This window comes from Peromyscus eremicus, chromosome 12 (assembly GCF_949786415.1).
Source record: "Peromyscus eremicus chromosome 12, PerEre_H2_v1, whole genome shotgun sequence".
Classification (NCBI taxonomy): Eukaryota; Metazoa; Chordata; class Mammalia; order Rodentia; family Cricetidae; genus Peromyscus; species Peromyscus eremicus.
Window position 1 is genome coordinate 30443108 of NC_081428.1, and position 144179 is coordinate 30587286.

The window sequence follows — 144179 nt, forward strand, 5'->3', positions numbered from 1 at the left end:
GAACTGAAAGTCTGTTCTTAGAGTACACACACATCTACACATGGGCTCAGCTTCACTCCTGCCTCACTATAAGTTCAGACAAAGCAGTTGACCTTTCTATTATTTGTTGGTTCATTTGTAGAGCCGTGATAATACCTGTTGTCTTCTTCCCAAGGATGCTGTGAAGATTAATGAGGTTATATTGATAAAGGACGCTGAACTCATGAGAAGAAAGAATCCTTTGAAAAGCCTGTAAAGAAACTTAAAACACTTCTGTAGGAGACAGATCATCTTGGCAAACACACTATATCTTCTGAACACGATTTGTGGTGAGCTAATGATAAGTACAAATCCATTTCTCTCAGACTACACAACTATATATTACAAGGTATTTATATAATATGTATTTTACTATTGGAGACACAAGAAGTACTTTGTTGTAAAGTTTGCTGCTTGTCATTTTGATTATATTTTTTCTTTGAAATGCACAAACTTATGGCAAAAATATTAAAATTAAAATATATAGTAAAATGTAAATTTTAACTGCATCTGATCATAAAATAATCAAATTAATACACTTTCATTATAAGTAAAACTTAAATTATTATAAACCATTTCTATAAAGTATCTTGTGTTTAAAATATTATGAACTGTGAGGTATCTGTGTTACTTTTCTGTGTAAATCAAGTTTTCAGTGGGAAAAGTATCTTAATAAATACTGAAAATGCTTTGGAATGGAAAGTAACATGTTACCTACAATCACTGTTAAGAAGTTAAAGTACAAATGACCTTGAACATTCTGCCTAACTCTTCTGGGCTACAATTCATTTATATAGTACACTAAGTGAGTTCCTTTTTGAAATTTTATGAATTAGGGAAAACACGTTTCAGTTAAAACACATTCTTTGCTCTCTCTTTTTTTTTTAAATCTGTCCTTGTGTTTTAGTTAAACAAACTAAAAGTAGGGCTCAAAAATAATGAGAAATAGAGAGTAATTTGCATTCAAAATCTTTAATCGCACTCTTTCTGTAGTTGCCTTTTGTGGTTGAATTATCTGTTATACAGCAAGTACAAAATCACAGTCTTAGAGGAAGCGTCTCGTTAATATCCACTTATTTCACAGAACTCATCAACAGCTGGCATAGTAAATTCTATGTGATTTGAAGTTAACTGTATAAACACAACAGCAGATTTTTTAATCCTATAAAACAATTGTATCAAAGCTCCACTCTTCCTACTAGGACCTGGATACAAACAGTACAAAACAAAACCATTCCCTGAGCTAGCTCATCAGCAGTTTACATAATCTTGCATTTTTGGAATTTCTGCCACTATTTACTTCACCACATTATTGCATATCTACTGAAATGCTGTTTTATGGTTATTTTTGTACTGACTTGCCTATTGACAATATTTATAAATATATTAAAAATAGTAATAACTTGAAATAAATCAATAGATACCTGTTGGAGAAAATGTTAATATATATATATATTTATATATATATATATAATAATATATATATATTAAAATGGCACTTATGTTTTTAATTTTTTAAAGTTTTTAAACAACTTCTTAGATTTATGGTATTTGTATAAGTGTTTGGCCTGCTTGAATATATGTGCACCATGTGCATGGCCTGTGCCCAAGGTGGTCAGAAGAGAACAACAGATTATTTGGAACTGGAATTGCAGATGATTGCGAGCTGTCATGTAGGTACTGGACACTAGACCCAGGTCCACCTCACCAGTAAGTGCTCTTAACTAACGAGCCATCGTTCCAGTCCCTCTTACTTCTATTTTGAAGTTACAACTTTAAGAAAAGTTAAAGTCAAATTGGAATTAACTTTCCCTGTTTTGTTTTGGTGTTTCCTTTACTTATTGTGCTCCCACAGCCTTGTGCAAATTAGGCTATATTAGTTTCCTCCTACTATACCTCAAGGTACAGTCTTTAGCTAAAAATGAGAAGTAGCTCATTCTTAAAAGTTTTAGAAATGAAATGGGAATCTTGAGAGTAAAAAAAAAAGTAAAGAAGGGAGGAATAGAAAGAGGAGGAGGCAGATGAGGAAGAGGAATAGGTGGCAATAATGGTCACATTTATTAATGAAGCAAGAGGAAATTGTTCTAGTTAAGGAAGAAGTTCCTCAGAGAAGTAAAACATTGAACAGGTTTTAAAAGTTCTCATTTGAACTTCTCACCAGATGATACCAATGCCTTTCCAAGAATATAGATCCCACTTTTGAGTGAGCTCTTAATTTCATAGTCCTGTACCCACATGAATTTAGATATTTACCCTGTGAAAAGCTTGGATACCTTACAACCAAAAATTTACCTGGGCATCCTTTGGCCTCCAAATAACAAGAAACAATGAACAAAATGTTTACAAATGAGAAACCAAAGTGGTTGCAGACTCAAGAGACAATGACTTTTGTTTCCCACTTCCTACAACTTGTAAATAGTTAGCTGACAGAATATTTTGTCGGTATGTGCTTTGTGTTTGTCTAATCTAAGTCACTCCCTTTCACTGATGTTTAGCAGTCTCCCTCCTCCTACATTGTCCTTCTGATGTTCCCTGGACCCTACCCTTGTCATTGGAGTGTACTGATTTCTCTGTCTGGCAACACAGCTTCCTTTACTGAGTTGTCCAGTTGAGGAGAAGCATAATTAAGATACATTTCTTGGAGTATGTAATAGTCAATATTTAACACTAGTCTTTGATTTTTTTTTGTTGTAAAACACTGTAGGAACTTATCAGGTGTGTTAGGTTGTTGAATATGTACATCTTTCTCAGGTGTAAGAACATAATATAAATCAGATTCTGATTCTGAATTGAAAAATTTAATAGAGGTATAAAAAAACACACTGAATGCATGACTGTTATAAAATTTGTGGTTGGTTAGACTATCCCTTACTGTTTCAGTGTGTCTAATCTATTAACTTGTTCCTACACTCATCACTTGCTTTCTTAACCTCTACACACTTTAGGTAAAGTGTATTGTTCCAATAGTAATGTGGTCTCTTAGCTTAAACAAAAAGGAAGCATAGAACTCCATCATTCCTTCAGCGGTTTCTTCTCTAAACAAAATTCAATACAAAGAAATTTTATAAAATTTTCACTAATATTTTAAAACAAAAGGACATGTGCATAAAGTTCCAAAGCATTTTATATGCCGAAGTTTTTTATATCAATAAAACCTGTAAAACACACATGCTAATAGTCCAGCATCTGAACAAAGTAAACCACTTGGTGGTCACAACCGTCTGTAATTCTAGGTTCAGGAGATCTGATGCCTTCTTCCCACCTTTGTAGGCACCAGACATGAGTGTGGTGCACAGACATACATACAGGCAAAACACCGACCCACAAAATAAAAAAGTTCTAAAATATACAATATATTATTACCAAAAGATGATTAAGATATATAAGCATATAGAGAAATAAAAGACGTAGCTATTTACTCCTAGAAGTTAAAATTGAGCAACAAGAATAGACTATTATAAAATCAGTTGTGCTTAGCTTAGATTAAAAAAAAAAAAAGTCTAGGGGCTAAAGAGATGGCTTAGTGGTTGGGAGCACTGACTTCTCTTCCAGAGGACCCAGTTTCAATCCCCAGCACTCACATGGCAGCTCACAACTGTCTGTAACTCCAGTTCCATGGAACCCTCACACAGACATATACACAGGCAAAACACCAATGCACATAAAATAAAAATAAAATAAAAAAAAAGTCTAGTGTAAATAAAAGCACAATAACATCCAGGCATAATGATCCATATCCATAGCACCATTCAGAAGACAGAAGCAGGAGCATTGTGGGTTAGATATATAGAGAGAGCCTTATGTGTGTGTGTGTGTGTGTGTGTGTGTGTGAGAGAGAGAGAGAGAGAGAGAGAGGGGGGTGGGTGGGGAGGGAGAGAGAGAGAGGAAGAAAAGAAGGATAAGATTCATTAGGGCTGAAAGGGAACACTGAGGGTACAGTGAGAGACAGCTCAGCACTAGACATCTTGGTTAGCATTTAGAAAGCTTTCTCCATCGTTATCATCATCATCATCATCTTCATCATCATCACCACCGTCCTCATTGTGTTCAAATATTAAAAGGAAACCTCAGCATGTGAAGGGACAAACAGCAAATCTTAGCTCGGTGATGGGAACGAGAGAAAGAACTGAATGCAACTTCAGAACTGTACAACGCAGTTCTTTGTTTAAGGAACAAAGGCTGAAAAGGAAATGTCAAAACGCGACATCACATTGGGATTTCTGGAGTGCATGGTGTCGCTGTGCCTCTATTTTATACTCTCTACTAAATGTTATCCAACTAAAACACACACAAACTCAAAACTTGGAAAAGCAAAACAAAACAGAAAGCATGGGCAGAGTCTCTGACTTGTGAGGAAGAAGCAACCGGTGCAACATATGAGTGACGGCAACACAGAATGAAAAGGAAGCCGTGCGCAGAAATATACTTGAAGAAACCAAGACAGTAATGTGTGAAATCTGATGATAACTTTAAAGCTCTGTGTACCTGACACTCAACAAAATTCCAACAAATAAGTAAGTTTATACTCATCCATAAGTAGAAAATGATTTTAGAGACTAATGAAATTGTTAACATTGTTTTAAAAACTGAAAAGCATTGAAGGTTTAAAATGGTTCAGGATATTCATTATTCACTACAACGCAAGAGAAACTGTTAGGAAAAAAATGCTACAAGTATTGAAAATTGGAGTATTTTGTTATTTTTGAAACATTGACCAAAGATGTTTTTAAAATAGTCATCCTCTCATCATGAAACTGTGACCTAGAACAAATGTCTTTCCGACACCTCCAAATTGTCATAATTCTATGTTTGCATTGTCTCTGAGTATTTTATATGGTAATGACCTGATAGTGTGAATTCTCTCTTAAGGTATGTTAATGTCACTGGCTCTTCTCAGACCTTTCTTCCTTTTTTTGAGAAAGTGAATCTAGCCACTTTCCACTATCAGTATCTTCTTTCCTAACTCCATTTATATTTTGGAGGTATTTTAATTTTTAATATTTTGATTAACTGATTCAGTATTTTGAGACAGAAATTGATAAGTAGCCCTGGTCTGGAATATACTCTGATGTCCCAGGTTAGTTTCAGACTTGTGAAGAATTCCCTGCCTCTCCCTCCTGAGTGCTGGCGTTAGGGGCATTGGCCACCATGCCTGTCTGGATTTCATTTGGAAAATTCACTTTCAACATAGTCACTTTTTTATTTTTTGGGTTTTTTTGTTGCACTTTCATCCTTGCTAATCAATGATCTCTATTGATATAGTATATATGTACACACATACACATGCATGTATGGTCTATTCTGTTTGGAGAATACTACTTTGTTCTATGACATAATATCTGTATGTAAATTGAATAATAGATATTCAAAGCTCAGGTATGAACAGGCTTTGGGAAAAGGATATGGTTAGTCACTGATCTTAACACATATTTTCACTTGGTAATTTGTGAACTGACTGGAGAAGCTTGTCTGTCATACAAATAATCATCCTAAATATACACTAGGACCTAAACTTTCAGCCATGTTGTTGGGGGTAACTGGTGACCCCAGGTATGTATTGTTTGAGCCTGACCCACATTAGCAACTGCAATACCATCAGCATTTCTACTTGCAACTATAGAAGCAGCCATCTCTTATTCTCAGAGGAACAGCATGATGGGTCACTAATGTGATAAATAGTTCTATTTCTTTTAGATAATGTGGTACATTTCGTCGTCGTGGTGGTGGTGGTGGTGGTTCACAACTTTAATCCCAGCACGCTGGCAGCAGAGGCAGGCAGATCTCTGAGTTCAAGACCAGCCTGGCCTACTAAACAAGTTCCAGGACAGCCAAAGCTACACAGAGAAACCCAGTTTCAATTTGTTTTACAACTGAATTTAATGCTGTGGGATAATGCTTTTGTACACTGGTTTAATAAAAACACTGATTGGCCAGTAACCAGGCAGTAAGTATAGGCAGGATAAGCAGACAAGCAGAAATCTGGGAAGAGGAAGGTTGAGTCAGGAGATGCCAGCCTGCTATCCAGGGAACAGTATGTAATGACACACAGGTAAAGCCACAGAACAAGTGGCAACATACAGATTAACAGAAATGGGCTGAGTTTAAGTATAATAGCTAGTCAGTGGAAGGCCTGAGCTAATGGCCAAACAGTTTTAATAAATATAAGCTTCTGTGTGTTTACTTGGGTCTGAGCAGCTGCAGACTGGGCAAGACACAAAAACTTTCAGCTACAATTTAACAACAATTTTTTTTATACAACTGAAAAGGAATGCAGAAGGCAGAATAATTTAATTTAGGGTAATATTCAGACTTAATCATATAACCATATGCATACATTTATATATGTGATTTCTGATGATCATAGTGACAAATAGTCACAGTAAAGTTGGTGGCACACGCCTTTAATCCCAGCACTCCGGAGGCAGAGCCAGGCGGATCTCTGTGAGTTCAAGGCCACCCTGGGCTACAGAGCGAGTTCCAGGAAAGGCACAAAGCTACACAAAGAAACCCTGTCTTGAAAAAACAAAACAAACAAAAAAAACCCAAATAAATATAAAGAGATCTTTTATTCTGAACTGTCGTTGACCTAAGTTTTAAAGCCTTATATTAACAGTACATATTACACAATTATGAGGCTACTGTTAACACTATTTGCTTGGTTGTTTTTCTATTACTGTGTTTAAGACCATGACCAAAAGCAACAAGTGGAGGAAAGAGTTTATTTTATATTATATATCTACACAGTGTCTACTGATCATAAAGGAAATCAGGGAAGGAACCCAAAAATCAGGAACTGATGCAGAAGCCATGAAGGAATTCTGCTTAGTGGATTGGTCCTTGTGGCTTGTTCAATTTGTTTTCTTATATAAGCCAGGAGCACCTGTCCAGGGAAGGCACCACCCACAGTGGACTAGGTTCTTCCACATAGATCATCAATCAAGAGAATGCCCACAGACTTGCCTGTATATCTGACGGGGTAATTTTTCTCAACTGAGGTTTCTTTTCCCAAATAACTCTAGCTCATATTAAGTTGACAAAAAAGAATAACAACAACAAAAACCAAACCCAATAAGGAAGGATACTGTTCTTCTCATCTGAATTGTTTTATTTGCAGCTGTAACACTGATGAAGCTGAAGTTTGCCTCAAGAAACAATGACATTTATTGCAAATATTAAAAAGAAATATCAAACGTAATTTTCATAGATCTATTTAAAGGCAAACAATTTGGGAAATTACTAAGGGATGCTTCAGGGAAGTGAAGTTTAGTACTCATTTATTCACGGCAAGAAGGCCATCACATGAATTGACAGAAAGTAGAGAAGAAAGTGATCTGAACAGTTGAGAAAGAACTAGTGTTTACAAGGGTCTTTCTATGTAAAGTCTACACTAAGGTGTGTTTTCCAGACAAAAGTTCCCACTCCATGCTAAAATCTATATGAACTCCAGAAAAAAAACTAAGGCTTTTCACTAAGTGTGTGGTCCTTGGTATCTCTTTCAGTTCTCCCACTCCCCCTTTCCATGCACACATATAGACAGACAGAAGCCTTCCAACTTTACAGCATCTTTTGAAGCAAGTATCACTATTCTACTATGAACTGAAAACAAATTCAATATATGACTTTCCTCTGCATACTCTGGCCACCCTGTAGACAATAAGGCCTCTCTGGAATTCTTTTTCAATTATGAAGTGATGCATTTGTATCTGTGATAATGGGTTATTGTATTATCTGAGGTTTCCTTCAAGATCAATATACCATTATGAACGCACAGTGTGGATTAAAGGAATGGAAGACTGTAGTAACTATACTGAATTTATACAATCAGTGCTGGAAATGTAACTTTTTAAAAACTTGAAGGTGGATCAAGTGGAGCCTTGTATCCACAGGGGCAAGAATGGAGGAAACAATATTTACATAAAGTCTTTTGCTTGAAATCATTACATGCTCATAAAAAGAAACAGGAAATAATGCATGTTGTTGCTCTGAGATGAATGAAACGAGTAATAGAATAGGATATATGAGGTAGTGCCACATATGACCTTAACCATCATCCTAATATGTACAATAAGAACTGATAACATCAATTCATGGAAAATGTGGGGCAGGGGAAGAAGAAGAACAATGCCTTTAAAATCATGCTTGTCTTTTAATAAAAGAACTCTTTATAGTTATTTGAACTTTACTGTGACTATTTGCCACTGTGATCATCAGAAATCACATATACAAATGTATGCCTGTGGATATATGATTAAGTCTGAATATTACCCCAAATGACATGATTCTGCTTTTCACATTTCTTTTCAGTTGTATAACAAATTATTGTAAGCAGGACTCTTGGTTGATTATTTGTGTTCTTCCAAAATGTATGTATTGAATTCTTGAAGAGAATCAATGTGATGGTATTAGGAGAAACGTTCCTTTGGAGGTTATTCGGTCATCAGGACCCAGGTGGATGGAGATAAGATACTAGAACATAAAACTCTCATCTTTTCTCCCACGGGAGCATGCACAAGAAAGGTGGCCATTTATAAGTAAGCAGGTCCTCAGCAGGCACTAAATGGACTGGGCCCTTGATCTTGTTCTTTCCTGAACCAGGTGTGAGAAACAAACATCTGTTTAACTCCCCGGCCCATGTTATTTTATTTAAGCAGCACAAATAGACAATTATTTCAGGACTCTGACAAACAACAGATTATCATATACTTTCTTGAGTCATGAGTCTGAAAACAGATTAGCTGCATTTTCTCTGAGATCTCAGTGGCTGAGATCAAAATGCTGGTCATGTTTCACTGACATCTAGACTTTGGGATTTTTTTGAAATCTTACAAGGTTGGAAAATTCTTAAAAGTTTGTATTTATCTAGCTGCTTTTCTTTTCTTTTCTTGTTTTATTTTTTACTTTTTCTTTCTTGTTTTATTATTAATATTAAGAGATTTTCTATTTATTTTACATACCAACCACATATTCCCCTGTCCTCCTTCCTCCTGCCCCCGCCCCAGTCTTCCCCCTCAACCCACCCCCCATTCCTACCTCCTCCAAGGCAAAGTCTCCTCCTATGGTGAGTCAGCAGAGCCTGGTACATTCAGTTGAGGCAGGTCCAAGTCCCTCCCCCTGCATCAAGGCTTCACAAAATGTCTCACCATGGGCACTAGGCTCCAAAAAGCTGGCTCATATACTAGGGACCGGTCCTGATCCCACTGCATGGGGTCCACCTAACCAGTTCAAGCTAAACGACTGTCTCACTTATCCAGAAGACCTAGTCCAGTACCATGGGGGCTCCTCAGCTGTTGGTCCTCAGTTCATACATTTCCACTAGTTTGGCTAGTTGTCTCTGTACTTTTTCCCATCATGGTCTCGATATCCTTTGCTCATAGAATTCCTCCACTCTCTCATCAATTGGAACTCCTGGAGCTCGGCTTGGCTCTCAGCCATGGATCTCTTTCCATGAGTCACAGGATGAGGGCTCTATGATGACAGTTAGTGTATTCAGTCATCTGATCACCAGAACAGGCCAGTTCAGGCATCCTCTCCACTGTTGCCATTAGTCTATGGTGGAGACTTCCTTGTGGATTCCTGGGGACCTCCCTAGTACTCTACTTCTCCCTATTCCCATGGTGTCTTCATTTATCATGGTATCTCTTTTCTTGGTCTAGCTGCTTTTTTATGAGAAGCCAACTCAGCTTCCAGGAGCTATGATCTCACATATTCATTCATATAGTGCTTTAGTTCTTCCAGAACAAGATATTGATACCAATTACATCAGACATCCTCAGGATCACCTTTCATTTTTGGAGTCACCTTAGAATTGTGAGTATCTGGCTGATGTATCTTAGGAAGAACAAACTGGTTCAAAATTAGTTACTGTACCTTTGAAAAGTATCACTTATTTCCATTGATCCTTTATGTTTACACAAATGTGAGGGAGATGCATCAATCCATGTGTGGCACAGTATGATTTTCTCCACAAAAGTAAAGAAATCAACAAAGTATCAATACATAATAATCAAGTAAATTATTGAAGAATTTCCTAAGTAGAAATGTATATTATAAATGTAACACTATATCATTTCTAATTTTCTTGACTTGATTTCACCTTATACGTTCTACTACATGTACATTCCATCCTGTACAACCCCTCTGTGTGTGTGTGTCTGTCTGTGTGTGTGTGTGTGTGTGTGTGTGTGTGTGTACCTGATTCTCTATAGAAAATTAAAACTAAAGACAGATATAGAAAGACAAGTTCTTCAAGATTTATGCCATTCTTGGAACTATTTGTTTTGAGGCTTGTATAATATAGCCACTGAATGTATTGACATCTATATTCTCAGTCAAATTCATCTTTGGGCTTCTTGAGCTATCATTCTAATTTTTAAATATGACTGCAGATATTTTATCTCCCTTAAGCATGCTGTAATATATATTAAACTATATCTTCCTATGGTTGACACAATTCCTTTATTTATCTCTGTATTTTTTACTACTTTTAACCTTTCTTACTTCTAGTCTCTGATGCAACAGAAAAGAAGAATTCAGTACATTTATATGTTGATGTTCCCAGTTATTGCACACATTTTTTTTAAGCAGGTCTTGTAGCAATACAGTTGGGAGAATACTACAGCACTACTGGGCTATTTTATGAGGCAATAATCCTATTGCTTATGAGCAAACTCGATTACAGTCTACAAAACTACAGTGTGAATGCAATTACCTTACAAACGTGGTTGTTCTGTCTTTCATTTGTTTTAAAATTATGTCCAGTAAAGATAGAGTTGGAAGTGAAGGTTCTTCAGGTGGCATCTAACTGAAAATCAAATTAACAAGTCACAAATGAAAATACCTGACGATCTCTGTGTCTTGAAAGGCCCCCAAATTACTGCTCTTGAACTTCTCTTTATTTGATTGACCTAAAATATATGAGTACGGCCTACCTCTTAAATAATGTTTTGTCAAAGCTCTGTGCTATGAAAAATAAGTTCAAAATATTACAGCATCAACAAATTATTCAGCTAATGGTGCTAAAGTTATAACCCTGATTTTCAAATAAGTTTTGTAAGTTAGGAATTTTTCTATACACTCCTAGCTCCTCGAATTCTAGGTTTATAAATCAGTGTCATTGGATCTTAAGTTTTCCCCCGTTGTCTTGACTTCCCCTTTGTCTTGGCTTAAATACAGAAACTATGAGTCAAAAAACATGCTCTAGGGCTATAGAAGGCTTAATTCTTTCCAGAAAGCACACACTACCACTGCACTGATTCAGAGGAACCAACTACAGTGTGCAGTCTTGTCAGAGGTTGCACACTGTGCAGGAGGAAAGCAGGCCACATCCTACTTCCTTTGTTTAATTTTGTTTTTGGAAACATCTTTTCCTACATGGTATTCACATCATTTTTCATATCAAAGATCTTATATATTAAATACTTCTATTTGTCATAGTATGCTTAAATTTTACCTTTTTTTCTAAATCAGAAAATTTAACATTTAAAGAAACAAGTTGAGATACTTCTGACACATTCTACTATCTCAATTCTGATGTATAAAAATGAGTTGTAATCCTTTAGTTATATTTTCTTCAAGTAATCTCCTTTACTGATATTCATTTTTATTATTTTTCTAAACATGTGCTATATAGAGATATTTTCCTACACATTCTTGTCCTCCTGCATCTCTCTGCCAGTGAAGGCATTCTCTGGCTGCAGGATTATTTTTAACTTAATGAATAAAATCAATAGTATAGAGCAAATGATAGTAAGCTGTGGGTGGGCTCTCAGGCTGACTCTGTTTACCATTTGTTTTTGTTAATACAGTATTGCTGGAACACAGCCATGACAGTGTTTTTAATGTGTTCACTTTAGCTGTTTTCATGTAGCAATAGCAGTCATGAAGCTATGAATGGATTCTATGACCTGAAAATTATAACATATTTACTATCTGCCTGATCACTATTATGAAGAAATTGCAACTAAATGGCAATTCTGAGTAAATACCCATTTCTTTGCAGCATGGAAGATATTTAAGGGTTCTAGATTTTCATAGGATTTTTTGGTAGTATTCAATACACACTATCCATGGTAACCCAGTCACACTTTTCAGTAGTTACTTTCCTTGTTGTTAGGGTGAAATATCTGACAAATCAACTTGAAGATGGAAGGGTTTACTTTGGTTCACAGTGTGTGTAGCAGAAGCATGGTGCATCTGGCCTCTTTATATGCGCAGTCAGAAATCAGAAAGAGATGAATGCTCATGTTCTCCTCCATCTCTCCTTTTTTCATCCCAGGATCCCAGCTCATGGAATGGTGCCCACTACAGGTTGGGTCCCTCTATCTATTATAACTACCCAAGTTTAGAAAGTCACTCAGAGACATTCCTAGAGGTTTGCATCCATAGTGATTCTAAAGCCTATCAAAATGATTGTCAGTTAACCATCACACACACACATTTGCTTGTACCTTCCTATCTACCTTATAAGAACCTGAAATTCGCATCAAGTTCCCTTAGACTATTTCTGAAGCAAGCTACTTACACCCAAACTGTGGCTTCAAAATTTGATTTAGGAGAAACCCAACCTTCTATACTTAGTATTCAGTATCATTTACTATCTTGCAATCTATTATTTAAATTAGCTTAGAGTGGGATAGGGAGATAGCACATGCGTCCATCAAGCATGAGGACAAAGTTCAAGTCCTTAGAATCCATACTGGATAGGCATGAGCTTTCATGTAGCAACAGCACACAGGTGGGAGAGACAGGAAATTCCAGAGGAAGCATTTAGGCTAGAGTAGCTAAAGTGCGGAAGTGGGGGTATTGGAGGATTTATTAAGGCAACTCCACATAGTTAAATGGGAGGTTTATTTTAGGGTAACTTACAACAAGTAAAGGGATAGGTTACAGGATCCGAGAAAGGTGAAGTGCAGTCCAGCAGTACATCCAGCATCCAGGATCACCAGGAACCAATAGAGCTGGCACATCCAGATCTCAGGTCTTAAGAGCTCCCATCTCGGGCCCCACCTCAGGGGCCAGTCATAGGTAGGAGTGACAGTTACTGGAAGCCTCACTGGTGGTAGTACTTTCAGGTCAAAGCTGGAACAGCTACCCACTACATGGCGGTAGGGCTCTGAGTTCAGGAAGAGACTCAGTCTCAATATATCAGGGAAGTATGATCAAAGAAGACACCTGGAACCAACCACAAATCACCACACACGTGAAAGCCTTCCTTATGAGTGCATGCATATAGACACGAACGCATACCATACACACATAAAAATGAGCTTGATCATTGTGTGGCAAGGTTTTCTTCAATATATATTTCCCTTAAAACAGTAGTCCATGCTATAAAATGTGATTAAATTTGCAAGATATCTGAGAAGCATACTTCTCACTCTTCCTACCATTTGGTACAAAAACTCAAAGTTAGTTTTGATTTCTGTTAGTATTCCATTGTATATTTTGTAAGAAAAAATATTCATCTGAAGAGAAACCAGAGCATATGCTGACTTCTCATGGGAGGCCTTACCTTTTCTGAGGAGGGAATGGGGTGGGTGTTGTGGGGGAAGGCTGGGGGAGGGTGGAAGGAGGGAAAAGAGGGGGATCTGTGGTTGGTATGTAAAATGAATATAAAATTTCTTAATAAAAAAGAAAAATTATTCATCTGTTGTCTTCTAGTCTTAAGGTAATTAGCAAGTCAGTGATAACCACTGATAATTAGCAAGTAGTGATAACCAACATAAATTACATCATAGGAAATGTAAAGAAAATTTAAATACTCTTACTACATAGGACAAAAGACTGACAACGTAGAAATGATGACTTTTTACTTTGTTTCAAATAATACATCAGCGTATGGAGATTTTGAATTAACTGTTGGGAAACTCCAAGTCACCAGAAACACCACCAGGGGAATAAATAGATCCCCTTCAGATACTAGGCATCCAGTTTAGCCAACTTGTGATTTACTGTGTTGCATAGCAACATTAAGGGCTGATGGGGGAGCTAGATTCTTGGCTGTAAAGTAAACATGTAGTGATAGAGTAATCTGGCCCACTAGTGTTTATGGAGAGGACTGGGCATCGGCAAACAAAAGATATTAAGAGACTAATCAAGATATCTGGAATATCAGCATTATAGGGCTCAAACTCACTGTATGTGTAAACACAGAGATGAAGAGCTAGAAGAAATAATTAGGTTGGAGCAGCATTTAAGGGCTGATGATATGAAGATAGTGTTCCAATTCATGAGAAAGCTAAGTGGAAGGAAAAAAAGAATGCTAATATAGAGGTCTTACCGATCAATGATAACTCAGATTCACAACGTACACACCATGTTTTTATTAATGATAGATGTAATATTATAAGGTTTCATCTTCTTTGTCAAGAGATACTTCTAAACAGTACTTTCCACTATGACTTTCCTCTGTGAGTGTCCTAGAACAGTTTACAGTCTGAGTTATTCAGGGAGTTTATATTATCTCTCCGAATGTTATCCCCAATGACTCAATTGTAGTTACTTCTTTGACCACAGTGAAATAGCTAAGAAATTTTGAAACAAATACAACAGGTCAAAAGATCTTGATGAGAATGGGAAGTTCCAAAGGCCAGTTTTATTGCTAAAATCAAGTTTGAAACTCATTTTAACCTTTATCCTTAGAGCACATTGACCTCCATTCTTTGTGACATATTGGTTGTTCCACAAATATAGTAATCCCTATCTTTTTTTTTTTTAAGATGGTACATTCTGTTTTGGAGATCCCATTAGGGATACACAATTTTTCACTCTGAAGGCTTTCAAATTTGGAACTGTATCAAAAAATTCCATCTCTGTCTTCCTGCCAAAATACCTTTCTACGTTCAAAATCACCTTCAATCTTTCACTTAAAAAGAGAAAGTCGAGATCATGTTGTGAAGTATGAGGACTTGTCAGCACTCCATTTCTGTTGATTCTGTCATTCTCTCCTTTGATAACTCCTGGCAGAAGTTTAATTTTGCTCTTAGCTCCTTGAAATTGTGTAGTTCATTTAAAGGTGTAGATTTCTTATCATTTCATCAGAAGATACGTCTTGAAAATAGTTATGCTTATCAAAGAGATCTATTTTATTGCTCTCCTCTTATGCTGTTTAATCCTCCCTACGCTAAATACCCCAGTAGTCCTCGGATTTGAACTATAAATTCTCTAATTCACCTCCTGAAAAGTAAAACTATTTTCCCCCTTGAAATCATTATTTTTCTCCCATTGATTTCTGAGTCATTTATTCACAAAACTACAAAACTTTATAATCTTCTTCACAAAGTTCTCTCTGAGAGCAATTAACAAATGCTTATTATGTTAAAGGATAAAAATTTGCATATTCATTCTCTCCTTGCACAAATACATTTGTTGATTGAGATTAAGAACTCTCCATAGATGTTGTACATGGTGTTTAAATATTAAATTTAAACCAGTCATCATTCTTACAGTCTGATGGCTTTCTATACATTTAACAATGTATAGTTAATTTGTAAGTTTGTTTAAATCTTGTTAGAAGTTATGTTGCTACATTTTACTTTATTTTCATTTCATCAATACCTCAGATAAATATATGAATAATAAAAAAACATCAGAGACTATACATAATGCGATTGCCTAGGAATTCACATGCACTCTAATTTTTGTCCACTTAGTTTATTAGCATAATTATTGACTTTTCTACAATCCAGTCATAAAAGTGTATGTTGGTATTTAAGCTTTTCTTCTATTTTTTATTGTCACGTAACTTAAATGTTTTCAGAACAAAACTTATCATTGGTGGTCCATCTTTGAATCAGCTTGATAATTGCTCCATATTGTAAACATCAAATATCACATTGTATTCCACATGATCATTTTGTGTCTATTAAAAATGAAATCTAATAATGAAAATTTCCAGGACTGTAGTTAAGGTAGTAGAAAACACAGCTGAAGACAAGCAGCTGTGTTTGTGTCTGAGGATGGGCTGTTAAACAGCTGTGCAGGGTATTCTCTTCCTGTCAGTGGAGTAGAGCACTTCAACTTGAGTCCTGGAACTTCTTTTTCCCCTCCCCCAAATACCAACCATATCACCCCATTGGAAACTATCATTTTTGTCTGACTGCTAATGACTCATCTGGAGTGAGTACCTAAACCAACTTAAACCAACACATCCTTTTCTAACATTTTTTTTCTCTTACTGAGTTAGTTCTTTGACAATTACACACGTTTTATAAAGTATTCTTTTTACTCTCACCCCTTCCCCCTCCCACCCCTTTGTACCCATAATCATCCCTTTGTATTCCTTTCCCAAATTTATGACCTTTGATTCATTGTGTGAGATGATTTATTTATTTTTCTTAATGGCAAAAATGAGGAGTATAATCTTTCTTTAGTAAAGGCCATTTGTAAACTCAGCAAATCTTGCTATTTATATTTTCTAACAAGTGGAGAGAAAAAAAAACTCAGTGAGAATAAATTTAATTTTTATGTATTCAAAACAGAAGTAACAGGTAGGGGTGTGGAGAGAGAGAGGGACAGGGAGGGAGGAAGAGATGGAGAGAGAGAGAGAGAGAGAGAGAGAGAGAGAGAGAGAGAGAGAGAGAGAGAGAGAGATTGTGGTCCCAATTTTGCAGGGTGCAACCTGCCTCGTGGCTGCTTGGTTTTCTTTCTGTAGATCACCGTTATCAAAAGACTAAGCCCTGCCCTCATCTGGCTCAGTGTGTTTCTCCAAAAACAGACCAGTTTCTAGGTAAAACTCTTTGCGCATCATTGAGAAGACTATGGCTCATGGTAAAAAAGAGTATCAAAGGTAAATATTGGAGGCAAAAAGCAAATTCACTTTCTTCACTCTGAAGAGCTACAGATATATCTCAAACCTAGGGTTCCCTTCCTGAGTAAATATTAAAAACACAGTACTGATTTCCACGGTCTATCTTTTCTTTGTGGTACGCTAAATATTATCTCTGATAAGTGTGAATCCTGCAAACCATATCCAATATTATTATCACAAGGACTGTGAAGGAAACAACCCCTAAAACAAGTTTGTGTTTCTTTCTTATTTTATTTTATTTTTGTAAACTTGGGTGGTCATTTCACTACATTTTGGACTTTTGCTGGTTTTTTAGTGGACATTTAGTATAATGATTTTCCACGTAACTGAGGAGGAGAGAAGTTTATTTAACTAACTATATAAAATCTACTAAAAATAAAGAGGCAGGAGGAAGGGGAATAAGAGAGAGAAAGTTCTGAGGAGGGAGGAAAAGTGGACGATGAGGAGGGGAGGGCAAGGATGATTCAGAAGAGGGGATGATGGCTGCCTTTGACATGTGACTGGATAATTCCAGAAGGAGCCACCATGTGTGGATAGGGCACTGTTTAAGCTCTAGTATTTTGACAGAGAGACATGAGCTCTGCATGCTTCTGTGCACTGACTAGGCCTTAAGGGGATACAGAACTATAAGTTCTACCCAGCTCACTTTTTGATGTGTTACCATTACAGTAAAACTGGTATAGTTATGTTCTTTGAGACGTAACATGGGTTTCATATGCAACAGTGATAAAAAACGGTATATATTCTCATTTAAAAAAATCAATGTATCGGCCACAGAGCAAATATTTTTAGAAGCACATATTGACTCTGGTAATGTAAGACAGAAATTGAGATGGAGTTAAAAACAGAATGAACAGGTATGCAACATTTTAAAAATTTTGATTCAGGTTTATTACTTATAATTTCACTCTTTATTCACATTTATAAAATAGGTTATGTGGTTCTCTTTAGCTCACATTGGCAAGATTCTGCTAAGTTATACTTCTTGGTCACTGATAACAGGGAGAGCTAGCTAGTCATTCATAAATGTAACTGAAAGCGGGAGTATTTATGCCATTCTTTGCCCACGGAAGGGTTTTTCTTTATACATCCTGTTAGGTTGAGAAGAACGCTGGTGTTATACTACTCTGAAAATTGAAAATTCCATATATGAGCCATTGTTTTATAGAAATTATCATCAGCAATTAAATATATGTTGAATCTACTTTAACATCTCATAATAGCCAGGCCGATTTATAAGATGACACCAATTCGACTAAAAGGATGTTTGAGAGAAACTTACCTAACAAGATGTAAACAATGTGCTTTTAAGGGCCTGGGGAGATGTCTCAGTTGCTGAAACATGAAGGCTTATGTTCTTTCTCCAGCATTCATGCTAGACAACAGCAGCAACAGCTACAGAAAATGACAAAGACAGAAACAGGGGGATCCCTGGACCTTGCTAGACATCCATGCTAGACAAATTAGTAAGCTCTAGGTTGCCTTGTCTTGTAAACTAAAGTTGAGAGTGATTGAAGAAGACATTAACATCAACTCTTGGCCTCATATGAGCACTTCCAAGCATCATACATACACTTGCGCACACACACACACACACACGAATACACAGTCCCCATGTTTCTTTCAACGCATTTAATGTTGAATTAGAAATTGTTTACATATTAAAATACTTTTTGACACTATTTTCCTTATAGAAACTCTGGACTAAATAGAATTTGATTTGATATTAATTATTAATGATAAATGTAAAAAAAACAAATTTGAATATAACAATTTCTTTAAACATTCCCTCTATCCTTGGAGCTAAAATTTCACCAACCTGTGTAGACTGTTACTGATAAGCATTCTTTTGTTCTCATTTGGACACTCTAACTGCCGTTTTTATGTGGGCATGGCCTTGGCCGATAGTGATTTGATTTCAGATGAAGTCCGACAAAAAGCAGTGTGGAGATGGTGAAATGTGGGAAGACTCGCAGTAACTTAGAGGCAGCACATTTCTTTATCTGTCAGCCTTGTAGTTGTGACCTGCTTGAAAAGTCAGAAAACTAAAGTGGAAGAAAGGTCTGCGAACGCGGAAGTCTCGGTGAGAAAATACCTCCGCTGAAAGATAAATGACCTTTACGGATTTGGCTCCTCGCGTTTCTGTGAACATTTTAGAAGCTAACTTTTTCCTTCTTTAAAGACTAGCAAGACTGTACTCATCTCCAGCTCTACAAAAAGGGTATTATTTCGTGTTAAATAACTTTAATGCTAAGGTTAATTAAAGACAACATGGATTCCTTTGTGCTATGAATATGGGCTGCTGTATAAAAATAAAACAAGACAGGACAAGTGCTTTATCCTGGTGTGTGTGTGTGTGTGTGTGTGTGTGTGTGTGTGTGTGTGTGTGTGTGTGTGTGTGTGTTGTTGCTGCTGCTGCTGTTTTTGTTGTTGTTGTTTGTTTTTTGTGCCCTTGTTGGTGGTTGTTGACCATAAAAACTTCTGTCTCTTACTGTGAAATTATCCTATTATATCTTGTTTGAAATTGTCTAGATCAATAGCAAATCTTGTTCTCTCAAGAGTCGCTTGGTGATAAGAAGTTGCACCTTTTGTCTGTTCCATCTCTTACATCTTGTGTCGTTTGATTGCTTTCCCCTTAATCTGGTAACTTCTTCAGATGGCATTCTATACATAAATATTAACATAGCTCCAGCTACTAGGTACTCAAGATGAAAAACCAAGATGAAACAAAAGCACAATTCCAGTAAAAATAAAATCGAAACCCAAACCGAAAACAAAAATAAATGATATTGAGATCTTCAGAAGAAAGCTACATTTTTAAAGTTCTTGTATCTTTCTTTGAAAACGCAAAGACACAAAGGAGAGAGAACATTCAGCATCTTTACTTCACCATAGTGCTGTCTAAATTCACAAAGGAAATGAAACTGTCTTACTCTTACATGATAATATGCACTTTTAAAATAAAACAAAACAATGATACTAAAAATTATTCCCCACAGGGGCAGCCAGATGGTTCAACCAAATTAAGACACTTGATACCAAACCAGAGTACCTGAGCTACATTCCCAGGACCTGAAGGATAGAAGAAAAGAAAGAGTTCCTAAAAGTAAGAGCAAGGGGTGGAGTTGGGGTCAGAATCATAATGGGGGAAAAAAAAAAAAAAAAAAACAAAGAAATAGCTGACTGAAGCTAATGGGAGCTCAAGGACTCTGACCTGACAGCTGGGGAGCCTGCATGGGACTGAACTAGGCCCTCTTAACACAGGTGAAAGTTGTGTGGCTCATTGTGTTTGTGGGTTCCCTCTGCAACGGCAACGGGACCAGGACTTATCCCAAGTACATGAACTGCCTTTTTAGATCCCATTCTGGTGCGATTCCTTATTCAGTCTTGATGCAGGGAGGAGGGATTAGGTCCATCCCCAACAGGATATGACAACCTGTGTTGACTACCCAAGGGAGACCTTATACTCTATGAGGAAGGGATGAGGGTGGGATGGGGGTAAGTGGGGAGGAGCAGGAGAAGAGGAGGGAGGGGGAATAGAGGTCAGTATGTAAAAGGAAAGAAAAATTTTTAGATTAAATAATTACATAAAAAATTAAAACCCAGTTTAAAAAAATGTCTGATGATCTTATGGGAGCCATGACAACAGTCCACCCCTCCAACACCCCCAAAATTAAACAAATGTCTTCTTAACTCATTCTTCCTTCCTAAGCCTAAGGTCAAGTTTTTGCTCTAGAGTGAACACGACTGAACTACTACATATACTATTCTATTTATTATTTCACTTTAATCGTTTCAAGTTTTGAGACTTTCTCTTCAGTGAAATTAACATTTAAGTCATTTTACATAAGAGGTAATTATAAGTTAAGAGGATTACCTAAAAGGTTTTGTGTAAGCTCTCAGGATATCTTTAATTTCACAGGTGACTATTATTTCCTTTTTTTTAAGGTATTTTTTTCTGATAGAAGATTAATTGCATTAGATTTTTATCTTGCCCAAAGTATGGATGCATTTAAAGTATTTAAAATGTCTGTTTTGCAATAAAAGTGAAGACTTTGAAAGCCTGGGTGTTTTAGAATACCATTTTAATTTAGGACTGAATTGCATACAATTGCCAACATTGATATCAACAACTACTTAGAATGAGGGAGAAGCATTCTGCTTTGATTGTCACATGGACTCCTTTACTCACACACCTTAATATCACCTATAGTTTGTGATTGGTTTTCTAGTTTTTCTGTGTTCTCTGTATGCTCTTTTCTTCTTTTATGGAGACTTCAGTGAATTAAGATCCCTTACTGAAGAGATTCGCTCCTTCCTATTCCAGCCAAATAAGCAGGTGGGTGGAGCTCATGGCTGCCTGGGGAAATGCCTCCACTACCTCCACAGTTGTGTCCATGGCAGATTTAACAGAGTTCCTTCACTACCTGAATTTGATTATTTGGCTACTAAATATTGAAAGTCTGTCCTCAGAAACCTACAAATGGCACATTGTCCCAATGGTGATAATATTGCATGTACAAACTGTTGACCGTGTCCATGATGCAGAAAACACAGCTCTTGCCTTGGAAGGAATAAGATATTTTTTTTTTTTATTTTAGAATCCAATGAGTAACCATAATCTAGGAACACAGATTTGGTTTACTTCAAATACCATGCTCCAACATAGCAATAATTCTATGAAGTTTTGGAATAACAAAAAAATCATAAATAAACACACTCTTCAGATATATTGTTGAAAATATTAGATAGGCAAAATACAAAAATGTTGGAAATCGTTACTATAGTCCTCAGGTGTCATTTGTGACACCCTTAGCTTTTGGTTGGTAGAAGACACAGGTTTGTTCATATAACGAAAAAGAACTTACCTAACAGTGACAAGAATTATGGCCACATACAGAAGTGAGCAATAAATGCATTTTTCAGAACCTAAGATAGTCAAGAGAATTTGATTCTTGTTGTGTAATATACCAATTATCTACAATCACTGAAGCTCAGATCAGTCAATCAACCATGTAGAATGCTTGTGTAATGTTCATCTTTCTACCCTGCCACCCTACTGGGAATTAACAGTTGTAATACTTCTATATTAAAGTGCTCGACAAAAGAAGAAGAATGAAATCCAGCGTATCTATTCTCAAGACATCTAGAATATTTAAATTTTTGTTTTCTGATAGAAAAGACTGTATTTTTTGTGAAGGAAATATTTGCTAAAAATCGATTCCTGTGTTAGCTAGAAAGCGAATTATATGAACAGTAAATAAAAATGGGTCATTTTCACTTTTGTGCTTTCCTGGCTCTGTGCAATTCTCAGGGAATTTTTCAATATCACACTACACATCTATTCTTTGTTGTTTTTTTCTTCATTTGATTCCATTCCATTTAGCTTTTCTGCAAAGGCCATCATGAATGTAGATCAAATGCCCATTGTGTTACAAAGAATTTTTGCTTTCAGAAAGACAATTCATTAATACAAGCCCAAATTAGTTAAAAGTGACCAGAAGAACATGCGTCTCTTTTGGAATGTGAGTGTTTATGGCACTTTTCTTTGATGTCTTTTCAGTGGGTCACAGCTAAGAGTGGGCTCTGAATCTCAGAAGAGATTTTGAACTTTGAACAGTATTTTTGTTTCAAGCAATGGTTACATTTGTAGTTTTTCTTTTTTTTTTTTGCCATTAAGCATTCTACTTTAATGTGTTGCCAGAATTTTGTTAGTCTGATGGATCTTAAGTAAAAAGTAGGGAGCGTTGGGATAAAGGACATAGATAGAGCAGTTATGGAGCACTCAGCTAAATAGGTTAAGCCCTAGAACCACAACTAAATTTGTGAGAGAGAGAAAGACAGAGAGAGAGAGAGAGACAGAGAGAGAGAGACAGAGACAGAGACAGAGAGACAGAGAGAGAGAGAGAATAGAATTAATAGTAAATAAATTTGGCAATTATATAATTGATATAATTTAACATTTATGCCTCACAGTCTTCATACTGACTCACCTATTATCCATCACCATCTTTGAGAATGATGATAATACAATAATTGAAAATGAATTTAATAGGTAAATAAGTGATGTTCCAAGCATTAGGGTGTGTTCCTTTTGAAAGCAACTATATATTTTAGGTAATGAGACAAGCTTTAACAGACTTGTGAGCCCTTGAAAATGGACTCTTTCCTCATAACCGGTTTTGAGCTCCAAATTTTGCTTTCCAAGTAACACTAGAAAGGCTATTTAAAACTTAAAATATAACACAAAAAGGTTTTGATGTCTGGACTTTGTGGGTTCTCATTACTCTGTTTTAAAAGATGCTAGCCAGTGTTCTCCCTTTGGCCCTGGATGGAAACATGCTGTCCAAAGCATTATATGATAGATACTGCCACCTCTCTGTAGTAGGACAGGGCCATAGTTTTGAGGAAATTGGCTCAAATCAGTTGCCAAGGCATGCACATAACATACTACCTATAAGCCATCCTAGAGTCTACCTGAGGGCCCAGCAACAGGCACTGTCAGAGTTCTGGATCACTGTCAGAGTTCCTGATCATGTCCAGCCAATGAAGGACGACCATGCTATGCCACCAGATTGAGACACAGCTTGGGTGCTGGGAGGAGGGTATATAATGCTCCCCATTATTGATAAAAGTCTGTTGTTTGCCTTCAACTGACTCCTGGTGTCTGTGCCATTAATGCCATGCCTTCTCTCAATGCCCACCCACCCCCACAAGGAGACATTAGGATCCAGGAACACCTCTCTAAGTGTTAACCCAAATGGGTTTATCAATCACCTGCAAGGAAACAAGCTCCAAGAAAAGCCTGTTCACCAGAAAACATGCTAAGAAGATGGGAGAAATAATTATACCCCCTGACAGTATCTTTATGCATCCCTGGATCACATCCTTCCACACAGTTGCTACAAGATATTTACTGTTAAGCCTTCCTGATATTTTGAGTTTTAAATCCAAAATTGTAAACTTTTCCTTTCTCATCTTTGTATCTTCTTTTTGGAAAGTAGACAAAATCATCAGTATGCTTCATCTTACACCTTGGGTTTTCTCACTGTTTCCAAGAAAACAACACTTTTCCCCCTGCTGCTGCCTGAGGACCTCCTTTGGTGATTCTAACTCAAAAGGCATGATTTCGTTCCTTCTCTTCATCTCTCTCCTCCTGGCAGATGCCAGAATTTACATTTTTTCCTACCCTGTTGCCTTATTCTCAAACTCCAATAGAATTAAACAGAACATGGATAGTGGAAAGCAAAATGAGAGAATTTTTTATGAAACAATATACTCCCGAGAGAGAGAGAGAGAGAGAGAGAGAGAGAGAGAGAGAGAGAGAGAGAGAGAGAGAGAGAGAGAGGGAGAAAGAGACAGAGAGAGAGACAGAGAGAGACAGAGAGAGAGACAGAAAGAGACAGAGAGACAGAAGAGGAAGAACATTTAAAAGTTCAACTCCAACACAAAGATGAGCCTCTCGGATCATAATTTGTGGGTAGGCATCTGGGGTTCTTTGCACAGCATAGACGTTGTCACCTGAATACTGTTACATGCATTTCTACTGCAACTTGGTGCATCTCCTGTCTCAGCACCTTCAATCTCTACCCTGAGGTGTATGCTTTAGAATTATGATCCTGGATAATCTGGAATGCTTATGTGCTTGCACCAATGGCTGCAGTCATTTCCAGTTAACCTTAGGGATGTGCGTGGGGTGTGAGCTGAAAGAGTGCCCAGTCTAGCCTTCCTCTGTGTCAGCAAGATTTTCTCATATGCTGTGCTGATGGCGATGATGACACCACAGTGTATCTTTGTGTATCATCTTTAGCACGTTATTCCCTGCCCTACTCTTTTGACTCCCTGTATACCACACTAATATACAGGACTCTCTAATCTATGTATTTTCTCAGAAACATAACAACACATATAACACAGGGACACCTAATACAATCCAGTTTTATTCCTCTTCCTGTTTGACCCAAGCAAATGGCATCAGTGACCATATGACTGTTCAGTACAAATATTGAGAACTCATTCTTAATCTATTTTTCTCATGGAACAGATCTTGTCTATTGTCATCTGTTGACAATACTCATAGTTCACATTTCAAGGTGTATTCTAATTTCTCTCATCTCTTCTTATATCCATACTTCTTTCCCAAGTCCAACACTTCAGACGTTTTCATTTGGATTAACACAATGTTGATCTCACAGTGTCTAAGGTGATTTGCTTCATTTGTACCTTCTGTTGTTGACTGTTGGGTGATATCCCTCTTCTAGTCAAAACAGAAAGTTTGACTTCTTTTTTAATTTATGGAATGCCATGTCTGTAATTAAAATGCAATATATTGTAATGCTTACCCCTCAAGGAATATTCCATTGTGATTTTAAGAAAGTAAGCAATAGTGTTGGGAAGAATTATATAGAAGTTCCTGTCAATGACTCTAGCCAACAGGCAGTATGAATTTGTAACAATCATTCCAAACAATATGAAGTAGAATATTGTCTAAAGTCATAAGAATTTAAAACCAGAACTTTTCCTAGTGGAAATTCATGCCAGATATAACCTGGGGCAAACATTTTATTGTAACCTTGAATGACCTTAACAAGGAAAACTGTCCATTCATCCCTAGGCCTTTTATTAACAGAAACTATGAGGTAAATAGTAGACGTTATTTTTATCTACTTAGTTGCTATGTTGTATATCATTGGACAATGAATAATTTGATATCTTTTCATGAACTCTTTCCCTTTCATAGTCAATTCTTCACAGAGCAGCAGGGTGAATTTTTATGACTACATTTGTTGCCAACTGATCTTAGCTGGTAATGTGTTAATTTGGTTTTTAGCTGAAAAAATGCTTCAATTCATTTTTGTATTAAAATGCACTCTCAAATTGAAGGCACAAGTCTGGGCACCTGTGTGCCTCAAAATTCTCCTCTATGTTTTTGCCTTTACTATCTACATCATTTTTAATGTAATAAATTTATTTTTCAATTGTGTCTTAAAATTGAAACTCCTAAAATCTGTAAGAAATGACCTTTTCGTTTATTGCCTTGTTCTTAATCTTTCCTCTTTGCCTTTTCCTCTAAACCATCCTCTTACTTGTTCTTAAGGTTATAATGATTTCCTGTCTATTTTTTCAGGGAGGGAGAGGCATTTCAAGTCAGAGTTTCTCTGTGTTACAGTCATGGCTATCCTAGAACTCACTCTGTACTGTAGACAAGGTTGGCTTAGATCTCACAGAGATCCACCTGCCTCTGCATCCAATTGCTAGGATTAATGGTGTGCACCACCACTGCCCAGCCTCCCTGTCTTTTCTTTAGATGCATTTCTTCCTTTGATCACTGAAATGTTCTGTCTTCTTTTTTCCTTTTAATTCATTAACTATTTTTGCTTTTCATTATGCAGCCTCTTTCTGTGTCTCACTCCTGTTTTATAGTCTGCATGAGTGAATTCATTGCTATTTGGTTGTTTAGGTAATAACTTACATGGCAGCTTAATTTGAGGACACCACATATTCTAGAAATTGTCTTCTGCCTTCTACCATAATTTTTTCCTTACTATAACCATATTTTTTCCATATCTTCTCCCACACAAACTACTTTCTTCTGTCTCTGTTTTAATTACTCCAGAGTGCTCCTTATTCTTTCTCCAGTTTTCAAAGTGGTCCAAACCAATTCGCCAGTAAAATCCTCAGCTCTTCTTGTCTATACTCTGTCCACTTCCTAGATGCTTTAGACTATCAGTTCCTTTAAGAAATATTATCTGGGGATTGCTTTTTTTTTTTCATCTTATTGTTGCTACTACAGGATGAGCTTTTAGCCTGAATTATATTAATAGGTTTTAATTTTTTTTCATTTTGCCTATATTCTCTCTCTCTCTCTCTCTCTCTCTCTCTCTCTCTCTCTCTCTCTCTCTCTCTCTCCCCCCCCTCTCTCCTTCTTTCTTTGTTTCTTACTTATTTTCTGAATAATTGTGAGATTAATCCTGCAAACCTGTTAACTGCTATCATGGTTTCTCAAATGTTACATTATGACAGTGTTCAGATGACTCAACAGCAGTATGGGATCACTTTTCAAGATCATCCCATTTGGCCTTTCCTTTTCCCATTATATGCACTTAGTAGCACACTGTATTGTTCTTCACCTCAGAGATTTGCATGTGCTTTTTCTTTTCCTGAGAACTGTATTGTTTTAAGTGACACTTCCTTCTATAGAGAAAATAGAATAGTTACCAATCTTCAGTGACTTTTTAGTTACTTTTTTCTGTCTGCGCCTTGTTTGTTGAGTTGGTTATCCCTGTTTTCAGCAGCTGTTGTTTTTATATTATATTTTTTTTGTTTGGTTGGTTGTTTTTGAGACATGGTCTCATCACATAGCCCTAGGTGGCCTGCAATCCCCTATGTAGACCAGGCTAACATTTAACTCACGGAGATCTGCCTGCCTTTGTCTCTGAAGCAGAGGGATTAAAATCATGTGCCACTATTCATAACTATTTGCCTATTTTTATAGCACTCATTATACATTATATGAAGTATTTGCTTTTTGTTGCTTTAAACTGAAATATATGAATGTAAGATAACATAGATATAAATACCTAAATTCTCTGTTAAAGTAGATCTGTGGTGACAAAATTTAAATTGAATTAAGTAAGAGCATATTCAGTTCCCTAAAAGCTATTAACAAGTTATCCCAAGCAATAATGTCCCTAACTTACCTATAAGGAATGAGAAGATATGAGATTTGAGGTAGAGTAGTTTGGATGAAAGAAAATGGATCTTGAAAGAGAAAGAGGAGAACGGAACTGGAGAAAATATAACACTGAAGGGTACTGGTATAATAGAGAGTTACAGGAGAGGATATAGAAGAAGAGGAAGGAATCACACAGAGAAGGTTGGAGTGGAGTTAATGACACACTCAGTGTGCCTTTTCTGCTTCACAATCTCTCATGCCCAACCGAGTGGCAGTCTTGACTAGAAGGATAAAAGTCACAGCCAGTGTCAGCGATTACTATTCACTGACTTTTCCAGTCCTTTCCCAACCACCAGGCTTCAACTTATCAAAAGTAAAATACAGATACAGGCAAGGACATCTTTTTAGAAATGACTTAGGAAAGGAAGGACCACTGATAGCCCTCTGGTTGTCATCCAGTCCTGAAGTTCCATATACCAAGGAGACAAGACAGACTGAAGCTGTCACCCACTCTTATCAGGTCAGAGCCAAGAACAAAGGTGTCGGGGCTGAGCAATTGCTGAAGTTCTGCACTGAACTGGTTTCCATTTGTGCCACGAGCAGCATGCCCCATTGATTAGGACAGTGCCCTTTTAAATATTTGTAACTCCTTCTCCCACATACCATAGGACGAGGGAATCAGAGACCTTGGGATTTTTATTCACAGAATTTTTAAAAGATAAATACACAAAGGGAAGCAAAGGTATTTTTTGCAAATATTATGTCAAATCCAACGAGTAAAGCACTTGGAGTTCCAGATTTGTTCTCTTAGTCCCTCACTGTCATGGTCTCCCCATTGTTTTCCTTCTCCCTTTTAAATAACACTGAAGCTTAGTTTTGTGTCTTGCTCACCGTAGGGTCATTAATTCCAAACTATTGAAACTATGTTCTGCTCCCTTGAGATTTTTTTGAAGCACTTCTGAAGACAGTACCTTTTGGTGATAAAAACGTAAATTTCTCATTTTGTAAATGTACCAGCATGCACCCTCTGAATTCCCAATCTGGCACTTTACAGAAGAAGATTTTAATTTAAATAATAAAGAAATATTCAAGCCTCAAAGCTACCTTAGAATAATACAGTTGTTTGCCTCATAGTCTAAAGAGATGTTGGTTACTGGCTGTACTGAGAAGCTGTCTCTCTTCCAGGAAATTTCTGTGCAATGCAAATATATGTACAATGGCCACTGATTCGATAGAAGAATAACACTTATCTAAGACTTAGAATTAATTTTGATTGTAAAGCTATTAATTAAAATATAAACAGGAAGATGCTGTAGATATCGCTCTGTATAAATAAAATGCTGATCGGCCAATAGCCAGGCAGGAAGTATAGGAGGGACAAGCAGAGAAGAGAATTCTGGGGACAGGAAGGCTGAGTCAGAAGATTCTGCCAGCCGCCGCCATGGGTACCAACATGTAAGATATTGGTAAGCCACAAGCCATGTGGCAAGGTATAGATTTATAGAAATGGGTTAATTTAAGATGTAAGAACTAGATAGCTAGAAGCCTGAGCCATTAGGCCAAACAGTTTAAATACTATAAGAGTCTATGTGTTTATTTTATAAGTGGGCTGCAGGAATGCCGGGGCTTGGCAGGAGCTGGAGAGAAACTCTCCAGCTACAGGAAGATGTGAGGAAGTGGTCCCCATGTAGGTGCTGTGGGAAAGGATGATTTTTTTTTATTTACAGAGAATAATCTGAATCATACATTTTAGCATGATATTGTATAACTGTTATGTTAAAGATTAATAAACAATATAACATGTAGTATATATATATATGTATTTGTATACTTTATACATACACTGGATACTAGATATGTGTGTTTGTGTGTGTGTGTGTGTATTTCTAATGCTTATATTGTCTTTTTAGGGCCGAAAAATGAGATAAATCTACACAAAATACCTTAAACAAAAAAGATAAAGGCATTATTCAGAGGTAGATCTTTAAAAAAATTGCTATAGTTGAACATGGTGCTGCTGTAATATGAGCAGTGAGGATGCTGAGGTGAGAATAATGTGAATTAAAATCTAATTTAGGTTATATGCAGAGATGCTGCCTCCAAAACACGTCAACGAGAACCAACAGTACAACAGATACAGGCAACAGGGACAAACGTCATCCGAGCATTAGATTAGCAGTGGAAATAAAAGTTAAACCTTGAAGTTGTCTGTCATATTTTGCTCCTCTTACATGCTTACCTCTTTTCATCCTGACACATTGGCTTACTCTGCCTATCTGACCTGCATAAAGAAAATAGAAAAGTCTGCCTCTTCCCCATTGCTTGCTTATTCTCTTTTTAATATTCCTCAAACTCCTTTCTTCAGAAAAAAAAATTCTGGCCATTTTAACTATAGTACAGTAAGCCATGGCCAGAGAGCTAAGGTCAAAGGGGTTTTGAGGATTTAAAGCCACAGCATATGCATTAGGGGACAGCAGGGTCTTTTGTACCCAGGCCTTGCTATTTACCAGAATATGTGTGCCCGTGTCCACCCCAGCCATTATGCTCCAAAGTAGGCAGAGAGTTGATATTTTGTAGGAAGAAATAGTTTCCAGATGATTAAGATAGGAAGTAGAGAACTCAAAAAAGCTTTAGGAACTCCCTGAAGCTGTTCTAATGTTTACTACTTCGTCAAGAACTTAAGAAGTCCCGCTCCCAGCTGTGGATCTCTTTGATCAGGCTTGTTATATATTCCTCTACTTGCTATCTCATTTTTGTTGTCTACCTTGACAAAACTGAGCATATGTTGCATGGGATGGAAATAGTCTTTCCGACTCCACGAGGCATTTCTTACCAGCAATCATGGATATTTGTCTTTCTCAGAAAGAGTCTAGTTCTATGGGACTGGAATGATGACTTGGAAATTAAGAGCACTGGACCTGAATTTGGTTTCCAGCACCCACAATGGATGACTCACCACTGCCTATACCTCTAGCCCCAGGGCATCCAATGCCCTCATCTGGCTTCTGGTGCCACTCCCACACGTGTAACATACATTAACTCAGAAACATAAACATGTGTATAGATACATAAATAAATAAGGCTTTTAAAAACAGAAATATTCTTCTTCATTTAAAATGTCATGAAATTTGATTACTGAACTTTCCGAGTAAATCAGGCAAACCAAGCACTTCCTGAGCCTCACCATTTTCGGTCAGACCTGTGTTCCTCCAAACAGGATGTTACCTGAATCAAATCAGAGCACTAACAAATACAGGAGTTGAACTGTCTCATTTTTCTCCTATTTGATTATGATGACATACTTTGTTTTACAAGTAGAAAAAAAAGACAATTAATTTTGTAAGAAATTTCATTTTCACATTGTGATTCCTAAAGGCTATTTAAAAGCTTTTTCATTTAACAAGCATATTTTAACAATTCTTAAACACCCCAAGAATAGACTTTGAAGTATAGAAAAGACATTAAAGTTTAAAGAGTTGTGTAGATCTATGCAAGGTCAAAGCTAATTTGTTCGGACCGGCAAACATTTAAAATCACTATACTTGAATATAAACCATATTTTTAAAATGTAAAATGCTGAATCAAAGGGCAAGAAAAGTTGTCTTTCAATCTATCCCAAAGCATTGGGATTTAAAGTTTCACTAAATTTTATGTGTGTAGATTTAGCATGATGTCCCGCCTATCATTATTTCTTTATTTGGATGGATTATTTGATTACGCCATTCCGCATTGATTAGAAAACATGGGCACATTAATTTATCTTAATTATTCAAAGTTGACCTTGATGCTTTCTGATGGCATCACACTATTAATATTTGTAAGAGTTCACGCTAATATTTATTTTAAAATGATGAATTAAAAACCAGGAAAGCAGTAAGGGAAAATCACTTCAGTTCCAATATTCTATTATCTTCTCTTTAAAACTGCATTTGAAGTAAAAATGATCGTTCTTACCAGTCATTAATGTCACCATAGTTTCGAGATGAACATAAATGTCCCCTAGCCTTCAGAGAGGTAGTGATGGGTGGTGAGGATACACACTAGGTGAGGAGGCAAGGACACATGCCTTGGCTCCTGTCAGAGGAATACAGAGGGCTGAAATGAATAGGCAGAAATATATTCCTTCAGGTGTTTCACTGTATGTTCTTGTTTTATAAGCCTGAAAGGTATCATAATTACCAAAATTCTCCCATCTTTATTCAATCCCGTGTTCATGAAATAAGAGGCCCTTTCAGGATTGGCATGTAAATCATCAAATGTGAGGCAGCAGAAGCAACTTCCAGTGCTTGACATGAAGATGAGATCAAGTTTTTACTTTCGTCTACATTAATTAACCACTAAAAAATTATATAACTTCTCTGAACATATTTCTGTAAGAAATTCATCAAATAATTTTATAGGAAAAAAAACTTTTGATGTTCTTTTTTAGAATTTAAATTACTTCCCTGATCAATAAATAATGAAATACACATTTAATTCTTACTACACTTCCTAGGTTTATATTTGTTTCTAAGGAATACTGAGTGAAAATGAGAGGGGTTACCATTTATGAAGGTCCCATTAAAAGCCAGGCCCAGACCTTATTAATCATTTATCCTTACAATATCCCTGTGAGCTAGGTATTATTAAGTTGGCTTACAGAAGAAAAACAGTTACATGGAGGATGATTTTTTTCTCTCAGATTTATTCAGGTAATAAGTGGCATATCTCTTGTGCAAATAAATGTCTGTCAGCTTCCAAAGTATTATTCTTCTTTCATAATCCAAGCCTCTCTCTAGTGGTAAAATACAAATAAAACCAAGAAATGAGTAATCAAAGACTTCTCTCACTATGTCATCAGTGGTCAATGGGGCACTACTCATCACACCTTGTGATAACATATGGGTTGAATACTTAGTATTGAGCGAAATTAAAAGATACCAATGAAAGTGCTATTTAGATTTCCTAAATGAAGTGAGCTCATTGCTAAAGGCAAAGTGTGTCCTGATGCAGACATTATAGCTAACAGCAAAGCTCAACTCTGTGCAATTCTTGAGTGATATCGATGATCATTCTTGCTGCAGCTAGAAGCTATGCAGTGTTCACTCTGTGCCACCAGCATGTCTGCTGCTTTACATAAATTATTTTGTTTAATCTTGAAGACAACCCTTCATGGTACACATTAGTATTAATCTCTGTAAGCTGAAATACAGAGGTCTCATAAACTATGTGAAACTATGAATCTATCAATAAGTATAGCAGGGCATCTTTTCAAAGTAGTCTAACTGAACTCCTCTACCTGAACAAAGATAATTCATATCCTTCCACTGTCAGGTGAATATGTATATGTGCGTATAGATGCAAACAGAAAGCCTACAAAAGAGAGAGATGTACACAAAGACACAGAGAGAGATATAAGCAAAAACAGCTATTCATGTTGTCGGTATTTCAAATCCTGTTAAAGGCTACTAGAAAGTATTACCATTTTCAGACTGACAAGCCTGATTTATAGAAGTTCAGTTTCAGTTTACCAGATAACTAAAGAACATATGCATATTTTGTAAAAATGATTTTAGATGTTTGCATGCTACTGGAAATCGCCAAGTTCTTAGGCTATGAATCCTAGAAAGCTGCTGTTGAATCAAGAAAAAGTCTTAATCTATATTCCAGGCTGGAAAGGAACTCATGGCCATTTCTCTTCTTCAACTTCCTGAGTGTGTAGATCCTCTGACTTCTTCTTGTCTCTTCTCTCTCGGTCTGTCCCTGACCCCCCTCTTTGACCCTGCCCCTCTCTCTCTTCTTCACACACTATAGTTGGAGTTTTCCTGTGTCCACATGGCTCCTGCAGCTATTCAGAACGAAGTAAACACACAGAGACTTATATTACTTATAAACTCTATGGCTGTGGCAGGCTTCTTGCTATCTAGTTCTTATTTCTTAAATTAACTCATTTCCATAAATCTATACTTTGCCACGTGGCTTGTGGCTTACTGGTATCTTTACATCTTATTTCTCATAGCAGCGGTGGCTGGCAGCATCTCCTGACTCAGCCTTCCTGTTCCCAGCATTCTCTTCTCTGCTTATCCTGCCTAGACTATACTTTCCTGCCTTACTACTGGCCAATCAGTGTTTTATTTATCAATCAATCAGAGAAACATATTCACAGAATACAGAAAGACATCCCCAGCAACACACAAATGCAGTCTTTTCTCCTGTTTTTCCTCTCCTCCTCTACTTTTTCATAGGTCCTATTTGGGTGGTAAATTTTGGAGAGTAAATGTATTGCAAAAAGATAAAGAGGTTATTCAAAGATTTGCGTTTATGAGCTATTTAAAGATTTATTGAAATTTCCTTCTGCAATAAAGTGAGAATTTAACTAAAATCAAATACTAGGAAGGGACTACAGCTTTATGAGTTTTGCATTGATATGTTAAAATGTTTAGGTCATTTTTATGACTATAATTAAAAATATATTAAAAAATTAAGAAGGTTCAACTGCAATTAACTGTGGCTCAGAGCATAAGGCAATGAAGGATTTCTTAGTTCTTCTTGTGTAAATGTTGAATAAATGTTTAATTCTCTGGAGAAATAACTTGAATATCCATTGATTTTACTGGTACAATAATTAAATGCATTCCCTCAGGAAATATGCTTCAGTGTGCTGGGAAGTTGCCTATTGTCTGGGTATCTTGGGCCAGGTAAACTGTTTCCTGTTTTTTAGCCCTGCAGTTTTTCATGCTGCATACAATTACTGTTTACAGATGAGAAAATGCATCTCATTTGGAAATTCACGTACATTTTCCATGCATATTTCTTATGTTACTTAAATATTTTATGATCTTTGAAAGAAATTAAGTGGAAACAATATAAATTTTATTTAGGGTTTGTATTGAGATTTAACAAAAAGAGCTTTTTCCTGATATCAGTGGTAATGATCATTAATATTATTTAAAAATCCCCACCTATTTATTAACATTGTAAAACAATAGCCTATGTCTGGATTAGCCTTTCAGTTCTTTCCTGTTATTTCTTATCACTAACACTTTCAGTTAGTGCATAATAAATGTTATTGAGAACCATGCTACTAAACTTTGCATGGAAACTCAGGATTGCATGTATGTGTATACACCACGTGTATGTTTGCTGCACAAGGTTGTCAAAGTGCATAATTGGATTCTCTGGAACTAAAGTTGCAGATGATTTTAAAGTATCATGTGGTTGTATGGAGTTGAAACAAGGACTTCTGCAAGAGCAAGAAGTGCTCTTAACACTTGAATCATCCCCCCAGAATGAAAAAAGTTTTTTTTTTTTTTTAGTTTTTGTTTTCGAGACAGGGTTTCTCTGTGTAGCTTTGTGCCTTTCCTGGAACTCACTTGGCAGGCCAGGCTGGCCTCGAACTCACAGAGATCCACCTGGCTCTGCCTCCCGAGCGCTGGGATTAAAGGCGTGCGCCACCACCGCCCGGCAATGAAAAAGTTTTTACAAACACATCATCCCAGCAGATGAAGAAAAATCCCTCAACAATATTCAAGGTCTTTCATGTTCAAAACCTAAAGAAGGCAGAGACATAAATAAAACTGACTATTTTTGCATACGATAAGACTATTTTTAGAAAAATCTCAAAATTTGCCAAAAATAAAGATAAAACTTACCTAGCATTTCCAACTAAATTTATAAAGGTAAATACAGAAAAATACATATGCATCTGCTACTAATTAAAAATTTGAATTCATACACCAAAGAGAGTATTAAGTCTAAAACTTGGTCATACATATGTAGGATCAATGTGACAAAACCATATAACTTGGTTGAACAAAATCAACAAATACATAAGTAAATGTGGAAATATATAATGTCTGTCTGTCCAAAAATTAAATACTTGAAAATGGAAATTTCTTCCCAATTTCTCTATATACAAAAACCAATCCCAACCAAAATTCCAACAGGCTATTTATAGGTATTAACTAGGTGCTCTAAAAATTTTCAGGAAGGCAACAAGAGGTAAAAAAGCTAATAGTGAGGGAAGAAATAGTTTTTGAGCATTCACACAGTTTTTTGCAGACATATGATAATCTGTGTTAATTTAGAAACATGGTATTAAAGAAAGGATAGAAATTTACAGAAAAAAAAAAAAACAGGAATATTCTCACACAAACAGAGTTTAACAAAGAATGAATAGCCTTTGTAAGAAGTGACAATGGTACTGAGGACGTAGATCAATTAGAATGAGAATGTGAGTTCAATCCCTGAGATCCATACGAAAATGCCTGCGTGGTACTGTGAACTTGTAATCCCAGTGGATATTTTTGACCTTTTTTTTTTTATCAGAAATCATGTGGCTGTAATTGGATGTAGTTATATCTAGGTTTTCTCTTCCATTGATGTAGGTGTCTGGTTTTGTGTCTGTACCATGCAGTTTTTCTTATGATGGCTCTGCAGTGTAACTTGAGACTGGGTACTGTCACGCCTAAAGGATTATTCATTTTACTCAAGATTACCTTGTCTATTCAGGAATTTTTGTACTTCCAAGTAAATATTAAGGTTTTTTTCCATGTCTTAAAAAAAGTCATGAGGATTTTAGATCTGATGGCATTGAGTATGTACTTTGCCCATACCATTCTGAATGTACCCAAACCCAATAGGTATACCTTTTAAATATAACAGAACAACAAAATAATAATAATAATGGATAAATCTTAGAATGTCTTTTTAAAGTGTTGATCAAAACCAAATGTTTACATATTGTAAACTAAGTCCACCAATATGCTTCTAGTGAAAAATAAAACCATAAGAATTAAGGAGCCAGCCTTTCTAAGATTTTAGACATGCAGAAATTGGCCATTTGTGAAACTGCTTTGACTCAAAATACTGTTGGCTGTTATGTAATATGTATTTGTCAAATTCAACAGGGTCAGCAGGTTGGTTCTTTGAGTATGAAATTTCATGTCTTGCTTGTTTAATAACCTGAGTGTGATTACTAATAACCAGGTAAAGGAAGACTGAGACAACTGACTCCAGAAAGCTGCACTCTCAGCTCCACACATACCAATTTAAAAAGTAAATTAATAAATCAACAAGCACAACACACAATACACTTTACTAGCTGTAAATAAAAATAAAATAACAAGTTGGGAATTTCAAATGAAATTCAGAATACAACAAATGTACCTATTACTATTGCCAAAGTACCAAGAACTACAAAACAAATACCTAAACTATATTTGGCAATGAATAATTTGTTATGATACCATAAAGACAAGAGAAGCATGCATAAATATTAACCTCTAGATAGTGAACAAAATAGAAATATTTAGTGTGGGTAATACTTTTCTATATAGTTATACTTTTTACTGAAAGTTCCTAATGTAGTGATGCTATCATAGCAATTAAATAAGACAAAATGGGTGAAGGAACTGAGTCTATGTCAGAGATAATACAAGATGAGCCTATAGTATTTTTTTTTCAGGAAGAAAATGAATAACAATAAATAGAAAAAACACAGAACCTGATCTTAAAGGGTCTACCTACAATGGTCAAAGTCTGATGATCACTCAACAAACACCATGTGACTATAACTGCACCAGTTTGGAGATGAGGACAAAAGGATACTGAGTTTGAGGAGAGTCTGAGTACACCGAAAGTTCGAAGCCAGATTGGGTGAATAGTGTCTTACATAAATGAGAGCATGCTCAAGACAGACTTTTCCCCAGGTCCTCAAGCCTTGAAACAAACCAACACCAAAGATACAACAGGACCACAAGTAAATTAAAATCTGTGAGTTTGTAATGATATTACAGTAGTTGTGCAAATGAAGGACAGATCTAACTTACCAAAAAGAAAATTGAAAAGATTAAAATAAATGGAAAATATGCATTAAAGTTAACATAATGGTTATTTTTCTTTTGTGAGGCCTTCTGCAAAATTCTAAGTTAAACTTAACCCACTAATTTTAGTATTTTGGGGAAGAGTTAAAGAGCACTGCCTTGAATCTCCTCTCTCTATGTATTATCAATGAGAAATAATAAATGTACAGTATATATTTCCCCAATCAAGAGGACATTGTTAATAATACCAATAATCACGTGGGTCAACCTCATGTACTCCCTCATTTAGTGCACTTGCAAGGATGCATTTACTTCTGTAATATTCCTGCCAAAATACATACACAAACTCATCTTTTCATGACGACACATAAGAAAAATTTAAATTGAAAGAAATTTCACAAAATATTTGAACAAAAATTATTCTCAAAATTTTTACCTGTTAAGGGATATGAACACAGTAAGACAATGTCCAACAGAAGTCATCAAAGAAATGTGATGGTGTGTTGTAGCAATCTGGATCTGACCATGGAAGAGAAAAACATGAAACCCAGGTTTCTTTATTTTTTTTTTTATTTTTCCAACGTGATATCACACTCTTAAGGAAAGTTCACTTTGAAATTTTATTGATTGAGGAGTCTTTTTAACAAGATATTAGAATCAGAAGAAAGAAGGGAGTTTGTATTATTCTTACAAAAGTGCAGTAAGTCTGTAATTATTTTTCAAAATTTAACTAAGAAAAATCCAACAGGCCTGAAAAATGCAATATACCTTAAATATTTGTTACGTGTGCATAGCTGTATATTGCAAATTATAAGCTAAAAAGTTAGGAAAGAGGATGATAAACAGAGATTAAATTATATAAAATACACTATACTTTCACAAGCAATGGATTATTCAGGAGTACTTGCCAATAATTGACCTGAAATCATGTATAGTTTGGGAAGCATACACTCACTGAAACTTAGGAAATAACTTGGAAAGAGTGAGGCATGGTGATACAAAACAAATTCAGAAAAGTATTTCTTTAGGATAAATAGAGCTATATTTTAAGTTTGGATAGGATGATATGGGGTTGAGAACAATTGTGAATGATTAGAAGAAAGTAAAATGTGGTAAAGAAGCTCCAGCACAAAACATTTCATAAAAGCAGAATGATCTTGATTTAGATGGAAAATGATGATTTTTATTATATTATTATATTTATTTGGTGTGTGTGTGTGTGTGTGTGTGTGTGTGTGTGTGTGTGTGTGTGTGTGCATATGACAGACACAGTAGGGCAGGTAGGTAGATATCAGAAGTCAACTGGCAATTGGTTCTCTCCTTCCTTCCTGTGGGTTACAGGGATTAAACGCAGGCCCTCAGGCTTGGCAGCAAGGGCTTTTAAACACTGAGCCATCCCATACCCACTGACCCAGTTAATATTTATTGACTACAATTTTGAGATATTAAGTGCTTCCTGATGTTTATCTGATAAAAACACAGTACCTGGGTTGGCACTATTAGAAGGTGGAATATAATACACATGCAAAACAGTGGGAGGGCTTTGGTTCTTCGATGGTTTTTTTGGAAGGGGGTACCAGGGCCACAGCTACTTCTATTTTTCATTTGAGAATCAAGAAATGTAGGCCGACGTTGTTCTTCTGTTATAACAACTCCATCATTATAGGACAAAACAACTGGCCAGTCAATTATTAACTGAGACTTCTGAAGTGTGAAGCAACACCCATTTTCTCTTTATAAGTTGATAATTTCATGTAGATTTTTTATATAATTATGAAACTAAACTAATACAATGACCAACTCTAAACATTGTTAAGGATTCTAACTCACATATTAACTTCCAATCTCAAGAAGAGGACCATGTTCTCTCTCTCCTTACGTTTTTCTTTTGTTGTTAAAATAGATTCTCTTCTCATACAATCTATCCCGATTACAGTTTCCCCTCCCTCTGCTTCTCCCCGTTCCTCCCCACTTCTCCATTCGGGATCCACTCCCTTTCTGTCTCTCATTAGAAAAGAACAGGCTTCTAAGAAACAACAGCCAAATATCACAAAGTGAAATACAATAAGATGAAGCAAAAAGCTATCATATTGAAGTTGGACACAGTAACCCAACAGGAGAAAGAGTCCCGAAAGCAAGTACAAGAGATTCACTTGCTCTCACACTCAGGAGTCCCATAAAAATACTAAGCTAATAGCCATAATATCTATGCAGAGGACTTGGTACAGACCTGTGTAGGCCCTGTGCTTGCTGCTTAAGCGTCATTTCTAAGTTAGCAACCTGAGGGATCAATAGGGTCATTGTGGATATTACACTGGGTAACATTTGTAAGAAGAAAACCAAAACTCTCCAGAAACATCAACATCTACTTTAGGACCTAAGTATTGGTCCTAAAGCTAAACTAATCCACAACTGTGTTTCTTCCACTATCTTCACCTTTTATTTCAGTAAATGTCTCTTCCCTGTCTATGTTTCCTAATTCTCATTTTCAAACCACAAGGGTGATCAGCATAATTACTGCCTCTGTGATTTAAGGATTAATACATGGCTTGGTGCAGTGTAACCCTGCAGGTCATTTATTGACATCAAAGTTGGTTTTTGTCACCAACATTTTTCTACTTTATTCTTCCTCCCTTTAGAATGAGTCAATAAATAGACTGAGTTTTCTATGCATATAACATAAATGTTTTCCTGGAGACATGCAAAAGGGATGCATTGGCATCCCAATATTCATTTGTTCTACATCAAGAATATTGTCAGCAATATCAGTATTATACATTGTGATTACTTTTCTAACAGGTTTAATTTTAACTAACATAAATAATAATACATATGTTAGCAAAAACTCAAGTAATACAGCAAGCAAAAAGTAAGTCTGGATACCTCACACAGCCTTGAGGCAAGGGGAGGGGCTTGGACCTGCCTCAACTGAATGTACCAGGCTCTGCTGACTCCCCATGGGAGGCCTTACCTTCTTGTAGGAGGGAGTGGGGGTTGGGTTGCAGTGGAAGACTGGAGGGGTGAAAGGGGGAAGAGGGGAATATGTGATTGGTATGTAAAATGAATAAAAATTTCTTAATAATACAAAGAGAAAAAATAAAATGGAGGGGCAGCTCAGAATAGCATTTCCTCCTAAGAGTGTTAAAAACAAACAAACAAACAAACAATAAATCTGTAAAAATCCAAAAGTATTTTTAAAAGTGATTGAAATGCAGAAAATATATGGTGCACTTACTATTTGTTCGTGAGAATCAAGTTATTGTCTTGTTAAAAATCTTCCCTATATGACATGAATATGACCTTCTGGGTCAACAAAAGTGCTATGGTTTGCATGTTGTATATAATTACTGATATGTTAAAGGCTTGTTCCCAGAGTAGCACATTGGCTCCCACTATGATGTGCTTGTATTTTCTATTCTCACCAGAGGTTAAATCAATGAGATCTTTGTCCAATTCTGGACTTCATACTTCCAAAACTATATGTAAACATTTTTGATTTATAACATAATTTTCCCAGGTACTTTATTGCAGTAATAAAATTTGACTTTTATAGTCATAGTAGTGAATACACTTTTGGAAATAATTATTACTTAAGATTTTTTTGTTTAATTTTTCATTGGAATAAGCCTGGATATACCAGAGTGTAAATATCTGAGAAACAGTTGAAAGGGCAATTCTAAAATACAGGATAGTTATTGGGTTCAGGAGTATTATTTAGAATAACTAATATATAGAATAAGGTCTACAGATAGTCTAAAATGGGAAGCAAATGGAACCTGATGCTGTTACATTGCAAATATATGTTCAGTTAACAGAGAGGTATGTCTATATTAGAGCCCTAAATGCATTGTAAATGAACACCAAAATGACAACTTATGAGAACACTATGGTATTAAGTTAGTATAGATTACCCTGATTTTTTTTTTTTTTTTTTTTTTTTTGAGACAGGGTTTCTCTATGTAGCTTTGCGCCTTTCCTGGAACTCACTTGGTAGCCCAGGCTGGCCTCGAACTCACAGAGATCCGCCTGGCTCTGCCTCCCGAGTGCTGGGATTAAAGGCGTGTGCCACCACCGCCCGGCTTACCCTGATTTTTACTAACTTTCATTTTTTTAGTAGATATCTGATAAGCAATAAAACATTAAGTGAATATAGTTAAAGTTGATGCCCCATGTCAATGGTACACTTTAACACTGGAAAGGTAACGAAGTTTATATGTTCATTAAATATTAATTTAAATTAATTTGCTCAAAATCAAGTCAGCCTAGAAAATATCTGCATTTTTCCAAATATAGATTATTATAGATTTTACTATAGTATCTTGTATTAGTGCTTATATCAGTATACTTTTTCATCTTCCATTAATTCCTAATAATATTTTGTATATACAACTGCATACATATGTGTTAAATATGCATATAAATTTAGTATATGTATATACAGACATACAGTACACTTATTGTAGTATTTCAGTACTAAAGCAAAAATAACTGAGGTAATAAATTGATAAGGAGGAAGGTTTTATTTCGGTTCAAGGTTTCAGAGATTTTACTTCAAAACTCCATTCTTTTGCCTTGTAGCAAGAGAGATATCCAGGCTGAATGCTGGGATAGAGCAAGGCTGCCCACCTCCTGGGATCTGGGAAGCAGAAGAAAAAGCAGGAACCAGATTCCTAGTATTCCCTTCAAAGTCATGGCCAAATGACTAATTTTCTACCCCTAAGCCCTACCTCAGAGAGAACTCAATTTCTAACAGCATCGTTATCTAATTTGCAGCCTTCACTACATGGCCTCTTTGGCATATGGAGGATTCATCAAATATGAAAGTAAATAAAGTTTGTGTTACCGCCCCTCTCCCCCCCCCCCCCAAAAAAAAAAAAAAACCCAAAATCTCTTTTTAGGGGATTTCTTGCAAGATTAATGTTTTTTTTTTCTTTTTCTTGTTTTGTCTTTTGGGGGGCTCACCACACAGCTCTCAAATAAATCACACATGGAGGCTTATTCTTAATTATGAATTCCCGGCCTTAGCTTGGCTCAGTTTCTAGCCAGCTTTACTTAACTTAAATTATCTCATCTGCCTTTTTTCTCTGGGCTTTTTCTTTTCTCTTCTGTTTATCTTACTCTTACTCTGTGGCTGGCCCCTGATGTCCTCCTCCTTCTCTGGCTATTAGTTCTCTCCTCTATACAGTCTCTCTGTCTGCCAGCCCTGCCTATCCTTTCTCCTGCCTTGCTATTGGCCAATTATTTATTAGACCATCAGGTGTTTTAGACAGGCAGGCACAGTATCACAGCTTCACAGAGTTGAACAAATGCAGCATAAACAAAAGTAACACACCTTAAAATATTTTACTACAATTAATTTCTTTGTTCTGCAATAAATTTTCACCTAATGAAGGCTCGGCTTCTTGGGAAGTCTGTGTTACCAGATTGTTGTGTTAGGATAATTGACAAGCCTTTCATTTTGTTTCTTGTTTGTCTCACTTCGTCTGATATCTCAGCATGATTGGGGCAGATATTGGACCAAAAGCCAAGGTAAAAACAAGAAGAAGATGAAACTTCACACTAGTAAGAAAAGGCTACATCAGCACAGGATTCTACAGCATTCCACACTTGGTAAGACAAGGTATCTGAGCTTCATTTACTGTCAGCATTCACAAAAGGGTTAAATAAGAACTTCTCCAGGGATAATAGAACTTTTTCTCTAATATAGTCTGAGATTTTTTTTCTTTTTTTTTCAAAGCTGAGGGAGAGAAAGTTCTGGAGAAGTACATAGCTTTTTCTGTCTAGTGTCTAAAAGCAATGGCATTTTCAGAATGCCCTGAAAACCTCACTATGTTGTGCTAATGTTACCAAGGTCATTCATGCCTGGAGTCTTTGAAGAAAATCATTTGAGAACATTGATGGAAATGAGGGTGAGATTCATTGCTTACTAATTTACAGCTCATGTCCTGAGCCAAAATTGCTTTCTGGTAATCTAGTCAAAGAATAGTTCCATGATCGGAGGAGTCAAATTTAATTATCCTACAAATTATCCCATCAATTTACTTTAGAAACTATAGTAACTATCCCCAATGATTTTATGGGGTGATATATGTCGCAGTGGGTTAGAACTTTTTGATATTCTTTATCTGCACCCTATATAAAAAGTGTCAGAATCAGAACTGTATCGGTAAATCTCTGCAGGCCCAGAGCAACCAGGGTTCAGGCAGCCTTGATGATATCACGTTTGCCAGCAGCAGAGGCTGCTGCAGATGCTGCTCTCAGATCTGAGCTCTGTACTGGTTTCACACTGATATTTCTGAAAGGCAAATGTGATCATATCTCTGCCTGTTTAAAATCTTGCAATTCTTTCTACAGCCTTCCAAATAAAGTCTAAACTCTTAACACCATCAGTCTACAAGCTATTTCACAACTTAGCTCCAGATCTCCCCTTCTCTCATGTTGTCTCTCCCTTAAATTCTATCCTACAGAAATGCTGAAACACCTGTAGGTTACAGAGCATACCATGTTATCCTCTTTTTCAAGTTTCGGTCTTTGCATTTGCTTTTTAGTCTGCCTGTGTTATTCCAGCTCTACTAACTGAGGGCTGTTCTATTTCAACATTTCTGTGTGTGTCACCTGATGTTAAAAGTGTCTGTTTACAAGTCAATGCCCTCTATCTCCGGAGGTACTGACAATATTCTTCAACACAATTTCACTCGCAGTGTGGCTAGCATAAGTTCCAAATATATAGAAAGTTCTTCGCAGACACTTGTTAGATTAGTGGACCTGTGTGAATGAATGAATTAATGAGTAAGTGAATAAATGAACTCCTCCACATAGAACTTCTCTGGCTTTCCAGAATGGCATTGGTTACATTATTATCTATCCAGCCCCATGCTGATTCTGCCTGCCTGTTAACTTATTATTACTGCAGAGCTAGGGTAACTCATCACAGTGGATCAAATCACATAGCAGAGGAGACTAAAAATCTTCCTCAAACTATTCCATCATTAGGAGACTTACACACACACACACACACACACACACACACACACACACACACACATGCTAGTATGCATGCACACACATAATAATAAAAGCACACAGATGATCAAGCAAACACATAACAAAAACAAAACTTGAAAGCTAATGTTGAGATCTGCTTCATTTTTGAGCTCTTACAGGTCTGACGTAATATTAACAGAACATCATTTGTTCTTTTGTGATCATTTAAGTTTCCTCTGATCTTAAGAGGAAGAGACAAATTAACAAACATATTGTTTTAGAGTGCTATTGTTTAAGAAGAGCCATCTGAAAAATGGACTCTCAAAAGGAGAGTTACATGCAGTAAGTTTTCTAGGGACTTTTCTAAACACTGGCTAGTGGAGGTTAAAAGAAACAGAACGGACAAGAACCTTAAATACAATGAAGTTTCAACAGACCTCCCAGATGACCATAATGATGGTAGTAACTTCAGGTAATGTTCCTGTTATGCACCTCTTCATTAACTAACCAAGCTAAGACTGTTTCCACTCCAGGTGTGGGGTAACTCTGCAGTGAACAGCACTCTTCTGCTAAGAGCAAGTTTAGCACTAAAAATTAATACTGAGTCACAGTCATCTATCACTCCCTGATATAACCATCCTAGAGATGGCTTTTGGAATAGCAAATAGATTACACTAGGCACATGTATCTGAGAGACACATGGCATGAAGTGTAGTGGATATAATGGAAGGTGCCAGTCTCTTTCCTTCTTAAAATTAAGGAATTTATTCCTTCAGTTATTGCAAGAACAGCAAATTTCTCAAGAACTTTTTATTGAGAGTGGTCCATGGTTTCATTGTAGTACTGTGTTAGCACCATCTCATGAGATCCTTGAGAGGATATTCAAGATCAGCTCATGAAGGAGAGCTAGTTGCATTATTTTTTAAATTATTACCAAGGAAAGATCTCACAACATCAGATGACTTAATGCAAAGTACTTTTCCTAAAAACTTGGAGGATAGACATGGCAAACAATTCTTACTGGGTTCAAATAGAACTTTCCTTCAGTTAGACTGAGTGACATCTGGAGACACCACATCAGTACTCACTTGTTTTTTACCAGCCTTTAGAAGCTGTCTAAGATCTTTGGCTTCTGAATTCTACTATTGTCTTGGAAGTGAGCAATGGCAGATTGGTTGTTTCTTAAGGCAACACTCTAACTCCACAGTTACACCTCCTTTGGCAAGCATACTCTTCCGTTATATTTTTACAGACCACTGTTAAACAATAAACACCTCTGGTGTTTCATTGTGGTAACCCAGGAAAGCCAAAGCAACTTCCATGCTGTTAAGGTTTACCATTAGATAACTTAATTCTACTTACAACACAAATTTTCATTTGTCAGTGAGAGACTATACAATGGTTAAATACATTAGGATGTTTATGTCTAGAAGAGTGGTTTCTAGGAGTGGACAGGACATTACCGTGCCTACCACAACCACTAAAGCATTCTTCCTAGAACAATAAAATGAAAACAAGTAAAAACTCCTCTTAATTTGCCACTCTTTAATCTAGACCCCTCAGGATCCATACATCCTCTTTAAACATCTACCAATAACTTCTATGTCTTGTGTTTGTTTTAAATATGTGTGCCTTATCCCTCCTTTATAAACCTTGTCTTCTGCCAGTGGGTTATGATTTGGCATGAGTTATTGCCATGATGATATAGATTGCAGATGAAAAGGGGATGAATCAAGAGTCTTTGCAATTTTTGCTGTGAGGACAACTCACTATTTTTGGAACAGTGCTTCACTGCCAAATGCCCACTGGGGAAGAAATGAACTAGTAAGTAAACATAGGTTATCAGTTATAAAAGAAAAAGCAAGAAGGAAATCAATGAGTGTAGTCATCTGCCTTCCAATAGCAAAGTGAATCCACAGTGCAGTTGTTATCTATCTGGACACAAGCAAACTGAACACTTAGAAATGTTGTAGATTAAACAACAAATGCACCTCAGAGTTAAAATTTTTGGTCTTAAATCATTACAACAATGTAATTATTTCAGATTGATTGTGATATATATTCACAACCTATTAGTTTTATTTGACAGATGTAAAGATATAAAGGTGGTTGTTTTATAGAGCTAGGTTTTATAGATTACAAAGTACATGATTATCTTTCCCAAAAGTGGAAAAAATTAGGAATGTCTTTAAAAACACATGCATTGAACCATCAGGAGCCTAAGGCTAAGGTGATTATTAAAGAATGCTAGCTGTTGTTCATGTATTGTCTATAAAGTTAGGTATACACATTCATAAATTCTTTTTCTCCGTATCCTAGAGTTGAGCATGCCATCAATGACTGATATACTAAAAAAAAAAAAAAACCCTCTATTAATTTTAGATGCCACAATGTTTGCATTTTTTAAAGATGTTATCAACTTTTGTTTTCTATTGCATAGTATCTGGGAAGTTAAATATTTACTCAGTAATTACCTGATGATAGAGTAATAACACAGGTGGTGAGATGGATTGGAAATGACATTTGTCTTAGTCTCTGAAGAAGACCATGTACTCTTTATTCTTTTGCCTCAGTGGAGATCATTTTTCTCATGGAAGGAGCATCAAACCATCAGTGTATGGGAAGGAATTTCTGCCTTTGAACTAGACAACGTTGATCCCAGTCTGAGGCTGTCTACTGCTACAAGTCCTGACAGTTTGGTCTCTAGTCTCTTATATCTAAAGTTGACATATTAATTGTAGCTTGCATAGGGCCACAATATGTTTTCATGTGTGGCTACTTGGATTGGCTTTGTGTGTCTCACATCTAGAAACTTTTATTCTGTGAGACACTGTTATAGATATTTTAGATCCCTCTTCCTTCTCTGCTTTTTATAAACTATAAAGTCCTTCCTTTATTATTATTATTCATTCAGAAATATGAAACAGCAGATTATGCAAGGCAGTTAATACAACATTCTTATACCTTTGTTTTTAGTACATTTCCTTCTTTTCACATTTGTTACTTAAGTTTCAAATATGTGTACTCTATTTACACTATTTCTCTCTATATCTTCTCCCCAAACTCTAACATTTACCCTGAACTCTCTCTCTCTCAAATCCATGACCTTTTTTCCTGTAATTATTGTTGTTATACATAGCCATATATGTTATATATATATATATATATATATATATATATATATATAAAGAAAAATATATAAATGCAACTAAGTTCATTTAGTGTTGCTTGTATGTAATCAGACTTTCTCTGTCCCACCAGTCAGCTCCCAAATAGCCACAAAGACTTATTATTAATTATGAAAGCTTTGCCAAAAGCTTAGGCTTGTTTTTAGCTAGGTTTTATAACTTAACTCATTTCTATTCATTTATGTGCTGCTCCGAGGCTCGTTTACCTCATGTACATACTGTCTACAGTGCTTTCCTGCTTCCTCTGCATCTGGTTGGTGACTCCACCTTCTTCTTCCTAGCATTCTCTCTGACCAGAAAACCCCGCCTAGGTATTGGCTGTTTAGCTTTTTATTAAACCAATCACAGTGACTTATATCTACACAGTGTAGAGGAATATGCACAACAATTGTATATGTATGTTCTTAGATCTGACCATTTTGTATTGATAGTCACTTAGGGAGCTCATTTCTGAGGAATGGTGATTTTCCCTCTCTTAGTAGTCTTTAATTGCCTGTAGCCCCTCCTTTGTTAGCATACTCATTTGATACACTGTTTTGTATGCTTACTTACTGGGGTTAAGGAGGTGCACTACGCAGAGGTCAGAGAACAACTTGGAGGACTTGGTTCTCTCTGACCACCATATGGATTCAGAGACATGAACACTGGTTTTCAAGATGGGAAGCAGGTACCTTGAGCTAGTGAGCCACTTTACTGGCCCACATTCATTTCTTAATGACAGTATTGCTAAATGTCTCAAAGTAATACTTTAAAAAAAATTTTTACTTAATATTCACCCATGCAAATTATGTGTTTTGATTAATTCCACCCACTATTCCCTACCCATAGATTCCTTTCCTTTCTACCATTTCTCCCTTCCCATTTTGTATTCTCTCTCCCTCTCTATCTCTCTAATTTTCTCTCTCTCTCTCTGAATAACAGCTGAGTCCATTTAATGCTGTCTGAATGTACATGGGCATGAGACAGTCTACAATAGCATTGGTAACCTCTTGGGTCCCTGTATTCCTGAAGAAAACTTACTCTTCTTCCTGGGCATCCATCAAATACCAATAGCTCCTCACATAGGAGTAGAATGTCATGAGCCCTCCCTCTGTGCGTTCTTAGATTTTGATTGACTTGGTCTTATGCAAGGATTATGAATCAGTCTCAGTCACTGTTCAAAGTGAAGCTCTTCACTATAGACCTAGGGAAATAATTTGAATATGGCTATGCTGTTCTGAATTTTGGAATCACACTAGGGGAACCTGTTCACTTTTTTTTTCTGGAACAGTATGCTTACATGGAAAATGAATCAAGAGGCCTCATTAGAAGCATGCTTCAAAAAGAAAATTGAAGATTTGGTTGGAAACGACTCCCCTTTTGTTTATGTGTCAACTACACAAGCTGAGCACAGAAAATGAATTATTCAGTCTAATGGGGAATATTTTTAAATATTGTATACAGGAAGAGAAGCTTGTGAAAGAAGAGTAATACTAGGGATTTAAAATTATTCAATAAAAAATTTTGCAATGTTTCCTGTATATTATTCAATGAGAATCCTTTCCCTTTGAATATAAAGTTGCCTCCCTTTAGAGAAGTTTTATTAGTGCATGCAGTAGGAATAAAAACTCAATATGTAAAATTTTAAATAATTATATTATATCATTTTCTCACAAACACGAGGTTCTTTACTCATTTGTTCAAATCCTATGTTCTTCATATGAAGCTGATCATATTGCCTGTCATCCCCATGGGTTGACAGGAGTCCATGTGTGTTCACCTGTGAAGAAAGAAAAACAAAAGGAGTTAGAGAAAGGAAGCGGATAAATGGAACACTCATTTCTCCCTCTTGCTATTTCTCTTCACCAGTGTTTTGTTTAAAACTTATGGGCTTGAACTGGGATATACCAGCCATTCCAGGTTACAGAGACGTGGGTGAAATAGACAAAAAAAAATTTGCATCTAAGTGCTTTGTTCTAAACTGATGTTGGAAATGATGGTAGAGGAATTGAGAAAATGGAAAAGAAAGAAGGAAGACAGCAAAAGAACTGAAAAGAAGAAAGTCTGTTTGGGCTCATCGTTTCCATGTTTCAGTCCACTTCTACCTGGTTCCTGTGCTGTTGAGGAAGAAAAACATGATGTCAGAGACTGCAGAAGATGGTATATAGAGCATGAGCTGAGGCCATGAAGGACAGAGGTGGTCCAAGAGCAAGATATACCCTTAAAGCCATATCTGAAGGGACCAATTTTTCCATCATGGCTCTGTCTCATAATTCCTTATGCCATAAATTCATCAATGGATTAATGAATGGATCAAATCTGTACCCTCATCATCCATCCAATCATCTCAATAACTACTAGGGAATTAATCTTCATCAAATGCACATTTTGGCTGGGGTGGGAGCAGATATCAGATCAAAACTATAGACATTAAGCAGTAAAGTGCCTGCCACACAAATATGAGGACCTCAATTTGGATCCCCACCACCTGTATAAAAACTAAACATAGTTGTGTGCATCTGTACCCTAGCACTGGGGAGCAGGAAAAGGCAGATCTATGAACTCCAACAATTCAATATAGCTAATTAGTGAGTGCTGGGATCAGTAAAAGACCTCTTTTCAAATAAAAAGGTGCAAGAGATAAACGAAGACTCTCAACTCTGACCTCTGAACTCCCAAATACACACACACACACACACACACACACACACACACTCACACTTTACCTAACAAAATACTAAAGTTAATGGAACATTTCTTCACTAGTGATTGATTGAGAACTGTAGCCAGGTGTCATTTGTGGGGAGCTGTTTGCTGCCCTACACGGTAGTAATTCATATACTCTCCGGGGCAGAATAAGGCTTACATCTCAGATAAGTATAGTGAGCAATCTGTATAGATAGTCTTGATTACCAAGAAAATTTGGTGTTTCCCTGTAATTCAAATGTTTTTCTCCAAACCTTAGGAAGAAAGTAGTGGAAGTGGTGCTGACCAGAGGATGATCAATTCAGCCACAAAATGAAAATGCTCTCCGTGAATTGAGGGTTCAGGGATTGAGCAATGAAGATTCTGAACCAGTCTCCAAAACGTACAGATGCTGATGAAGATGCCCTGCCACAGTGAATTTCCATATAGCCCAGCTACTTTGATTTGAAACATATTCAAGCTTTGTCTTCACATTAATACACAAATATTTCATTAGTTAAGACTATCATAAATATCTACATGTTTGAGCTTGTTTAGATACAATAATGATTTCTTGAGATGAAATGATTCACTGAATGACATTTCAAGAATTGTTGTAGCCCTATGGTTTTGTTCTTCTAATAGTAGTTATGATTTACCAAATGCACTTTGAAAGTTATATAAATATGCTATTCCGTTAGAGACAACAAGGAAATCCAGAAAGGTCTGCACTCTTGTTAGTTGTGAGCCTTGTTATTTTCACCAGTCTAGGAAAGTATCCCTTATGATGCCACTGGAAATGATTGGTATGCCAAACAGGTTTAGGGAAATTAACCTCTCTTAAATGTTTAAATAGAATCATGAAGGTTCATGTATTTTAACAGATAGTATTAAATTTGTCTTTCTCGGTGACACCAGCTGATTGAAATGGCAACATTTTTATGGAGTTCACACATAAATCTCCCTCAGTTACAACTTGGTGAGTTTACATTGTGTGCTATAAAACCTGCTTTGTATCTGTTTCATTGTGCTTCAGTATACTGAGTGAGTAAGGTAATAAATAAAAGCCTTGGATAAGTGATAAGAAGAAAACTACAGATTTTTTTCTTTCAAATTTCATATCACTAATGGAATATCAGATCAATTGAATTGGCTTATGGAACATAAGTTTTTAGAGAGATGAAGAACAAGTAGCCATTTATAAACATCTGACATTTTCACAAACAACTCAGGGCAAGGCCATCGTCTAACTCTATTTGAAATATATGCCTTTCAGCATTGAACAATGAGAATGTTCAATGACAAATCCAAGAATCTGAAGTTCTAAGAATTGGTGTGTCCATCTCTAGGGATTCTGCGTATTAAGTACTATGAAAGCAAAAACTCCACCAAAGGAACTAGACAGAGTGACTTCCCTCAAGGGTGTTTCAATAAAAGACAGGTCATAAAGGAGTCTGAGTTAGACCCCACTAAAACAAAGGCCTACAGAATGTATGTGATTCCAAGTGTGTGTAGCAAAGCTTTGAGGCTAGAAGTCATCTCTGCTTGGTAATCTGCCTTAGACAATGGGAGAGTGAACTTGTGAGCAGACGATATTTATGAAGACAATATTTATACTTACTTTATGTTTATATCTGTCGCCCTGACTTTCTCACAGCCTCAACATCTTCATTGTCTCATATATGGAAATTCATAACGATTTGTAAGCTAACAAGTAGGAACCTATTATCAGATAACTTCAAATGGTATGCTTTTTAACCACAAAATTTACACTAACATTGCACCATTTAGCTTTTTTGCATGTGCTCTACCCATAAGCTAATTTTGTTGTTCTGGTTGCAATGGAACATTCAAAATATGTTTATGTCCATCCTTTCTTCTGCAAAACAAATTTTAGTTCCTTTATCCTCTTAAAGACAGTTTAATATTTTAAGTTACCAATTTTATGTTTGTTTTAAAGAAAAGCATTTATCACCTTTTTTACTCTTCTGCCTGATTGGTTTGTCTGCCTTCTACATTTTTAATGATTAACAGAAAGACAATTCTATGGTAAGTTGCATAGAAACTGTCTGAAAGAATTAAAGGCTTTATCCTCAGTAGCTCTGTATCAATAGTTTAACTTCAAAGAGATGCTTTGCAAGATAGTTATTTTTAATTCTGTTATTCTATTTGTGAAAAAGTTGAATCTATATTTTACATAAATCCTAAAACACTTAACGGTATGTCAAGTATTTTTACATTTCATTATAATCACAATTTTTGTTTTCAAAAATGATTCTTTACTCAATGCTTAGGATTAATTTTTAACTCCATTTATATGTTACCACTAGTACAATGGTTAATGCTTTTGTTCTTCTTCTACTTCAAGCCTCTCTTTGTTTACCACCACCACCACCCCCGTGTGTGTGTGTGTGTGTGTGTGCACATATGCACACACAGGCATGTGTCTCTAGACAGGATTTCACTATGTATTACTGCCTGACCTGGAATTTACTACAGAGACCAGGCTGGTCTCAAACTCACAGAAATCCCGTTGCCTCTGCCTGCCTGTGCTGGGATTAGAGTCTTGCACCATCTCAAGGGAATCAGGCTGCTCTCTTAAGCACAATGAAAATTTAATTAGCATTAAATTATTTTATCAGAGGATCAACTACAATTTGAAACAATGGTACAAAACAAAGAAAAACTAAGCAATCACCAAGTATTTTTCTAAGTATGATTGATCTCTTAACAGAGGCATTAAATTGCATTAATAAAATAAACATGTTTAAAACATTTTCTTTACCCATACATCTATTATTGTACTTGTGTTAAAACTGTGGGAATCAGTAAGGCTAACATTTCAACAAATTCAAGTCCACTCTTTGGTTAAGAAAGGGCAGGGACTTTTAAATTTACTGTCTATGGAGATTCTTCACTTCAAAGAATAACACATCTTGGGGGTTGAGGAGAGGGCTTGCTTAGTGGTTAAGAACAGTTGCTAATCTTGCAGAGAACCTAGGTTTGGTTTTCAACCCTCACAGGGAAATTTATAATTATCCTTTACTCCATTTGCAGGGAATCAGGCAGCTTCTGTGAGCACCACATGAACATACAGTGCACACACATGCACTTAGGCAAAACATTTTTATGTATAAGATAAAAATCATAACTAAATCTTAAAATAATTATAAGACACTGAGAGCTGCAATGTTTATGGTGAACTAGCTTCTTGTAAATGAAAAATACTTCTGTTAGATATATTTTTCTCATGAAATGAAGACCATATTACCAAGTGTTTTGAATATATTCCTTATATGAACCTCATATGAAGAAGTTGAGAAGACAGAAAGGATTCACCCATTTTCATTGCAATAGCAAAAAAAATTAACTCAGTGGCTTCCAAATTTTATCTCTATCCCAGAATTGTATTTAACAATATACTTACTTTTTGTAAATACTAATACAGTCTTTCACCTGTACATACAGTATGCAGGATAACCAATCAAACTCATGGAAATTCAACTTACCAGGGATTGTTTTGTCCTATGCCTCATTTGTTCTTTACTCCACACTTCTCTAAACTTTGCTGTCTGTGGACTGATTTACTGTATCAATATGTTGTATTATGAAATAGACCTTGATACTTTACTCAAATGATAATATGTTTTATCAGTTACTAATTTCCCAGTATAATATAGGCTAGTATGTCTTTTAGAAAGTTTTGTCACAGGGAAAGGACCAGACAGCTATCACTGCAGCAAAACAACATGAAAAGATGGATTTCAAGATCGTCATGTGAGAAACAGATGTTGTGGATATTTATTGTAAGCAATGTTTCTAAGCGGTGGGCCTGGAAATAGCCTTCATGCCAGGAGTGGCCTTCCCTTGTTATTTCATATCAGATGAGTCCTACCATTCTCTTTCATTATATTTTTACTTGAGTTGCAAGATCGTTGATTCAGCCTGAGTTATTGCTGTCTCCTAGCATCACAAAGTGTTTTCCAAACAGAAAATTCAGTAGCCTAATTTACCTTTTCATCATTATGTTTCCACCAATGGTTGGGCCACTATGGAAATACATATAGAGGCTCCTCAAACAACTAAAATAAAACTGATATATTATCTTACTATACCGTTTCTAGATATATATCCCAAGGAATCAAAATCAGATTTCACTAGGGATACCTGCACACACATTTGCATCAGAACACTATTAACATTGCCAGGTAATGAACTCAGCCCAATATGTGTTTTAAGTCCCTCTGGATAGAAAAGATTGAGTAGTTTAATTGTCATTCTTGGCAATAATGGTTCTTATATAAATTCCTCAAAACATTTCTTCAAAAGAATTTGTAGAAATAAAGTTAGAAAAATGTGTGCATGGGTGTATACAAATGTGTGTATATATATGTGTGTGTATACACACACACACACACACACACACACACACACACGTATATGGGGGCAAAGGGAGAGAGAGAGAGGGAGGGAGAGAAATAAAGCAAATTATATCCTAATGTTTTGATCTTTTATCTAATTTGCTATAATTAAGTTTCATTTGGGTTGTTTTGGTTCATTAGCCTGCATTTAAAAGATTAGAGCAAAGGGTAAAGAGGTTAAAGAAAGTTGGTAAAGTTTCTGAATCTCTGTCATCTTCCCATTACTGGTCAGATTCCTCCAGAGGTTAAGACCTGTTAGCATATGCCCATTATTTTCACTTCCTGCATTCTGTAATATAAAGTATTAAGAATAAGCACATAGGTATATTGTAGCTAGAGTTTTCCTGCCTGGCCCACAATCAGGACAAATCTCTCTCACCCGCCAGTCCCACAGCTGCTCAGACCCGAACAAGTAAACACAGAGACTTATATTGGTTACAAACTGTATGGCCATGGCAGGCTTCTTGCTAACTGTTCTTACAGCTTAAATTAATCCATTTCTATAATCTATACCTTGCCACATGGCTCGTGGCTTACCGGCATCTTCACATGCTGTTTGTCATCGTGGCGGCTGGCAGTGTCTCTCTGACTCAGCCTTCCACTTCCCAGCTTTATTCTCCTCCTTGTCCTGCCTATACTTCCTACCTAGCCACTGACCAATCAGTGATTTATTTATTGACCAATCAGCAACACACTTGACATACAGACCATCCCACAGCAGTATATACATATATATAATATTACTTCACTAAGTATGTTCTCATCACTATTTTAATTAAGTAGATATCTGACAAAAAAATTAAACAACTTCATTCATTCCTGTCATTTTGTAAGCAAAAACAAAAGTCCAGGTAGATGTATGCTATGGACTATAATGCATGGCATATGTGGCAGACACAGAGATAAAAAATTTTTACAAGTCCAAGATGAGCTATTTAAACACCCTGGGGGCATATATGGGGCATTTTCAGAATCTAGTTCTCTGGACCACATTTTATATTGCCTTCCTGATTATTCATGCTTTCAAATTCTAAATTTTACTTCACAAAATGAAAAAACTTGCCTGAAAGATATTTTGCTTTCAAAACTGACAATGCGCAAATAAACATTATTCTTTATGATCTTACTTTGTGAAGTTTATATTAAAACCAAACACGGTTTTAAGTATTATTAAATATGAATTTCTATTTTATATGCTAATTTAAATTCTATGTACTCTTATTGATATTAAAATATTTCTGTGCATCATTATGGCAGCCTTAAAAACCTCTGCAATATACTGCAGTAGAGATTATTTAAAAACTTTTTTTAATACCAGGCTGATATTTGAAGTAGATGTAGCCAGTATTTTATTTCATAGTTTATGAAAAATAAAGCTAATGTTCTTGCATGCTAAATGATGAGAAGACTTCCTTATTTTGAGTAATCAGTGCCTTAGAGTGTTTGCATTTTATGTGGTCAACAAAGATTTTTGAAGGTGAGTCAGGACTTGTGCCTCAGGCAGAACTGATCTTGTTATAAGTGTGAGATTATCTTACTTTAAAACTCCAATCCTGCCATTAAATCACAGACAGGGCTTTCATTTCAAAGCTGGCCTTGAAATGCATAACACAACAGAGGGACAATTAAAGATAGTCATAGTCTATTATCACTGCCATTGGTTCTGTTAATGAGTTCTGTGACTTGTTTCAGAATCAAAACGCTACTCCTGAGAAAGCTTATCCACCTAAGTAAGTGAGTCTTTATCACTTTGCCCTTAAATAGCTAGTGTTCTGCGCCTTTGGGTTTGGGTAGCAGCACGGAAAGAAAGTCTTATAAGAGACTATTAGTCTTGTGCAGTCTAGGATTTGACAGCCTGGGAGGTGATACAGGCCATTACTTTACCAACATCATTTCAAATTCCTTAGGCATCTTCCTCAGTACCCCTGGAGAAAAATTTCAGTCTCTCTCTCTCTCTCTCTCTCTCTCTCTCTCTCTCTCTCTCTCTCTCTCTCTCTCTCTTCCTTCCTTCCTTCCTTTTCTTTTCTCTTCCCTTCTTTTGTTAATTATAGATTTATAAAAATGAAATTATGACAGTCATTTGGATTTTTCCTGCTACCTGCCTATTTTTATAGCTTAAATGATAATACTTTGTTTAAAATTAAGTTGAATATGTAGGCCACAATACAAAGAACAATAAAGGAAACTCATTTAAATGTTTTTACAAACCAATCAATAGAGTACATTTAATAAAGTGAGATCGAAGGTTTAGACTCTTCCATTAGAGCCAGTTATTATTTGTATTTGACAACATATGATAGCCCTTAAACTTCTAGAGAGGAAAGAACTAAACTTTTAAGAAAGAAGACTTTGAATGGTAGATATAGCTCAATGGTAGACGGACTGCTTTTCGTGAAGGTCTTGCTGCCTTTCTTATTCTCCCCTCAAAGGTCCTCAACTGACTTTTTTGTCTTAGGTTCTTATCTTATGGCTCAAAACTTAGCAATATTTTTGTCTCTAAACACTTTTGGTGATGATAGAACATACCTAAATTCTAAAATGAAAACCAAAAGAAAAAATATGTTAGGAAATCATTGAATATACAGAGCTCCAACATTACACACAAGTTTGAAAGTTATTTCTCTGTTGGGAAGTGAAGTCACCACCCCTAGATGAAGAACTATAGGCAGTTAATGATTGCTGAGAGGGGGAGGCTCAGTCTTCTTTATGGATAAGTCCCTTAAGTAGTTTTGAATTACAAGTAGTCAGACCTAAAAACATACACACATAATCAACACTAAATGGACTTAGCAGGGCAAATTTCTTTGTGTATGCATGCAAAATTAATAAAGAAAAAAGAAAAATACAGGTAAGATCTCCTTTTAATTGTTCCTACTGCACAAAAACAGAGAAGAGGTAACTGAGCATAAGAGATTTTTGGATTTCATGGACATATGTGTTTTCTTCATTGTGGTGATGCTACATTCAGCCCCATGTGCAACTTATAAATTATGTACATTATCTGTGTATTTTTAATACAAAAAGAAAATTAGAATGAAATGTTAATGTATGTATTATGATTTTCTGACTAACATTCATCATTTTATCATAAGTACAATCAGACCTTCCTCAAAAGAATGTCTTTCTTTTGTGAATTTACACATTAATGAAAATGCCTGATAGATGACCAAGAATGTACACTTTTGGGTCATCTTGAAACTCTGCCCTGGAAAGCATTCTTAATCATTCATAATGACTGAACTTTATTATTTCCTATTCATTTTTAGTCAAATATCTGAGGAGTAATTAGAAGGAGATTAAATCTGAGAATTTTAAATTTGGTACTTGTCTCATATTTCTGCCTTGAAAACCTTAACCCTGGCAATTCAGTTGAAACAATATGAGCCAGTGTGCACAAGTCATCCTGGCCATATGAAAGGGGGAGAATCACAAGTTCAAGAGAGTGTTTGAAAAAACAAACAAAGAAAACAACAGCAACAAAAAAACTACTTTCTCCTCTTATAGTCAAATGTCATTCACCAAACATGCTTTGTACCCTTGTGCAAATACTGCAATTTGATATAAACTCTTTTGAAAGGTGATTCAGAATGCTTCAAATTAAATTGACTCTGACTTTATATTGGTTACATCGACATGAAATGCATTGTTTTAGGAAAAACTTCAAGTTATCTATTTTATCATGGTTGAATATACTTAAAATCCTTCAAATTGTATGAGGCTTATTTTTAAATTAAACTAATACTCCTTATCACCTACATGGTCAATGCATTACTTTCTCCAGGTTGACTTTATTCTACATTTTATATTGGGACAATGACGTTACTGAGGAATAATGACACCCAACTGAACAGTATTTTCTCTGAGCTCCCTTCCAAAGATAACATGCCACGGTTCAACAAGCTCCTAAAATAATCTGAATTGTTTCTCACAGTAAGTTATGCTGTTCATATTTTGGAAGGTTTTACCATCATTTGAGAAAACATACAGTTTCCTTAAGTTTGAAAACAACTAAAAGAGCACTATCAAAATTTCTTTAGAAGGATCTAGAATTAGGGTGAACATGTTATCTGACAGACATATGCAAAATATTCAATTAAGTCTATATTACAATAATACATTCTTTAACTCATGATTCATGCTATTATATTACACTTTACTTTGATTTCAAAGGAGGAAAAAAATCTTTAACCTATCACTATGTTAAATCATTTTTAGACCTTATCTCCAAAAATCATAAATATTTTTTAAAACTGATGCCTAGCGACTGGTAACAGTATAATTTATAACACTAGTCTTCTTGTGAAATTCATTCCCAATTTGTTCGCTTCTAATGCCACTCTTCAGGCCTGTGCAATAAATTATCATTGATGTTCAGTACATCAATCAATTTGATGTTGTTACTGGAAAAATATAGTGAGAGAAAAATTGAGAAGATTCTCTAAGTTTTACTATGTTGATTGTGAAAGCAATTATTATCACAGATATTTTTGGGACATGTTTTGGGGGAACACAAGTACTTTTTTTCTTCATAAGCACAGTCAGGTTTATGGAAAAATGATAACCCATTTATTAAGCATAAAATTAGAAGTTGTATTTTAACACTATAATTAATATTGTATTGTTATATATTCTTACATTGGAAGAAAATATAAAAATATATTAAATATATTCTCTAAAATTTAATAGCATAATTTTCCAATTTTTTCAACCATGTTTTCCATGCCCACTATTTTCTTTTCAATATCCCTTTTCCATAGGCAGTGTGTGTGTGTTTACTGACTCTTATATTTCTCGCTATATATGACACTATAGGCGTGATATATTTGCAATACTCTGCATGCTTTAAGGTAGTGTGGCTATACAACTTGACAGATAACATGTAAGAATATACAGTGCATATTGCCTGCCAGTGCAAATTTTAAGACATATGGGATCACTGTGACACCTTTTCAATGACAGAGACCTAATTTAAAAAACAAACAAACAAAAAAAACCCACTTCTTCTTAAAGAAACCTCCAACCCTGAGTCTTTGATGAAAAAATTAAAAGCTTCTTGATAATCCAGTTTTAACAGTAGTATCGATGAACATTTAATGTGTGTTGAAATGTGAATACATGATTGAGTTTTCCTTGTTTTGAGGAGGTTATAATAAAGCCAATCCTGATTGTCTTAGTCACTGTTCTGCTGCTGTGAAGAGGCACTATGACCAAGGCAGCTCTTCTAAAAGAAAGTATTTAATTGGTGGCTTGTTTACACTTTCAGAGGCTTAGTCCATTATCATCATGTCAGGGAGGAAGGCTCTGGAGCAGTAGCTGAGAACTACATCCTGATCTGCAGGCAGAGAGAGAGAGAGAGAGAGAGAGAGAGAGAGAGAGAGAGAGAGAGAGAGAGAGAGAGAGAGAGACTGGTCCTGGCATGGGCATTTGAAACCTCAAAGTCCAACTCCAGTGGCACACTTCTTTGAACAAAGCCACACCTACTCAAACAGGCTGTATCTATATGAACATGTGGGGGCCATTCTTATTTAGACCACCACATTCCACACCCTCATATCTGTTGACTTGTAGTCGTACCATCATGCAAAAGTGCGTTCAGTCCAACTTCAAAAGTCCCTATTATCTATAACAGTCTCAACACTGTTTAAAAACCCAAAGTTCAAAGTTTCTTTTGTCACTTATGGCAATCCCTTGACTTCAATCTCCTATAAAATCAAAATTAAAAGGCAGATCACATACTTCCAACACACAATGATACAGAATATACATTATCATTCCACAAAGAGGAAAGGGAACATAATGAGGAAATATTTAACTAAAGCAAAAGTGAAAAACAGCAAAGAAAATTCAATTCTACATCCCCATGTCTAATGTCAAAGCACTCTGCAGATCTCCAATTCTTTCAGCTTTGTGGACTGCAGCATATTTCTCTCTCTCTTGAGCTGGTTCCTCACCTGGTCTGCAGTTTTGCTTGGCAAGTATCCCACAGCTCTGGCATCTCCAACATCTTGGCATCTCCAGGCCAATTCAGGCTTCCCCTTCCTAGCTTCAGGCAATGGCCTTTCTGGGTCTTCATGTAGGAACACTCCTGACAGACTCCTTGCCTCAGGAGTTTTCATTAGCCACAGTGAGAGATTCCACAACCTCTTGTATTCTCAATGCTAAAAAGCAGTGATTTGAAATCTCTGGGTCGATACCCCTTTGGGAGTCACATATCAGATAGTCTACATATCAGATGTTTATATTATGATTCATAACAGTAGCAAAACTACAGTTATGAAGTAGCAACAAAATAATTTTATGGTTGAGGGTTACCACAACGTGAGGATCTGTATTAAAGAGTAGCAACATTAGGGAGGCTGAGAACCTCTACATAAAGCTAGATCCATGTGACTAAAGCTGCCAAGTTTTGCTGTTTGATGGGGCTGGAACCTGGTCCCCTTGTTCAGTTATATTTGCATCAGCTTCCTGTTTTTGATGTTTTCCTTCAATGCTTAAGCTTTCTTTTAATTCCTTTTCTATAAATTGGAGGCTTAGCTGTGTAGGGCTTGCTCTGAGTTCAGCACTCCCTTTATTCCGTCTAGTATCAGGTTTCTGTTTAAACCTTTTATCTGGACTTAGTTCCATTACACTTCCTGGTGCTCCTTTTCCTCCTCAAACTGTACATTTTGCATTCTCTTTATCCAGCTCTATCCCTTTCATTATAAATGTGCATAAAATGATTACTAATTACCAAATGACAGTCAATACTAGCCTGTCTTAAATCTTCTCTGCCAATGCTATTAATCCGGGACTTTTCAATTTAGACTCTGGCCAATTTTTAGGACAAAGGCAAAGCAGCCATGTTCGTTGTTGAAATATTACAAGAATGGCCTGTGGGCCACTACTAATGTTCTTCCCCTCTGCAACCTCTTGATCTGAGCCACACCAGTCTAGTTTACCCTCAGCAGCACTTTCTTCCACGCTGTTCCTAGCCTGTTCTGTTGAGCTCCACTTGAAGTATTCAACTGCTTTCATAGTCCAAAGTCTCAAAGTCAATATTCCACCAACAAGCAACATGGTTAGGCCTGTCACAGCAATAACCCACTTCAGGTATCAACTTCTTTTTTAATCACTGTTCTATTGCTGTGAAGAGACACGACACCATAACCAAGGCAACTCTTTTAAAAGAACTATTTAATCGAGGGCTTGCTTACAGTTTCAGAGACTTAGTCCATTATCATCATGGCAGGAAACATGGCGCTGGATCAGTAGCTAAGAGATGCATCCTGGTCCTCATCCAGAGACTTTCAGAGACAGAGAGACAGGACTATACCTGGTATGGGCTTTTCAAACCTCAAAGCCTGACCTCTGTGACACTTCTTCTAACAAGACCACACCTTCTCCAACAATTCCTCACCTGTATGAGCCTATGGGGGCCATTATCATTCAAACCACATTGATTGAGAGATAAAATATTATCTTGTATTCCACTTCAGTATCAGAAACAATGCAGAAATTTAAATTTAAATTTAAATTTAAATCTGCTATTTAAATTCTTCACCAAATGAAAAATGTGTAGTAATGTGTAGTACATCTTAACAATAATTTATACTTAAAATTTGTGATGTTTTACTACTGTAGATCATCCCATGAGGCATTCTTGTGAAAAAGGGTACATATGAGATTTGGTTGTATTGGGTTGCAACTGTATGGTACAGTGTTTACCCAGCATATGAAGTGTCCTGCATTTGATTGCTAGTATTTCAAAAAAGAAAGGGTGTGTGTGTGTGTGTGTGTGTGTGTGTGTGTGTGTGTGTATTATTGGTGAACTGTTATGCTTTTCTATTTTCTGGTGTCCTATATTTGTGTCATTATTAACTCAAATACTATCTAATACACACCTCTAATTGGTTCCAAAAACAGTTTATTGATTTTAATTTACATCATATCCTACTTATCAACCTTTAGTGGTAAACTTTTGTGAATTTGTTTATAATTCGATAAACAAGAAATGCCAAGTTGCTTTAAAATTTAACATTTTAATTTGTATAATCTAATACAATTTTTAACAAAAATGTTATTTTTCAATGTCATTTATTTATTGAGTTTCAAGGTTTTTAAATATATGCTCCATAAAACAATTGTTTTTTAATATATATTCACTTCTTAGCTCAGAGTAAAGTGCATTTCAAGTCTATTTATGTATTAGAAGTAATGACTATAATATATCATTATAGAGAGAATTGAAACTCTATGAAGATCAAGCTTAAACTGTCTCTTTAAAGAAATTTTGATATGTGAAGAAAAATAATGTATTTAAGATAAAGTATATTTTAAATCTAAGGCAAAGCAAGCAATGCATTATTAAATACTCTGTGATTTCAATTGGTCTACTTTTTGTTATTCAGTTTTTGTTTTGTTTTGTGGGAAGGATTCATTTTGTAACTCAATTTGCCTTTGAATTTGCAGCTTTGCTTCATCTTCCAGAATTAGAGAATTTAGATGTGCATCTCCCCATGACCCTAATTGATTATATGCCATATACTACACTGAAGTATAAAATTTCATTATAAAAGTTGATGAATATACACAACATATATATGTTTGTGCATATGTGTGCATATGGATCAAAGCCAGGACATGGGCTGTTTGCATGCTTGATAAATGCTCTACTAGTGAACTACATGTCAAGCAATATTGACCTATACTATTTGAATTTTACAGGCATCAATAATTAATTAAATTCTTTATCATTGGAAGTTTTAGAATTGATGTGAAATAGCTCAAAGATATAATGGCTTTGATCAATTATTGAATATTACAACCTATAAACTAATAATTTACAATCATGGATAACAATGTGCTTAGTCACAGTAAAGCTGATTTCCTTATATATAAAGTGGAATTAATACCTATCCCCAAGAATAGCTAGTACAAACATACATACATACATAAATCCTCAGTAGGAGAAACAGATGAATAAGATCAAAATACATTGTATAAAATTTAAAAACTTATTAAAAATGAGAAAACAGAAAACAAAAATGCAACATACATTTTATTGGAACACAATTTCACATGCAAGTAGTTTGGACTATATGCAAATGACTAATTTTTTTCTCAGAAATAAATAAATTTGAAATGTACTTTATTCTGAGCTAAGAGGTGAACTTTGGAACTCAATAAATAAATGACAATGAAGAATATTTTTGCTATGAATGTTATTAGATAATATAAATACAAATGTAAAATTTTTACAAAGAAACTTAGCACTTCTTGTGCACCAGACTTCAAATTTGGAAAAGTTTACCACTAAAGGCTAATAAGTGGGGTATGATGTAAATTAAAATAATTAAGCTGTTTGGGGTACAAATTAGAGGTATGTATCATATAATACTTGATTCAATGATGACATAAATACACGACACCAGTAAAGAGAAAAGCATAATAGTTCACACATGCGCGCGCGCAGCGCGCGCGCGCGCACACACACACACACACACTCACGACTCACACACATGCCACACATGCATTCTCTCTCTCTCTCTCTCTCTCTCTCTCTCTCTCTCTCTCTCTCTCTCTCTCATTTTCTCTCTCTCTCTCTCTCATTTTCTCTCTCTCTCTCTCTCTCTCTCTCTCTCTCTCTCTCTCTCACACACACACACACACACACACACACAAACATAAACACTTTTTGTTAGTACCTATCCCGAGTACAGATTAAACTCCTACCATAATTTCTCAAGTAAATAAGAAGTTAAAGTCTTTTGACAAAATGTTATCTTTATTTTCATTGTTCAGTTTTAACTTCTCTCTATAGTGGAATATATTTTCTTCTTAACAATGTTGCATGGAAGTTACCCCAACATGCTTTAAAATTTTGTAATTATTTTCACTAACATTTCCACCTATGATTATCTGCAAAGTGAGTCACAATGAGTTCCCAAATGACAACCCTTTGACATTGCTTAACATTTAAATGCTAAATCTGAATTTATCTAGTGTTTTACTTTGCATAATAAGTGCATTTTCTAAACTGTGTTTCTTTTACTTCTTACACTTTTAGTAAGTGGTATAACATTAAGGAAAGTTTGCTTCCTGTGGTGGAGTATTTGATCATAGAAATGCTGATCTACCCAATGCCCCCTAAAACAGCTTGAGATTGTTTTAGTGTCCACCAGACTCAGATTACTACAGGAAAAAAATCAGTCATCTGGATATAGTCCAAACTGCTTGCATATGAAATTATGATCCAATAAAAGATATGTTGCATTTTTTCCTGTTTTGAATAGTTCTTTGAGAATTTTGTACAGTGTATTTTGATCTTACTCATCTGTTCCCCCACCAAGGATTTATGTCTGTGTGAATGTGTATGTTAGTATACACACTAAATAATACTAACACCCCCCTACACACTACTTCACAATCACAGTCATGAAAGGAAAAAACAGGACGTCACTGCACTTGCAACTGTTGAGAGGCACTCTAGAGGTGTATGCCAACTGTGTGAGTGAATGCAATACATTTCCAGGAAATCAATCAGTCTCGTAGACTGCATAGTGTCTAGGAAGTATAAGTATCCTTTTCCAGGAATAGAAATACTAAGGTATCACTTTGGACTTGTGAAGTAAGTTATATCGTAGGAAACGAGAAGTAAATCCATATAAAATGCTTAAAGAGAAAGAGTAGAATTCAGAGAATGAACTATTAAGATGTTAGATTTAAAATATTGTTCAAATGACAGCTGGTCGAGACAGGCTGGAGAGAAGGCTCAGTGGTTAAGAGTGCCTGTGCTCTTGAGGAGGGTGAGTTCAGCTGTCAGCCTCCAGGTTGGGCAGCTCAAAGAAGAGCCTTCTTCCGTTCTGTCTTCCATGGTGCTTTCACTCACATGCACACAACCCAGTCTCCTCCACAACACATACGTATGCTCAAAACCAAAACAATCTTTTAAAAAATGAACCGGTGGAGAGTATTTCTGCATTTCAGTCACATGGGAGCATAAAATTCTGCTTTTGAAACTGTCAGCTTACATAATGAAAACAAGTGTATTATGCCCAGCTAACTAGTAGTAACAAAATAGCACTTTGGATGTGAAGTTTTACACATAATTGTATGGTATTATTACTGATGGTACTAATGTAGACTTAGAACTGTGTTGAATTAAAAATATAGCCTTGCTAAAGATAACAACAGTAGGCATACCCAAGAAAACAGGGGAAAGACCACTAGGTTCCCACTCCACACAAAGAACTACAGACAACAAAGCAATACTCAGAGCAGGAGAAACAGTCTTCGCGAGAAGCACACCAATAGCTTAATCCAATATCAAAATTTCATCCCTGAAAGTTTATACACAAGCAAGAGCATGCACATTTAATTATATGAAGAAATCTGTATGTATATACATATACCTAAACAAATGTAACAACAATTATGAAAAACAAATTGGCCATGAATTTGAAAAAGAGCTGGGAGGGGTATAAAGAAGCATTTGGGAGGGAGGAAAAGGAAGGTGGAAATGAAATCATTACATTATAATATTAAAAATAAAAAGTAATCAGGAAAGGAAGTAGGACATGGAAATGCTATATGTGCATTAAAAACAAAGTTTTTTAGGCATTGATGATATAATACACTCTGAATTGACTTTGCAAAAATTATAATATAGCCAAACTGGCTGTACCTATTTGACTTCAGTTGAAAGTAAAAGTGCAAACGCCTGCATTTTTCTATAACTTTCTTTTTTTCTTCTCTGTGCAGCCTGATTCTTCAGTATTGATCTCATCTTCAGCAAACCTGTCCCATCATTATTTTAATATGGTTTTCTCAGCTTTTTCTATTGTATTTGTCTATATTCAAATAAATGAGAGAAGGTGAAAAAATCCAATGAGATCTTAGAGGAGATCTGATCCCGCTGGATGCAAATGCCAGCTGTCTTAGCTCTGGGCTGATTCAAGTTCTGAATTCAGCAATTAAAATGAACATGAAAGTGAGCAAAGGGTAAACTTATACTCTGTGTGTGGACCAGTTATAATAGAAGCAGAAAAAAATGATAGCAGGGTTATTTAGAACAGTATCTACTGGCAGGATCATCTCATGAAAACCCCATTTCTGAAGAGGAAATGAAAACTCTTGGATGGTAAAAGAAAATGCATCCTAATTCCCAGCTCAAGGAAATTGTCAAAGGAATAGCCTTTCACTCTGCAAGAAACTCATCCCTTTGAGAGTCACATATCAGGCACCGCCTTAAACATTTATACTAAATAGAGATATATGGCTTTCTATAATATTTTTTATTTTGACTGTCCTTAAAAATCTCATCTACTCAAACTCTTTTCTCAAGATGTTTATTTTAGAAAGTTGAAAACAATGCTGTAATTTGAAAGACTAGAAATATGATGACCTCATTGTTCTCTGAAGTGATAATAGCTACTTTTGAGGGTGACCTCTATTAATTTTTTATAAAACACCTACATAAATATCAATAGATATTAATCTATTTTTTTAAATAGATGACAATAGCAAGATGCCAAGCCCTCTATGGAACTGCTATCCTCCCCTTACTTTGTTCAACATTTTTTCAGTACCTCTCCTCATAACTGAAAAGGTCTCTAAAATGTCTCCCTTTTTAATGGCAGAATACCAATTTCACGCTAAATGCATGAGAGCCCTCATTCTGTAGGAGCACATATCTATTAATCTTTCTGGTTTTTTTTCTTCTCTTTTAAACAGTAGTTTCATTTCACTTTGGATTTTTCTTTAACAGCTTCACAATTTTATTTCATAATTATATGTGTTGATTGTATTCATAATTATACTTCATAGTGTATTTCTCTGCCTGGTGGGTGATACTGCTAACATAGCAACTTCTTAATCAAAGAAAGTACAAATGGAGAGAAAATTTGCCTTCTGAAACTATTTCTCTGATGATGGTGCTGAGATTGCATATTTCTGCATCTTGTTCTAGTGATTGTTCTTGTGGCCCTCAGTATCCATATATGTCCATTTCCATGACGGTAACCTAAGAAGGCTGGAAGACTCACATGTGAAAATAATGATCTCTCAGTTACCTGCCGAATTTCTCTTGCTTTAGCAGCATTTTCTAATTACGTTCTGCCCTGAACTCACTTTTGGAGTTAGTTAGAACAGACAGTTTTAGAGAGAGCCATAGTGCTTATTCAGTGAAGTGAGATGTAGCCTGTCTGTCATCCCTCCTTCCCTCCTCTACTTCCCCCAGTAACCCCTCTGCACTTCTTTCTTACTTCTTCCCAATTATTCATTCCTACAGGCATCCCCTTAGTTACCTCTTGACCTGGGAAGAGAAACCATGATGAAATTCAAAGAAACAAAAGGAGTTCGGCCGAGAAATACAGAACACATCTATCTTAATCTCTCTTCTTTACTTATGGTTCCTTATGTAGTTACATGGATTTGCTTTTTGAACCATCTCTGAGGTACTGAGACCTTGAGAAAGACTAAGATTGTAAAGAGAAAAATAAAACAAAATGACAACAACAATAACACTGTACTGTTGTCCATTTTTGTGAATAAAGTTGCATTGTGCTAGAACTCAAACCATTGGTGGGTGCTCTGCCAGTAACAGTTTGTAGACTACCTGAGTTGAGTATTTGTGTCAGGACTCATAAAACCACCCAAGCAAAATGTTTCCTATTTAGCTTTTACAGAAACACTTTTGTAACTCCTTTACATCATTTGTTAGCACACTGAGTACAACTCACATAATTTACTTTAGGTACTCAAAATTGATTATGAAAATTAGGATAAGGCATTAAAATTCTTTGAATTTTAAATGTAGATGACATAGGTAAGAATTTAATTTGTGGAATTAGTTGAATAAAAATATGAGTTTTCTATAACCTGTGAAATATAGGAAACACATTTATATTTTTATAAATAAAGTTATTTAGTAAATAGAAACTTTAAGGACATTTATCATTATTGTATTGTAGCATAGAATACACAAATATACATGGTACTAAAAGTAATTCAACAATAACATGAGTACAACAGGATGCTACAAATGTCAGTTTAGATTGAACTCAGTCAAGTTGAAGACTAGTTGACATTGTTTCTAAAAAGGAATAAATTATTGAAATCTACATAAAATCTGGAAAATAAACTATACTAATATTTTACCCAAACTAACTAAAATTAGAGATTTTCCATTTTTATGTGTGTTTTATTTTGTTTGGTTTGTTTTGAAACAGGATCCTTTCCATAATCCAGATTGACTAGAACTAATGAAAACCTTCCTGCCTAAGCCTTCTGAAAGTTGAGATTCTTGTAGTGAGCCACCACCCAGGCTCAAGAAACTTTTACAAAAATAAAATATTTCAATCTGATCTTACACCAGGAGAATACAAAAATAAAAAAAAAAATCAGGTAAATTTATAATGACAGTTCACCAAATATTTTCCGACTGGCCTTCCGGTCTTGTAAACTCCGGGATGCACCCAAGAGTGCCCTCCGGTATGGTTTTGCAACATAGAATTTGAACAGAAGGATCAGACCATAAGCTGAAGGGACTATGTTAACTTATTCTCAGAGACTACTCGAAAGAGACTAAGACGAGGAGATTTGCACACTTTCCTGGCTGTTCCATTTATGTCAACCACATGGCCTTGTGCTCACCCTGGTTTACCTTCTTCATCAATGAATTAGGAAAAAATACAGACTTAGCTCCAACATTGTAAGCATCAAGTGAAAAGAACTCACAACGTATTTATAAAGTCCACTTTCTTGATGTTGAATGAAGGTATTTTCAGTCATGATAAAATTAATTGTAATTAAATAGGAACATGCATATTTTCTGCTGTCTATCTAAATATTTAATATCTATGTTAGTTTCCTTTTTTCTTTCTTTCCCATTTATTAATAATAGATTATTTTCTCATGCAATATAGAGTGATTATAGTTTCCTCTCCTACTGCTCCCAGTTCCTCCCCACTTGAACGCCAATCTTGATGCACTCTCTGCCTTTCATTGGAAAAGAAAAGGCTTCTAAGAGACAACAACAAAACATGACTATATATTAAGATAAAACAAACACTAAGCAACAAATTAAAACAAAAAGTTACTAAAAGCAAAACACACTTACTATTCTACAGTGCTAAGATCAAGGTTTTGACAGTAATTGTTTGTCTACATCCTTCACAATTCTCTTTCAAAATCATTTATATGTATATGTATATGTATGTGGGGCATGGTGGGGGTGGGGACGCTCATGATCACACACTGGAGCTTATCCGTATGTGTACCACATGTGTGCAGTACTCAACGAGGTCAAAAGAGTCCATCAGATTCCAGGCACTGCAGTAGGGCCAATTATGGACCAGTTGAAGTAGGTACTGGGAACTGAAACTGGAGGTTTGTGTAAGAACAGCTGAGTGCTCTTAACTGCTAGCCATATCTCTAGCAGCTGGATTCACTCTGGGGAGAGAATTCCCTGGCCTTTTCCAGTTTCAATAACCTAGCTTCACTTTTTAACTCACAGCTTTCTCTACGTTCAAAGGACATCATTCCAAATGATGCTTCTGTTTTCACAACTCTTCTAACATTCTGAGAGCTGACATTCAACCACTTTCCTCCCTCTTAAAAGAAATCCAGACATTTCACTGAATTGATTCAGATAATGCCAATACCACAGATGACAGATTAATCACATCTGGAAACAGTTCTTTTCACATGAGTTAGTACTAATATGCCCTACATGATGTGGATGTCATTAAAGGAACTTAATTTTTTCTACTGGTGTGATCTTCAAGCTGTAGCAAAGAGAATGAACTTTTTTATCCAACAATTCCAGCCTCTTCTCTTGGTTAATTATGCCACACATGGCTATTTATGTTCACCCTGCCCTCAGTAGAGTGGCAGCTTAGCTCAGTACTATTACTTATATCTTCATTTTCTTGCAGGCCATAGAGGTTAAGACACATTTTTTGAAAAGAAATATTTTCTTATTTATTTATTTCTTAATTTCTTTCCTTTTATTGAAAATAGAATTTTTTTCTCACATAGTATATACTGATTACAGTTTTCTCTCCATCCAATCTTCCTGGTTCCTCCCCACTTCTCCTCTTCTCCAGCTCTACCCCCTTTCTATCTCTTATTAGAAAAAAAGTCTCCTAAGACATAAAAATAAAATGAAAAAAGATAAAATAAAATATAATATAGCAAGATAAAATAAAAACAACACATTGGAATAGGACGAAACAAACAGAAGGAAAAGAACCATGAAGAGGTACAAGAAACAGACACAGAATAGAGGAATCTCATAAACCTATTCTTCAAAGACCATAGCAATTAAGTGAGTCTTAATCGTAGTCTGTTATAATCATAGAACAGTGCCTTGCTCATCCATCATCAGAGAAGCTTTTTTGTTTGTTTGTTTGTTTGTTTGTTTGTTTTGTTTTTTTGCTTTTTTGTTTCTTCAGCAGATGGGAACAAATACAAAGATCCACAGCCAGACACTATAAAGAGAGTATGAGACCTTGCAACACTCAGCCCAAATGGGGTGGATGCCTCCATCAGATCCCTCCCTTCAGAACGAGGGAACATTTGGGAAGAGGAGGCAGAAAGAGGGTGAGAGCCAGAGGGGATGGAGGACAACAAGGACACACGGCCCTCTGAATACACCAGATCCACACACATGGGAAGTCACAGAGACCGAAGCATGCTGCACACATCTGCACCAAATGGGGTCCCAGAGCTGAAAGGAAAACAGGACACATGTCCATGCTTTCTTATATTGGCTTTACTCTCTAAACATCCAAGGAATTCAAGGTGACTGCAGCAATAATTAAAAGTAAAATATAAAATGCCCCTTCTACAACTCTAGGATGTTAAAACAAAAGCAGCTTTCCCCTGATTATTTCTTAGACCGATTGAACAAATGGCAACTGTCTTTAGAAAACTATAATTATACATCATAATGTGTAAATCAGGAGCTAGTAGAGTTATTAAAATAACATCAACTTAGGAAATATTCCTCACATAACACAATACTGCACTTTGGACCAGGTATTTCTTTTCTCTGTGCAGTAAGTAATTAGCATTAGACATCATCCCCCATGGTATGACACAATGCAATGACTCTAGACTTTGTTAAGTATCTCCTAGAGGTCAAAATCACCACTGGTGGAGTGCCTCATGAGGCTTTGTCCTCTTGAATAAGTTGTGTAATTGAAGACAATCTGGTTTTATTTAGAAAAGGAGGAAAGGGTTAATAATAATGATAAATAATCTATCCTATCTGTTAGCTGCATTATAAGATTTTAGTTGGATTTGTCCTCTGTTAGAAAGGACATTTCTAGAAGATGTGCTTTGTTTTTTTTTTTTTTTTTGCCTTTTCCTCCTACTAACTGGTATATATGGTGTACCTAATACATTTTTATTAAATTGACATATGAATTATGCATTGGGTAAGGGATTTTGTTAGTGCTTTTTCTCCTCTATGCAGCATGCATTACAACACTGATTCTCTGAGAATCCATGCTTTCTTTGGAGAAATGCTTTTAGGTTTATAACCAAAGATGTAGAAAACATATTTTCTAACTCTGGCGATGACGGTAGAGCAAGGAGATGGAAGTGAGGGGTGAAGGAGAGTGAAGTTACTATTTGTAAAGATGGAAAACTCGTCTAAGTGTAGAACCGAGTGGAACTACCAAGATGGATGCATGAATAATAGCAGGCACCGGTCCAGACCAGTAACTTGCTAGTTGCTCTTGACCAGGAAGCCAAAGTCAGTTTGGCTTTTGACTGAAAATCTTACTCACGATTTTGCATCTGAGCAAGCCATTCCTAAAACATATGTCCTAAAGGAAGCTTTGCATTTGAATATTTGCCTTACTATAGAGATAGCTGATACGCTGTCAGTCCACTTTGCTCTGGAGTTTCACGTGGACTATTTTGTTTGTTTTTTTCCTGCTTGGATACTCAGAAAAAAAAGGATAATTTGTTTCTAAATGTTCCAGTTGTTGAACTAAATTAAGAAGTTAGTTCCTAACAAAGCAATCTAGAATTTTTGGACGTCTGTGTCATGTGCTGTGTACCTGGTCATTTGTGTGCAGGTGCGTGTGCGTGGATGTGCAAGTAGAGGCCAGAGGCCCGTGTCAGGTGGTTTCCATAGCAAATCTTCAATTTATTTTCTGAGACAGAGTCTGTGGTTCCTGGGAGTCACCAATTCAGTAAGCCTCAGGAATCCTCCTGCATCCCCTCCCCAGTGTTCAAACAACAGGGACATGTTGCCGCTTTCGACTTTTAATGTGAGTGCTGAGGATCACAACATCGTTTTTGTGCTTGTGTGGCAAGTACTTTACCAACTGCGCCATATTTCTAAGGCCCAAGAAATCAGCATTTCACAAGTGTGTATGCTTATGCTATGCATGTTACCTTTTTGGAAATGTTGATGGGCCTGACTCATAGTAAAAATTGACAGAAGACCCGCAGATAAACTAATGAGATATTAATACTGTAAATTGTATTTGAATTTACTCTGCTTTTCTTAATTTCAAAAAGTAATATAATTTCATTATTTTTGTTCAACTTTCTCAACTGAAATGTGAACGGATATCAGGCTTCCTTCTAGGTGTCTCTTTGGATCATTACTTAGGTGCCGAGCAATTTGTCACAGCCTGGGTTTCTACTTTCATTTAATAAATAAAAACCTAAACGTTATGATCCAAAACCACTGGTCTGTTGCGCAGTGATCCATGGGAAAAGAGTGAACTTATGTCTCTGTAAATTTGTTAGTCATTGGTGAGGAGAAGCAATGTTGACCTGGAAATGTCAAATCCCATTTAGAACCGGTGAATACGTTGGAGGGGATACTTGATGTCTTTTGAGATGTATTAAGAAAACACACTTTGGTGTGGGAGGCTGGAAGCCCTGGTAAATTAATGTGGAGATTGCAGCCTATCCAAATAATTTATCTCTGAATCCTATCTTCCAGAAGAAAAGAGTAAGTTCGTAAAGGTTGCAGCTTGAGTAAACGGTTTCAGGCAACACATGCTTTTAAGTAAGGAGTTGAAGTACTAACTCTGACCTTTAACCTCAGTTTCCCACCTCTGTGTCTTTCCTAAAATCTTATTAGGAACTGCTTATGACTTTTGCTCTAAGCACATTGAAAGGGCAAACATCGGATCTGGAAATTATTTTGTAGACCTAGTTTGAAGAATTAGGTTACAGAGGCATTTCTAGCCACTTCTGGCTTATAATTTGTTGTTATTTAAGACTTTTTGTAAGTCAAAATTCAAAAAAATTTAAGAAAATAATTAGATTGTATACATAATAATGCTGTAGCAGGATAAAATAAAATGATTTACATTTCTTAACTAATTGCCATATATCCTCCTATAGTCCATGGACACAACCTTCATTAGCGCCAGAAGATGAAAATGACTCTTATCATTTCAGAGCATCATTTGGTGGTGACCACATTGTGTATATCTATTCATAAGCTAATCACCTGACTGAGTGTCTATACTGAAACCTCACTGAAGATGTCTGCTTCCATTGACTCAAGAATTCATACTTTCTTTCTGACATGTTTTCTATGATTCCTCCTCCCTTTTCTTTCTTTAATGCATCATTCAAGCTTTAGATTTTTCTCTTTCTGATGTGTAAGCTCCCAGTGAGTGATAATGGTAATGTCTATGTAGCTTCAATTGGCATTCACATGCTTCTCCTGACAGATTCAGCCCTTCCTGGTTTTAAGTACTGCTCCGTCTCCCATCTACCTATCGAGAGCCAGCTGGAATACTTTCTTGCTCCACATTAAGCCTGCCTCTGCCCCTTTGATTCACCCTGATCCCTCCTGTTCCATTGGCTCCTATGCAATCCCCTCATCTCTCTCTCTCTCTTTTTTTTTTTTTTTTTTTTTTTGTAACAGTTAGACTAAGTGTCTTTCCAAACACCCTCTCTGGGCCTATGCACATTTCCTGTGATGTAATGTATTGTGAGGATTGATTTTGTGCTCTCTCCAGCCCATTAGTCAGTGAGCTCCTTGAGGGGCCTGACCATGCAAAATAAATGGCAGCTAAGTGCTAAGTGAATGCAGGAAGAAATGAGAGAGAAGGTGGATTTTTCTCCTCCTCTGCTTTGTTTTGTCTTTTTGTGGTTATCTACGATTTACTGAGAAGCCTCTACGCCATTCTAAGGAGATGAAGAATTATTAGAAAAGACATATTTGTCTTACGTTGCTTTTTAACTGAAACCTAGACACGTAAAAATAAAAGATAGATGTTTTGAGGAAAGTCTGATTGGTTTACGCCATAACGGTAGACTAGAAGGAGAGTAGGGAAAGAAATAAAATACACTACCCTTATGTCTCTGGATGGCAGTATATTAGCAATTGCATTTGAAGCAGCATCAGACATGTGAGGAAAGATGAGGTGTAAATACGTATGAGAGACTTAGAATTGATACTGGAGAATAACTAGATTAGAAAACTTTGTGAGTCAGAAAGGGAGGGAGAGATAACAGGTAACCTTTAGAGATCGATAAGTTTTAGAACTGAGTCCAGAAATGTCCTTTGCCATGACTGAAACCAGAAAACTTTACACCAAATAAAAGGAGCCAGTCAGGTGACTGATGCAAAAAAAAAAAAAATACAGCTGATGGTCATAGCCTCATTCATATAAGATGCACAGCTTTGATAACACTTCTCAGGTGGAAATGATGTTAGTGGGAGTGACTACCAAGGCAGTTGGAGGAACATGAAAGGTGATTGATAATGGACATATGGCTGTGTTTCTTGGTGGTACAACACTGTGGTAGTGTAGACGAATTTCTAAACAGTCTTATTAAATAAGGAACACAGAGCCAAATATAGGGGTGAAAGCTGTAGAGATCAGGGAAATAGTGAGAGTCACCAGCTAACCTTACTCTCTATGCCACCATAGCTTCCCCAGAGAGAACCTTCTTCCTGTCTAACCTGCGTGTTTATTGCCTTGCTGTTCTAGCTTCTCATTGGCTCTTAGCCCAGCCATCTCACTTCCTCATCACTGCCTCCAGGTCTCTATGGTTGGTACTGGGATTAAAGGTGTGTGTCAACACGCTTGGCTGTGTCCTTGAACACAGAGACTCTGCCTGCCATGTGATCGGATTAAGGGCATGTGCTACCACTGCCTGACTTTTATTTATGCTGGCTATGTTCTCTGATCTCCAGCAAACTTTATTTATTAACATACAAATAAAATATCACCACATTTCAGCACAAATAAAATATCACCACATGGTAGGAGTTAGACAACTCTGAATACAGCAAAAATATGAATCATATATCTTAAGTGGATGAATTGTCCTGTGGTAGAACTGTATTTAAGTAAATACCCTTGAGGGCAATCCCCACTTCTCACTTTTCTCCTTTGGTCTTCTATGGATCTTTCTCAGCCTTTTCTCCTTAAAACACTTTTCTTGGGAGTGACAAGAAGACGTTTAGCATTTCCTTTGGAAGAAACTATACTATTCATTTAGGCTGTGGTTTGCAATAACATATAACATTAAGAAAGAGAAACAAACATTCCCCTGTGTAAAGTTGGCAGCATGTGGCTGTGCCTATTTGATATGTATCTGAGAGAAGAATGCAGAAAGACTGTAAAGGAGATGTTTGGTCTAGCTGAGTGTCACTTGATGTCTTCCTGATTTTCATATTTGACCTAGTTTTCAGTGATTATAACTAGTTACTACTGAAGGATTTTTTTATTTTTTTAATGTTTGCAAGTTGAACCTGAAGACTACTGGGAATGCTGGGCTCAGTGATTTTCATGGGCAAAACAGGCTCCCTAGATGTGATAACAAGGTGAACACTGGAGCAAATGCATTTATATCCTGTTATCTCAAACACAGACCCAATCTGGAGCCCTAATTCCTTGAGAAGATGATAAATGTTTTCTGCCAGTCTTTCCAACTGAACAAACTCTGTTTGATCGGTATTAATCACTTCTGGCAGGCAGTGCTCAAACTTGCTAGCTGCAATCTAGGTGAGAAGCCTGTCATCAGTATCACATAATGAAGCGACAGAGTGTGGGACAGAGAGAAGAAATATTTCTCTTCACCTAGCCATCGGGACTTGTCAAGTTTAATAAGATATGAACTATGTATTTTCAAATGAACAGTACAAAATGCTGATTTTTAATCTAATTATTTTTTTCTTCCCTTGATTTTTATTTAAAAAATAGAGAGTGTCCCAAATAATACTTTGTCTTATTTATGCTGCAGAGATTGCCCTCATCCTCCCAAATTCTCTTGGTGCTGCTGCAGAAAAGCTTTCTAAAACCAAGTTTCACCATGAACAAGCAAGCCAGCACATATTAAGAAGCTGTGAACAAAGGCATCTTTAGCCAGGCCAGAATAAGCAAGAAAAGAGTCTCAGTTGTGGAAGGCTTAGCCGTTTTAAAAGTGTATCCTACTCAGAAATGCTCTTTATCAGATTTGAATTTCTTATTTCCTACTTTCCAATGTCATATCCCTAAAAAGTCACCAGATTAATTTTTTTTTCCCTTGAAAGAGCAAAACACGTCTGGGTGTGCTGTACTGTGTACTTAGCCACTTCTTAGAAAAGCTCACCCCTATTGTTAGCTTCCCAGTATCTAAATAGAAGTAACTCAATTTGCAAGAATGAGTTTCCTGGAACAAAGCATGGGCAGAAATTGTAGCACTCTGCTTGATAAACCAACTTGTGTTTCCCTTGCTCCTTGAGAGAATCCACATACATTATCCTTTGAATAGTCTGCTGAAGGTGATTTAAATCCATTCATTTACATCAGTCTTTTGAGAGAGAGAGAGAGAGAGAGAGAGAGAGAGAGAGAGAGAGAGAGAGAGAGAGAACATTTCTTTAAAAGGAAGAGGTTAATTGGTGTTCAGTGGACACCAATTGTTATTGGTTATTATATCTGTTATTATAATGATTCATTAATTATGTCAATTCCTGAGTTGCATCTAGAATCTGTCACTCAGTTTTGCAGGTTAACTCAATTCATTCCTTCTGAATTCAACCATTTTGAAGTGAATGAGAAATCTAGTGAAACCATCTATGGGGAGAATAAAGCACTCCATTTTTGAGAATAGACCACTGAACTGAGCAGATCCATTTAAGCAAAGCTGAGAAGACAGGACTAGATCAGTCTTTAAAGCACTAACACATTTAAAAAAAAAATCTGAAAACTTAAATAGTACATTAGGATTTTTTTTTTTTTAATCTGAGAAATGAAACCACTTCTAGGGGGAAAGAGGCATTTACCTTCCAGTTATTCCACTGCTGTTCATGGCTACTCTGATGCCTCAGTGCATCTGAATCTCTTGTATGTCTTCAAAAATCTCGCCTTACTGTTTGTTTCTCTTTCACTGGAATTTCCAAAAAGGTTGCATGGCTTTCCAATAGATGCTAACAAATATTCTAGTTTAGGAAGTATTTAATTGTCCCTTCACTATTTAATTTAATCTTTTAATGGTAGGTATAGTTGAGGTGTGTGCTTTCTTATATCAGTAGAAATTTGCTATTAATTTTAAGGTGCATGGAATTTGAAGATTTCCTTTTAAAGTTGTCAGCTAAGAGTTAGGTGACATCTTCATGGCTTCTCTTTTTAGTCTCTGACTCTCACCTCTATCCCTCACTGAAGTTGCTGGAGATTAATTTTCTTCCTGTAGAACTGGTAGAGGGTCAGACTTGAATTCTCCAGACTTGAATTCTCAGTTTTTGCAGATCTTTATACCTGAATTGTTTTATACTGTCAAGCTCCTATTATAGTATTTCATATTCGTTTAATTTGATTATAATGAAAGTACATATCTGAATGGGTCTATGCAACCATTGTCCCCAAATCTGGCAGGTGCAGAGACTTGGTTTTGGAGAGAGCGTTGTAACAGCACAAAACTGGGTCGGTATACAGGCAACAGGTTCATTTGTACCAGGAAATGTAAGAGAATGCACCCATCCACAAGGAAAAAGATGCAATTGTTGGAAAAAGACATTGTTGCATTGATTAAACACATCCCAAAATGTTGTTGTAGGATGTTCATTGGCAAGACAGAAGAAATACCCCAATTGCAATTATGGAACATGTGAACCAAATTCCATAAAATATCAATAATTACTCTTAAAGTGTTTAACTTATGAGGTTGAAAAAAGGAGAAGAAACAAATTCATAAACAAAAGAAGCCCTTGCATTATCCTGTAGACCTGCTTTGCAATGGAACTAGCAGAGGTTTAATTGTTAAGCAGATATGATGTGATGATGAACACCATGAGCCAGATTGCTCCTACAACTGGATGTTGCTGAAAAGCACTGTGTTCAATGTTTTCCATGTTTTGTTCAACGGAGCACACATTTCTTTGTGGGAAGGCCACTATCCAGTCACCAGAAAACCTTTAAATTATATTTACACACTAGTAGAAATGTCTGTTTGTGACTTTGTAAGCATGTTTATCACCTTTCTTTTTTTTTTTTTTCTATTCTTGTGTATTCCTTCTAGTTACATGGAGAAAACAATGTATGTATATCTGCTACAAAAAAACATGTGAGTGAAGTTATTATCAGTCTATAAACTTCTTTGCTGTGGAACAATCTTTCTACACTGTAAATATGTATTGCTTTCATTGTTGACAAAAAGCTGATTGACAGATAGCTGGGCAGGAAAAGATTGGGCTAGACAGCCTGACACAGACAGAATTCCAGAAAGAAGAAATGTGGAGACAGGAGATGCCAGCCAGTTGCCGAGGGAGCAGGACATGTAGAAAATGAGGTAACAAGCCATGAGCCATGTGGCATAAATAAGAAATATGGATTAATTTAAATGTAAGAGTTAGATAGTAACAAGTTAGAGCTATTGGCCAATCATTTATAATTTATATTAAGCCTCCAAGTCAGTTATTTGGGAAGTGGCTACTGGCTATTTGGGAGCAGGCAGTTGGGACAGGAAAATTCAGCCTACAAGTGGTGCCCAACATCTGGTGTAGGAGGAGCAAAAGGGTCCCAAGAACAGGCAAAAGAGTCACCCCTCTCTACTCCCACTGTTGGGGGTCCCACAAGAACACCAAGCTATACAGTCATAACATATATGCAGAGGACCTAGCTCAGACCCATACTGTGTCTATGTTTTTCTCATCACTCTCTGTAAGTCACTATGAGTCGTACTAGTTGATTCCATGGGCTGTGTTCTCAGGGTGTCCTCCACCCCTTTGTGGGGTTCCCTGAGCTCTGCCTAATGTTTGACTATGGATCTCTGCATCTGCTCCCATGAGTGTCTGGGTGAAGCCTCTATGATAACAATTGGGCTAGGCACCAATCTATGAGTATAGAAGAGATATCATTAGGAAATATTTCATTGACTTTTTTTTTCACATGTGTTTGGTTCTATTATATGTTTCTAGGCTATCTAGCCTCTGGTTCCAGGCCATCCAGGCAGTACCAGGCATGGGCTCCTTCTTCTGTCATGGACCACAAGTTGGACCAGTCCTTGGTTAGCCACTCCAATAAGCTGTGTGCCACTACACATCTTGCAGACAAGATAGATTGTAGTTCAAAGATTTTTTGTGGCTGGATTGGCATCCTGGTCCCACTGCTAGGAGCCTTGCCTGGTTGTAGAAGTTGGCTAGTTCAGTCTCCATATCCCCCATCACTAGGAGACAAGGATCACTACTGTAGATTCCAGGTAGTTTACACTGTACTAGGTTCCTATATCACCCTTCAAATGCTTCCACTTCCAGTCATCTTTCTTAGGTCTCTCTCTCTCTCTCTCTCTCTCTCTCTCTCTCTCTCTCTCTCTCTCCCTCCCTCTTCTCTCTCTCTCTCAAACCCCACCTGATACCTCCTGTTACCCTCACCACTTGCCCCAAGTCCACCCACAAAATCTATTTCCCCCTTCTAGGGAAATCCATGTGTCCCCTGAAACACTCCTTGTTGCTTAGCCTCTCTGGGTCTGTGGATTGTAGCATGATTGCCCTTTACGTAACAGCTAGTGTCCACATATAAGTGAGAACAAAGCATGTTTGTCTTTCTGGGTCTGGGTTACCTCACTCAGGATGATCTTTTCTAGTTCCATCCATTTGCCTGCAAACCTCATGACGTCATTGTTTTTAACAGTTGTTATTTTTACTTTCATGGTAGCCATTTTAATTTCGTCATAATACTCATCACATTATGAGTTCTCACACCAAAGAGGCTTTCATATTCTCTCTATTTTTATGTCACTTACAATTCTTGTCATATGTTTATAAATTATTTTAAAATATTCACGTGAAGGGTTGGTTGGCCTCCATCCTGAAGAGATTGTATGGAGAACCTGAATACAAATCTATACTTACACATAAATACCCTCACGTTTTAAGTTAGGGAAGAGTCAGGACAAATTTCCCCTCTACTTAGGCTGTGAATAGACTCCAAATTCCAGTCAATAGCACTTACAATATGCCTCAGAATTAATTGTCTGTTCTAATAATTTTCTTAATGGCTATGTGAGCTACCTAGGATCAAACAACCCATGAATCTTATTTGTCTAAGAAGTAATTTTACAGGTACAATAAATGTGTGGGTCTATTAATTGATTTTCAAATATGGTAATGAAAATTGTTTCATGGCCTTGTGCTGTTTTATTAAATACTATTACGCTTTACAAAATAGATCACAACTGTGCATTGTACCTTAAAATTTTAACAAATAAAACAAAATATAATTAAAAATATTTTTAGATTTCATTTGTGCATGGAGGAGAGAATGCCACAGCACACATGTGGAGGTCAGAGAACAACCTTCAGGGTTCTGTTCCTCCTTTTACTATGTGGAATCTGGGGATCAAACCCAGGTCCTCCAGCTTGATTGAAGTACCTTGACCTCTGAACCCTACTGCTGCCCTGAAATGTAAAATTTTGAAATCAACTCTAACCTCTTATTCCCCAACTATTTCTAACTCTACAACTTTCTCTATTTTGCCATACAATTTTAATGGATGTGAGAATTTAAGTCCTAAAATGCCTCCACCTGGAAAAACACCTCATTATTATTTTTTTCAATAATTTTTGACATTATTATATTACTTAATCATTTTCCTCTTCCCTTCGCCCTCCAAGCCCTCCCAGTGTACCAACAAGCCTTGCTCTCTTTCAAGTTCATGATCTTTTGTTCTTCAATTGCTGTTGCTGCTGTTGTCATGTGTGTATGTATGTATGTATGTATAGATATTCCTAAGTACACAAACCTAACATGCTCAATATTTTTAAACATATTTTCTACATTGGTGCAAACATTATTCTTTTCAACCCCATCTTCAACATGTACAAAGAAAACACATGAGTTTCCTGACAATTATGTCTAAGTCATAAATATATACAATTGTTTGAAGATGAGATGAAAAAAAAATAAGCAAAGTGAGTTAAATGGAACCCACACAATTCCTTATTGTTGGTAAGGTTATGGGCAGAAATTCCCAGCAGTGATTATGAAGTTATGATCAAGTTGGTTGTCATGGTACTGACATGACATTTTTGTCTACCAGTCATATATACAGAGGAAGAGGCTTGTTTTCTCATTAATCCAGTTTGATAACAGTGGATTATCAGCTGGGAAACTGAGAAGAGAAAGCTAGGCTTATTAGCAGTTCTTCAAACTTCCTACTATCCCATTAATAAATTGTTTTCTGCTTAATCTGTCAGCTTTGGACTTGTAATCTGACACAAACACACAGGATTTCCCTAGGACAACCCTTTCTCTATCTTTGTTCACAATCAGATCTTGTTACTTTTGGTTGTCTTCAGAGTGGCCTCCTTGCATTGACTTTCCACTTTTTCACTATTTAATATCAGAATATTCTCTAAATAGAAATTTTATTCTTACATTTTTTCATGTACTTGCTACTATGGTAGCATAATATTCTTCAATTATTTTCTATTTGCAGTAGATGGCAATTAACATAGCCACCCACTGTGGAGAATTAGAGAATTCAGAATGACTAACCTTAAAGGGATGTCTATATCACACTTCTTCCTTCAAGTGCTCAGAAATCATTGCACAAGGAGGGTTATATCGAATGTACAAACCACACTTCTTCCTTCAAGTGCTTAGAAATCATTGCACAAGGAGGGTTATATCGAATGTACAAACCAGAAGAGATGGATGACTATATGGAAGCAGTGTCTTCCACACACTACAGGGGGTCTTCATTTATAAACTCACAGAAGTTGCAAGAATACCTACAAGACTTCTGCAAGGTCAAGCCAGACAAAATCACAAGATGGAGCAGGTAGCTAGGCCTGAGAACTTATACCTAGCAGAAGAATCATTGGCAATTATTAGATGCTAGAAGAGAAAGAATCCATTTTCTTTAAGAGTTTGACACTGGTAGTTCAATCACACTCTATTGTCAGGCTACACATCCAAAAATACTTGGACAGCACAAATTAGACTAGACTGATAATAAAAAAAAAAAACTAAATTAAATTAGAGAACACAAAGTTGGTTGAGAAGGAAGGGGGAACAAATATGAGGGAATTAGGGAGGGGATAAATAAGATAGAAATACATTGTATAAAATCCTCAGAGAACTAAAAAAAATGTGGAAAAAAATGAGATTATGAGATAGCAAGCAAATGCGTAGAACTAGAAAACAGACTGACTGAGGTTACCCAGGCCCTGAAATGTAAAAAGAACATGTTATCAATGGTGGTGTGGATCCTACCACTGAATCTTTAGATTTTGTTGTATTGTTTAATTTAGAATACCTGTAGAGTCCAGGAAACTAGAAAGGGATTATTGGTGTGGAATGGAAAAAAAAAACAGATACAAGCGAGAAGATATGAAGGAAAAAATGGCAATTCTGACTAGGAAGGGTTTAAAGCGGAGGAAGATGGGAGGTTAGGGCAAAGGAAGGAGAGGGAGAGGAGGAACCAACACCAAGAATGTACAAAAAAAGTCATTTGAAAATGTAGTATTTAAAATTCTTGATTTTATTATCACTTTTAAATTCTGTGTATGTGGGTGCCTCTGTGTGGAAGGTTGTGCATGCAAGTGCAGTGTCAGCAGAGACAAGAGCAGACACTGGAGTCCCTGGATCTAAAATTGCAGGAGGATGTGAGCTGCCTGACCAGGGTGAGCAGAATTGATACTGGTTCTGGTACTTGTACACGGGTCCTCTGGAAGAGCAGTGAATGATCTTAACTGCCAAGCCGTCTGTCCAGTCCCTAAATCTATTTTATAACACACACATACACACACACACACACATACACACACACACACACACACACACACACACACACACACACACACGAATATATATATGAATATTAACAATATAAACAATATATTCATATATATATATTGTTTCTTGTTTTTGCTCTTGGGGGGCCCAACACAGCTCACAAATAAATCACATGAAAGCTGTTTTTTCTTGTAAATGCCCAAACTTAACTTGACTTGTTTCTAGTCAGCTTTTCTTAAATTATTCCATCTCTCTTTTGCCTCTGAGCTTTTACCTTTCTCTGTTTATGCATATCTTTCTTTCTCCGTGGCTTGTTGTGTAACTAGATGGTTAGACCCCTGGAGTCATCCTCTCTACTCTTTCTCATTCCTTGGATCTCTCTTTTCTCCTTCTATTTCTTCTCTCTGCCTGCCAGCCCCACCTATCCTTTCTCCTGACTTGCTGTTGGCAGTTCAGCTCTTTATTAGACCAACCAGCTATTTTCAACAGGCAAAGTAACACAGCCTCACAGAGTTAAACAACTGCAACATAAAAGAATGTAGCACATCTTTGCATCATTAAAACAAATGTTCCACAGCATAAACAAATGTAGCACATCCTAAAATAATATTCCACAACAATATACATATAGATAGATAATAGATAATAGGTATATAAATAGATAGATGTATAGATACATAGATAGATAAGGATAGATAGAATGCACATATATCTATTCCTATAAAAGAGCTTAATTGGAGTTATGCTACATAGGAAATAATATTCCTTCCAGAAGCCATAAGTTGCTAAATACAAATCCTAACACCTGGGATACCTACTTTTGAGGTGTTGGTCAGTAGTGTCCTGCAGACCTCTTAGACTATATACCATCTATTGCTAATACTCTTGGTATACTTTCCACAACTTGATGGTAAAACTCTATTGGTAAAGACACCACACCTTTAATCATGGAATATGGAGAAATCAAGTTAGGACTGAACAGTAAATGGTTTCACAACACCAGAATGTATAATGGGGATTTTCAAGGAAATGAAATCTGCAATGGTCTTGACCAACTGTGAGATAAGAAAGTAACCAGAGAAACAAAATATACCCATGTATACAATAGTGGTACTAATGTTATGAAAGGAACAGACTGCTTTCCAATTGGATTTAAGGCTCAATATGCCTGAAGAAGTGCATCACTTGTATGTATGCTTATATATTGTGTTTTATGACAGAGAACACTGGTTCTGTTATTTTTAAATTGAATATGTGATTTCTTCATAGTTATTTAATATTTTTCTTTGCTGCTGGTCCTTCAACACAAACTATTCTTTATGTGTGATGAAAAATTTTCAAGAACTGCATATCAATAAGTGTACAATGGTTATGTACATTGAAAATAGTGTGGCTTAATTCTAGCTTTCAGAAGCCTGAAAAAATCACAGAAGACTAGATTTGCAAAGCCTGCCCTGAAATTGCTTTTCAGATTCTAAAGTGATGGAGAATAAATGTTTCAACTTGTATTATAAAACTCCACTTATGATTTTAAAATTATATTTGAAATAAATGATTAAACTGTTAAAACATGTATTAGGAAACGCTGTGATATTCTATATGGCAATGTGCACAGCTAGCTGTTTTATTACAGCAGAATGGAGGCAGAAATATGAATGGTTTCTGTTACAGCCCTGTACTCCCATTCCAGTGTTTCAGTATTTGCAACTGAAGCAAGTGTTTTGTGGGTTTTTAAAATCAAAATAAGAAGATATCAGAGCTCTTTACCTCCAGGGAGCCACTGAAGAAGATCCTCTTGTGATCCTGGGCATCCACCCTTCCATGGTATTATCAGTATTATAAAAACAAGATGTACCCAAAGTCATGCTTCTCTTGGTGCATGCCAAATGACAAGATTCTTTGACTTGGGAAGGAAGGAGGCAAAAGTTGATAAATACATACTTTGTGGCCACATGATGAGAATAGGAAATTGATCTCTGAAGTCTTGGAGGCCTCCTGTATTTGTACCAAGAAATACATTATAAAGAGTTGTGGGAAAGATGGGTTTCATATATGAGTGAGGCTTCAACCTTCCCACATCACCTGCATCAACAGGATGTTGTCCTGTGCTGGGGCTGACATGCTCCGTACTGTTATGTACAGTGCCTTTTGAAACCCCAGGACACAGAGGCCAGGGTTCACATTGGTTAGGTCATTATGTCCATACAAACAAAGCTGCAGGAAGGAAGACAAGATTGAAGCTCTAAGGAGAGCCCATTTCAGAAGATCCATACCTCAAAGAAGTGGTGTTTTACCAAGTGTAATGCAGGTGGATCTGAAGACAAGGTAGCTGAAAAACGCCTCTTCTCCGATGGCTGTGGAGTCAAATAAATCCCATTCCTGGTCTCCTGGACAAGTGACAGGCCTTGCAGTACTAAGACCTTCCACTGTGCTCTCCTATATCCCATCAGATCATGTTCAGTAATAAATCTCACATCTAGTCTGGAAAAAAAGGAGGAAGAGGAAGAGGAGGACGAGAGGGAGAGGAAGAGGAAGAGGAGAAGGAGGAGGGGGAGGAGAACGAGAAGAAGAAGAAGGATTATTAGTGCTGGAGAGATGACTTCAGTGGTTTAGGGCAAATGCTGCTCAAGGTGACTGTCCCAGGGATCTGATGCCCTCTTCTGGCCTCTGCAGACACCAGGCATGTACACAGCACTCATAAGGATATTCAGGATAAATGTTCAAACACATGAAATCAATATAATTTTTTAAAATTTTAATTTGCTTAAAAAAGAAGGTATCTCCAAGTGAGGTATGGAGGTGCCTATCTATGGGTTCCAGTTATTTGTAGGCATAGGCAATGAGATGTCAAGATTTCTTGAGTCCACAAGTTAGAAAACCTTCGAGAAAACCAATCACACATACACAAATATGACACACATGTTTGCAATTATGATTTGTTATTTAAAAATGAGAATTTTATTAATGGAAAAGAAGTCAGCTATTGTGGGTAATACCAATCTTCTACCTTTCTCTAGCAAATGTTACAGTTTCTATCTGAAATTCTTCCCCAAAACTCAAGTGCTGAAAGCTGCTTTGCACTACAGCAAGCGACACAGGTGTACCCTGGGCCACTAAGGCGGGTTCCTCACTAGTAGATGTCCATTTATGGATTCATAATTTGCTAGGTTGAGCAGAGAGGCTGTACCGTTGAAATATGGTTTCCCCTTGCTCTCCATGCTACCAGGGAGTGAGCAATTCCCCCTCAATTCTGCCCCACTGTCCTGCTAAGGCTTAAAAGCAGCTGAGCAAACCAACGATGAATTAAAAATATGAAACACACATTCTATATTTTAATAAATATTTTCAATTTTGAGAATTCCATATGTGGATGCACTCTTTACACTGTCTCCACCACTCCCTCTCTTCCCCTCACTAGCCCTCCCAACACTTCCTCTGGGACTCACAATTTTTTTTCTTGTAATTACACTGAATTATATAAATAGAGTCTATTTACTGTTTGTCTGTAACATGAAATCTAAATGGTTTTTTAATAAGAGATCCCAGGACCAGATACTAAGGTGAAAGCTGAAAGATCAGAGAAGCAGAGCAAGCCACAGCCACCACCTCTTACCTCACCAACTTCTCATCCTGAAAGAGCCTCTAGCTGAAAGGGATGATTCTGCCAAAAGAAGCCTTTAGTTCCTGTCTCCTCAGGCCTTATATTTGTCTTAGGGTTTCTATTGCTGTGAAGAGACACCATGGCTTATAGTTTTATAGTCCCTTATCATCATGGCGGGAAGCATAGCTGCATGCAGGCAGACGTGCTGCTGGTTACATCTTGATCAGCAGGCCACAGCAAGTGGACTGTGACACTGGGAGTCGCTTGAGCAACTCAAAACCCACCCCCACCGTGACACACTTCCTTTAACAAGCCCACACCTACTCCACAAGGCCACACCTCCTAATAGTGCCATTCCCTTTGGGGGCCATTTTCATTCAAACCACCACACTGTTGCTGGTTTGTACGTATGCTTAGTGCTGACCACTTGGATAGAATAACTTGATGTCTGCAGAGGCCAGAAGTGCTCTCCTCTATTATATTTTCACCAATTTCTTTGAGGCTGGATCTCTCTTTGAATCCAGTTCTCACATTTTCTCAGCTGGACTGGATGCCAGCAGGCCCCAGAAATTCTCCTGCCTCTTCCCCAATCCTCATTCTTGGAGGTAAGCTTACAGTCATGAATAGGACATCCAGAATTTTTCAGTGGGTGTTAGGATCTGAACTTTGGTCCTCATGATTGAGTACTGGGTGCTCATCCCTCCTCAGTCATCTCTCCAGCACCCACATAATTTTCCCATTAAGTTATTTTTTGATTTTTTGTTTGTATTTTAGCTCTCACCCACTACACGCGTACCTCTTAGTACTCTTCCCCAATTCTCTTTTAATAATCAGCATCTTTCGTAACATAGGGAAACATTCCGTTTCCCTTTTTTCACTGTTGCTCTTTTTTTTTTCTTTTCTTTTTTTTTTTTTTTTTTTGGTTTTTCGAGACAGGGTTTCTCTGTGTAGCTTTGCGCCTCTCCTGGAACTCACTTGGTAGCCCAGGCTGGCCTCGAACTCACAGAGATCCGCCTGGCTCTGCCTCCCGAGTGCTGGGATTAAAGGCGTGCGCCACCACCGCCCGGCCCACTGTTGCTCTTTCAATAGAATGTCAGAAGCATGAAGATCATCTTTACAGCCTAGAAAAGGCCTTGGTACCTAATAAGAAATCAATGAATATGTATTAGCTGGTTACAACTACACTTGTGAGAGTTACACTTTCCATCCACCACAGAGCCATTTAAGTTACACTTTTTATTATGTTTTTTATTTTTGCCAGAAGCTATATGTTTATGTACAGCTATTAAAATAGATTTTAAGCATAAATATTCTTCATTTTTAAGACAACTTAGTATTTTAGATTTCTAGAGCTACAGAAAAGCAAAGGTGGTATATGAGGTTGGACACAAATGTTTTTGTCTAGAAGCAGGTTGCCCAGAGACTGTTTTACATTTCTCCTTTCTCCACTCCTGTTTAAAATCTGAGAACTCAGTCTCTAAATCATCCACTTCATTAAGCAGAAATGTAGCTCCTTCTCGCCCGTAGTGAAATGTTTGCTTGAATTGTCTTTGTGTTGTTCTGCTCTTTGTCTCCACTTCCTTCTCTAATCTACTTTGCAGGGAAATCTAATTTCTTTTCTAAATTGGAGTTGTGTGCTGCCAGTTCTGATATTTTACTATCCACATTCTCATCAGGGTTATCATCACTAAACTTGTGAGTCCAAAGCATTGCTTTGAAATATATGTTTGGATTAAAATACCACCATATTTAAACATATCAAAATTAATTGTGTTTCTCATACAAACTGTGTATGTGTGTGCATATTAAATTATATCCTATAAGCTGACAGAATTAAACATTGTCTGCTTACATGATCACAAAATCAAGCAGGAATTGAAAGATATAGCTATCTTCTTTGGCAACACTACTATTGTATACTTTATGATGTTTAATTTTTAATTCATACATTAGTGAGCCTCCCATAAAAGAAAATATGGCCTATTCTGGTTATGAAGAATAGCTTACTGTAGATTAGCTGCCATAAGATTTAAAGAGATGTTACAATATGAGATACATCAAAAATGCATGCTATTTATGATGACCTTAACTTGCTTAACTTCTTTGTAGGTCTGGGTGCATTTTAATTAATTATAATTCATTCATGAAATTAATTATCATATTGATTACTTTGTGAAGAACACATATAGCTTGACATGTGAATGTGCTCTGTGCTCATCACCTATGCAGGTATGAGATTTGCAATTTCAATGTGTACGACCCGCATACTAGAGTAGACATATAATGTGTACTGCATAAGCTACATCATAATCTGAAGTCTGAACTGAAGATTATGTTCAGCAGAATATCAATTTGTCATGATGTCCAAGGATATAGAGGCTAAGGCTCAATTTCCTTTTTCTTTATTATTAATGGTGCTTTAAAGAAATTTCATCTTGAAAGCATCTTAGAGCCATTAATCCTGATGAGGAATATGAAAGTAGTTAAGAATTCTTATTCATAGTAGGAAATGGGCAAAGTCAGCAAGAGATAACATGGAAATATTTCCAAATTATCAGAAGGAAGACTTCACATAGAAAACACAGCCAAGCACAGGCAAACTGAATGTGTTTTAGTCTATTTAGATTTTATTTTTTTCCACGTTGTTTGGTATGCACTGGTATAGAATACTTTGCATCTAGTACAGTAGGAAAATTCCCATGGAAAAGATTATTATCTCTTCTTTTGTTCTGGAATAGCAAATATTCAAACTCATCTTTTTTTTTTCTTTTCTCCATGTCTACTGCAAAACTGAGAAGTGATACATATTTTTATGAATAATTTGAGGGATATAACCAAATTGTTAGTTTACAAAGTCTGCTAGAAGCATTAGTGTATGCAGAGCTTCCTGTTATATAAATAGTGGTTTTTTTCTAGTGATCTCAAATTTGTAATATTTCTGTCAGTGTTTTAATTGATCATGGTAGATATCGTTCTCCAAAATAGATTGAAAGCAATTTTCATATGATTATTTGACAAATCAGCTGAGTGTGATAGGCTATTAAGTTGACACATGAAATTTAATGTTGTAAGTTTCATCAAGAGCCATGTTCCTTTGCACAGAGAGAACTTCATTCATACTGTTCTTTGAGTAAACATCTGTTAGTGTCAAACTCTACAGATTTTACTTCTCATAATTCTTTATTTTGATTTAATATTTAAAGGGTTTTTTCTGGATATAGAATTCCATTTTTTCAGTTACCTTGGAGAAAATATAAACATTCCATTGCATTCTCTGACATATGCACTTTCACATTCACACATGAGTGTGCACCAAGCACATTGTACATTCATGCATTCACACACAAAAAAACACATATGCATACAAAACTAATAAAAATAAAACCAAATCTCATAAGATGTTATTTCAGTTGTTAATAATATTTATTAACATATTGTTAACTTCAAGTGTCCATTCAGGTGCTATATTTGATACATACTGTTTCTATTACCATTTTCCTTACAACAAAGTCATGAACTTGGCTTCTCAGTCATGCATTTAGACCTTAAGCAGTTTTGACTTCAGAAAACCACTTGTGTTTTATATATATATATAAACTCATATAAGTTTTATACACTAATCTTCCTTAAAAATTTCAGGGCACATTATTTTTAACAATGAACAAATTAATTATTCAGTAAAGTTTGATTAATTAAACAGATCTGAAAGAACCCTTCTTTTTGAAGTTTAATACAGATTTACATTGAATCTGAAAACTGTCACCATCATTAGGTAATTATTTTGGTGGGTGTATGAAATATAATATATTGGCTTTATTTAAATCCCATTCTAATCCTCCTTTATGAGAATTAAAGTAATTCAAAAGAATTAATTCTAGGTAGATGATTGATTTATAGAGTTCTATTTCTGAGTATCACCTTTATTGCAGAGTAAATGTATTTCTACTAGGTCTTGCCTTTTAATGAGTTGGAAATTAAAATGAACCTTAATTTTAAACTTAGTATTCAAAAGAAGAAGATAATTGTCCTTATTGACTCCTTATAATCATCTGTAAACCAGGTTATTATGCAATTTTCTTTTTAATTATGAAAAATGTAATACTTCAGAAATTTCATCTCATCATTTACCACTTCCCGTGTGAGCCACTTTGGGATGTTTATGAAAGATGTGAATATGATGTTTGACTACGATGTTTGTAAGCTTAATGAATGGTTCAAAAACACTCCTTTTCCCAACAAACCAAATTGCCCTGATTGAATAGTTTCCAAACTTTCAATCAATAACTAATAATATTTATTTTGCCTTCCAGATATTTTAAAAGATTGAGAAGTAAGTAGTGTTATTAAGAGATATTACGGATCCAAGTAAGCCTGTCTTAAAGTACAATAAAATTGTACTACTGTAAATACCTTAATATGACTGAAGACTTTAAGTCTATTTAATGAGCCAAATGTAATTTGGATTTTACAGATTTAAAAGACTACTAGTCATTCTTTCTTGCTCTTATATGACTCATATTAAAAGCACAACAACTTTAGCTTTCAAACTATAAAATATAGACTATCATTTTAACATACATTAAAATGTGGATTCAAGGTCAAAATGTTAGTATCATCTTAATATAAAGTTAATAAATGCAAAATTAGAGTAGGTTAAATAATGCCTAGAAAGAACCATGAGACAATCTTTTTTTCTGTTAAAAAATAAAATAATTCAGCAATTCTAAAAACATAGTATCCAAAATTAAACACATAAATACTATTTTTTATTCACTGATCTTAAAGTCCAAAAATTTATATTATTCAGAGAAGAGAAGTGATACAATTTTGATCAGGGGACATTAGGTATCAGGAGATTTATTCTGATATAATCAATATGTGACACAATGCCCCTACACAATGTATGCATTTTACTGTCTGTTAAATCATGGACTTGATTTACTATTACTAAGACAACAGCATGTAGTAATCTTTCCTTGTTTCTTCTTTGTCTCATATTAATACCCATTAATCTTTCAGAATTGTATATATATATATATATATATATATGTATAATTATTTTTTCAAAATTTCATATTAATAAAATAATACAATATATGGACTTAATTTCTGACTTCCTTTGTCTATTTTCATCATTCAATCATATTATGGAACATAAACAATTTATTTTACATTGTCAAATAGTATACTATTGTGTGATTATATAACACTTTCCTTTAAATGTTTCTCTTTTGGTGGATGCTAGAATTGTTTCCATTCCTTGTTTTCTACTAATATCATGGCTTTGAACATTTATATACATGGATATGCATATGTGTAAATATTATATACATGTATAATTTCATTATTCTTGCAATGTAATCATTAGATCTATTAAGTCTACTGTGTGCATTATGAGACAGTAGAGGTTTGTTCTGACTATTTTTCTAGCTTCTTTTTTCTTATTTTATAACAAGCTGCTTTGTTTTTTTATTTTAACTCTCAACAAACAACTATTTCAATTTGTTTCATTACTTGCTAACATTGTCTTTGTTGGTGCATAACTGTCTAGAAGGAGGATTCATTTTACCATCTGAAGTATATATATGGAGTGCTTGTCACTACAAATGTGCTTATGACAGGAAAAACTTTAATAATATAATTTTTATTTAGAAGAGTTTGTAGAATTATTTTATAAAAGCTAAAATTATGTATTTATGTACATATACATACATAACATATTCTTTCTTTTCTTTTTTTTTCTTTTTTTTTTTTGGTTTTTCGAGACAGGGTTTCTCTGTGTAGCTTGGGGCCTTTCCTGGAACTTACTTTGTAGACCAGGCTGGCCCCGAACTCACAGAGATCCTCCTGGCTCTGCCTCCTGGGTGCTGGGATTAAAGGCGTGCGCCACCACCGCCCGGCTAACATATTCTTTCTTATACTACCTCCTGCACTACCATTTATTTACTATATTAAATTACACATAAATAACGCTATCAATTACTAGTGTTTTACAACTTTTGGTGCTATGTTATACGTATATAGCTAGTAAGTTCATTTGTATATTTGTATATAGTACAAATTACACATATTATTAGAAGTTTGTGTAAAGTAAAATTTGCTTTACTCTAGATCTGTCTAATAATTAAGGGATGAGAAAAAGTGACATAATATTTAATAATAATATAATATATTTTCTAATCATATAGAATAATTTATATTTTATTAAAATTATAGTAATTCTTTATGAAAGGTGCAATTTCTCTAGCCATTAATGACATTAATTATACATTAACCTAAAAAATTATTTTGTGGTACAATTTAGAAAGAGTAAGAATGTGTGACAGGTGAGTAAACAAAATCTTACTTAGATACTATTTTTTTCTTACAACTTGATTGGTAGAAAATTTTATTTGATGATAAAATATAATTCCATATTAGCAGATGTTAGGGAAACTCACAGGAGAAGGCATGCCATGTTTATTTAGCAAGATTGACCATATTATGAATGTTATGAAAAAATTGAGCACATTGTGTTTTTTTAAAAATGTAAATATATAATGTTTTGTACTTAAATACAGTTGTTAAAGAGGAGTAAAGACTGAAATATGAAGTTCTTCCATAATGTCACATTTTTATTTAGTGGGATAGAATGAAGTTGTGGTTTGTCAGAAATTGTGATGGGTTGTTCGGAAAAATCTTCTGTTTCAGGTCATGTCTTCAAAGATTCGATTCCTCACTCTCTCATTTGGAAAGCTTATCTGGCATCAACTGCTCAGTTAATCAGTCCTTGGCAGACATGGCTACAAGAACCAACTTTACAATGAAAAATTTTGTAGCTCAATTCAATTAATTTTTAGCAAGGGTTATGTTTGCTTCAGGTGAAATGTAATTTTACATTTAGAATTAGATTAGACATCCAAATTCTCCAAAGGAATAATCCAGTGCAATTATTTTGTATGAATCAATAATTTAACTTTGGTCTCCAAGTCTCCATCTCATATGTTAGAACTTTTTTTTTAATTCATGAAATCATTCTGCATAAGGGATTTAACAAAAATATAGACTATGATTGTATTCAGTGAACTCAAACTTCCAACACCACCAAAGGGGATCTAAAACTAGGAGATGAATGAAATTTTAAAAAGATGTAAATAACTGGGTGTTCCATTTCTAGAACTATGTATGGAGACCAGAAATAAACTGTTAATTTTGCCAGTTTACATGTGCTCATTTGTCCTTTCATATCTTCAATTTGAAGTGTTACTCTGATATGCTTTATTTGATTAATAAGCTATGCTGTCTCCTAAGATGGACATAGGGATTTTCTTATGGGCAGGAACAGGCATGGTACTGAAATTTGCAACAACTAAAAGTACAGAAAGGAAGCAGTAGATTGCAGAGTTCACCGTCTTCTCCGTAGATCTTGTTTTTAACTAACTTTTATTTCTCAACTACAACACCGCATTTCAATGCATAGTATTACAACTTCAAATACTCATTTCTATCTTTCTATTTATTTTATGTGACACTTAGTATTTAACTCCATTCACTACATTGCTTCTTTGTCTGTTAGCATTCTAAAAGGCTCTTTCATTCTGTCATTTAAAGACAAAAGGAACTGCAAGTCTGGATGGGGAAAAGAGGCTTCTTCCATACTTTTTGTAATTATTTGTACCTTTGTTGGCTACCCCTTATTCTGGGTCTTATCCAGTATAGTATCAGTACATTATATATCATACGATATATGATATCACATAGTATCATATATCACATATATGTGGTATATATACAACACCATTACAGCAACTACTGAACTAATTTACTTCCTAAAACAATTGGTTTAACTGCTGCTCCCTTAAAGACAAGAGCACACAAGTTGTGTGCTTTTCACATCATTGTAGAAATGAATCTAAAATTGATGAGAATTATTCTTCAAGCTCCCAAATTTAATACTTTGCAGTTCCTTTCCTTTCTTTATTCTTATATCCTAGAAGTTGAAATTATGTCCTGTAACTATAATCTTTGTGAAAATTTAATGTTCATTGTATATCTGTCAGGTACTGGGAGGTTAATCTTGGCTGTTAACTTGACTACATATGGAAGCAACTAAGAGACAAACCTTTGGTCATGTCTTTGAGGGATTTTCATGATTCTATCAGCTGAAATAGGAAGGCCCAGCATGAATGGAAATGGTGACTTCTAGTGGTCCAGATATAAGGAGGTCTATGGAAAAAGTTTTCAATGTTGTCTGTTTGCCACGTGTTTTTCTAGCAAGTTCACCTACTGCTACTACCATTGTATCTTCCAGTGACATCATGATTCAGCATTGTCAGCTTTCCAATGGGGACAAAAGAGCAGTAACTCTCCCAGGATTCCTTCCCACCTCTGGACTTCAGTGATAAACTGGGAGTTCAGAGGCAGTCAGCCTTGGAAATCAGCTGCTCCTTGTTTTAAGCCTCTCCAGTATAAAGATCGTCACCATTGAATTAACCAGACAATATTGTATAAGCCAATCTAATAATCTCCTTCTAATATATTGATTCTGTCAATTTAGTTTCTTCTTATGGACTCTGGATAATTCCAATCATATTTTTTAAAATCTTATACATAGTTAATAATTTATTAAACTCTTTCATTCATTTATTTTAATTTCTATTTACTGTTTATACTCTGAGAAGAAATCTTTCATAGTAAAGAAACAACCAAATATTGCTGAGTAAGTGAATGGTAATGTTATTGATGTTTAGTGCAGTTCTGAAACCTTTTAGCATTGCCAATGGAACATGGAGGATCCTTGAAATGAATTAAACCCACAATTACATCTCCCATTGAAATTCCTACTGACATAAAGGCACCTGTAGACCATTTACTGCAGTGCTTTTCAGTTACATCAGTGATGACAACTTGAAGATCTGGGATGCAGATTGAGTATACTGTGGTGTTAATGGAAACCAATTGATGTGTTCACGTCTTTAATATCTCAAATCAATGACTCTCAGTAAATCTTTAGTGACTCTATGATTATTAGGAAACTCAGAGAGTAAATAGAGTTGAAAACAAAAATTATAATCAAAAGTAAGTGTCTTTTTACTTACAGTGTCACAAAGAGGGAGATCCACTGATTTGCAAGTATTCCACATGCATATTCCAACAACAATGAAATATTGAACACCTAAACCTGAGAGGAGAAGTTTATTTTCTTCCTGACCGAGCTGAAGAAATCCACTATTTGGGTCCTTATGAGCTGCTGTTGTCAGGGAAGTAGCTTTCTTTCACCATTATTAAGAGCTCTAGTTGATAGTCCTATGATATCATTAGTCTCGGTTTCATTGCTACAGTATGTGTACTTTATGTAAGAGTAACAGCTGTAAGACGATGTTTTCACCACGTTCATAAGCAGACATAAAATGGAAATTGTAAGTTGTGAAGTCAAAATAGTCATTGTGAGTGGTGAATTCATCATGGTTTCTGATAGTATGTACTCAAGAGGCAAGTATAAAAAATCCCCAAGGATAAAAATCACTTATGTGCTAAAAGGATATTAAGATTTTTGTTAATCTATGTTTTAAGAAGCATGGCTTATTTTAAGAACAGTAGTAGGTGAAGGAAGATGAAGAAAATAATACATTAGGAGAAGTTATTAAAATTCGGATACTTCTCAGTTACTGCTGATTGACTGCTGACACCTTGAGCACATGTAAATGTCTAGATTATTATGCTTGGGTGGTTGAATGCAGTTTTGAAGCCACCACATTCTTCAGTGGGAATTGGAAAATCAGGATTTTCCTCCTAGTTAAAATAAAGTTATACAAATAATTAATTGAGAATATTTTCTGTGGTCATTTCATGTGCAATAAATACATTTATCACCTCCATCAATGTTCTCACCAGAACCAGGGAACATTCCATTGATAGGAGTATAAGAAATATGTTAGCAGATGAAGCATGCAAACATCTGTTTTGCTTTGTGTTTGCTGCCTTTTGATCACAAGAATGATTATAAATATTGTGTCACAGAGGAGCTTTAGGCTGTAGAATGAATCAGTAAGTTCTAGAAGCTATACTCTTGTTCAGAATACTAATTTTTTTCCTGAAAAAAAAAAAAACTGTAGCAGAGATAAAGAGGAAATTGTAAATTGTTAACTCAAGAAAGCATTTTGGGTGATGAATTCATCATGTTTCTAATAGTATGTACTCAGGTTGCTAAAATTTTACCTATAGAGCAGAAAAGAAATTCAAGTAGGACAGAAAAAATAAAGTCAATGATAAATCATTCTTGTTTATCAAATTTGCAGAACAAAGCCAGTCACATACTGAAATAATATAAATTGAAGAAGTTAAATTACTTTAAAAAAAAACACTGCACCACTGCTCCAAGTGTGGACCCCTAAGCAATGTCTATGAAACTATTTCCTAGAGAAAATTGCATCCATTTACTAGAACGACTACACATTAAAGATGAATACATGCTTATACCTTTTGGTAATGAAATACTTTATTCGACTTGGTGGCAAATCATGAAAATTACGAAGTGCTTTAATTGTTTCTCATTTATCAGACAAGAAGATTGTATTTGATTAAGTGATTAAATGTGGTTTGGGCCTAAGACTATATCAAAGCTTAACACTGCTTTAGATACCTATAATTATCTTCCTAGTTTCTAAATGCATAACAGAAATGATGCCTGTTGGCAACCTGAAGCCTGACACGTTTACTCTCTGACCCGTGGTACAAAATCATGGCACCACTGATTCAAACAGAAGACCCTTAAACATCATAAAAGATAATGGACTAAAGTACACCTTTCCTGGAGTACTGTTCACATAATCATCCCTTGGTGACTGTGGAGGTTTGGGCCCAATCCCCCAGTGGGTACCAAGATCTCCAGGTACCCATATGCTGGAATGCCTACAGTGCCTAATGCAGCATACTATAAATCTTAGGGAGTGGTTCTCAACCTGTGGGTCACAACCCTTTCAGGTCACAAGTCAGATATCCTACATATCAGATATTTACATTACAATTCATAACAGCAAAATTACAGTTGTGAAATTGCAATGAAACAATTTTATGGTTGGGGTCACCAAAACATGAAACTGTATTAAAGGGTCACATTAGGAAGATTGAGAACCACTGGCTTGAGACTAATTATAAGAATAAAGGTCTGTAAATGTTCAGTACAGACTCATTTATTTCTGAGTGTTTTCAACAAGCTGTTGGTTAAATCTTCCAATGTACATAGATACAAAGGGCCACTAGAGTTAGTTTGATCATCCATCTCTTGAAATATGGGTCATCAGTTCTACCACAACAAGTTTGACTTGGTTCCTCTATCTGTACAGGAGGCAGGTAAACCTTGAAAATAAAATTAATGTGTCTGAATGGGCAGGACCTCCATTTGCCCTTGCTATTTCAAGTATTATATATGTAAATACTTTCAGAGAGAATTAACAGATCCCTGGACATTTGGATATGCAGATGTTAAGTTATTTATTCATGTTACATATCAATTGAAAAAGCTGCCCAAAAGTATCACTTTAACCTGACAGGGTCAATGCATTTCTTGGCTTAGGACTCTACCAGGTCTTCTGCTTCACAGTGTCCACAGTGGACACTGTGTCCATATAGTCGACAGTGACCTTAGTAGTTGTGATAGTTTACAAAAGTTTAAATTAAAGCACTAACAATTTGGCTGCTAGAATTAATATTAAAAATTGTAGTACTTTACATAGCTCAGTAAAATATATATGAAATGAAAGGTGATATATAATCCTCAATAATATTTTGGAGTCTGCTACCTTAGATATGTCTCTGAGATAATAAAGAGGAACAACATTCTGCCATAGTCCACTCACTCTGAAAGACAATGGATTCCCTTTTCACAGCTACCACCAGAAAAAGACAAAATGCTGAGCATCCATTTTGTACAGGGAGCCTCCTGCACATCACTGAACTGCGATACTTCACACCATTTACAAAGCAACCTGTAAGCCAGCCAGTTTTCAGCTGGAAACAGAGCAAGAGATAGCTTAACAATAATTACAGGAATTATAGGCTAATGTGCAAGTACTCTTCCACTTTGACTTATAATTACAAGATACAACCTCACATAAAGTGACTGTGGCAAGCAGTGATGCCTCATGGAGCCTCTAACAAGGACAAACAAAATATCACAGTGAAGTCTTATACAGTTTCGAGAAATAATTGTTTTCTTCTGGGATAACCTATGTTCTCCTTTGTGGCAAAGCTTCTTCTTGATTGGTATGACATCCTGAAATACAGTGAACTAGTAGTGGAATACATGACTGACCTATGATTTTTTTTTTTGTTTTATATGACAAACCATATCTTTGGGTATTTGCTGCAGCACTAAATCATCAAGAAGAAATTTCGCAGAAAAACTCAAACGTGGGCTGGGGAGATGGCTCCGTAGAAGATGCTTGTTGAGCAAGCTTAGAAAGTAACGTTAAGAATAAAAATCTGTAAATGTGTCAAAACTAAAATGGTGACCAATTAAGGATGACACCTGAATTGACCTCTGGAGTCCACACACACGCACACAAAAACAATTATCGAACAGCTAAGAAATTCTCAGGCTTGAGGAGTCTAAAAAGTGTAAGTTGAATTTATTATGTCTCAAATGTCTTTGGTAAATGTTTCTAGTGTATCACCTTTTCTTACTCAATTTATATCTATATCACGTTGGCACATTTTCCATGTTCACATGAACAAGGAGTAAAATGCTCTGGTCTTTTTTCCATCTGGATACTATAATGAATTGGGGAGACTTTCTAGGAAAGTTCACGAAACAAATCTAGTACTTAATATAATTAAAATTGCGTTTGGCTCATTACTCCTTAGTCTGATTTTCAAAGGAAGAAATCTACATTGATCTGTGGGAAGTTGCTAATGATTTGTGTCTAAAATTAGGATTTTTTTTGTAAATACTAGTACTAAGAAGTAGGTAATGATGAGACTTGATGGGGAAATGAATTTGTATGGATGTATCAGAACAGGCATAGAACTGGAAATTATCGGCTTTTAATTGGATGCTTACCAAACATCATTTAATGCAGAAAAGGTTCTAAGTTTGGCAAAAGGCCCATTCTGTGATTTCATTCACTTTATCTGATGGTCCCCTAATTCTTGTTCCATATATCCATATTAACTTTAATGGCTTGGCTTGAGACTAACCACAGAATTCTTTCAGGTGGATGCCCTCCAGCAAGGCAGAACCACCAGCAGCTTCTCCTTGATTTAGCTATCCACAATCCAGGCAAACAGGAAGCACTGGGTGGAACTGCTTTCTGGGGAAATCAGCAATCCTGCAGTGGAAGCATGACTACGTGCTTGACTACTCATTCTCATTTTGGCAAGGACAAGGAAGGGTTTTCACTTCAGTAGAAATAAATTTGGGGTATGGATTTGTCTTCTTTGCCATCAACACATCTGTTGGTAGTGCCATTCTTGGACATGGGCATATGGTATGCTGTATTCACATTGTGGCATCTTGCATACTATTTGTTTCAGAAAATACGTTTATTACACAGGAAAAAGGAACATCAGAAAGGAGAAGAGTCTCATGCTTTCGGTTTATTGCTGTCATCGGAACTGACTTCTCTCCACGGACGGAAATGCCCTTTTAAGACTCCATTTGAGTCTCACGTTTTTTTTCTTTCGTGTGAAGGAAACATTTCTAAGGACAGAGTTTTATTTTTTGTGTCACCTTGCAGCTTTAATTATGGCTCAACATATATCTATCTTATGTTAAAACCACAAAAAGCTGAAGTGAGACTAGCTTCTCTCACAATGAAACAGATTTAAGATCAGAGTAATTGCTTTCAATTCCCTTAACTGTTATCTTTGTTGTGTTGAAGATCTGTTTCCAATGGAAGGATGCTTGTACATGAGGAACAGCCTTGGTACCATATTACACTTTGATTCTTTCACCTGGCTCCTTATTGTTTCCCATGCCTCTGAACCAGAAGGCAAAGAGCTTCCTTGCTCACTGCAGTGGCTAATTCATGTTTCCCATCCCCTTTAAAATATTAGTTGATGCCAAAAAAACCCCAAAAAACAGGAATTGACAATATTATATATTAAACCTAGAGAATCTACTGGGATGTATAATAGTACTTCTATGTCTTATAGTATAACTGACTAAAATATAGATATAACATATATAAACATTAACTGTAAAAATGTAATGTGAGAAGCCAGCTGTTACTCATGCAATAACCTTTCCCCTTTCCCAAACACCGACAGGCACCACCCTACTGAGATATTTGTGTGTGTGTGTGTGTGTGTGTGTGTGTGTGTGTGTGTGTGTGTGTATGATTTCATAACTAACAGACTTGCTGGTTTAAGGATCTCTCATTTAAGAAGCCAGTTTACATCTAACCAGACATTGGTGGCCACAGATCTGGCTGCCCAGTCCCTTCCCTGCCTCCTGCCTGGGAATCAGAGATCTGGCCTGTGGGTTTGCACTGTAAAACCACTCCCAACCTAAGAAATGTATAAGAAATGATTCCCACTTCTTCCCCATGGGCCCTAATTTTCTCTGTTTACATTGAGCACCAGCTGTTTGCCTCTGATGCTGGGGTCTGAACTGTCCTCAGAGTCTCTGCCATGTTGTTTTCTATATGTCTAATTATGACACTAATAAACTTTCTTATACACTCCTCACGCTTAAGTGACCCAGCTCAGTGCCACTTTTGAACACCTGTCTGTTGCCTAACAGTACTGATACAGACTTTCAACACTGAAGAGTCATGCATACTAGGCTAAGTGAAAAGTATAAATTGATCAGTGGTGGGCAAAGAAAGCATGGGAAGAAGAACGGAAAAGGGGGAGCCTAAAAACACCCCATGAGTCTGTGTCTTAACTACAAAGAAAGGCGGTAATAAATAGGGTAATTTTAAAATGTTATGAATATAATTTGTATCCTCAAGGCCAGTTACAGAGAAATGCCTTGCTTTGCATATTTACATCTTTTCTTTCTTGGTTTATGTGTGAATATATTGTCCCCTGTCAAAGTTTCTATATCATAAAAATTTTGGAGAAGATCAATTTTTTTATTCAGTTACTAAGATCATCACTCAGAAAATATGATTTGTAATTAATAGAATATGTTTAGGTTGTGTGACTGAATTTTACGATGAAGTATCATAAATGTGATGTGAATAATGCAAGAGTCTTCCAGAGTCGTATACAATAATTTTTGAAATTTTACACTTTCTTTTTTTCAGTGGAGTATAAGGGCATTTCTACTTAAATAAAATATTGCTGCATTTTGTTAAGTGAACATATAGAATTGTTTTGACACCATTTGGGACTTAAGATACAGAAAAGCATGCATGGAAGCTTAGTATCAAGAGGAACAGAACAGGACAGTTATAAAGCTTTTACATCTTAATCAAATTCATCTTTCTTTCATACACTCTGTAATGCTAGACACTTTAAGAAAATATGTGTAAATGTGTAACAATAATTTCTAATGGTCTTTTAATAAAATACTGGAGCCAGATATTAGGGTAAGTGCTGAAAGATCAGGGAGACAAAGGAACAAGTCACAGCCACATCTTACCTCTAGGACTCCTCAACCTGAAAAAGGCTCTAGTTCCTGTCTCCTCATGCCTTATATACCTTTCTCTGCCCAGCCATCACTTCCTTCCTAGTGCTGGGATTAAAGACATGTGTGCTTCCCAAGCAAAGGCATGAGATCTCAAGTGTTGGGATTAAAGGTGTGTGCCACCACTACCTGGCTCTGTTTCTATCCTAGACTGAGTCAATCTCATGTAGTCCAGGGTGGCTTTGAACTCCCAGAGATCCTGATGGATCTCAGCCTCCAGAGTGCTAGGATTAAAGGTGTGTGCCACCACTGCCTGGCCTCTTATGCTTAATCTAGTGGCTTGCTCTGTTCTCTGATCTCCAGGCAAATTTTATTAGGGTACACAATATATCACCACATAAATGGACTACTGGCTTTCTGTTAGCCACTGTGATCATAGAACATTAGAGGAGTAGACAGATAGCAGTAGAAGATGGGTTCCATTGCTTGTTATCTATCTACTTGGTTCTGGCAATAAGACTCAAACAATGATTAACCCTAGTGGGGGTATCCCCTTTCTGTTGAAGATGTGCTCATTAAAATTAAAGTACAAGTTACCTTTAAAATTATTTTTAAAACTCAATATATATTGTGCAAAAGCACAAAAAACAGTTTTTTATGTTTTCATTATTCTGAATGGACTTATATGAGGTTCATTCTAGATATATTGATTTCATTGATTCCGTTAAATAGAAAAATAAGACCCTACGGTTTTGAAGGTAAATGTCTCTGTTGGTGGAATCTTTAATAAATTCTGAAACTCCTCCTTTATTGGATTTCAAGCACGGCTCTGCTTGTTAGACTTGTATCTTGTTTTTCTTCTCAAAACACAAAGTTCTCTGCAGAGGCTTTGAAAATAGCACTGTTTAATAAAACGAAGTTGAGAAAACACCAAACTAAAAATGAAAATATGGTGTGTAGGAAGGAGGGTGAGGAAAAGGAGTAGCAAATCTAGGTAACAGCAAATGTGCAAATACTCAGCCAACAACATCTGTGCCAAACCTCAAAATACAGAAGAAATAGTAGAGTGTGAGTGTCCACAGTAAATATAAAAAAAGATAAAGTCTCAGTTAAATTGATCATGCTTTCTCTATTATACAGTTTTTCATTTTGCACCGTTATTAGTAAAGCTTGACATGAGAGAGGCTAGCTTGTACGTCTATGATTATGGCCAATATGAGGATACAAATGGCAGGCAGGAGAGATGATATCTAGTTTGACCTCCTTTTATTTGTGCTCTTACCACTTTCTCCCCCTTTGTCTAAAAACAAAACAAAAAGGCTGTTCTTCCATCCCCTAAACTGGAAAGTCCATTTAACTGTCAAGGACCTATGGTAAAGCAATAGGCAGGAAAACTAGTTGATGCAATTCCTTTTTAGTAATTATCTCTAAGAAATATAAATTGGAGCTTGTTCCAAAGATTTCAAAATAATTAAATCCATGCATGTGCTGTGCACAAAAAAATATGAGTTTCATCTAATAGATGCATCCTAAAAATCAATTTCCAGCAAACTCTATGCATGCTATTGATAGAGGATGATTAACTAATATATGAAGTTCATATGTCTTATCATGAATGAGGAAAACTTAATTCTTCATTTTATGTGTATATCTCTTTTAATTAATTTTAGAATATTTTTCTAGTTATTAGAGTAGTATAGTAATAATTGTTATTTATCTCCAAATAATAGTCACTGATCTAGGTTCTTGATTCTATTATTTGATGTACTTTCCCCAAATCTTTCTACTTTGGAAAGACAGAACATAAGCTGGTTATCAATTTTTTCCTCTACGTATGACATCAGTCTCCCAACATTGGGAGTAAACTGATGACATGAATCTTTTAAAAGGCAGAGAGAAGAGGAAGGCAGAACAATAGGAGACTTAAAACTCACGGAGGGAAAACATTGTAAGCTCATTTTGTTTTCTGTTTTTCTCGTTTCCTCAAACTTCGTGCAGGGAAGGTAACAAACTGGAAATGCCAACAATTAGAGATGAAACACTCAACAAACAAAGTTGATTCTTTATCATCAGAGCTTAAAGAACAAGTAAAGGCCAACAAAAAGTGTTTTTAATTTTCCTGAAATATGTATTTATTATTATTTTTTATTATGCATGAAGTGTATACATAATGTTGCTACCATGCCTGTCCACAACATGATGGACTCCTATCCCTTGGAAACAATAAGCCTAAATGACTGCTCTTTCCTTAAGTTGCTATTAGTTTTGGTGTTTGATTATAGCAATAGAAAAGTAACTAGTACAGGTTCTCAGCAGAAAAGGGGTATCCAATATAAATCATATCATGCAAACAGCTTAGGTTTATGCAGTCATTCTCCTTAATGAAAGATGGGAATCATCTCAAAACACAAGATCTGACATCCCAACCCAAACCTAATCTGATGAACTGGCCTTATTAATAATGCAGTTCTTAGGCCTACTACCTACCCTCTGTACAGTCATGCTCCAACTAAAACAGATTGAAAAAAAAGATATTATTGCACAGGGAAGGTGCCTCACTGGGTAAAGGAAATTGCAGCCAAGCCTGAAACCCTGAATTTAAAAAAGAAAGCACAAATCATTTTTGTATAAAGGTATTGCATTTTAATTGCTCCTAAGTTTCATAATCCTTTATTATTTAGTAAAGAATACAAGAGAGTCATTTCACTTCAAAAAATTATTCTTCAAGCCGGGCGGTGGTGGCGCACGCCTTTAATCCCAGCACTCGGGAGGCAGAGCCAGGCGGATCTCTGTGAGTTCGAGGCCAGCCTGGTCTCCCAAGCGAGTTCCAGGAAAGGCGCAAAGCTGCACAGAGAAACCCTGTCTCGAAAAACCAAAAAAAAAAAAAAAAAAAAAAAAAAAAAATTATTCTTCAAAACAAACCAAGAAACAAGGTGGAAAAGTTTACACCAATGATGTAAAGATACCATGACATCCCAGAGTTTCAATAGAACACACAAGTTATCAGGACAAGCTTTGTGTGGGTTTGTAGCACTTTCATTGTGTGAATGAATATAGATCTCCACATATTGATTTGAAATATTTTGAATCAGTAGGAATAGATGTTCCCAAATGGTCTTCAGTTTGTATACTTACAAATAAATCAAAACAAAACTCAGATATGTGAAATCATAATTTTCCTTAAGAATTCTAAAACAAAGCATTTATTAATATGCAGTTGTGGAGCATTATCTACACTATTGGAACATGAAAAAACAAGTTTGAAGGGTGCTTAAAGATAACAAACAAAGGACATAGAAAAAAGTCGTGAAATGTAATACTGAATTTTTCAGTTAATATTTGCAGTATAATTTTACTCATGACAACATATATGCACGTGTAAGAATGTAAAGAAGCATGTAAACCTGGCCATCACTGTTCCACTGATTTTTGAGTTACAAGCTTCTCAGAAGAAATTTCTTTAACACTGCTATATTATTTTCAGTATTTTCCAAATGTATATTAATATGCATAAGCTATTTATAGGCTCCCAAAGAGTTTTATGAGCTTGTCTATTTGAAAACATTTGATAGAAAAGTATGAAATTTAAGATTTTGTTTTTTAATCTGTTAGATATGTTTTTGTGTTCTATACAGTGTCAGCATCCCAAAGATAAATATACTCTCATTTAGAAAGTTGAGTTAAAAAAAAAAAGCTACAAATGACTATTTGGTCTGTGAGCTACATCAACAGCTGTGGATAAGAAACTGTCTTGAAACAATTCATGGAAGTTGAGGACTGACATCCAAGGTTGCCTTATGGACTTCTGGACTCTGCATACCTGGCATGGCATGAGAGTTTCTCTCTCTCTCTCTCTCTCTCTCTCTCTCTCTCTCTCTCTCTCTCTCTCTCTCTCTCTCTCTCATACACACACACACCACAGACACTAAAGTAGATCTATAAACGTTCATATCATATTGTCTCACTGCTTTATCTTCCCTTAGTTCTGTCCATATTTCTATAATTAGGAGGATTTGGCTAATAAACTATTCGTCAGATAGGGAAGATGCTTTATATCCTGCTGTCCACTTCTTGTCTTCTGTATGAACACTTGTAATCACAGAGCTGGAAATCAATTAAATGATAGTAATGGGCGGGGGCATCAGTGATATTTGTTTTAAACTTTACTGAGGAATACTGGAACTAATAAAATTACTTTCATATATGATCAACTAAATTATGAAATGTTCCACTAACATTACACATATACATCTTAGTATCCCAAAAGCAGAGATATCCAAGGTTTCTTCATTATATAAAATTAAAAAAAAATGAAAGCTATACAAAAGCTTCTAATTACCGAAGTTTCTAAAGTTTGAAGGACTTGCTAGCCAAAGCATATTTTGTCAGTTTCTGGATTTATTTTGATATTTTGTAGAGGTTTTCTTAGAAGAACATCAGAGATTTTTTTCAGTTACTGTCTCTTACAGTAAGTATATATCACATATATTTAATCCTTGCACTTCTACCGGCACACTAAGAGGTTACAAATTGCAATTGGTAAGAACAAAAGTGTTTTATTTCAACAGTCAGAATACTATATATAGTTAAGAAAACATATGACTGAATTGTATTAGAAAAGTTCAGTCTTTTACCCTTGTTACTGCAGTTAATGGTAGGAAACAGATATGCTTCATTAGCAAACGAGTAACAAACACGACAGGTGAAAAACACCTGTAATTTGCGTGTTGTTTTAGTTGGAGTGCTCTAGAGGCAGGAACCAAAGGATGGATTTATTAAGTGGTATTTAAAAATAGTAAGGGTAGACAAAACACATGGGAGAATCTGAGAATCCAGTAGTTACTCAGTCCTTTAGACTGGGTGCCTCAACAATAGGAAGAGTCCCAGAATGGTTGTCTCTTCCTGGCAGGGGATGAGAAGAGTGGACCTTAGTCACACTATCCACAAGGCCTCCTCCTGTGGTAGTTTGAATAAGAGTGGCCCTCATAGGCTCATATATTTTAATGCATAGTCACCAGGGAAATGGTGCTGTTTGCAAAGGATTTGAAGGATTAGGAAGTCTGGCTTTGTTCAAGGAAGTGTAGCCTTACACCAGGCAAAGAGTCTCATTCTCTTCCTCCCACTTCCCCTCCCTGCCTATGGGTCAAGATGTAGGACTCTCAGATATTCCTTGACTATCATGTCTGCCTGCCTGTCTGCCTCCATGTTTCCTGCCCTGATGATAACGGACGAATGTAACCTCTGAAACCATAAGCAAGCCCCAATTAAATGCTTTATTTTATGAGAGTTGCTTTGATCATGGTGTGTCTTCACAGCACTAGAACAGAGACTAAGACACCTTGGTAGACCCAATCTGGGTCACAGAATGTTCTTAGACATCTACTGGTCCCTGTTTCAGGGTGAAAGCTTGGAAACCCTGGTTCTGCTATCGGTGAAGGAATCAGCAGTAGTAGCAACAGGGAAAATCATTTAGATGAAGATGACAAATGGCATGATAGATTTCCTTCTGAAATACCCTTTCTATCTGGGATGCTCCCTGAAGGTGCCATCCACAGTCTGTGTGGGTGGTCCCACATCAGTCAAGGCAATCTGGATAATTCTTTATGTAAGGCTCACCATGGAAGTGACTCTAAATATTGCACATATAATTAAAGTCAATATATAGAATCTGACATATTGAATCTGACATATAGAATCATATACATGGAATCTGACTTTCATTACACTGCACTCTTTGTCAGTAAAATACATTCATTTGTTTAACAACCATTTATATTTTCAATGTTATAGCAGACAAAGGCTAAAAGCTAATAATACAAAGATAGATGGCAATGTGCTGTGGAATAATCCTTCTGTACACTCTACGAATATATGTTGTTATGACTGGTTTAATAAACAAGCAGACTGGCCAATAGCTGAACAGGATAAAGTTAGGGGGGAAAGCCAAACTGAGAATGATGACATGAGGAAAGGCAGAGTCAGAGAGATGCCAACCAGCTTCTGAGGAAGCAGGACGTGCAGTAATGAGGTAACAAGACATGAGCCACGTGGCAAAGCATAAGTAAGAAATATGGGTTACTTAAGTGTAAGAACTAGTTAGTAACAAGCCTGAGCAATCAGCAGAGCATTTATAATTTATATTAAGTCTCCAAGTCAGTTATTTGGGGAGCAGCTGCCGGTTATTTGTAAGCAGGAGGTCAGGACATTAAAACTCCACCTACAGCAATGTGTTCTGCATTTAAACTTATTTAACTTTTTATATGTTGTAGAAGAAGACTCAAATCACTTACATTTAAAATCCACTGTATAATCATTGGTTTCCTATTGATGATACATATGATACAACATACACATGCACAAATTTAAAGGAATATAAATATTGGAAAATTTAATGTCATGTGATATATTAGTCAGCATCTCAAAACTAAAAGAAATACTCCAAATAATCAAGTTATAAACAGGGGAAGTTTAAATTTTGCTGTCCATTTTACAGGCAATGAAACATGGTCAGAATATACAGTGGCATTAACTGATATGCTAGCCAGAAAGCAATACAAGACAGTACAGGGTTCATGATCTGCTTAAGATTAAATTCACAATGACCTAAAGTCCTTGGGGGACACTTAACATACAAAGAGGAGCATACACTTTCCAAACAATGCTGCATGGAAAAGACGGGTATTTTAGCTCAGAGTTTAGTTTGGGGTGTCTGAATCTAGACCTGGATAACAATCAATGCCAACTTGTATACTTAGGAACAAAAATATATGTCAAATAATGTTGAATGGACCATATTTTAAAAGATTGGGCTAGGGAACTGGAGCAAGGGATAGCAACAAAGTCTGAGAAACGCAGATTAGTGTTAAAGTGTGTAATATAACCTACAGTTTATGATTAATGAAGGGTTTACATTTTATTCTTAGGATGAGATACCAAGACTGCTTTAATGCTGGTGACTAGATGATTTGTTTGCATTTTTTTTGATGGTAACTGAAGTAGTTATATAACAATGCAAATCAAACTACGCCTACTGGCTGTTTGGAGGCAGGTAGGAGTCTGTTTTACAAAATTTTGAGTGACAGAATTGAAGGACTGAACTGAGGTCACAAAACTGAGAAGGGAGAGAGAACAGGTTTTGAGAGACATATGTGAGGTGCTCCCAACAGGACTATGGTTGAAGACTGGATGAACAGTAGTACCAGTCAATGAAATAAGGAATAAAAGCAATTCCCTCCTTTGCCTTCACATTCTTTGAAAAACTAACACCACCACTGTTAATTCTGTTCTTAGACACTTGGGAATATAGTATTTAACTAATTCATTTTTCTAATCTCTATGGAATTCTCTTCCTATTAATATATTTGTGAGATTGGGAGTTGAATACCTAAAGGCATCATGCAAACACACACGTGTTCATTTGCATGTTCACTTAAAGTTCAGCCTACTGTTTTGAGTTAAAATATTTTATTATATAGTTTGACTTTTTGTCAGGTTAGAATGGAGGTTCCTTTCTTAACCATGCTGGGAATCTCAGTGCTAGCATCTTCCTGCTTTACACAGCTTTGTAGTGACAGTTTTTATAGTGATGGCTACTATCTCTGTGTCACTGAAAGGAAGATATTCAATCACAAATGAATTTAACCAATTATGAGTCATAAATTCTAAATATTTATGAAACTTAAAAAACATCAAGCCAATGCTGCTTCCCACAAAATCCTATTTGATGTTTTCCATCCTTAACAGTTTTGATCAATTTCATATTGGTTTAGAGGCATAAGAAATTATATATTTGTATGAATACATGTATACTTCTGATGATAATGTTTCTTACCTCATGTGAAAAAGTAAAAGAAAAAATATTTCTTACTCTTAAAATAATGCTATGGAACATTTTTAACAAGTCCCCTGATTATGCAATCACTTCATTTTCCTGCATCATAAGAAGTCACAGAAGTCCAGACATAATATTTTCAAATAGCTTTAGTAACAGTTAACAATCCTTTCTTTATTTTATCACAAGATTTCCAATTTTGTTTAAAATATTTTACACACTTAGATGTTTAATAACTGAAACTGAAACAAATGAAATTTCAATTTATTAAAACAATTGACTGTATAGCATTATTTAAGAACTTGATTTTGTATATGTATGTTATGTATAACTGTTTGTACATTGGAGCACAAACACAGGACTGTGGAAGCCACCCTGCAACCTTGGGTGTTGTTACTGAGCCGTCAATCTCCATTTCGGGAGGTATGAACTCGTCAAGGACCTGGAACTTATCAATTAGGCTAGGTTTACTGGTCAGCAAGTTGCAGGGATCCAATGTCTTTACCTTCACAATGCTGTGTGGTGATATTTTATTTGTACTGAAATTTGATTTTATTTGTATGTTAATAAATAAAAGTTGCCTGGAGATCAGACTGTTTAGAAATTCATCTACAATGCTGGGACTATACCCATGCAGTAGCACCACCACTGGCTTTCGTACTGGGTTTTGGGACTAAAAGAAGATCCTCATGCTTTTCAGGGAAATACTTTATTAACTGAATCATTGCTCCAGGCCAAATAGGATTGTTTTCATTATATAAAATAACATATATATATATATATGTGTGTGTGTGTGTGTGTGTGTGTGTGTGTGTGTGTGTGTGTGTATGTGTGTGTGTGTGTGTGTGTGTTATACATGGAAGGTAAATATTTTAAATTACTCTAATATTTATCTACTTGAAGGAAACAAGGGTATTTTTCTATAAAGAAAAATTGCCAATTGTCATCCTTGACATTACCTTGGTCAATAGAGGTAAACAATATCACCATGTGTTTTGTAATTATTTCAAACATTTGAAAATTAAGTAGTATGTGACTACAGAAGTGCATAGGGTTTGATACTCAAACTGAGTACATAGTGTTGTTGTTGGAAGCTAGTTGATATGTAGCTATCTTCATGTATATAGCACAGAACAAATAAAATGAAAAGTAAAATGTTCTCAAAGTATAATCTCTACAAATACTAGAAGTCTATTATACTGGTTCTGTGAGTTGTAGCTACAATTTATGTTATCATTTTATTTTCACCTATGGTTAATCTCCTTTTAGACACATATTAATTCATCTTAAACCACTTGTTGGCACCATGGCAAGCATGTGCAGAAAGTCAAACAGAAACTGAGCAAATTAGAGACAAGTATTCTGCATACTACTCCAAACTTTCATATCTCAGAAATGTGCCTCATATTCAGCTGACAGAGGGAAAAATGAGGTCTAGGAAGGGTGACTTGCCAGGCTTTATTAAGTTGAAGTATGCAGGGCACATCACCACCATTCAGATACCCACGTTTCCTTAGCCCACTCCATTGGCATGATTCCATTTTTATGTCCTAAACACTATAGTCAGAATGAATGCATGACTGCTGTATCAGGCTGCCTGCACAAAATACTTGACTTCAGCAAATCTTTGACAAGCACCATTCATTAATCTTTGTTTCATAATTCTCACCAGTATGCACACCCTGCCTTTCTCTCCCTATCTGCAAGTAAATTGGTTTTTAAGAAAATGAAGAGGTCAGCAGAAGATGTTGGAACACACGTTTTTCTGTTGAAACCAATCAGTAGACCTGGGGAGCAATGTCAATGGTTAAATTTGGTAGAATTTGTCCATAGTTCAACTGAATCATCAATTTATGTTAGGAGCAATGTTGTTTGGGTACCCATGGAGCAATAAAAGCAAACCAACTTACAAAGAATACAGACAATTTTCAGCATATAGACTTTCAAAGCCTTAGAATTTAATTAAATGAAATATTAATTTTAACAATGGTAGAATATTATCATCCATTGTTTTTAATGTCCAAAAAATAATATTAGAGTTCTTTTTTCAAATCAGTGCATTTAGTAATTTGAACAAAATTACAAATTAAAATAAATTTGGAGAATTTAAGTTACATGATGAATATACACACGTATACATATACATATGAATATATTTGTAGATTCAATATGGGTAACTCCCAGTGAAATAAATTTCAATGTTGGCATCTTTGAAGGGAATGAACACGTAAGCATTCAGGGGTCTGGCTTAGAATTATAGAGGAATTTTAAATAGTCTCTAAGCTATTGGAGACTAAATTCTAAAACAATGGAGTTTAATAACTGTCAAGGCTGTGTATATGGACATTGTGAAAAGTACAAAGGTCTGTTCCTTGGATCAGAGAAGCACTTATGTGAAAAATAATCCCAGAATTCTTGCATTTTCAAAGCTGTTTGTTCATGGTCATTGCCCTTAAAGAAATTAGGCTGACTGTAAATACTTTTCCTTTACCTTCTGTTTTGTATTTATTTATGGTTACTGTTTGTACATGAGTGTTTTTCCTGTGTGGATGCATGTGCATCACTTGCATACCTGGAGCACTCAGAGGTCAGAAGAGGACAGCAGATCCCCTGAAAGTGGAGTTATGGATGCATATGAACCATGTGTATGCTGGGAACTGAGTCCCCAAGAGCAACAAGTGTTTTTAACTACTGAGCCATTACTTCAGCACTTTGACTTTGTTTTCAAAAATTAGTGTTTAAATATTTTTATATGCAGGCTGGCTCATTTTATGTGACACATGCTAGAGTTATCTGAGAGGGAAAAATTTGAGAAAATGCCTACATAAGATCCAGCTGGAAGGGATTTTTTTTAAATTATTGATTGACAGGAGATGGCACTCCCATTGTGGCTGGTACTATCCCTGAGCTGGTGGCCCTAGGTTGTATAAGAAAGCAGGCTGAGCAATCCATGGAGACCATGCCAGCAAGCAGCACCCATCTATGGCCTCTGCATCAGCTCCTGCCTCCAGCTGTCCTGCCCTGTTTAAGTCCCTGTCCTGGCTCCCTTCAGTGATGGACTACAATGTAGAAGTGTAACTCCAATAAACCCTTCCCTTCCCAACTTGCTGTTTTGGTCATAGTGTTTTGTCACAGCAATAGGAAACCTAACTAGGACAAAATGTTTTTAGACTGTAATATAATTACGTCATTCCCTTCCTTCCCATTCCTCCTTCCAAATTATCCCATGTGCACGCACTTCTCTGTTTGAAATGCATGGCTGTTTTTTTCTTTGTTGACATATGTTTGTGTGTGCATATGCGTGTGTGTGCACGTGCATGTGTGTGTGTGCATTTCTGCAGGTCTCAACATTTCTTAGTTGCCTATTGTTCCTCATCTAGGGTTGAAGTCTCCTGAGGTTTCCTCTTCCCATGTTAGCATGTCCATTGGTGTGGTCCCTGTAAGTTGTATTGCCTGGTCCCAGCTGACGTATCTCCAACAAAAGCCTTAGTCTAAGGCTCAGGGACCATTGGCTAGCAGGTAGACAGACTGTAAGAGCCAAGACAGATTGCTGGGAGATTTTTGTATACTAGAAGTATCAGAGGCTACACTCATAAACTCTCATCAGCATGGACATTAGTTTTCTCTCTCTCTTTTTAATGAGCTTAAAATTCTAATGCCATCCTTAATTTCTTCTTTCTTTATTGACAATTTTGCCTGGATACCTAAGAAATTAGTTTTTATTTTACAATAGTGCCACTAGAATATATCCCAGTATTCATAATACTGATTGAAATTTCTTAGTCTTTTATCTTAAAAATTACTTTTAACATTGTATTAAGTTTTGAGTTTCAATTTTATTTATGGGAAACCAGTTCTTTATCTAACTTACTTGTTGTAAAGTTTTTTTAAAGGACGACTTGTCTATTTCCAATTTTTTTTTTTTTAGGAATTTGCCATTGCTGTTGACATTTAGTAATATTACCATTCTTGTTCGTGAATTTCTTTTAATTCTTTGTCTATCCCAGAATCAGTTGTCTTCCTTCATTTTATACTCTGACAGCTACCATCCGTTCGGAGAAGTTTTGCCACTGCATTTACATATAGCCTTCTTCTAATTCCTTCCTTCTTTTCCTTTCTAAATGAAGGTTAGACCTTTTGAATCCATTTTCCATTCCTCAGAAATTTTTATATGTAAAATTATCTGTTTATAGAATTTTCTTACAATTTACTGATAATATGCACAGTAATTTTCATTTAGTTGTACATTTGATATATATAATTCATTTCAGTCACTCTATTTTAATTACAAAAGACCTTTTTGGTATGATTTTCTAGGGCACCATGATATTTTTATCATTATTTTCTCTTGTGGATATATTCATACACATTAAAATAAATCTTGGACTGGAAAGATGGCTCAGCCAGTTAAAGTACTTGCCTCACAGGCCTAACCATGCGAGGCTGATCTCAGAACCCATGTATGTATTGAAGGAGAGAACCAACCCCACAAAATTGTACTGAGTACCATGACACGCCTGTGTTGACCTCACGCATATCAAACACACAAATACAAATACACACATTCAATAATGATGAGGTAAACAATTTTTAAAATAATTTACTCTTTATGACTTCCATAGGTTTATATCTGATATTAATTGGGTTTTTTCTCAAGACATGTATGATGTGCAGATACATATAGGTACAGAAGTAGATACATAAAGTAAGAGATCTCAGGAAAAAAGGAAGCAAGGGAAATGGGGAGGAGGAAAGAAAGAGAGAAGAGGAGAGAGGGAGGCACAGAGAGGCAGAGACAGAGAAATACTTACTATGGCCATCTGACCCAAGACGTAAGATGGAGACCCAGAAGCCCAGTGCTACAATCCCACTCAAATCTGAAGATCAAGTCTGGAATTTGCAGCGAAGTTCAAAGTCCAGTTTGAAGGTCGGAGATGATGGCATACAACCTCCCAGCCTAAGACCGCCAGCAAGAAACAGATGTTAAACTTCTTTGTCTGTGCTGTCCCTCTCACGGGAAGCACTTCATTCACCCCTCCTGTATGCTCACAGCTGCCTTTGCAAACAGACAGATTTTTCTCTTTAGTATCTGAAAGAAACATATTTTAATTGTCATTTTCAAGACAATTTCCCAATTCTTCTAAATTTTGGAACATTTTTTTCTGAAAACAAAATCACATTAAAATTTGTATTTAATATGAATTAAAAACGGATTCCACATATGGAATTATACTATTGCAGGGGGAAATGAATCTATTCAATTCATCAAAAGAGTACATTTTCTTTAAAAGAAAGGAAATACAAATACAGTGAATACGTGTGATGAATTCCTGTGTCAGTCATGGGTCTTTTGTTACATAGAAATAAATAACAGAAAAGAATTATCCAAGTTCCTCTGTTGTGTCTGGACTTCCCAGGGTGTAATACTATCTCTTCCATTTTGTCTTTGGACTCTAGTGTATCTTTTATATTAATTTATCATGTTTAACAGGTAAGAGGTTTGTGTTTTGCCTTGGAAAAGAAATGATAAAATTTCCATTGTCCAATACCCACGAGATGATGATGGAATTTCCTTTGTTCCTTTTTCTACTACAGAGTTCTAGAATGCATTGTCAATGACACTCTACCCAGAAATTCCACCTAAATTAGCACCTCCTTCTATATTGCATAAGGATCTGAGAACCTATGATTGTTGAATGTCTTTAATTGTTAAGATTATACCAGTGTAGAACAAATCTTAGCCCAGAGGCATGATATTTACATGTAAAACATAGAGGAAAATAAGAATAAGATTTAGTTCCTTAACAATGTCTCTAATGCCTCCAACTTAAATGTTCTAATTTTTTTTTATTTTTTGTTCTAATATTTTTATAGAAATATTTGTAAAAATATGTGTCATGATAATTATAGTGAGTTTTAAGTTGTCTCTTTGCTTGTATTTGTGTGGCACATTAATTATTAGAGTTTCATTTCTTAAAGCAGAACTTTTATTTTTTCACATGCTCTTAATTCATAGTGTAATTATTTAGAGTTTTTTTCACTTAAATTTCTATTTTATGAATAAAGTCTAAAAAATGACAAACGATGACTTTGGGCTTCTAAAAGCTTACATTTGAACAGATACATATAATTGGTATTCACTTTATACATCTCAATTAATATAGTAATATTTAAAATGCCTCCAGAGGCATAATACTCTAAAGTGAGACTTTCAGACACTCTGGCAGGCTGGTATTATTTGTGTATGTGTGTGTGTGTGTGTGTGTATATATATATATATGTGTGTGTGTGTGTGTGTGTGTGTGTTGTGTGTTTTGTGTGTGTGTTGTGTGTTTTGTGTGTGGTATGTGTGTTTGTGTGTGCCTGTGTGGTGTGTGTATATATGTATGTGTGTGTATGTGTGTGTCTCTATGTGGTGTGTGTATGTGGTATGTGTATATGGTGTGTGTGGAGTGTATATGCGTGCATGCGTGTGTGGTGTATGTGTATATGTTGTGTATGTGTTTGTGTGTATGTTTGTGTGTATGTGTGTATTTAAATGTCAGAATACACACAATGGTGAGTCCCAGCTTCCTCCTCTACTTGTAAAGAATGGGGAGGTGCATATAGATATTACCTTTACACAATGCAGAGTCCACACCTTAAAAGAATTCCCTTAATAAAAAATGTACTCATTACACAGACAAATATCTCAAAAAATACTTTACCCATTTCATCTTGGAAACTATGTTTCAGTTAAACCCATAAATGATATAGATAGAATGTAAATTAATCTATCCTGCATATGCATATTCAAAACTTTTAAAATGCAATGACACATACATATTTAAAATCTTCTGATCCATAATTTAACGTTTTTAATACTTTTTTATTTTTATTAGTTTACCATTCTGTTAAATAATAAATTATAGTTATGCAGCACCTAAAAACAGAATACAAATGTATCATACTTACTGATATTCCAAGTTGGATCTCAGACATGTGATTAAATGTATTATGAGAAAAGATACTTAGTAGTTAACTGATAGGAAAAGTCAATCCTAAGTCTTGGTGTAATATTAAACTATTGAGTCTGTGCAGTGTCATTTTAACCATTTTGAAATTATCTAAATTAAGTTTGTGTCCTATAGAAAGTTAAATTAAATAAGAAGATACTTTCCCAGAAGTTTCTTTAGTGAGAAAAAATTAAAAAATACAATGTTATCAAAGTAGAAAAGAACATGTAATATAGTAATTGCACACGACTTGAATTTTAAAAATCCATTGATTCCCCAACTTATAGTTAGAAACATATTCATTGTATTGAACTAGTGAAATTCCTCAGTGGGTAAGGGTCCCTGACACTAAACTTGAGGACATTAGTTTGGTCTCTGGTCCCACACTGTGGAAGGAAAAAATAGACTCCTGGAAGGCCCCTTCTGACCTCTACACGTTACATGGCCAGTGTCTGCACATATTCATACCCATACTCACCCACCCATAAATAAACAAATGTAACCTAAAAATTAATTCTTTGTATTGATCTATCATTCCTCTGAATAAAACTTATCAAGATACTTTGTACTCAAATTAAGAAAAAAATTGATTCAACCAATTCAATAATTAAAAAATGGTATAATCATTTTGATATTTAGTGAAATCTTATATATATCAAAAATTGTGAACATTTTCTGAGTAAATACTGTTAGGTTTTTAAAAATATTTCATGTAACAGATTAAGAGAGTTCATATTTACCCGTGTATAGAAAGTTTGTTTTATTAGTCTGAAAAGTTGGTTCAAAGAGCTTTTGCAGAGGACCTGGATTCTGGTCCCAGCACCAACATGGTGAGTCAAGATCACCTGTAACTCTAGTTCTAGGGGATCAGATGCATACAAAATAAAATAAATGAATAAGTATTTTTAAAAGAAAGCTGGTCTTCACAGAAGACTATGGTGGAAAAGGAGTACAGAACCACGAATGCAAATCAACATGGGTCCTAGAATTATCTCCTCCTAGAGGAGGAGGTCCAAGGTGCCTGGAAGGGGAAACAGTGAGGAGGGTTTGAGGAGAGGGCTTCTTTTGTTCTTTGGGAGTATATTGGATGCACCTGAACTTGACAGACCATAAAATTTTATAGAACCTTTTGCCTTTCAGGCTATTAAGTGACTGGTAGAAGGCAAAGGTTAATCAACTCCCCTTGCTCATTTTATGCTACTGAAAACTATTTCCTACTCACTTGTGAACCTGCTAATTTTTTTTTCTTAAACCTATTTCTTGAATCTGACTTGTTCTCTGTATAAACACCACCCTAATGCAGAATATTAGCGATTTTAAAAAATTGATTCCTAACAGCCCCATTGCCAGCAGGCTAATTTTTTGCCCCATAAAAATACCAAGAATTGTGTATCATAAAACAAAAGGGAGTGCAGAGTCCCAGCTCTCCATTCTGAAGCACACTGTGTAGCTCACACGTACAATTCAAATGTTGGTTGAGAGAACAATAGATGAGGCATGGACAACAAGAATAAAAAAAAAATAAGGCAATTTATCTACCCAGTTCCTGCCTGCCTCTCCAGTTCTTGTCTTTCATGTCTAATTCCCTACTCCAAGCAAATAAGAGATATTCTGGAGAGAGATTTCAATGACTTTAGATCAGGAACATGAATTCAGATCACCCCAGTCCCATGTTGCAATGTGGTAACAATTTCATGAAGCATTTTTATAGAAGCAACAAAAGCCAGTTATAAGTAAAGACTCTTTTGAAAGACACAGGGGAGATAGCAGGGAGGAGTGTGGGAGTCCACTGGGATACCAGCTTCACTTGCTACCACCCTTTGAAGGTGGAGGATTGAGGAATTAAGAAATGACACATAGAAAGAGAGATCTAAACAAGAAGAAGAAAGACAGAGACACAGGATAGCTTCGGGAGGGCCTGGGTCAATACCCAACAGCCTCATCCTGTATTGAAAAGGGCTTTTTATAAAATGCCAAAGGGAGAGGCAAAACACCTCCCCTTTGCAAGATCAAAGCACACTGTACAGCCAAGTGTAGGCCCTTCCAAATCTGGTAAACATGCCTATGGACAAATCATCTCCTTATGAAGCCCTGCTGGGTAAAGTAAGCTCAGATTCTCTGACCCTGAGTAATTTCTCACTAGGAAGCCTCTGTGGGGGCATCTCTATTATAAGCTTTAAAACTATTCTTAGCCTTGGAGTTACTGAGAAAAAAAAATGGATTTCTTTTAGTCTTGTTGTATAGTGTAGAGTTTGGAGTGATGACCTAGCATACTAAAGGATCTGCTTAGATTCCCTAGCACTTGCAGAACATGGCAGCACCCAGGACTGCCATTCTAGCAGGAGTTTATACCATCCATGTCTTATCTTCTCTTTCTTGTGCCTACCAAATACATGGACCTCCTTCTGAGAGATAGAAACACTCTGCTTTTGGCCTTGTTAGTCAATATTTAGGATTCAACATTTAGAATCCCTTCTCCAATGAAGTTTGCATGACCTCTTACCTTTGTTCACAGCATTGCAAACATTGAAAGCCTCCTCTCATATTGCATCTTAAGGGCTAACTTTCTTCATATCTGTCTTTGAGATTAATTCTCTTGTATCTTATTCATTTATTTTCCTATTTGTATTTAAATAAAAACTAATTCTCTTGAGGATAAAGAGTATATCATTAATAATTATATTTTATTCTTGCTATTAAAAAAAACTATTCTTTTCTACTTGTAGAATTTACCTAATACATTTTACTTATTTATTTTTTTAAAGAATATGAATGAATGAGAGGTCATGTGGGTGCTGAGAATTGAACTTAGTGTGGAAAAAAAAAACACCTGAGCCATTTAGAGAGAACCCAAATTAAAATCTCCATCTGGTCCCTTACCTGGCAGCATATGAACCCCTCAGAAGCGGAGGAGGAAGAACTGTAGGAGACCGAGAGGTCAAGGACAGGATAGGACTAAAGTACAGCCCACAGAATCAACGAAGCAGGGCTCATTGTGGATCACAGAGACTGAAGCTATAATCATGGAGCCTCTCTGAGTCTCTGCATATGTATTATGGTTGTGTAGCTTGGTGTTCTTGTGGGACTCCTAAGGATGGGAGTTAGCGTGTCTCTGACTCTTCATCTGCACTTGAGTCTGTTTTCCTCCTACTGGGTTGTCTTACCCAACCTTGATATGAGGGTTTGTACCTATTCTCACTGTAAGTTTTTATTCCTTGTCCAGCTGATATCCCTGGGAGGCCTGAAGGGGTATAACAGCGGTGTGTGGCTGGCCGAGCTATCACACCGGCTGCAGCAGCGGAAAAGAGCACTGAACGCTGTAGTGGCAGAAGAATCATGAGCCATGGTTACCTTTTTAGAGCTTTATTAGGAGGAAAGAGAGAGAGAGAGAGAGAGAGAGAGAGAGAGACAGAGACAGAGACAGAGAGACAGAGACAGAGACACAGAGAGACCTCGTTGAGGGGAAGAACAGAAAAAATACCGAGAGAGAGACTGCGTGGGAGTGCATGTCCGCTATTTAGGCTGGGACGCTGTCTCAGGCTGATGATGTAATAAGGACAGAATCCTTGCCAAGGCCTGTTTTTTTTCTAAAGGAAAATGGGAGAGCAGTAGATCTGAGGAAAGAAAGGATGGAGTGGGTAGAGGGAGTGAAGGGAGAAGAAATGGCAGTTGAGATGTATTCTATGAGAGAAGAATAAATTTTAAAAAACTGGAAAAAAGAATATAAATGAGTATGTAACTAATATTTTTAAAACACTGTATTTTACTAATTTATATATCGAAATAGAGGATGCTTTAAAGAAATATGTTTGTTCTTTAGCATTTTACACAGTTATATTTATAAACATAATTTACTGATAATTTAGACATATACAACAAAATTTTCATGTGGAATATATTTATAATATTTTCTTGTTTCTATTCAAAATTCCAAAGATGTTCTACAGTATAGGAATCCATTTTGAGAAAAAAAAATTCTGCAATAGAATCATGTTTTGTTAATATGTTAAGTTGCTAATGTTTCTATATTGGACTGGAATTAGGTTTTTGAGTTGAGCTTTATGCATATTTTGTTACAAATGTTTACATAGGTTTTGTAGATTTAAACATAGTAATATTTCTTAATCTCTTTTCTTTAGCAACTTTTTGGGTCAAAATTCACATATGCAGATTGGAATACAGCTTGGGAAACAGATAAAAAAAATTGATGCTCTATTGCATATATTTTAATAGAAGGAGTAAGGCATAATGCATGCAAACAAGTAAAATATGCAAATGATTCAGAAAGTTAACTACCCTGAAAGAAACTCAGAGGGAGTCAGGTTTTGTTTTGGAAGCTCCGTTAGCTGGGTGGTCAAGGGAGTCCTCTCAGACCAGGGATTTGTGTAAAAGCATGAATGGCAAGACAACTAGAGGAAGCTTGGGAAGACAACCTGTCTGAGAGCAACAGGAGGGGGTGGAGCCCTTCTAGGGAACGAACACTGTGAGGAAGAGAAAGAAAGATCAGTGTGACTGTGACATAAATATGAGACACAAGAAAGGAATGGAAGTGTTGATTCAGAAAAAGACAAAGAGGTGGAGTGACAAGCTAAGGTTGCATTGCTGTATTACTGTATATGCCACTGGCAGGTTTTCATCAGGAGAGTGATTTAAAAAAAAACAAACAGTCCAGAGGAGTCACTATTGGCTTAAGTGTACAGTCCAGGAAATGATCAGAATGAAAGCACAGCCCTGTTTATTTCCCTGGGAAATAAGTTTTAATGTCAGTTACAAAGATTGGAAACATCTTAGAAAAAAAAAAAACTTATGCAGAGAATAGAGTTCAACCATTGAATAGAATCATCTTGAGTTTGAAAAGTCTATTATTAAAAATTCAAGAGAATATATCTTCAAAGAACTATGTCAACAGATCAATTATGAGAACCTTAGGATAGCATAGTACATGTTAAATTATTAATATGTACTGTGACTTAATATGTTACCTTTCTCAAGTGATATATTTGCATTTTAATGAGTTTTTACTAAACATGTTGACCCAGATAAATGGCTGTAGGATTCGCCACACCAGACATTAAACAAATTATGAAGCTTAAATTCTGTGTTCAGTAATCATAAGTCAGAAATATATGGACCATCCACCAACACACACGAAGGCAAACGTCTCTGTCTCTCTGCTGTCCATAACTGTTATCCCCCTCATATTCTTCCTCCAACTTATTGGCTCCACACTCACATTTCCAGGAGGTAGACTAGGAAAAGAGGAAGCCACCATTCACACAGAGATTTTCTAATTCATTTTATTTTTTAATTCAAGACCAATTCAATAGTCAACTTAAGGTCACTTGTTTTCACTCATTATAATCAATAGACCTCATATTAAGATATTAAGAAACTTTATAGTTAAGTAGTTCGGCTATTATCGAAACTTTAAAGGATATTTTAAAGTATCAACAGATGAAATGTTGCAGATATAATATAACTAGATATAATAGATATTATATATACTATTATATATAAATGAATATATAACTTTTAATTTCCAAATAGTTTCATTGTTTAACTATCTATCTAGGTTTCCAAATTCTGTAAAATAACAACAGTATGAGAAGACATTCAGGTCAGGGGACATCTGGGACCTGCTGCTTGAAAAGGCATATTCTAGGAGAGGAAAAAGACAGGAATCAATGAAGCAGGGAAGGAAAAGCCTGAAGGAGTGTGGGTTTCTTCCTTTTCTCTCTCGTATTAACTCCTACCTCACATCATTTGGAAGATGTGCATGTCCAAGGCTCACTCTGTGCTTTAATTTTCTTTGATTCATTTTGGGTTTGGAAGAATTGCCTATATATTGTTGTAGTCCTCATAAGGTAAATACTTTTTCTTTTCCTATATTTATAATTCATCAAATGCTGTACAATGGCTGTATTATTGTATCTGAAACACTTTCTCATAATACTCTTACATAAGAGTATTTAAAATTACTTACATAATTTATTTAGTAATTACATAAGATATTTAAAATAACTTATTTAAGGACAACTCTAAAAAGACATGTCCAAAACTTATACAATACATTATAATTATATTAAATTAAAATTGGGAAGAAACATCATCATAGTAGTTTCAGCTTAGAGTTTAGAAGTGTAAGCTTTATGGAAGACAGCTGCATCAGCTGGACAATCTGAAGTAACAATCTACTCTTAAATGTCTGAAAGCAAAATAAGACAAAACCATTTTCCCTATGTCTTAAGTCTATATAGGATATCTAAGGAATTTTATAGTCTGGAAAAATCTTTATTTCAGTTGAGCTTACTCCAACATGTTGATCTGCTAGCTGGCATTATGGATGGGGGCTTGTCTACAATGGTATTTTGTTGGATTTACTCATAGTTGGCTGTGTATAAATCTGAAATTGCTCCAAAGATCCAAGATGCAATTTAATAGAATTATTGTATAGGGTTTACCTTAAAATCAAAGAGCAAAGAATAGGATTTATGCAGGAATTTGAAATAAAGTGATTTGTTTAAGAAAGCAAATAATAAAAATAATAAGTCATTATTTACACTTTATATACATATGCATGAATATTGTGTGATGGAAAAGTTTAATGACTTCATGGTCTCAAGAAATGAATTGCTCTCAAATTTTCTTCAGTTTTATTTAAATGAACAAATATGCAGATCATCCCTGAACTATGTGGTAGACTGTACAAAAGTTTTTAATTATATTAAGGAAGCTAGCATCCAAAATTTTAATTAGTCTTCATGCTTTGTAAGTGGGCCAATTATATTATAAAGCTGATCTAATTTAGTTAATTTTCAATAAACTTTCTGAAAAATAAGTTACAAATTTAAAAAGTTTGCCAACTTACATAATTTGGTATAGTTGTCATGAGTTCACATTACAAAAAATGCCTTCCAGAACTAGAGACTTCATTTCTTAAGCAATGTGAGTAAAGAAAGAATAGAGTCACAATAAACAGAGAACCCAAATTTGGGAATGATATAGTATCATAGCCAAAAAAAACTTAAACACCTTTCATTTCTAATTAGGAAGATATACATAAGCAGTCGAGAATAGAAAATGTAGAAAAGAAACATTAAAAGCATTCAAAACTTTATGATGCAGAAATTAACAAAATTAGCTATGGGATCAAAAGATGAACACATCATGGAAATAGTTTTTCATTGTCATTAATATTATGTAGTAGGCATAGCTTATGTGTATAATTTTTAATGTCTTTTTAATTAAAATTCTAGCATATGGTATATATATAATAATATGTTGGTATATATGGAATAATGTGTTAAATTAACATTTTCCTTAGAGAGATTGAACACTGTAGATAATATTTTCTTAAGTTTTCAATCCTTTGAAACATTTCTTTTGCCTTCAAGACTAAAATTGTGATAAAGCCAAATATCAGTGTTGCCGGGCGGTGGTGGCGCACGCCTTTAATCCCAGCACTTGGGAGGCAGAGGCAGGCAGATCTCTGTGAGTTCGAGGCCAGCCTGGGCTACCAAGTGAGTTCCAGGAAAGGCGCAAAGCTACACAGAGAAACCCTGTCTCGAAAAACCAAAACAAACAAACAAACAAACAAAAAAAAAACCCAAATATCAGTGTTTATGAGCGCATGATGTCCTCTTTGTTCCTCACACATTTGGTAGATATATAGACATACATTACTGTCATTATCTTTTTTTTTTTCTTTTTTTTTTTTTTTTTGGTTTTTCGAGACAGGGTTTCTCTGTGTAGCTTTGCGCCTTTCCTGGGACTCACTTGGTAGTCCAGGCTGGCCTCGAACTCACAGAGATCCGCCTGGCTCTGCCTCCCGAGTGCTGGGATTAAAGGCGTGCGCCACCACCGCCCGGCATTATCTTTTTCCTGGACCTCTCCTTGCTGCCTAGGAGTATATCTTCCCATCACTCATGGAGAGTTCTAGCTACATCTGAATCTTTAATACTGTCAGATACACATACCAGTGTTGAATTATTTTATAATCTATAATTCACTTGTATTGATTAATATAGGGTTTTTAATAAACATTTTTAACATTATTTAAACTTTTCTTTTTTTTTTTTTTTCTTTTTTTGGTTTTTAGAGACAGGGTTTCTCTGTGTAGCTTTGAGCCTTTCCTGGAACTCTCTTGGTAGCCCAGGCTGGCCTCGAACTCACAGAGATCCTCCTGGCTCTGCCTCCCGAGTGCTGGGATTAAAGGCGTGCGCCACCACCGCCCGGCTTATTTAAACTTTTCTATAAATGCATTTTGTTTTTATTATTCTCTCTCCTCCAACTCCCCCTAGATCCTCTCTACCTCTCCAACTCTATGTTCTTCCTTTTTTTTCTCTCTCAACCCTCCAAACAAAATATAAAATCAAAACAGCCAAACAAACATGGAGAAAAAAAGAAATATACCAAAAGAAAATTTAAAAAAGCATACAAGAAAATGTGGAGTATATTTTATGTTAGCCAGCTACTCCTGGGCATGGACCCTGCACTGGAGTGTATGGTTGATATGGCCAACTACTCCTGGGCATGGAGCCTGCACTGGAGTGTATGGTCAGTCTATTTGAAACAACTGATTTTCCCTTTACCAGTAGGTATCAAAGGCAAATAGCTTCCTGCACATTGGTGGGAATTTGGCTCCTTCCATATGTCCCTTCTGAGATTTCATCTGATTGGAATTTGTGTAGGTCTTTTCCATGTTTTCAATGTCTCCATGATTTCACATGCATATCAGCTTTGTGGTTTCTGAAAGATGATATCTCTTTGGAGTCATCTCCTTTGTCTGTCTCTTTCCATATTTTTGCTTCCTTTTCCTCTTAGATCACTGAACCTAGAGGAGAAAGATTTGATATATATTTCTCAAAAAGATGAAAATAGGTCTACCACAAGTTTCAACTATACTAACTTTGAGCAGACACTGAGAGGCTGAATGTAAAGGCACGTGTCTTTAATCCCAGCACTCAGGATGAACATGCAGGAAAATCTCTCTGAGATTGAAATGTTTCTGGTCTACATAGTGACTGCTTTATTCTTCATAGTCTGGCATTGAAAACACCCTGAATGTCTACAGTCTGATAAGTGGATAATGAAAATGTAGTAGATTTATACAATGGAATATTATTTAGTTGTTAAAAAATGAAATAATAATTTTCAAGTAAATTGATGGATCTAGAAAAAATTATCTTGAATTGGGTAATTAACACTCAGAAAGAAAGCAAAACATTTCATATTTTGTCTTATATGTGGATGGTGGCCTTAAAGATTTAGATTAATGTAGTTCAATTAGAATAACCATAGAGGTTATGTAGCTAGTAAGCAATCAGGGAGGAGGAGATCTTCCAAGAAAGAGGAAATAGAAGATAGTGTTATAAGGAGACAGAGGTGCAACTATAATAGGATGATAAAATGGAGAGGGTGATAGGAAGGCAGAGTAAGGGAAGGAATATTGAACGGACAATTAACATCAAAGACCTTTTCAAAGGCTATATTAAGACTTACTACTGTAGAAGCTTCCTAAAATACATACATATATAAAAGAAATTTAAATGAAGTCACCATATAGTTAGAAACACAATGTTCAAACTAGGTATCTTATGCCATGAATTAAAACTCCAGTGCCAGGAATGGGTTACATCCTGATGCCATTGACCAAAAGTGTCCTATTGATCCCTCCATACATCAAACATGCTGACTAGTCTATTGTTTGCCCTCCACAACCTGGTGTAGGACCCGGTTGCTAAAGATATCACTTACTTTGTTGAACATGGAGAATACAAGTTGGTACACAACTAGAAACTCCATCCCTACTGAGTATCATTAATGACTCCAGAAGATACTTTGCACACTGCTGGAGGAGAAAAGTAATCATCAATATCAACCCCCCAATAAAAATCTACAACCTACAACAGTGACCAAATGCAAGATACAGTGGTACAATAGGGGCACAAATGTTAGGAGTGGAACCATGCACTTTTTGATTGGATATAAGGCCCACTCCATGAGATAGTACACATACCTGAACTGCTAAATAATATGATACCAGATAGGTCATGGGTACTGGGATAAAAAAACTACTAATATTCTGCTAAATGAACATATCAATAAGATGACTCCTAATGATGTATTGCTACACTAGTAGATCAATTCCTTGCTCGGCTATCATGAGAGAAGCTTCTTCTTGCCTTAGATGGTAGTGAGCACAGAGACCCACGAGTGGACAGTGTGGAGTGATTGAGAGACTTCATATCACTCACCTTTAAATAAAGGTTATTTTAAAAAGGATGGGCTAAATGTATTTCTTTTGGATAAAAATGTATGCTTATGTGTCTTTCCAATTCCTATTTGACTCCAGTCTTTGATTATAAGAGATATTATATGTAATAAAGAATGTAAATCTTGTCTAGGTTATTTTTCTTTTTATATTTACACTTGAAATGCCTTCCTTGTTCAAACTTCAGGGAAAGTATAATAATGTCCTGGTTGTTGTTATGACAGAGATTGTTTTTAAAATGTGACATTGCATAAACTTTTGTTAATATTTGTAACGGAAACAAGGGCATGGTGGAAATATACAGTTGAAATATTAAATAAAAGATGAAATGATAATAAGAAAAGCTTCAAAATATAATGCTAGCAGGTCACTGCACATAGGAGTTGATTCTGATGGGAACTGTCTTGGCTGGCACCTTTGTTCTCAGGTTGATTAGCTGTCATATGTGGCAACTTGGTAGGACTCACATTATCATAAAACTCTCACAACAACACTCAAGGCTAAAGCCCATCACAGCTATTTCTTCTGCCAGATCATTTAAAAACAATATCTCCCATTTAACACTTCTTGTCAGCCTAAACACTGCATTTTGCACAGAGTACGTTAAATAGGAAAAGTGTGTCATTTTATTTTCTATATCCACAGAGATGAGTAAGCACAGAGTTCTTCATGAAGACCTGTGCTTGAATATGTTCTGTTAGTATTCAGAAATAGGGAAGAAATAGTTTCAGGAGCTCCTCAACTTATCAAGGTCAAATCCATTGATATTTATACGGTAAAGAAGTCCTTCTTTTATAACCTTCTCTCAGTAGCCTATCTTTAGTTTACATTTCAGCTATTTTGTAAGAATTTCAAGAAAGAAGGGAACTTTGTCTTCCTATTTTTTTTTGTTTTTCCTTTCCCCTTTTAAAAGATTTTATAAACCAGTACAGTATTTTCATCATTTCAGCTCTCTGCTCCTTCCACTTCTTTTTTTTTTTTTTTTTTTTTTTTGGTTTTTTTGAGACAGGGTTTCTCGGTGTAGCTTTGTGCCTTTCCTGGAACTCGCTTTGGAGACCAGGCTGGCCTCGAACTCACAGTGATCCGCCTGCCTCTGCCTCCCGAGTGCTGGGATTAAAGGCGTGCGCCACCATCGCCCGGCTGCTCCTTCCACTTCTGTGCCTTCTACTCCCTCCCACATTCATGTCCTCTTTTCTTAAAATTATTATCGCTATATGTACATATATGTATATATAAACAGAGCCTCCTGGGTCTGTTTTGTAATTTTCCTGTGTACATATATTTCCAACTAACCAGTTAGGATTGCCTAACTTATTTAAGCACTGATTCCTGAAGTAGTTTGATTCTGCATTTCTTGGCAGTATTGTTTGTATCTCTTCATCTAAGGTAGAGCCTTGTGATATTTCTGGCAACCACAGTAGGATATGACCTATTGGTGTCATTGTGCTGGATTTATTTAAGCAGTTACACCTTTAAGGTATGGTGATATTGTGTTCCCCAAAATATTGTGCACCCTATTAAACTTATCTGGTGTCAGAGAACAGAACAGCCACTAGATATAGAGGCCAGAAAATGGTGGCACACATGCCTTTAATCCTAGCATTCCAGAGCCAGAGATCCATGTGGATCTCTGTGAGTTTAAAGCCACAATGGAAATAGCCAGGCATGGCAACACAAGGCTTTAATCCCAGGAAGCGATGTTAGGAAGCAGTAAAGGTATATAAAGCATGGAAACCAGGAACTAGAGCTGGTTAAGCTTTTAGGCTTTGAGCAGCACAGTTCAGCTGAGATCCATTTGGATGAGGACTGAGAAGCTTCCAGTCTGAAGAAACAGGATCAGCTGAGGAACTGGCAAGGTGAGGTGGCTGTGGCTTGTTCTGCTTCTCTGGTCTTCCAGCATCCACACCCAGTAACTGGCTTCAGGTTTGATTTTATTAATAAGGCCTGTTAAGATTCCTGCTACATTTAAGGTTTCATGGAAGTAGCTCATTGCATGTATTGAAGAAACTAATGTCTTAGTTAAGGTTTCTGTTGCTATGAAGAAAAACACCATGAGAACAGCAGCTTTTATAAAAGGAAACATACAATTGGGTCTAGCTTAAAGTTCAGAGATTTATTCCTTTACTGTCATGTCACAAAGCATGTGGAGAGGTAGCTGAAAATTCTACGTCTGGATTCAAAGACCATGAAAGAGACCGTGAGCCACTGGGCCTGACTTGAGCTTCTAAAACCTCATAGCTCACCTTCCAGGGACACACTTCCTCCTAAAAGATCACACCTACTCCAACAAGGCCAAACCTCCCAATAGTGCCACTCCCCATGGGCCTATGGAGACCATTTTCTTTCAAACCGCCGCGTTTCCCCAGCAGATGTCTGAATCCTTTGTTTTCATTATGTTTATGACTGACAAATGAATCATAGCTTTTTCATATTTTAAAATATAAATGACAAAAAGAAGAGTAGGTAGAAAACATTTTAAACTTCAATAGTTATTTTTCAAGTTACAAAATTGCATCAGAAAGGAAGAAAGAAATTACAAATATGTAAAAAACTGTATTAACGGTTATGTTAAAATGAAGTAGTAATTTTACTTCAAGCAATTTATTTCCTATATCATTGGTAAAGATATGTATAAATTCCTCTGTGCACAATAACAGAAAAATACTTCACTTTATTACGTTTACATTTCTAAAACAATTACTTTGATGCTACTTCCTCACAGAAGGATAGATTAGGAACCATGTACTTATTTGAAATTTTGCAGATATAATCATATATGGAAATCACAGAATACATAAGATTTTCAAATAAGTAATGACTCTTCATAGGAAAACAATAATTCTAATTGTGTTTGGAAGATTATGTAGACATTAACAGGATCTGGAATCTTTTAGACAAGAACATATACACCACAATTTCAAGAAGTAAATTATATTATGATAAAAGATCAAAGCTCTCTGGTTTTTTTAGCTTTTAAGTTATTCTGTGGACACATAGAAAGTATATAGCCTTGTGAGCAACCACTTAACACTCAACCATAGTACTGTTTTTGATTCATGATTTGAATTAAAAATTATGTTTTAGTGGACAAGAGAGCGATGAAGAAAGATGAATAAAAGGTAGCCATAATAAAATTTAACAGACAAAAGTTCTGTGACAAACTAAGTCAGACAAGCCAATTTCTTCTCTATTCTGAGCATAACTATAATTTAAAGTAACTATAAAGAAAACCATGTTGCTTTTTTCATGGTGCTTGTGGGAGGTGGCAAAATTCTCTTGGGAATCAATAGAGGATAAAAACAGAAACAGAAAAGGGGAAAGAGGTATCAGACAACCTATTAAACAAGGAAATTATAACAAAATATTACAACAGTGTGACATTCTTTCCAAAAACATAGTTTATATAAATCAATTTTCTGCTTCATTGAGGATGAGGAGCTTATGTGTAACCACACCTAAACTTTGTGATTTTAAAACTGCCCAATTTCTTTCTGTAATTAGAAGGATTATATGATTGCCATTGACATGTCAGTATTTTTGAGAACAAATAAATATATATGAAACACTGATATAAAAATAGACATAAATTTACTAAAGCATTATTGTTTGAATTCTAACTCTTGAGTGAAAAATTGTAAAAAATTAATACTGTGGACACAAAGATCATTGAATAATGATCTACATTTCTTCGTGCCAAGACAGTTGTGAAAATAAAAGAGGAATTGAAATCATTGACTCAACTTCATTTTAGCAAAATTTTTATTGTACATAGTTTTACATACATCTGTGGAAATTTTTGATCCAAGATAAAGCTGAATAATCATGTTTAAATTTCAATTCATGTTTCAGGACAATAATGATCAATGATTTATAAAGGATAAGCCAACGTATTTTTAGCTGTACTTATTTAATAAAAACATCATACAAATTCACTAATCTTTCATAACATTGAATGAAATAAAATAAATTTGTAGAAGCCAGGGATTGAAAAGATGACTCAACAGTTAAGAGTCCATTACTCCCTTTGCAAAAACCATGTCAGTTGGCTTCCAAATGCTTGCAACTCTAACTCCAGAGAATTTCTTGTCATTATTCCCCCTCCAGAAATTCTTTAGTAGAGCCTAGGAGATAAATAGGAAATCTAAAATAATAAAAACTTTCTTGGAAATTAGAAAATATGGTCAAGTTGTTTTTAGTCTGTTTTCTCCTTTTAGGCACTTTGATGGTATACCATACATCTTTGTAGTATGTCTTACCAAAAATAACATTAAAAAAATAACAAAAAAAAATCACTCACTGTCACAAAAATTAAATTAGAAAATCATGCCAATAGTGTATTATATATTTTTGATTCCCAATTAAGGTCATCAATCTTACTATAATAATATAAAACTCCCTAGTGCTTAGTTCTTAGTTTGAAAGGGAAGTGTGTCTATACAGATCTTTCCCACATACAAGAGTTGGAACAAGACAGACTGGCTAATCCTATTTGTAAATGTCTTAATATACTGTTTTAAAATGAAATTTAATGAAAAGGCACTATCACCAAGCATTACATTTGCCATAAGATAACTGACCAAGTTTAATGGCCCCTCTGTTATTTGGAAGGGTACATAATCAATTGCTAAGAATGATGTGTATGTTATGTATATATGTGAGTGTTTTGAGATAGGAAGGGGTCTCTCTTGTAGTTTGGAATAGATGATATTGACACTTTCCTATGCCTCAGTCTCCCTTATGAAGAGTTAGGGGTTTTTTTACTTGACTTACTTTTGTCAGCCATTGTGAGGTTTTCTAGATCCAAGTGTTCCCTGAGCAAATGCTTCAGACACAAAGTGGTCATTTCTATCTCACTCTCACACCTTTAGCTTGGTGGTTCTCAACTTTCCTAATGCTGTAACCTTTTAATACAGTTCCCCACCTTGTGGTAACTCCAAACCATAAAATTATTTTCATTGCTACTCTATAACTGTAATTTTTTTACTATTATGAATCATAATGCAAATATCTGTGTTTTCCAATGGTCTTAGGTGACTCCTGTGAAAGTGTCATTCTACCCAAAAAGGGGCCAAGAGTCGTAGATTGAGAACCACTGACTTAACTGTTTGGGCATCCTGAAGACCTCTTTCAGCTCACATTGCAAACAGAAAATAAATTGCCACTGGAGGCAGTATCTATTTTCAAACATGAATCCCTTCACCTGCTTTTCTTTGTTGACTCCAGTAGCAGAAGCATAAGAGCACAGCTTTCAATGCACTTGCTATAGCTATGTGGCAGTGACCTTCAGTTCTCTGTATAAAACAAGTGACACTGCCACCCTTGACCAAAGACTGCCAAACATCTTATTGCAAACTGTTAATTTATCATGCAAACAATTAGGAGAATCACACTTTTCACTAAACAGATGTGAGAAACTCATATTAGAAGTAATACTTGTTGGAAGATAACACATAATATATAGTTTACTCTATCATTAATGGAAATTTCATAATGAAGTCATTTCTATTCTGTGACTTTCCTGGAATGATGAGAACAGCTGTCTATTTATCCAGACAGGGCATTTACCACAGACCACGGAAGTGATTCCTTCCGAGGTCAGCTTGATGAAGCAGTGAGCTTATTGTGATTACTTATAGGAAGTTGGACAAGAAGAGGCTACTTACATACCACAAGTTAGTCCATCATGGTGGCACTATCAAAAGAGACAACATTACTCAGGTGACAACTCACCCAAGAAGAACCTCTGGAACATCTCACACAACTTACAGCTCTCCTGGAAAGCCTCTTTTGTCCTGGAAATTTTTTTCTGCTTTTATAACCATTGGGGTATAGATGAATTTCTAAATGGTCTTATTAAATAAAAAACATGGAGCCAAATATAGGGATGAAAGCCTTAGATATATCAGCCAACCTTACCTCATCAACTCTGCAGCTTCCAAATGCAAGTTACTTCCTCTTTACCCAAGCCTTTATTGCCTTGCTGTTCTGCCCTCTCATTGGCTCTTTTAGCCCAGCTACCTTACTTCCCCTTCCTTCACAGCTCTGTCACTTTCTGTCTGCCTGTACAGACCTCCAGGACTCTATGGTTGGTACTGGGATTAAAGGTGTGTGTCACCACTCTTGGCTCTGTTCCCTAGTGTGGCCTTGAACACACAGAGATCCTGTCTGCTAAGTGATAGGATTAAGGGCATGTGCTACCATTGCTTAACTTCTTTTTTTACTTAAAATGGCTTGCTATTTCCTCTGATCTCCAGGAAAACTTTATTAAGGCACAAATAAAATATTACCACATTCAGCACAAATAAAATATCACCACATTGGGGAAAAGGTGGCTTAGAACACAGGTGGAGCATAGGGAGAATGCTACGAGGCAGGAAGTTAAATAGAATGTGGGCTTGGAGGACAGGGTAGTGGAGGAAATATGGGGTGACATAATAGTGAAGACTTTTGAAAAGCTCTATGGAAATATACTACTCTAGGTACTTCTTAAAATACATACATATGAATATGTAAAAAGACTTTTAATGGAGTTACTTTAAAAAGGGGAACAGGCAATGCCTTTCCTAGACACCATAGGCTATCAAATAAACAATTCAGTTCCAGGAACGCATTACATCTTTTAGAGTTGTTGGTGATCAAGGTCCCATAGACCTATAAACATTACAGGGTATTATCATTGTTCTAGGTTGCCTACCAAAATTTTATGATATGGCCTTATTGCTGAAGACATCATAGTTGGCACACAGTCCATAGAGAAATCAAGCTGGTACTGGCCAGCCTTATAAAATCTGTAACTTTCTGAGCTTCCTGGGTCTTATAAGCCTTGCTTCCCCTTCCAGAGGGAAATATCTCTGTTTGGAGACGATAGCTACATACCATCTTATTTATACCACTATCATATATTACTAGTCAGCAAATAAAACATCATGATATAGGGTGTACAATCAGGACATATTATGTGGGAAAGGAATCTATTTTTCAATAAAAGGAAAGAGATTTTTAAAAAGAAATTTTCATGTGTCTATGACACTGTGATTACTAAGTATATTTCTTACTAAAATTCTAGTCATTAAAGACTCAAACCAGGACAGAAGGGTGTTTTACAGTGCTGTGTTTATCAACATAATAGTTACTATTCTCCTGTGACTGTTTTACTTAAACATAAATCAATTTAAAAATATATGTAAACAAATAACTATAGGCAACTAAGAAATGCTGAGAAAAAGTCTTCTCCAGGGAAGACCACACTGGTTGGTTATCCAATATCAAATGATCAGTTAGGCAATTATATACATACAAGTAACATTCTACAGGCTGAGCAGATTATATTTAGAAAAAAAATATATATATATATGTAAACATATATGCATATAATGGGAATTAATGGGAAAAATGGGCTATGAATTTGAAAAAGAACAAGGAGGGGTACCTGAGAGGGTTTGGAAGGAGGAGAAGGAAGGCAAATGATGAATTATATTATAATCTCAAAATAAAGCTAGGTGTGGTGGCACACATCTTTAATCCCAGCACTCTGGTGGAAGAGGCAGGTAGATCTCTGTGAGTTTGAGGCCAGCCTGGTCTACAAAGAGAGTTCTAGGACAGCTAGGACAAAAGGGCTGTTGTACAGAGAAGTCCTGTCTCAAAAAATGAAAAAAAATCTCAAAATAAAATTAAAAAAGAAATTTAAAAATTACTCTCTTAACCACACTGTACACATTTAGAGTGGTCATTCATTACATGAGGCTACAATACTCAACTGTATATAGAGCATTCCATCACTGCAGAAGGTCTCAGAGTTCAATGCTGATCTAGAAATAATATGATTGCATATCTATTAAATTTTCTCTATATCCTATATCTACCTGGTAAATACTACTTAAAATGTAATTAAGTTTGTAGTGAATTTGTCTTTTGCTACAATATACTTTCAAACAATACATTTGGCTAGTTCTACTAGGCAATGCTGACCTATCCAACATCCTCCATTGCTTTATTTAAGTGTGACAAGAGTCGGAGCTGAGAGGCGCTAGTAAGTAATGATTAATAGCAGGAACTCTGAGGCTCAGCTGCTTATATTCAAATCCATTTTTCTACCCATATGAACTTGGACAACTTACTTAACATTTATTCACCTCAATTTCCTTATCTGCAAAAGGATGATGGTATGAATTATATTATCACCTCTTCTTACTGATATTTATAAAGTGACTTTTATCCTACAAATACTGTATTTATGAAATACTAGCACAAAAGTATATTAAATCATAATATTAAGTTCATTTGTATGTGTTTTATTATGATAATTGTATACCTATATATTTTAATAGATTTTTTTCAAGCATTCTGTGAAATTACAAAAAAATATGATACACAGTTATGATTGTCAAATTGCAATTTTATTTCTCACATTAAGTTCTATCTGTGTATAATTCTAGGCATATATTTATGTGTCATAGGCAAAAGGTAAGTGTGGCTCTCGGTGGACAGATTACATTCATTTTGTGTAATTTTAGATTATAATTTTTAATTATTTTCTGCCTAAGAACATAATTATAATTGATTATTTGGAAAGTAAAACAAAAAAAAGTCGTCACCATAAATTAAAGAATAGTCAAGGCAGCTTTCCATCCAAGCCATGCTGTCTTCTTAACATATACCCTGGTAGTTCGTTCCTTTAACTTTTAAGTCTGAACTCACCACCTAGAAAATGAGTGTAACAATATGCATAATTAGTAGAATGTTGATAGAAAATGGCATGATATTGTATGCAAATGATGTGGATAATAGCATACAGTAAGTGCCTAACAAATGCAGTTTTTATTATGTTATTTCAGTAAAAGTAACTACTTTTTCTGTGTAATCATTTGGCAGGATTTTTTTTTCTTCCCATAATACAATGGTAACTGTGTTTGTGGCTCAGGTGTCTGATACTGAAGAGATGACTCAATGGCTCTATAACTTGATTCCTACTGAAAAATAAAGTATATAAGTCACTCAGAATAGCAGATTTTTTTTTCCATTTTTTTTTCCTCAAAGAAAATCAAAGTCTAGAAGAAATGATGATATGTGAAAGTCATGTTGGAAAGTGAATATATTTAGGCACATTGGAAATGTGAGTACCTGACAACAGAGCCTCTCTGTCAGTTTACAGGAGCTTGGCAAACACTCTGCAGGGCTTCACAAAGCACACTACATTGTAGCATTTGCCAAAGTTTTCCTCGTAAGTGGATTTATTAATTATTTTTAACTTTTCAACATGTATGACCCTAATAGTGATGGATTTGACATTAATTATACAATAAATTGCATGAATCAATCAAATGCTTACATTTAATGAAACACTATATAGAGGAAAATGTGTCTTTCATTAAGGTCTCTTATGTGACCTCCTATAATTGTCATTCAATAAAATGTTCATAGAATAAGAAAGAAGAGCTAAAATAGATTGGAGTGTAATATCTAGGATAAAGATTACATAGGTAAACAACGTGGTTTGAGAGTTTGGCAATTTGGCAGTGTATGAAATTCAGCATTTGACCTATAAGGTTCCAGACAGGTACCAGGGCAGATGAAAGCATGGAAGGAACAGAACAGAACAGGCAAGTCAAGGTGTGGAAACTTAAGATGACGAAAAGGTTGCCCATGTCGAATCAGTCATCCTCTGTGAACTTGTAGAAAGAAGCCTTCACTCCATGGGCAGAGGTGAGAAAGGTGAAGTGTTACACAGTGATCACCATGCCTCGGGAGAGTCTTGTTGAATGACTATTGGTCCTCGGGAGAGATAAATTCAACAGCATTGCAAACCCTTTGCCATTGGGTGAGTGCAGTGGATCATCTGCTTTTCTCATTTCTTGGTGAACTGAAGAGAGATTTAGCAACATATAGAAAGTCACAGGGGATATCATTTTCTTTCTTACTGTGATCAAATACCTGACAGGAAGAGACATGAGGAAGAGAGGTTCTTTCAGCCTTACAAGCTGAAGGATATGATGGGAAAGGCATGGCCATAGGAGTCTGAAGTGAAGTAATGGGTCATGGTTGTCTCCACACAGAAAGTTAGGCAGGGCTGGACAATCTCAAGGGTTACCTCCCTGTCCATCCCCCAAGTGATTCACTTCAGCAAAGTAGGGACTGAATCTTTAGTCACAAGAGCCTAGGATGATGTTTCTCTTTCAAATCACAGGAGATGCACTGTGTGGAGGATTAGTTCCAGGAAAACAAAAGCAACAAAATGTTCATAATTATCTTATTTCTCAACCAGTTTTCTCTCATTCTGTAAAGACAGCAACTTTATATGTGATTTTCAAAATAATGAGATCTATGAATATGTTTGATATTACCACAAGTATATTTCCTCATTGAAACTATTTAGAGACACACATGCCTGCACTTTGGCATGCACACACACACACACACACACACACACACACACACACACACACACATATATATACAGCATATACATATCTTTATTGCACTTTAAAGACACAAGTCATACTACGCATAACACCTATTTGTTTTGTTGCTTTGTTTGTTTGTTTTTATTTTTGGTTTTTTTTGGAAAAATGATCTTTTCTTTGGGGATAGATTTGTCAGAAAGTCTTGAATTTCCAGTTTGTTTTGCATCGCATTATGTTCCATTACAGATCTACTTAAAGAGCTCATGACTACATAGTGGCCAGTAATCCCATGCCAGCCCCTCCAAATACTGATCAGGTTTACAATTACATGTTCTTAAAGTTCATTCATCATTCTGTTTGAACAAGACAGAGCAATACAACAAAAGATAGTTTGAAAAATTATTTAGTTCATTCTGTGTTTGGGAACTCGAATAATTGCAGGCTGTACAAGAATACATGGGTAGATAGTGATAGTTAACCGATACATTCTAGGTTTTGTTTCATTGAGGGTTTTGTAAAGGGAAAAGACTAAGGTATGTAAAAACTGTTGTAGCCCAGACAACATAATATCAAAGGAGACTTTTGAATTATGTTAACAAGATGTGAGAATAGATGCTCCCAACTCAGAACACAAAAATATTAAATAAAATATGAAGTTAAGACATGAAGTTGCTTTAAATTAATAAGCTAGAAGGAAAGTAAAGAAAACAACTGAAAGCCAAAATCAAGGCACTGGTCCTAAGGGATGAAAGAATCCTGTTTAGCATTACCCCAGACAGTGATCTTCAAATCCTCTGGCTTGTTACCTAATGTTAGCATGACAAGCACATATATGGGAACTATGGCACCTTCTGAGCCTAGAAGTGGTAAAATATTAGCTCCAAAATTGACTTTACTCTGCCTAAACATATATACCCTCTTCTTTTTTCTCATCCAACAATGCCAGGCAGGATTCCATAACTCCTTTATTTAGTAAACATGGGGAGAAAAGCAGAAAGCAATAAGATGCTTACTTTCCAAAGCTGGTCCTCATGGCTCTGGCTGGAATCTAAAAAAAATGACCTCTTCTGTATTATTAATTATCCAGAAGGCTTCATAAATATTATGCTAGAAATAGTATGTGGACGAGGTATACAGATTTTGTTTTTTGGCAGAATTATAGAAAAAAACAGCAATAGATAATTATGTAAAATATTAGATTAAATCCCAAAAATATTCTATGCATACATTTCTTGAAAATTTTGGCTTGAGTGTAAATACTGGCTTTGTTTAATAGAAATGCTGTGAGTGTATTGTCCCACATTATACAGTTAATTAAAAAATATCTCAAGGAAATTTGGAAATAATACATTTATTCATATTGCTTGCATGTGTTAGAAACTTTTAACTAGAATAAAAGTCTAGTTGATTTCATTACTTTGGGGGTAGTAATGTACTGAGTACTGTACTCTTGAATAATAGAGCAGTTTCTTCTGTTTTTGCATTTTGTGGTGATGATTTATGCATGTCCTTGTGCTACATAAGGCTAAGCATTGCTCCTTCATTAGAGGTTCCCACAGAAAGTTATGTTTATATTCAAAAATTCTGCCCTGGGATGGATCATATTGTGTGAGAAATAATTACAGGGCAAAAGTGGAGAGCCCCCTGCTTAAAATGTATTAGAAATTGTCTTCTTGATGTGCCTCCCTGCTTCCACAGTGTGATTCTGTCTAATTATCCCTGAGGATCTTCTACTCTCCCTGCCCATTAAGCAGATAATATTTTTAACATTGAAAAATATTTATTTTCAACTGGATAGTTATCTTGAATTGGACTGTGCAAGTAGAATATTTTCTAACAAAATTATTTACCTTTTCAAGGTCTTACAATTCTTACTTGTTAATTTATGGAGCTGACTTGGGGCACAGACACTATCCCATAGCCTTGAGATATGGTTGGTAATTGCAGAGTTAATTTTTAGGTTCTCGTCAATGTTAACATTATTGCTTCAACAGCTCATTCTTTTTTTTTTTACACTGATTCTTTGGGAATTTCACATTATGCACCACAATCCTGCTCTCAGCCCCTCACTGTCTGCTCCTCACTCTTGCAGTGTCCCTCCCCAAAGGAAAGCAAAAAATAGCATCAATAATAATAATTTTTTAAGAAAATGGAAAACACCTCACTCCTCCATCTTTCCTACCTCTCCAGCACCTCTTCATTCATTTTAGTGGCATTGGGAGCTGCCTTGTATCATGCAGCATGCCCTCTTGTCTACATAACATTCCTTGCAAATGTCCATAATAAGTTAAATAGAAAACTTGCAAAACTTTGCTGTTGCAATTAGTACATTTAAGATAGGAAAGTGTCTTTTAAGACTGAACTATGGCAGCCTCTAGTTTTGATGGTGTACCAAAGTCAAAGACCTCAATAGTTAATTCTTAAAGAGACAGTTTGCTATTTTGCTATCTTAAATATACTAATTGCAACGGCCAAGTTTTACAGCTTTTCTAGTTAACTCATTGGGGCAGGATGCTAGATGTGAATTAAGCACAATCTAATTTACATATCTGAAATTTGAATGCACATGATAATTCACTTTGGTATACTTGCTTAGTTATAATAACATTTTTTAAAGTTCTCCTCTTCCATGTTCCAATAAAATTTAGAGATGCGGTGGTTTCTTACCTCTTTGCTCTCTTTACTACTTAATATTTTAGAACTATTTTCAGTTTAATGTTTTTACACTAAACTGAGAACCTTGAGGAAATCAGATTTAAAACGGAAGACAAATATTTTTGCTTATTTTTGGAAAAAGAGTAATGTTCACACTGAGTTGTTGGTGAACAGATGAAGTATTTGAAATATTGGTGGTGCACTATTGTGTTGTCTCATTATGTATAAAGGATGGTTATGCATGAAAGAAAGTTCAGGTTAGAATTAAATAGATTTACTAAAGATAAATACTAAGAAAAGACAAATTCAAAAGTCATCATGTCACATGTATACACTTAAAACTTTACAACATAATGACAAAGGGGAAGTTTTTTAAAAATATTTCTTCTAATAAACACATAATTTCTTAATACATAGAAAAAAGTCACTTTCAAAAATACAAATAATAGTGGCTAGAGAGATGGCTTGGAGGTTAAAAGAACTTTCTGGTCTTCAAGAGGACTCAGGTTCATTTTCCAGACCCACATGGTGGCTAAAATCTCTCTGTAATTCCAGTTATAGGGAATCCTGGGTTTGAGACTTTAATAAGAAGAACCTGGTATATATTTTGAGGGAGATACCTATTCTACTATGAAATTTTTACTTCAGAAGTTAAGATGTTAAATTGTCACAATGGTCCCTCAGAAAAGATTCCAGTGGCAGAGCTGTGAAAGTAAAGGTAAGAGATCATGATTCAAAATGGTCTTAGAAGTTCAGAAATATGGATGATTACTTGGACAACTATTGAGTAAAATACTTTTTAAAAGTCAACTACATTGTTCTGGTAAGTTGCTACAAATCCATTATGAAGTGCGCTGTGTAGTTTGGACTTCATGTACCAAAGATTCCACACATGGCACCAGGACTTGGCTTCTTTGAGCAGTCTTTAAATCCTTGTCCTTTCAAACCAAAGGTCAGTTTTACACTCCTTACCAAATCTGAAGAGTAAGCTGACTGTGTGCACACAGACACATTATGTTTGGATTCTCAAAGCATGAGTAGCATACGTTCAGAATTAAATTTGGAAAGATTGGGGGGGGTGCTGTTTCTGGGTTTTCACGTACGTTGCAATTACATGATTCACAGTTCTCAGATGTAGATGATGGAGCATGACTTGACTGACTTAAACAGAGTGTAAGTTTTCAGTATGAGTAGATCAAACAATTCAAGTTAGGACATAGGTTAGAATATCAGCCAAAATTGTGTCACAGAATAGGTGCTGATTTTTTAATATTGGGTTTTGGAATGTATGGCTTCTGTGGACATTACAGCATGCTCCTCTGAACATGGCAACTTTGTCCCAGAAGCACTCATGTCTGCTCCACAGCCACAACTGACTGGTGGAACTTATTCTTAACTGAATCTATTTTGCCAGCGACCTACTTTCTGTGTTATCTTAACACTAAATCTGTAGTGTCTCTGACATAAAATCTCAGTCTGCATACTCATTTTATAGATGCGAAAGAAGATTGAAAAGTAAGCATGTGGCATTTTCAGTTTTTCAAAGATGAAATCATTGCTGTATCTCTCTGAGAGTATTTAAAGTATAATGGATGATGTTTCTGTGTCAGACACTGCCTTGTGTATTTAATCTTACAATGTGGAACATTCATTAAGCTAAAAGACATTCAGGACATTCCATCAAATATGCAAAGGAAGTGAAATAATCACTTCATTCATGTTTCAGAACACCTTCCAAGAGGTGCTCTAAATAGAGCTGGAATGGTTTTAGGTTAATTTATGGTCTTGTTTCCTCAGGGTGAAGATAAAATAACTATTCTCCCTAGGTTGATCTACTTTGTCAAACTCAGGACATTTTTCTATAAATGCATTCCATTGTAGTCGGAAGATTTCCTGTGTCCCACCTGGCCTGAGGTCGGGACAAATCTCTCACCCATAGTCCCACAGCCTTTTATAAATTAATCACACAGAGGCTTAGTATTATTTATAACTGCTCAGCCATTAGCTCAGGCTTATTACTGACTAGCTCTTACATTTAAATTAATCCATATCTTATCTACGTTTAGCCATGTGGCTTGGTACCTTTTCTCAGTTCTGCCTTGTCATCTTGCCGCCTCTGTGTCTGGCTGGCGACTTCTGACTCAGTCTTCCTCTTCCCAGAATTCTTCTTGTTTGCTTACTCCGCGTATACTTCCTGCCTGGCTACTGGTCAATCAGCATTTTATTTATCAACACACATTCACAGCATACAGAATGAGATTCTACAGAATTCAGCGAATAATATTACAAATGGTTGATAAGAGGTATTTTATGAAAAAATTGGCCCAAGGAGAGTGGGAATATATTTTCCTTAGTCACTTCAGAGACAGTCCAGTGAACTACCTTCTCATTGCATTCCTTCAGAGTCTTCAAAAATATGGGCATCTACCAAATTGTGCTTTGCTGACCACAGAAAATCATACATGAGAAACAAACACTCAAGAACCTTCATGTGTTGAAGACCACACCACGGGTGTAAAATAACACTTAAAATGGAATTATGCGTTTCTAGCTTATTTTTCTTTGAATTAGCCAAGTTTTTGTTTCATAATGCTAGAGCCTGTAAAACATAATTGATTAGTCTCAATGTATCAAAGAAAGGGAGAACAGAAAAGGGAGGTTGGAGTTGAAATAAGAGAGTAGCTGAGTTGTAGAAGTGTGAATATAAAAACAAGAGACAAATAAGCTAAACTTTCAATCAGCTGCCATTTTACCTGGAAGTCGATTCATTGCCTTACCACATTTACTCTTGAAACACAAAAATCAATTACAGCTCTAGGAGTCTACTTGTGGGTCACCATTAGCATCCTACTGTGGACCTTCCTTTCAGTTTTGCAGTCTTGTATCTTAATCATTTTTGATCACTCACTTTTCCTGGAAACTTTCTTCCTGTTTACAATGTCCTAACATCTAATCTAGCTCTAATGTGCTCCATAGGTTTTATACATTAGCTTATTTTTGTCAATTACATATTTCCCTTACGTATTTTTTTTTATTTTCTTCTACCTGTTGGTACCTCACCTGTATTTTCCCCTGGGGTAGTGTGATCCATTGGACCACATACAGCAATATACACCTTGAAT

The 144179-nt window shown here is 35.8% G+C and overlaps 1 long non-coding RNA gene and 1 pseudogene across 3 annotated transcripts; both read left to right on the plus strand.

Annotated features, from left to right (window-relative positions):
* Positions 1–18660: 18660 nt before the first annotated feature.
* Positions 18661–48947, plus strand: LOC131922566 (uncharacterized). 3 transcript variants are annotated; one of them, XR_009382322.1, is made up of 5 exons: positions 18661–19046; positions 19825–19931; positions 42077–42126; positions 42799–42923; positions 48746–48947. It is a non-coding gene; the product is annotated as an uncharacterized LOC131922566 (long non-coding RNA). The 3 variants fall into 3 exon arrangements; XR_009382320.1 differs by lacking the exon at positions 42077–42126; XR_009382321.1 differs by lacking the exon at positions 42077–42126 and having other exon boundaries at positions 42799–42913.
* A 34603-nt stretch (positions 48948–83550) lies between these two features.
* LOC131922873 (large ribosomal subunit protein uL16-like) lies at positions 83551–86119 on the plus strand (annotated as a pseudogene).
* The last annotated feature ends 58060 nt before the right edge of the window (positions 86120–144179 follow it).